At 40.9% G+C, this 120,045-nt stretch overlaps 2 protein-coding genes across 3 annotated transcripts; both read right to left on the minus strand.

Moving 5' to 3' along the window:
* Window positions 1-28,610: 28,610 nt before the first annotated feature.
* On the minus strand, window positions 28,611-92,671 carry LOC309349281 (chloride channel protein C-like). Its single transcript, XM_081875065.1, has 16 exons — window positions 91,700-92,671; window positions 88,542-88,671; window positions 83,857-83,937; window positions 82,908-83,083; window positions 82,417-82,509; window positions 79,695-79,938; window positions 71,943-72,137; window positions 69,859-69,956; window positions 68,384-68,487; window positions 67,272-67,443; window positions 65,455-65,626; window positions 58,398-58,564; window positions 53,553-53,732; window positions 32,858-32,954; window positions 31,310-31,405; window positions 28,611-29,385 (listed from the first exon to the last, which is right to left on the minus strand). Exons 1-16 carry the CDS (start codon window positions 91,942-91,944, stop codon window positions 29,155-29,157), a joined length of 2,481 nt encoding a protein of 826 aa, XP_081731191.1. The 5' UTR covers window positions 91,945-92,671; the 3' UTR covers window positions 28,611-29,154.
* A 5,663-nt stretch (window positions 92,672-98,334) lies between these two features.
* UBE2V2 (ubiquitin conjugating enzyme E2 V2) lies at window positions 98,335-113,662 on the minus strand. 2 transcript variants are annotated; one of them, XM_081873316.1, is made up of 4 exons: window positions 113,535-113,662; window positions 106,618-106,763; window positions 101,384-101,509; window positions 98,335-99,209 (listed from the first exon to the last, which is right to left on the minus strand). In XM_081873316.1, exons 1-4 carry the CDS (start codon window positions 113,548-113,550, stop codon window positions 99,063-99,065), a joined length of 435 nt encoding a protein of 144 aa, XP_081729442.1. In that variant the 5' UTR covers window positions 113,551-113,662; the 3' UTR covers window positions 98,335-99,062. The 2 variants fall into 2 exon arrangements, with proteins under 2 accessions (XP_081729442.1, XP_081729443.1); XM_081873317.1 differs by lacking the exon at window positions 113,535-113,662 and adding an exon at window positions 107,160-107,264.
* Window positions 113,663-120,045: the final 6,383 nt, after the last annotated feature.

Consider the following 120,045-nt stretch of genomic DNA (forward strand, 5'->3'; position numbering starts at 1 on the left):
AGCATCTGACTCTCACCCTCTTCAGCAAGGACATGTGGTGTTACCCATGACTGACATTAATGCCATTGTGTGAGTCATGAGTGCATGTAGCCCCATAATTCCCAAAGAACCAAATTATATGCTTTGCAAACCATTTAGAAGTATGCCATTAATCATTCTTGGGGAGGAATTAGTAATATTAGGGGAAGATCACTGGTTGAGACATAGGGAGTGTGAGGTTTATTGCTTAGCATCAACAGCAGGCCTTTGGTGCTTCTGCTGAAAGAATACCCCAAATAACTTTCTTGCCATTTCCCCTCCAAAATTTCCCAACCAGCTTGTTAAGGTTATTTAGAAGCTTGTGCAATAGGTTCCTACCAAATATGGCAAAAGCACTGAAATACATTATTCTAAAATTTTCCACTAAAGTTGCATTCCTCCAATGAGACAAGGCAGATTTTGTAGTGCCTCACAAGTGTATCATTGACCTAGATTTCTTTGCTAGCAGTGAATATGTGAGGGATCAGTTCCACCACATGGCCAAATCACCGCCATTTTATTGTATTGCTTTCTGAACCAAAGCTCTCCAGTGGCCTGACACTATAATTTGATGTGCTGAGGTTCCTGAGGCTGGTATGAGGTGAGCAGTGCTGGTGCAATGGGACAATTTATACTTCCAAGAAATGTTGTAATATTGGTGCTGTTATCAATCCATCCTCAAGCATGGTAAACCTGTATTTAGTGATGGTATTTTGGGTGTATTATAGAGACGAGACAGGGATAGAGATATGCTGATGAAGTTCCCCTGTGTCAGAGAAGTGGTTAACACCTGTTGTTTTTTTAAGGTTGAGGGCCACAATAGTTATTGGCCAGCCCTCCAAATGCTGCATACTGGCAGAAGGCATCTCCAAAGTGCTTGTTGCCACCCCATACTCTCTTAACACGTACACACAGGATGCACATGCATTCACCACACACACACACACACAAACGTACCTCTCACACACATACAGACCACATGTATATCTCTCTCACACTGTAGACAGGTCACATACAAACCATACAAATGGAGCACAGCAATGATGTTGGCAGGAATTTAAAGTGCTGCCCGAGCTCTTGTTCTTTCTATTCAAAAAAGCAGAGCTAAAAGCACCACACACATATACATACTAACACTCCCATCAAATGCTGGCTGTGTTCTCCTCTAGGCTGATGTTATCCAGCTCCAAACACAATGACAGAGAGATACCATCTATCCCAACTGATGCCTAGAAGAGTCAAAGGAAAATGAAGGTTTCCTGAGTACTGCTGAAGCACTCATATGGCAGTTTATTCCGTTTCCCCCTAAGTATTAATTTCCACATTATATTTGAACTTTCACATGATGTAAAAGCTACTTTCAGAAATATAATGAAATATAGCACAAGCCTGGATAGCTCAGTTGGCTAGAGAGTGGTGCTGATAATACCAAGGTTGCAGATTTGATCCCCGTATGGGACAGCTGCATATTCCTGCACTGCAGGGGGTTGGGCTAGATGATCCTCAGGGTCCCTGCCAACTCTATGATTCTATGAGTCTAAGTTTAGTGTTCGTTTCTGTGTTATTTATTTCCATGAAAAAATCACACAGAAATGAATGCTATTCTGCTATATTTCTGGAAGTAGCTTTTATGTCATGTGAAATTTCAAATGTAATGCAGAAATTAAGTTAGGAAAACGTGAGGAAACTATAACAAACTGCTGTGTGAATGCAGCCTGAGAAGGACAGCTGAGAATAAACAACAACATTTCTTCAAAAATCAACTGCTGCCATGAAATTTTGGGTGGATTTTGTGGGGTCCACATGAAACCATTTGAGGGGGATACGAATCATCTCTGTACCGTCCATTCACAGCAGGTGTGGAGAAGCCCTGGCTCTCCAGGTGTTGCTGAATCAGCGGTGGAGGAAACTGCTCAGGCATCTGGGGTGGCGTGCCCAGGGGCAGGGCAAGCCACCCATAGGGGTGGGGCGCACCACAGGGCCTCTGGAGTCTGCCTGCCTCCTCCCATTCAGCCGCCCTACAGCTGGGGGGGAGGCAGTGGGTGGACCGTTTGGGGCAGCGCAGAGCCTGTGTGCGCCCAAGCCACCGCGTCACTCCCAGGAAAGATGTGTGGTTCGGATGCGCTGCAGGCCCTGCGGTGAGTGCCGCCTGGCATTTAGTCACACACCCCAGTGGTGACGCCCAGGGTGGCCTGCACCCATCGCAACCCCCCTTCCTCCGCCCTTGTGCTGAATTAAATTCCCATCACCCTCAGCTATTGACTATGCTTGCTGGGGCTGATAGGAGTTGTAATTCAGCAACATCTGGAAAGCCAAAGCATCCCCACCCCTTATTTACAGTATGGAACCAAAACTCACTCCACTGGATCAGGTTTCCCTACACAAGCTAAAAGTCACATAGAGCAATTTAGAAAAATCCAGTTTCTACCATTTTCTTCATTAAGATTTTTTTTAAAGTAAAAGAAAAGAAAAAAGAAAAAGAAGGAACAATTCTAAAAATGGCAAATGCAGTTTAAAATCAGACTGGTTAACTATTCTGAACAATAGCAGGTTGAACTCACATTTCAATACTTCTTCATTTCAACATCTGGAAATAGAAATCGCACATAGCTTTTGAAGCTTGTTGCGGTGTTTAAGCTGCTAACTTTCTCGTAACTCAGGGTCATGCCACTACTGATGCTGGATTTAGAATGTAAAGCTTTTTCTAAATTAAAAAAAGACAGACAAGATAAAAGGTTTCTTTTAACTTTATGGAAGTTTTTGGTTTGAAGTTTCTGGAACTTTATGAGGCTTACTCAAAGACATTTGTTGAAGGGAACAGAATCTCTTAGGTGGCATAACAGTAATTTAATTTAATTTTTTAAAATTAAAAAAGTCTAAAGAGACAAAGAAGACATGCCTATTTTGTGTTTAGAATTATTAAGGTACTTTCAGATTTACTTGCAAAAACTCAACATTAGGTTAGGCTAACATGAAGAGGGATTTGCTTAGATCAAAAAACCAATGATTAAGAAATCCCTCTTTCTATCAGATTAGGCTAGTCTCTTATCATTTTTCTCACCCCTTGCCCTTGGAAGCCTTATAAAAAGCTGCTGTAGAAGAAGGTGTTTCTAGCACAGGCATAGGCAAACTCGCTCCTCCAGATGTTTTGAGACTACAACTCCCATCATCCCTAGCTTACAGGACCAGTGGTCAGGGATGATGGGAGTTGTAGTCCCAAAACATCTGGGAGGGCTGAGTTTGCCTATGCCTGTTCTAGTACCAGCTGCTCACTTTATTTCCAAACTGTCAGGACACATGACTGCACATAATGCCCAATAATACTTTGGCTTGGAAGGTTCAACGCAGAATAGCATCCCTAACAGAGCTGAGGGCAACTGACAGTCAAATTTGATGTTAAGAAATATCAAGACCACTGATTCTTCTAGCTCAGTATTATCCACACTGACTGTCAACAGGTTTAAGATAGGGGATGTTCCCACTCCTACCCGGAGATACCAGAAGTTGAAACTGGGAAATTATCCATGCAAAACAGATGCTCTACCACTGGGATATTACCCTTTCATACTGGGTGTTGAAGCGCAATTTTCATGGGGACCACAGCATGTGGGGAGGGGAGGTTTAACCCTTCCCTCTCCAGCCATGATCCCGATTAAAAAAAAAAACCTCATACACCACTGAAATTAGCCTCAAGAAAAAGCTCCTATTGGCACTTTAAAAAATAAATGTGAAAAGTTGACTGCATATACACTTATGGAATTGATTAGCGGGTTTCACATGCATGCATGAAGGTTATATTTTAATAATATTTAAACAAACAAACAAAAATCCTCAACATTCAAAGTTATTGGTGTCATTTCTTAGAGAAGGCCTCATTAAACCTGCCAAATGTTTCCCATTTAAAGCCCCTCCCTTCAGTTATTTTTAAGCTAGCCAAACATTAATTGTCAAGGCAGAATTCTCTGATGCTGGCTTACTAATTCCAAACACCTTCTTTATATGTTGTTCTGCCCCCACCCCAACAAAAAAGGATGCAGTGAATTTGCTGAAGCTGCTCCAGCTTTTCTGCAGGATGAGGTTACTGGGGGTTGTGGGGGATTGATAGCTTGTTTAACCGCAGCCCATTTCTTAAAGAGTTCTAGCATTACTAACACTTCTGGTAGGGGCCTAAAATTTGGCAGGGACTGAAACTGGATTTAGAAGGATCCTTCTCTCTGCCCCAGGCTTAGCTTGGATCATAGTTACCACTTTGGCAGCAGTAACTCCCTGGAAAAGAAATAAATAAGCAACACCTTTCTCACTTGTAGGGGAGAGATTCTTAGAGGCTTGCACATTCTACAGCACTGCCTTGACTGCCCAAACCAGGCCACAAGACTTTTTGATATGGTGTGCAGGACAGAGAAGGGGAAGCGGGAATAAACTGGAGTTGAGTTTTGTAAGTTTCTCAGAACAAAAGTAATAAAGCAGTTCTTCATTACCAGGTAGTACCACTTTAACAGTCAAAGAATCCAGAAAACTTTAGTTTGTTAAGGATGTTGGAAACTGTGAAGTTGCACCCTTGAGAAACTACAGTTTCCATGATTATTTGGGTTAAACATTAAGAACTCTACGGATATAAGAACATGTTAGCAGTTGAAAAAGCTGTTTGTGGAAACTGGGAGGTATCCTCATATTGGGGTGGTTAGGGTGGGAATGTGGACAGTCATGCTGAACCTGGAAGTTGAGTTCTCTTGTTCAGTGTACCTACAGTTAGTGCATAAAGCTAACAGATAAAACCTCATGTGCAGTAAGCAGCTGATACTGCTCTGCTGACAAGGCAAAAGAAGAAACCTGATCTTGTGCTCTACCACTGAACTACAGCCCTTCTCCTAGTAGACAGATTTTCTAGAGCACCTACACAGTCCTGCATTGTGGAAGCCTCTGACAAGCTAAGCTGGTCTGGTGGTTCAAAGTGTTTGGTTGTTCAGGAAACAAAGCAGTGTAAGCCACCTTCTGTGAGAGAGGGAAAGTTGTCAGTCTATGTGGGGTTAAAAACCTCATATAAGGGATGTTTGAGGACTGGGAAGAATTCTCAGGAGGTGGGGTGCGACAGAGAAAACTGCTGAGATGGTTGAAGAAAATGTTTCAGAGCAAGCAATGGGCAGAGCAACAGAAGCCATTTTGTGTCATAACGTTACGCCCATGTCTAAGTAGTACAGCCCTACCAACAATGCACCTGATGGCAAGGTGAAAATAAATCAGAACCCAACAACAGACAATAAAAGGAAATGAACAAGTGAATGAAGAAAACCCACTGCATTGCAAGCTGAGGTGAAACAGATAACCAGATATAATAGTTATTTCAAGCCCTCTTGAATTAACTGGACATTTTTGCTTATTTTGATGCAACTAGGTCATGTCAGGGCATATACAAAAAGAACATGAACAGACACAGAACAGTGGCTCTTGTTAACCGAAACAGAAGCCTTGGCAGTTGTAGGGATGTGAGCACTTTCCTTTGGATCTTTACAGAATAAGACTTATTCCAATCAGTGACCACAGACCACCAGATCCAGCAATCCAAATTCAAAAACACAAGCTATTAAGAAATGGAGACACTGTGTAACTCTATATCACCACCATGAAATACAAATCAAGCAAAGACGGTTCAGTTGACTACTTGTTCTGTGCTGTGTGGCTAGTGAGACAAATCCACCATTACAAACTAAACAAGTCAGAAGTTTGTGTCAATAGTCTTGTGACTGATGCTTCACCCAGATTTGTATCATTCACTGAAGCAAAAGAAGAAGAATTGCACCAGAAGTAATCTTTCAGAAATAGTTGAAGGTGGTAGACAATGGAAAATGAATTAGAATTGAGGGAACTATTTGCTAAGGAAGGAGAAAAAAAGATGCCCAACACCAACAATAGACAAAGAAAACCATACCATCAGCACAAATGACAACACCCATTTCCCAGGTTATGACATGGAAACTGCTTTGATCGCCTTGGTAGATGACTTACTTCAGGAGCTTAACAGATGAAGCACATCCCTGTTTGTTTTGCTGGACATCTCAGCAGCTTTCAATACCACTGACTCTGGTGTCTTTCTGGGCCACCTCCCTGGAATGGGATTTGAAACCAATGTTCTTCTTGGACAGGAGAGCCCAGAAGGTGGTGCTAGGGGACTCCTGTTTGATTCCATGGCCATTGGCTTGTGACATCCCTCAGGGTTCTGTCCTGTGCCTCATGCTATTAAATATCTACATTAAAGCACTGTGAGAGGTTGCCCAGAATTTGGGGGTTCTCATCATTTAAATCTGAGGGAACTTTTTTGTTCTCTGGTGTCAGTGACGGACTGAATGAGGGAGAACAAATAAAGCTTGATCCAGATAAGACAAAGCTTATCCTGGTCAATTGAAAAGCAGATCAGCAAACAGCGATTCAACTTGTGCTGGGTGAGTTATAGTCCCCATGAAAACTCAGGTTCACAGCTTGAATGTACTCCTAGATTCAACCCTGAGCTTAGATGCCATGGGGTTGGTAGTGACTGGGAGAGCATCTGCACGTTCATTTAACAATGGTGTGCCAGTTGTGCCCATTCCAGGAGATCTGGTCATTAGTTACATCCTGTTTGGATTACTGCAACATCATGCTCTATGTGGGGCTGTCTTTGGGAAGTGCTTGAAAGTTCAGCAAGTCAAAGATGCTATGGGCAGATTGCTCACTTGTTACAACAGTTCCACTGGCTAATGGTTGATTGCCAGGCACAATTAAAAGTGCCATATACAACTTGGATACAGGCAAATTGAAGGCCTGTATCTCCCTTTAAGAGCCTGCCCAGACCTTGAGATCTTCTGGAGAGGCCTTTCTCTCGGTCCTGCCACCTTGACAAGCACATTTGGTGAGGACAAAAGACAGGGCCTTCTCGGTGGCTTCTCCAAATTGTGCAACTCCTTGCCATGGGAGTGTAGTCTGACCTCCTTTCTGCTTTCTTATCACTGGCATTGACCATTGTGGCAGGGTCTTCTGAAGGTGGGTGCTGTACATTCTCTCATTTGCTATGTGTGCTTTTAAATGGTTTTAAGTATTTTCCATGCTATTTTTAATAGGGTTACTTCTCTCTCTCTCTACATATATATAGTGGGTGTGCATGTTTTAGTTGTACAGTGGTACCTCAGGTTAAGTACTTAATTCATTCCGGAGGTCCATTCTTAACCTGAAACTGTTCTTAACCTGAAGCACCACTTTAGCTAATGGGGCCTCCTGCTGCCGCCGTGCTGCCACTGCACGATTTCTGTTCTCATCCTGAAGCAAAGTTCTTAACCTGAAGCACTATTTCTGGGTTAGCAGAGTCTGTAACCTGAAGCGTATGTAACCTAAGGTACCACTGTTTGTTTTAATTCATGGTGGGAGCTTCCTTGGGTTCTGTACTGGGAGAAAAGCGGGATATAAATAAACAAACAAATTAGGAATCCTATCATCATCCAAACAGTTTAATATGACAATACGATTGCGCTGAGGGTGTGATTCCTCATTTCTGCGCTCAGATAATTCTGTTTCCCAAGGCTGAGCCATCTGAAAAAAGCCAGGGTGGTGCTTGAGTGTTGTTAGTGCTTTTTTAAAATAGAAATAAAAATGTAGGAACACACCCTCCAGCTATGGCATATATTGTTTTTCGAATCCTATTTCTGTAAAGCATTTGTTCTTTTCAAAGGGAAGCTTTTGGGTTGATTAGCTCTTTTGCGACCTTTGATAACTCTTGGCTTTGTTTTTTGTTCAGCTGCTTGGCTGATGCCAATGCCAAATATGGACTGAGCATTCCAGCTCTTGACTTAAGCAACTTGTTGGGGGTGGGGGTGGAATTAAGTAAGTCAGTCAAAGGAGGAGAAGGGGGGGAGGAATAAAAACACACACCAAACACTCGCCGCACACAATAGCTGGAAAGTGGGAGTGGAGTGGCGTTTTCCTCTGTCAGTGGATCAATGTGTTCTCTAAGCACTTCCATCCTGTCAAGTCCCCTCGCACAGTCTCCACCTGCTAGCTGGCTGGCTCTGGAGGGAGCGTTGACCTGGCCACTCCCTCGTTCTGCTGGCGCCAGCGGCTTGATGGGCCTTGCACTTTGATTATTTGTGTTAACAGCTAATTTAGCACCGTGGACACGTGTGCCAGAGCTGCCTCCACTTCCTCCAGCCTTCCAACAAATGAGACTTTTATGAGATGCCTTTCACAGCTCTCCTGCCTCCTCTGGTTTGATTCCACTCCACCCCCCACCCCCACTCTGCCGCCACTGCCACCCCCACCCTCCCTTCAGTCGCGGCTGTAATCTTTTCTACATCTTGCAGGAAAAGAGCTATTTCTGGCAGCTCTCTCTCTTAACACTCACCCCGGTCAAACTGATTTAATGGAGATTTATAGATGCAGGGCTAACACAGCTCTGAGGCACTTTCCCAAAAGGTTGTGCCAACGTTATGTATGGAATGTATTTTTATGTTTGGTGTCGGAGTTACACCATTGGCTTATTAGTGCAGCATAGTATGGAGGTTTGTTTAGCTTTCTTTGTACAAGAATGCCAGCAAAGCCTTGTGACACAGGCCCATTCACAGTCTGCCTCATCCTTGCTGCTTGAGGCGAAAAACAAGATGGCACTCGCTCCACCCCTACCCTCACCCATTCACATACAGAAGGCGGCCAGATTGGCAGTTGGATTTTACCTCAGCACAGACAACAGGACAGTATTCTCCAGGGCAGCTGAGGCCATGGGCAGGAAACATTAGGCAGGGCAAGCATTGTGGCCCATACAGTTCTTCCCCCCTTCAAAAAAAAAACAACAACAGCCACCTCATGGCTACCCCTCATGCCCAGCAAGCTACCTGAGGCCACTGCCTCACTCTGTCTCATGGTTGGGTTGGCCCCGCATCCTAGCTGGCAGAATGGCAAAACTAATGCAGAAAAGCAGGCCTAGGTTCACAAAAACTAAGTCTGTTCAGTGCTCTGTGTTAAAACAACACATTGGTCATCAGCAATGCAAGTTCTTTGCCTCAAATCTTCCCTTGGCTTGGGACTCCAGATGCAAACTCCACTCCAACAACTGGGGGCAACAGAACAAAGCATCCCATACAGCTAAGCAACTACTGCAACTGTCTCCCATACTTCCATGTCACCCCATGCACTATACGTGGTATGTCTTATCTGAACTTGATTCCTCTAAATCAGACATAGGCAAACTCGGCCCTCCAGATGTTTTGGGACTACAACTCCCATCATCCCTAGCTAACAGGACAAGTGGTCAGGGATGATGGGAATTGTAGTCTCAAAACATCTGGGAGGGCTGAGTTTGCCTATGCCTGCTCTAAAGCTCTTTCCCTTCCCACACCCCAACAGCGGGGATCATTGTGGAGGTATTTATCTTCACAAGCAAGTAAACCCTCTGTTGGTAAAGGCCCAGGCACTTGGTTCCAGTCTTTGCTTACCAAACATTCGTGAAAGTTGATTTGATTTTATTTTTGCTTTGCAGGATCACAGCCACTTTTGGGGTGAGGTTGAGGTGAAAGCAGTGGCTCTGCAACCTGGTGGCACCCCTCTGCCTTCTTCCCCACAAGCATCTATTGTGCAGCCAGGTTCAGCCACCTATTGTGTGCCAGCTGCTATCTATTGTTTGTTCTACTCTCCCCAGGTACAGGATGCATCCCACATGCTTTTCCATGCTGCCTAGAGGAGGCGGCCCAAGCCATGACCAGCAGCAGTGACCAAGATGTTCCTGGCAGTTCCTTCATTAATTTATTATATTTAATATATTCCACCATTCCTCCAAGCAGCTCAAGGCAGCATATACAGTTCTCCCCCTCCCCATTTTATCCTCACAACAATCCTGTGAGGTAGGTTAGGCTGAGAGATTATGAGTGCCCCTACGTAGGTCACCCAGTGAGCTTCATAGCTGAGTAGGGAATCGAACCTTGTTCTCCCAGGTCCAACACTTTATCTCCAACACCACACTGGCTGTTAATCTACTTGGTCCAGGCCATCTGCTGTACCCTTTCATGCTATGGCAGGCAGTTATTTTTTTAAGGTGTTCCTAGGATAGAGCTGGTGGAAGGCTGCTGCTCTGAGTGTGCATCTGTGGTTGCACCTCCTCTTGGCTGCTCGTAAAAAGAGTATTTTCCTCTCTGGGTGGATCTTGAACCTTCTTGCTATGTACTATTATCAGGGACTGGTTGGATGCAGAGGAATGCTGGGAGGAACCAGCTAGGGAACCAAGCAAAAAAGGCTCAGAACCCAGGGATGGGTGGTGGGGTGAAAATGAGTGGTCAGAGGGAGAAGACTGGGAGGAGGTATTGGAAGCTAAAGAGGGTTTAGTGAGCAGAGAGAGTCTGTGGCAGAGAAGAAAGGAGGGAGGTCAGGAGGCAGAGAGGAGTCCACCTGGTAAAGAGACGGGTGTCTCCCCCTCCTGTTGTGATAAGGTCCCCTCCACCCAGGTCTCCCAGAACCAGAGGAAGCATAAAGTGGAAGGAGAAAAGACAAGCATGCAGGTGCAATCTCAGATTGCTTGGGAGAAACCCTGAAGAGGAGGGGACAGCTATAGGGAAGCAGTGACCTTCATTCTCCACAGCTTCTTCATAGGGGCAAGACCTACCAAAGAAGAGTTGCTAGGCTTATTAGGCCTGACACTCCAGTGCAAATCCTGTTGTTGTTGTTGTTGTTGTTTAATAAAGAGTTAACTCCACTTACGTGTGGTTTACTGCTGTCTTGCTCACTCCTGAAAACTGCCTAGAAGCAGGCAGAATCCAGAGAGCCAGAGCCATGCTTGACTTCTGCTGGAATCCAAGGCTGTGGCTGTGGGAGAAGCAAAACCTTCTTGGGGTGTTAATGCTGTGAGCACTTCCATTGTAGGCTCTGATGGATAAACCATATATCATAAAGACACCTCAGTCTCCACTGTCCCTCATTCTGAGGAAACCGAACCCTGGGTAAGCACATGGAACCCGTGAAATTTCTCACTTCTCAGATTGTGGTGGTGTGCAACAGTATTTTCTGGTTGTGTGTTGTTCCTCACCCACCCACCACCATGCTCCTTGGCTGAGGAAGATACGACAGCTGTTCCACTCTGGGGTTGTAACATTCAGGATTTTTCTTTTTTGTGGTGATGCATTCAGATACACTGTTCTTTACCCTACAGCCTATGGCCTGAAGGGGCTCACCCTCAGCATGGATATAACAATCAGCTGTCAGGCATCAGCTCAGTGTAAGGTCCCTGGCAAGGTTCCTGCATAAGAAAACAGAATGAATAACCATCCATGTCCAGGAGGATCAGGAGGTGAGGAGAAGGAGCTGCCCCCCACCCTTACCGGACACCACAAGGCAAAATGTTAGGAATAAAGAAATCGGACTGAGTAAAGCAAGTAGCAGGCAGAAAAAACAGTGCCTAATGCTTAGCTTAGCCCCCTTCGAGTGACTGTTCTGTGATGTGGAAGAGCCTTTGGAAGAAATAAGACACATGGCTGTGGGTAAAATGAGGGAGGAGGAGGAGGAATTAGAAACTGTAATTCAATCTAATATTTGAGGCTTGGCAAGTGCACCTATGGGATTTCATGAAAAATCCTGAATCTTTTTCATTTTTGAGCAATTAACCAGATCCCCAGTATTGCTGGCTCCAGTGAGCCGCTTAGCTCTCTGTTTTATTACCCATTTCCTTTCCCCTTTTGCCAGCATGAGCTCCCATCCTCCAACTTGAAAAGGAAAAGGACAAATCCCAGGCTGCTAAGGTGCCACAAAGGGGCCACCACAGACAAGTGCCAGGCAAGTGCATTGCAGAGCTAATGCAGAGCACACGTCAATGAGGCTCACATTTGGATCCAAATGCTGTTGTGTGGAGCCATTTATGTGTGGCATAATTAAAAACATCCCACAGTAATTTAATAGATCCCACCAAGTACAGACATAAAGTCTAGCTTGCTTTCCCCCCTCCTGCTTTCCCCTTCTGCAGATTTAACTCTTAGAGAAAAAGAGCTGCAGAGAAAATAGAGGAAACTTGAGGTTCTCACTGGAGATACAGACAACTCTTTTGTTCATAGTCTTTTTATTTCAGGAGGGAGAGAGAGAGAGAGAGAGAGAGAGAGAGAGAGAGAGAGAGAGAGGGAACAAATGGCTTTCGGAGAACGGGGTGTGTATAAATAGTGATCACATTTAAATTGCTCTTAAGCCCCCCAAGCAACAATGGTAGGAAATGATTCTTCGGGTTTGCACAGTGCATTGTTTGTGGTTACATGGAAAGATTAATGGTCTGTGAAGATGCTGGGATTTTTTTAAAAAGCATGTGCTTGCCTATTCTACAGAAAATCTGTGCAGTGTGTTAGTGTGTTTCCTTTTCTATGTCTTTCAGCATGCATGGATTGCTGTCCTTATTCATATTTTGTGAGAGCTGCTAGAGTTTACAAGTCAAAAGCATATGCTACACTATAACTTTCAAGCACATTCAAACCACATTTTCTCCCTCCCTGGGAAGTGTAGTTTGTTAAGGGATGCTGGGAATTGACACTCCATGAGGGGTAAACTACAGTTCCCAGGATTCTTGGAGAGGCATCTTTAAATGCACTTTAAAGGTAAAGAGCAAATGCAGCCAAAGTCTCCAGTTCAAAGCCCAGTTCATTGGGTGAACTTAAGCATCTGCTCTCTAGTAGGCAATGTGAAGTAAAGAGACTCAGCCCGCCTTGCATGGTGGTTGTAAAGATTGCTGGCAACACAGTCTTTGAACACTTATGGAACATCCATTAATAAACTTTATTTAACACTTCATCCTGTCACTGAAATAGCCCCCATTCATATCAGAAAAGCTGCCCCAAGAACAAGAAATAGTCACTATTAATGCTATTATAATTCATTCATTCATTCATTCATTCATTCTAAGGTCCCATGGCGAGACACAACATTAAAACACAATATTAAAAACAGTTTATAACCATTTGCATGGGAATCTTGCCCATTAATATGCTTCACTTCTAATGTTATTACAGTCCTAACCATGTGATGTAAACCCCTGGTTTGTCTAAGGACTGACCACAATATGAGTTTCCCTGACTGAAAAGTGCTGAGTCAAGTCAACAAGAGCAGAAGCGAGAGATATGCCTTTTTCAACAACAAAAATAAAACAATCAAATTTTGGACTGAATAAGAAATCCAGTCTTGGCCCCTTGAGCCTTGTCAGTTGCTTATATTCCATTGACTTTGGGCTCTGAGTCCAATACCCCCTCCTCTCTCACAGATCGGATTACCTGCCAGCTTAGGAAATTGCCTTACTGCCTGTTTTTTTTAAAAGAGTAAATGGTACTCTCCCCCACCAAGATCATGAGCAACCCACAGAGGGAGAGAGCTAAGAAAATAATAGCTGGAGTTTTCCCCCCAATAAATTCACATTTCACTGGCATGGTTATGTTCCAGAACTGAATTTCATTATCTGCCTCTGTGAATGAAATGGAAAATGCTGCTGTGCAGGGATAGGGTCATAACCTCGGACATACAGTTCAGCCCCCTAGTGGTGTTGGCCACTTCCGGGCAACCTGTATATTGAGTATTCATTTGGATTTGTTCGCAGGGAGGATATACCATGCTGCATCAAGCAAGTGTTATCTCCACACCTTCCAGAGCATTTCCCCATCTTTCTCCTTATCACAAAAGTCTCCTGTTATAAGAATTCTAAGGTCCCAAGTATAAAATAAACGTTCATAAATGTACAAGGCACACACACACACATAAGTATATAAACCACGTGTCTGAAATAGTACAGGAGAGCAATCCTGAAGTCATTTTGACTCTCCCAAACTGACCTCAAATATTTCACTGCAAGGAGGTGAGGAGGTGGAGTAGAGGATGGACATGATACTATTAATACTTACATCTCATACATTTCACATCCAAATACACATTTCAGTACCCATAGCTGTATTTAAAAAACAAGGAAAAACCCATAGCTGTATTTAAAAAACAAGAAAAAATGAAAAACGGAGTCAAGAATTTGTAAGAACCTAGTAAAATCTGATATTGCAAGTTCACTTTCTTTTAGATAGTTTGTAAGTTTTCATGGGACTCTCTAATTGTCTCTTTCTCACATATTTGATAAATGGTGTAAAATTATTTTTGAACAATGTGCTGTACGAGTCGCACTATCTTTATTAACGTCACAGGTTGCATTTTTTTCTAGCACCCAAGTGAAGTTAGGCTTCTCTTAGTAGCTAGCTGGAATGTGTGTGCTATTTTAGAGTACCTAATAGTTCACTTTGTTGTGTTATCATATACAGCCACAAAGGCAGCCACGTATCTTCCTCTGTATTTGGTAATTAATTACAAATAATTACAAGGCATGTAGTCTGCAAACTGTGCTTCCGCATGCACTAAAGTGAGAGTATATCCCATAGATTTAACTTGGAGGCATTCCTTGATGCATGCATTAGAAATGGACCACACAGAGGACATGCTTATTTAATTAGATAGCTCCAACCCTGATTTTACCTTCCTGTGGATTCATGCAATCAGCATAGTTCATAAAGGGTGTTTAAACAAAGAACAGGGTGTTTCTTACTATGAAACTCCGCTTGCTGCTCTTCAGTACTGCAGCAACAGCAGCAATTATTTCATTTCAGTTATTACTTTATTGCTGCTTTTATTGTTTCTTGAACAGAATCTGGAGCGAGAGCACGAGCACGAGCAGAAAAAAGCAAGGCCTCCCCCAACTAGTGAAATTGTGGTTTTCTTCCAACTGGAATCCTGATAAAGATCTCTTCCATGTATAAATAAAAGCAGAGCACTTTTTGTACTGCAGTATTTCTGCAATGCTACAGTTTCTCACCATGTCGTTTTGAAAGGGTGCTTGGCTGCAAACCTTCCCACAGATGAAAATAATATGTCTCCCCCAATGAACATACAACACTATGCACCATATAACCCTTCAGAAGAGGCACAAAGGAGAGATGGCACAAAACTGAAGACTACAGAATCAGACAGACAGGTCCTAACAGCATCTTGCCCAACGTCTTCTGGAGTACAGGATTCTCTGTACATTCACACCACATACCAAACCTCCTGTTGATTAACCCACATAAGAGGGAATACAGTGCGCATTTTCACATCCCACAGCTATGTTACATCAGTGAAGAAATTTGATACCAAGCCCAGCACATGAGATCTTCAGCTATGTTAAAACAAACATTTTGCTGGCAGTGAAAATCTGAGCCCCCTCTTTCACATACACGCTGAACCTATACCATTCCAGAGACTTTAAATACTGTGCAGGAAGGTTCCTTATCTGCCCTGAAAGATATGATTTGCTTTGAACTTACTGTTTCTTTCTCCATCTCTTGGAACAGATGGCACAGTTTTACTTGAGACAAGTTACGCCCATGTCAAGAGTGCCTGCAATTTACCAAAGCAATATTATTAACAGATAGATTAACTGTAAGTGAGAATCAGTGCAATACAGGTTCAGCTTCTAAAGCAGAGGTGGAGAATGTGTGTTCTCCAGATGTTGTTGAACTCCCACCTACCATCAGTCCCAGCCAGTGTGGCCAATGGTCAAGGAGGAAGGGAGGATGGGAGGTGTAGTGCAGCAACATCTGGGTGGCCACAGGTTCCCCACCTCGGTGCTAGGATCTAGAAAGTCTCATGCAGCATGCAGCTCCCACCAAGCCAAACTGAGTTTTTGTCAGAATGAAGACTGCTTCAGACTTTGCTTTGGTGTAGAATGTTCAGTGTCTTGATGGAAATGAGGCTGAAATCAATGCATGAGAAAGAAACAAATCGGTAAAATATGACAAGCAAACCTGAGTTTACTAGATAACCATATTCATTTACTTAGTGAGTGTTTGGTATGAAAAAAAGGTTTTTTAAAGTCAACCATCTGTCTTCAGATCTGAGTATTATAATGAGCAACAATCAGGTTAAGCCTAAAAAAAAAATCAGTAAACTCAAGTTGTACTTCAGGAGCACTAATTATTGCTGTAAAGGGCAACTGATCTTGTTTTACTGCACCTATCAGCATTTGGTTATTATCTTTGCTGTTCAGTCACAGTGGTGCAGCACTGTGTGGTGGCTAATGCAAAATTGCCTCTCCTTCACCAGGGCAACCCTCGCACAGAAAGGGCCCTGCAGCTGATTTCCCCTCAGGGCCTGGCCTGCAGTTTCTTTGTATCCTAAATCTGTCTCCATAGGTCTTGAGGAGTGCTGTGTATTTTTAGGATACACAGACACTTGTGTTGGCAAGCCCGGCAGGCCTAATGAGTCTATTATTCACACTTTCCCCCATCATCTTATCCCAGCAGAGATGAACTGAAATGCTGAGTCGTATACACTGTTCGTATTTCTTTATTTCAAAACTGCCTATTCATGGCTGTTTTATTTTGTATTGCAATATTAATGTATTTTTTTACGCTACCCCTGTGATCTCAAATGAAAGGCAGTATATAAATATTTTACATACATAATTTGTTCTTAAGGGTCATAGACTATGCGATGCCATTAAATAAATGGCAATTTGTTTTTTTATTAAAAAAAACACAAATACAGCATTTCTTACTCTACGTATTTGGAACTTTTCCAACCCCTAACCACTTTAAAAGCCTTGCTATCAGGGCCTTTAAAATTCCAAAATGTGGGCAGGTAGGTTGCGGGAGAGGACACAATCATAGCCAAAGCAAGAATAATGTCAAATATGACATTTTCCAAAGTTGGGGGGGGGGGAGGGAGAGAGAGAAAGAAAAATCTGTGGTGGTACTCTGCAGTGAGGAGTCTATCAATCTGGCAAATATCATCTTCTTGATGTACACAGGAGGTCTACAAGTAGACAGGCTGGTTTGTATAAAGGAAATGGAGAAAAGGGGCCAGTCTATAGGAAGTTGGTTTAATGCTATCATGGAAATTGCTTTAATAATACCTGCAATGTTTCAGTGAGAAACATATTCATAATCTTCAGTGGGCTCGCCAGGTGCCAATGCCAACACTGCAATAGTCTCTCTTTTTTTCTTGATGAGTCAACAAATTCCACCAAAGTTCTTCTGTGGTGGTTGTTGGCAAAATATTAGCTTGAGACTGAGGGTCAAAATCAAAACCATATGGATGGCTGCTTTAATACTATTATTATGACCAATCATTTATGTGGTGCCCTTAAATGTATGGTGTATGTCTCCAGAAAAGTGTAAGGCACATTCCTCCTACTTCTGGATTGCTGCGTTAGACAAACGCCTGGCAAACAGATAGGCTGCCAAAGAAATAACAGAACAGAGTTCAGAACATCAAAAGAAAGGCATCTTGGGAGACTCAAACTGGGTCACATTACTGTGACCCAAACTGGGCCACCTGTTTCCATGTGCTATGTGTGATGTGCCTTGTTTTCAGTGTCTTGATTTGCCCTGAGCCTAAAGGGATAAGGCAAAGTAAAATCTATAAAATCTGATTTACTAATGCACACTTACTAAGGACCTGTTAATAGCTATACCAGTATATCACCACTACCCCAAACATGCTGTTGCATCGACATCAGAGGGTCAGAAAGCCAGCGCAAATATTAGGATTGTGTGTAATCAGTAAAGTCTCTTTAGGGGGCAGGAAAAAAAACAGAATGCTGAAAGAGGGAAGTGCAGAACAGAAGATAAGTAATGGCCTAGTTCACACATAACTCTTAACGATGACTAGATTTCATGAGGTCTATGGTGACAAGCAGGGAAGGGCAGTCCTGACAGGCTCTGTCAGAAGGAGAGTAGGAATAGGAGGAGATGGGTGAAACTGTTGGCAGAGAGAGTCTGAGTAGTCCACTAGGAGACATCCATAACCAGCTGCTGCCAGCCATCCCAGCAGAGGAGGGAGAGTCATGTGAGCCAGCCATCACCCCACCTCCTGACAGCAAGGTTTCCCCAGAAACCAAGGCAGTGTGTGAATCAGACAATGAGCCAGCTGAGCAGACCCAGGTTCTTTTTCCAAGGATGGAACATTGGATGCACCAGTGGTGTCAGGCCCCCGACTACTCCCTTGCTTACCCAGTCACATTGCTTGGGACAAGAACCATGCAAATGACTGTGCCCTCCTGCTTCACTTCAAGGAGCACAAAGGAAGAGTTTCGGGTGTTGAGGCAATGTATTAGATTGTGCTTAAGCATGCATCTTAAAGCCCTGATTCTGATCTAATGACTATAAAACCTGTATCTTGATCTATGTTTACTGTGTCTGAGAGTAGGAGCCATTACAGTTAATAAATTATTATTTATTTATTTATTCATACATACATACATACATACATACATACATACATACATGCCCATCTGGCTGAGTTTCCCCAGCCACTCTGGGCGGCTTCCAATCAAGTGTTTAAAACAATACAGCATACAATACAGATGAATGTTAATCATAGTTAAAGATGAGGTATCTGCAAGACAATCACCTAAACCATAGGTTGTTGTTTTTTTTACTGCACCAGCAAGAGCAGTTGAGCCTTGACAGCAGTTTGAATGTTTTTGGCCACTTTTCACTCACAAATCTGAAGCTTTTGAGTTCTGGTTACTCCTACCTTACCCATAGTTAAGGAGGTGGTCCAGGTTTCCACATATCACTAAGCTATGGTTAAAATTAACTACGGTTTATAAACCAGATATAAATGAGTAATTACTCATTAATGAGTAATCTCTAACCATAGCTATGCTGCTGAACTAGATTCACATATAGCACTACGCCATTGTTTGGCATGATATGAAAACCAGGCCATTGTGTCAAGCACTGCAAGATGGAAATGGGATATATTATACCACAAACTTATACTGGCTACCACTTGTGCAGCACAAACCAAGCAAATGTGTTTAGAAGTACATCCTAAATGTCATTACTTCCTCCAAAGAATCAAAAGAATTGCCATTTGCTGAGAACACAAGAGACACACTCTAAAAGAATAAACTCATATCCATTTGTAATTGCAGAGACAAAACTAAATATTTGAAATCTATGGTCTAGTAGTTCTTTGCCTTATAGAAACTGAAGGTAAGTTCAGAAACAAAACAAATTTAACATGTATACTAAATGGTAAGTCCCATTGAATTCAACAGGACCTCTGAGTAAACACACTTAGAACTCCCTATTAATCTGTCCTTTCCATATAATCATAGTGTGCTGGGGCACAATAGAGAACTTTAATGATATGTTTTTCTCATGATCTGAAATTTCTGGTCAGCTTTAAAACATTAAGCACTACAAAGGCTATAAGCGAACTCCAGCACTTCAATTTTAGCAATGATCTAGATAATTTTTAATGCACTTTAAAACAGAACTTGTAAAGGTTAAATTAATGTCCAGGTCCATTGAATTAAAACTCCAGAGTAAAAAATCTGCCTTTCATTAAAATGAGAAAGGTCACCTAGAAGTTTCTTTCTTTGCTCTCCAAATCCCTTACATTTTCTTAAAAGGAAAGCAAAGCAACAGGCTTTAAACAAAATGTGAAAGCACAGAGTTCTCAATACTATAGCTGCAAATGCATGTATGTCTTCAGTTCGTTCCAGGAGATCACTGCAGGGAGACTAGGAAGGAGTCTAACAGGGCAGTCTCATATATGCCTGCCCAGAAGTAAGCACCATTGAACACAGTGGGACATACATCCAAGTAAACATGCTTGTCTCGGCTTTTAGAACAAGCAGTAATTGGCAGCTCTGGGACCTAAGCCCTTATCTCAGAAAGAAAAGTTAGTGGTATAAAGTTTTGACACATTTTTTCCATAAGCTATTTCCACACTATTTTTAAATGCTTAAGTTCATAGGATTTGTTTTAGTTTAATTGTTACCTCATTTACAATATTGACACTCCAGGGGAAATACCAGCAAAGACCCTGAAGGAAATACAGTAGTGCTCATGAAATCTTTTTAGAGTAGGACCACATCAAATAGCTTGCAAAATATGGCTGCTTATTAGAAGGACTATAGCACAAACCTCTATAAATCTTGAATGGGTAATACGGTGGAGACGGCTAGGAGATGCTTTGGACTACAACTCCCATCTTTGTTCATGCTGGCTGGGGCTGATGGGAGCTATAGTCCAATAACAAAAGGAAGGCACCTTGTTGGCTATCTCTAAGACATCTGGAGAGCACTAGGTTGGGGAAGGATGCTATATGCAGCCAAACCAAGAGTTGTCTAGAACCTGGAGTGTGAGCTAAGAGGTAAACTACATACAAATGCATGGAACAAAGCCCAGATGTTTGATTTGCAAACCAAAAGTAGCATTAAGAAGCTGTGACTACAGAAAAGCCTATACTCCTCTGCACTACTGACTGAATCTCTGGGTGGCAACCCTGGACTTAATCTTAAGTGGTGCCCAAGCTCTCGTCTAGCACTTTGTTCTCACAGTAGCCAACCAGATACCTATGAGGAGCCTTAAGGAAAGGATCAAGTACAAGAGCACTTGTGATTCCCAGCAACTGATATTCAGAGGCAGACTGCCTCCCACAGTGCCTGTGACTTAAGTTAGCCATCTGCCTGGCAACAATTGCTTCTTGATTCCTCTTGCTTAAGCCTGGTTATATGTGCAAACAATGTTCACAGTATATCAGTGAGACACATAAATTAGTAACAGTCTTCTGGAGAATTATGCTCTTAAGCAGGGGTTCTTGGTGCCAAATAACATAATTACCTTACCATTTATTTGTCACCTTTAACACACGGAAGAACAAACCATCAAATAAACAAATAACATGCATGCATTTTCTCTGTCTAAAATTGATGTGTGCCAGCTATAGCATATGAGATAATGAAATACTTCATGTGTTGCTGGTAAAGTATACGAGCTGCTAAGAAAGGGGATCTCATCATTTTACAACAAAACACTTGGCACAATTCAAATGCATTTCATGATTTTGGTGGAAGTTCATTTTTCCTCACTTAATCAATGTCTGTTGAGGGACATTGCTTTCATTTTCAAGAGATATTGGAAAAGGAATCTCTCTCTATTCTTTCTATGCTCTCTTACATTTACTTTTAAGCATATGCTATCTTGCCAAATTTAAACTATTTTAAAGTGTGAGGTTGGGAAAGCTATTTCTTACCATTAGTTTCAGTTTGGCTTGAATATTTCTGAATATCAGAAGTATAAATATTAGGCATATGTTGAAGGAAAATGAGAGAATATCACAATGACCTTATCTGTGCCAAGGAGTTTTCATTGCTGGAAGCAAGTCTTTATGTTATACACAACACAGCAGCCATTATCTAGCCCAGAGTACTATAGACATCTTTGTGCTACAAAGCCACTCCCGACATCCGGAGGGTTGCGGGCTCACACCCCATTCACACCCTCACGGGGCTGTGCAGCCCCGCGGGACCTGGGGAATCCCGGGGTCATTAAGATTCATTATTCACCGCGCCAGCCGATCAGCTGGCAGCGGGGGCGGGACTTGTAAGGGGCATTTAAGGTCGGGGCAGCCCATGCTTGCCCCTTTCTTCTCTTTCAGCAGCTACCGCGGGGATGACATGCACCTTTCCGATGCTGGTAACAATATTTGGCTTGCTGACATTTTCCAGGGTATCAGGGATTGGTTACAGGTTTGAGGGTATTGGCGGCAAGCCTGGCTCGTGTGGCAGTTAGGCATTGGCAGGGGTATTATTATGCAAATGAGATGGGGGGAGAAACGCCATCACCTCCCCCAAATGTTGAAGGGTAGTTCGTTAAAGGACTCCTGGGGGCGTTGCCTCATCCGAAACCTATGGAGGCTAGGGCCTAAAGTGCGCTCCCGAGCGGTAACCCCTTGGGGAGCGCCTAGGGATGTGCATCTCGGGGACTCTCCCTGTTGGTGCTTAACCCTTCCCGGTTATACCGGTTAGTCTGATAGGGCCAGTGCCTAAAGCCAATACTGCTCTTACCTGTAATCAATAAAGTTGTAGCCATTTTTCGCCCATTAACCTAAATTCTGGTGTCCTGTGTCTTTATTTATTTCATCTGTGGGAGGGGGCGGGAATCGCCACGCAAATGCATAAGAAAGGTAAGCAAAGTCTGCTGTTTCTCCCATATACAGTTGTCATTCATTCTCAAGTCCCACCCATAAAATAAGAATAGGCAGAGCCTAAGAGCTTGCCAATGACTTGACGCCATATTCCCCCTACCATAGGTAGGCTGTGCTTTTTCTCCTTCTCCCATTAGGGAAGGACAGAGAGGAGCTTGTGAGGTGTCCATACTCTGATCTGCCTCAGAACTTTCTGCATAAGCAACATTGGAGATATAAAAACATTTGCTATGGCCCCATAACTCCATAGTTTTAGTCTGCGAACTGTTAATAGTGATTTTCCATGGGACAACTCAGGAGAAATTAGGAATTCAAAAGCCAATAGATGTAGCAAACTATGGCAGCTATGCAGTCAAACAAATTCCCATGACTTTCACAATCTAAACCAAGGCCATCTCTATCATTAGGCAAAGTGAGGCAGCAGAGCAGGGAGATGATGTTAAGAATAGAGTTATATGTGCCAAGAAGCTTGTCATATACCCTCTTAGCTGGCCTGCTGGACTCAAATATAGTGGAAGACATTTTCCCAGTGCCAGTATTGATGTAAGATGCAACTGCCAGTCCAGGCAGCTTCTGAACATGGAATAGGAGTGAGCACCTCAAGCAGCAAAAAGCTATGGACCAACCTTGCTTAGGGCTGTTTCCTTCATTATATTTTCCTAAACACATTAATAATCAATGTGCTCCATTTGCAACGAAACATGTCTCTCCCGTATCTGTCCCTACAGCCACAGCAGGCACTGTAACTCTCCGATTATTTGATTTCACCCACAAACAATCACTCCTCCATTGTAGCCCAAGACAGATAGATGCCAACATCATTAACAAACATGGATAGAGAAGGAATCATAAGATGGACGTTTGTGTAGCTACAGAGAATCAAGTGCCTGTCACAAAATGCCTTTAAAAAACCCATTCTAGGTCTGTACCACTTCACATAATGCATGTCAAAGTTGCATTTCTAAATACTTTACTACACCACAAACTCCATAAACATAAAAGGCCCGTCTAGATCCTTTCTAGATGTGAAGAATATTGAGACATGCACACTCCACCTTCATTACAAAGTGATAACTGTGCACCACATGCTTTTTTAAATGTTTGAATCAATGTCAAAATTCATGAAATTTACTGGAAGGTGGTCAGTTACATGCATACATATGAGAAATGTTCATGACTCTTCACAATGACAGCATCTTTAGATGCTTCCTGATCCTGTCTCTTGCATTCTGGATCAGGTCCTTGAAAACAAGGGGTTGGATTCACCTTGCAGAGGTTTTTTTCCCACCACCAACCAGAGTAGAACTCTGCTTAGTTAGTAGTGCCTTCCAGCCATGGGAGCAAAGACTGGATCCAATCCAAGTTCTGCATTTATTTCAGAAACCATATAAAAATTCCTCTCAGAAATTATCTACCACCTTCCTAGCTACTAGGGGCAAACCTGATATTCTGAGATGTCAGGAAAAAAAAATTCTTGCTCAACCATGGATTTTTAGGGACTATTCCACACTCATTTTCAACTTCAGGATATAACAGTGTTTTGAAAATCTATTGTTTTGAGTTAGCTTCAGTGCATGGATAATTATATAAAGAGGTCACAGCATAATCTTATTCGGTCCACCCATTCAATTTAATATTCTAGCACATATGACAACATTCCTTTAGTTCATTGTTATGCTATTTATTTTTATTGGGTGCATGGGCTTGAATTGCTGGCCATGATTCAAGCGCTCTGAGGTGAGCGTAAAACAAAATGCTACTCTGTGAACACCAAAATAAACATCTAGAATGATAAACAGAAGTGTAATTTACAAAGTACACGAGGATCACATACTGAATAGAGACATTCAGATAACTGAGTGTTGACTAATGATAGTTGATTATATCCATGAAACCTCAAATCAACCACTTGATTTGCAATATTGCACTTGCTGGCCTTAGACCTGACATAGGCTGATGCAGAAGCAGCCGTGAACCAAATTGCAACAAATGCTCCGCAGATGTGCTACTGGCTTGCAGTTCCAGTTCATTCAGAAAGGTCCCTCCTACCCCCCAGGAATGGAATGACCAGTTGCTCCTTCAGCCTCTGTCAATAATGTTCTCTTCAGAAAACAGTATTTCAAGGGTTAAGCAAGTGGAGGTTTTCAAAATCATACCCTGGGACGTTAGTTCTACTTGTATCGTCTTTTACCTTGGCACAAAACCACTGAAAATGATCCAAAAACGATAAACATCTACTGAGGTCATTTCTGCAGTACTGTGGCGCTACAGTTCTATTCAAACACGGTGGGCTGTGTGCCTGTGACTCATTCAGTTCATTAAGCAAATCCAGCCGAGATTTGTGAAGATGTTGGAAAGAGTGGCATCTAGTGGTTCTTTCTGGCAGGTAGGTTCCATATATCAAATCAAACATCTTAGTAATGAAAAGGCAACTGAGGAAAAATCCAAGAGCTAATAAAACAGGGACAAAATAGATTCCTTTAAAATGCACACTCTGAGTTTGGAAGAAACAAGGTGGAAGCAAGCAGGACATTCTGCTTCCTTCTTTGAGGGGCATTCCTGGTTTGGAATTGAATGCTGCATACCAGAATCCCTGTTTATTAATAATATAATCCAGCAATGTTATTGACAAACAGCAACCTACTACAATTTTTCCATCAGGTAACTGTCAATCCCATTTATCTCAGCTATAAACTGAGAAAATATTTTCGAAATGTTCCATGGTTGGCAGTTTCTGTGCTAACTTGGGGTGCTTCCAAGTGGCACATTTATTGAGCATTTATCCTGAGTTCTTCACAGAGAAATTAGACAATGTTGTCTATTTATTATTTTTATGTAGGCCATTGATTCTAACTTGTTTGCAAGGAGGTTAGATGACATCGCATAAAAGCAAGTGTAATCCCACACTTTTTCTGTGCATTTCCCCATCACTTTCATTACTGCAGAAGTCCAATTTTGGGAGGAAGCATATACGTTGCACAAGACTTCCCAATCACCTATAATTGTGCAACCTGAATTTCCCAATACGTGACCAAATCCCACCCCCAAATAGTTTAATAAAGTGTTAGGTTTCAAATTAATTGTCTGTCTCTTGTTCTTTGGTAGCCTTCTTGCAACATAGTTGCTGGTACCACCTGACCACAGAAAGTTTATACATCATTTTCCATTGCCTCGCCATTTCCAGTCTTCTGGTCTTTAGTCTAAAGGTAAGCAGTTCTGCATGTCATAGGTTTTTATTTTCTGTCATAGGTGAGTAGCAAGGCTAGCATTAGGTCTACATGCAATAATTTAACTTGTGAGTTCTGACATTTCCAATAATGCTTCCACCAAAAAAATTAGTTGCCTTTTTGCCATAACCATAACAAATAGTAGAAAGACCCTTTACTCCCACATCCTCTCCAACATAATGACCTTACCTGCTGATCAATGTGTCTTGAACCCCTGGCAATTGGTCCTGCTGGTGTATAAAGTCCCAAGGGCACATGCTATCAGGTAGTCCAGTAGTCCAATAGGTCAGGAAACACATGGTCAGGGAACCTGGAGTTGAGTCCCGAAAAGCACAGTCCCGTGGAACTTCTAAGACACCCAAGCTGTGGCCTATCAATATGGAAAGTTAAGCAGACACAGCACCTCAGCTCTGCTTACCCTTTCACCCCTTGACTCAGGTAGTCCAGTAGTCCAATAGGTCAGGAAACACATGGTCAGGGAACCTGGAGTTGAGTCCCGAAAAGCATAGTCCCGTGGAACTTCTAAGACACCCAAGCTGTGGCCTATCAATATGGAAAGTTAAGCAGACACAGCACCTCAGCTCTGCTTACCCTTTCACCCCTTGACAATCATCAGATTTTTTTTAAAGTTCTGTTTGATATTTGAAGATTGTCTCCTTCCTTGTTCAATTGAACAATACTGATTGTGGAAATGTCTAACAAAAAGAAGCTGCAGGCATTTAACTAATACATTACTTTCTGCATATGTGCGCACACAAACATGTACAATTCACGGAGGAGCTTATGAAGGGTTGCAGACCAGACTGCCATAAGCATTGAGGCATTTGCTTTTTAGCTCTAGAGCCTGTCTGCCTATTAGAGACAGCACAGCTGAGGATCCTCAGTGACATGTGGCGTCTCTGGCAAACATTTAAGAAAATAAGTTGGCAACCTTATGAAAGGAGCATGAATGAAAGGACAGCCACAGTGCTGATCTGCTGCAAAGCTGGTTAATAAATCAATGATTCTGAGAAACTGGAAAAATAAACTGCTACCCATAAATGGAAAACAGAACCAAGTCTAGATATTTGGACTGTGTGTGCCCAAGGCCTGCTTCTGCACTTCTCCATAGGCTACTCTCCTTTTCCCCATTACTACCATTTTTCTCCAAGGATTTATGTCTTCAATGCTCCCCTGCCCAATATGAATTTGAGAATCAGGGTCCTGAAGAAACCACTTACCCCCATTTTGAAACTCAAGGGTTTTTGTTGTTGCTGTTGTGTTGTTTTAAAGTGTAACAAGCAATTTATTTTCTCAGACATTTCTTGAATTTTGCAACAAAATTCAGGAAAAGATCACAATGATGGAAGACTTCATCAAGCAATACTAATTAAAAACCTCAATATTTACCTACTAGTAATTCTGTGTCTAGCATGAGATCACTGCCCCACTTGATACTCCTATCTTTTGTCTGAATAATCTGTGCCCATCTACTTCCTGAGGAGTTTTTTCCCTTATTACTTTGCTTGCATAAAATCTAATAAAATTATTCATAGGATGAATCACATATTCCAGTAGTGTCATAGCAGAGAAACTTTTAAATGATTTTCTGTGTTTGTACACTGGGATGTGATCAAACAGAACTTATTCAGGTTTTTATTTACTAGTAAAATGGAAAAGATTCTAGTCATAAATGTTGCACAACAATGTTACAGGCTGAACCCATTTACCTAGGGAGAAAATTCCACCAACATGAAGGCTGGTACCATCTCAACCCAGCTGGAAAAAATAGAGAAGTCCAAAATCTGGTGTTGTAAAGGATTAAGTTAAAATAAAACTTAAGAAATTAAGTTAAAATTTATCTTTCTGTTTGCTATACCTTTTTTATTTTGCATAATACATTTCACAGTGCGTTTTATGTAAATTTGATAGAACAAGTAACAAATAGATGTATTTGTGTAGAACTTGGAATCAAAATTGGCCCCACCATTTGAGTAAGTGGTCCACCCCAAAATAACTGAACTTCTTTTAATAATGTCTATATAACCATTACAGTCAAACAGATGCTTAAGAGGGCAAATGACAAACAGTTAGACGGAAAACAGGAAAAAAATGAAGAAAAACAGCAGTAAGCAAAGAGACAGTTCTACCCAAAATAATGTGTTCAAAAGCAAGTAAATCTTTACTTGGTGTCCAAAAGAATAATAATGTGGGCCAATCTGTGAAAAGAGTTTCAGAGTTGTAGCACTAGCAGGAAAGTTTCTGTTCTATGAACAGAAATGTACTTGCAACCCAACCAGCAGAAGGACGGTCCACATTAGAACTATCCTATGAAGATCTCAGCAATCTGCTGATGTTAATATTTTAGCATAGAATGCCATACTCACCAACCTTGCTTATTTTTTAAAAATGCAATATTTTTATCATTTATACTAATGAAAAGCCTTTAATAAACTTACAGTAATGAATATACACATTTCTATCCTATTCTTCTAGTGTCCATGTACCACTCAGGGTGATCACTCTTTATTTCTCATCTATGAGCAGTGGCGTAGCGTGGGTTGTCAGCACCCGGGGCAAGGCAAGTAATTTGCGCCCCCTAACCTGTGGATTTGCGCCCCCTAACCTGTGGATTTGCCCTAACCCCAGATGTTGCGCCCGGTGCGGCCGGCCCCCCCTGCACCCCCCACGCTACGCCACTGTCTATGAGCAGCAACTTTATTCATTTATTGGTACAAATCACATAGTATAAAACATGAAAAGGAAGGGGAAATGAAAGAACCAGTGAACAGAGTTTTGGATGTACTACAGACTGTGCCTTTACAGACGTGGTACTTTTACCCATTGTGAAAGTTCATGATACACATTCATAGAATCTTGCTATCATATTCATAGACTCCTTGAATATATGAGTCAGATCGTTGAATTCGAAGGGACCACAAGGGTCATCTAGTCCACCCCCTGCAATGCAGCAGGCCAGTCCATGCCTGAGCACACCGGGGGTGGGGGTGGAGAGAGAGCAGGGCCGTCTTTAGCATATGCGCCGCTGGGGTGCAAAGATCCACCCAGCACCCCCAAATTTAGTTTAGCCACCCCCAAATTTTTAGAGGGTCAAACTCAAAGTTGTTGACCTTTTGGGGGGGGGGAGGAAAATCGCTCACCTGTAACATCCAACAACGCAGCAGAAATAACTGCTTTTGTTTCCTGACTCGTTGGGAATATTTGATGCTATGGAGTAACAGAGTGACGGAGGAGGGGGACGGGGACTTTTGAGAGGGACCGGTATACAGTAGGTATACATTTGATGCACCCCCCAATACATCTGGCACTCCCTAGAATTTGGCACCAGGGTGCCCCGCAGCCCTTGCACCCCCGGGTAAAGACAGGGGGGAGAGAGGGGGGGGAAGAAACCTGCACTTAAGAACAGGACTATAGTATGTGACTAAAGTTGCATATAGTTTGGCCCTTAGTACCATCTTATAAGGAAGAAATAGCACACCTATTATGATTTTAGGTAGGAATACTTAATTATTAATGATGTGTTTATACCATTTAAGACACATCATCCCTATGTGATTTACACAAGATGTTAACATTGCAATATAAAAATTTCCACAAAATAAAGCAATAAAAGAGTCAATACATAAATCAATAAAAATGATTGCTGTTTGCACCTTATATGCTATTATTATATCCTATCTGAGATTGGAATGAGAAAGAACTGTGTGAGTTGGGAATGAGATCCCAACTGTATGAACTCAAAGCCTGGATAATCTATTTGTCCCTATTTTTTGATTTGGTAACCGGGAGAATTAGGCAAGGCATATCCATTTGTTATGCAGAGGATACACTGTAATACACACACATCCAGATTTAAAGATGAGCATACATACTTGTTCTTTATGAAATTAAACTGAGCATTCCCTGTTCAGATTGCTTCCTAGTCTAAAAGCTCATCATCAGAGTAAAGCTGATTCGATGACTGCTGGAGTCCCAGCTTCTCTTCCAACTGGAAAGATATCAGATCTTTTCTGGTGATTATCCCAACAACCTGGTTCTGCAAATCAACAACTGTCAGGTGCCGAAGGCCCAGAGACCGAAATATGATGTATGTGCGTTGCAGTGAGAAATGGGCTTGAACGGACACTGCAGATTTGTTTATGTAGGGCTCCTGCAAGATAAAGTAAAGGACACATTAAGAGAAAACAGGTGTAACCTTATCATATCTTAACTCCCAAATGAAAGAAGAGCACAATGCAGTGGTCGTTGTTGTTTTATCTCATTTGTACATTCAAATTATTTCTTTTTTAAAAAACATGGTATAATAGTGGTTTCATTTTTCACTAGAATTTCACATTGATACAGGAATGTACACAGAACATACAGGGAAGGGCAGTTAAAGCTAGACTCCAATGGTACGTTCAAGAGTTCTACGTGGCTTTGATAGGCATGTGGCAGTTTGTTAAACCAAATACGTTTTATAGTGAGGTTTTGTTACATTGCTCTTAATGACATCCTACAGCATTCCACAGCAGACACTTGCAGAAAGAAAGAACGAAAGAACAAAAAGGGGAAATAAAATTAATCTATTTCTAAGAAGGCAATTTTAAATACCACTCTGGCACTCAGAATACAAGGTAGTTTGGCTGAAGAACCACTGCAGCCACCAGTTTTGCTACAAGCAAAGCAAAGAGTCACTGCACATAGGGCAGCCTTTCTCAACCTGTGGGTCCCCAGATGTTGTTGAACTACAACTCCCATCACCCCTAACTAGCAAGACCAGAGCTCAGGGATGATGGGAGTTGTAGTCCAACAACATCTGGGGACCCACAGGTTGAGAACTGCTAACATAGGGTGTTCTTCTTACATGGAGATGGGTTCCATAAAGCGGAGTCAGGGTTTCACACATAAAGCTATGGAGATTATTTCTGTGTAGGAAAAGCTAGACGCACAGCACAAGTGTATTTTGCCACAACCATGCCAGTCAGGAAGCTGATGTGAAGAGAGGTGATCTCATGGTCAAGGAAACATCAGGTATGAAGTGGCCTTGAGGTTAAATCCATTGTTTCTACATTTACTAAATTGTCACAGCAGAAAGTTTAATGCAGATACACAATTCCTAAAACTAAAAACAAACACCCCAAGTCAAGAAACATTCTCACTTGGTGACAATCACTCACATTTTTATAGTTCCCGGGCTAGATTGCTGCAAAACACTCTTGCTGGGGTTTCCCTGACAACTGCTCAGAAGCTTCAACTCATGTTGATGGTTGCCCCTGATGAATTGCTCCACTGGAAATGTACACAGCATTGCTCAGTGTGATCTGCATATTGGTTCCGGATGGTCCTCAAGACACAAACTGGAAAGCCCTCAGCCAGAGAGCCCCCAACCACTTGGATCCAACATACCTACCATCTACCACCTCTCTTATATCACAACCACAAGGTTAACCAAAATCACCTTAAAGAGGTTGCTGTGTGTGTGCCATAGGTAGGAGACAATGCTTGTAGAAAGACATAAGGCAGTTCTTAGACTGTCCTCCAGCTACTGTAAATAAAATATTGTCATTCACAGACAACACAGTGCTGCTGCTATTCTTCTAGTCACTTTATGAGAGATCCAAACAAAACAGCAGTGAAATATGAAAATATATATGGGAATACAGAGACAGGAAAATAAGTTTTTCCTTGTGCTGTTTGAGAGCAGGGAAAATTCAAGAGCTTCGCTATACATTGTGTCTTTGCAATTCCATAGGAGTCAAACACTGACATTTAAATGATTTGTTCCATTAACACTGGATCTTTTCGCCAATCTGGAACATGTTTTAATCGCAAACCCCCTTGAAATGGTTGCCTTTGTTGTATTTTCTTGTTGGCTCATCGTATCAACATCTGTTATGTTTATATAATATGAATTAAAACTCAGGAATGCTGTTTGTACTCGGCTACTTTTGTTGAGAGTGTAGCGTCCCGGGATTGGCAGTGTTTATGTAAATCAGTGTAGCTGACAGAGCCGTCATAAACAGAAGAGAAAATATAACAAACACATTGTTCGTGGAGGAAATGTTTGTTTTCAGAGCTGGCTCCGCTCTTACCAGATTGATGAAGCGTTGCTGATACTGAGGGTCCGTAGTGTAGCGACCCAACAACATGGTCATCCGTTGCTGATTAGGCAGTTTTTCAACTCTGATCTGCAATAGACGAGGTGCATTACTATTATTTACTGCAGTGCAATGCAACCAGATTCAGTTTCTAGCAAGGAAACCTATTAGTACAGAAAAATTCACTGAAGTTCTTTACCCTATGGGACAAAGGTCCTGGGTGGGGGTGACATCTAAATCCAGCAGGTCAAGGTGATGGTTTCTGTACATGCTGTAGTGCAAGGTGAGAGCAGATAGAGTTTCCCTACCCTGGAGGGTAGCCCATCTAGGAGAAGGAAAACTCTGATCTTAAACCTCTGCTGCCTTGTGGATCTTTGGGAGAAGAAAAGACTAAGGAGTAAACCCTACACAAATATGAAGTGGAGTCCTTAAGATGGAGGATGGCACCTTGTATGCCTCCTTTCAGCAACTCCTGCAGCCAAACTGGTGCTAACTGTATTGCTCTGCTTTCCTTTGGACCACATCTTGTTGTATAGGCAACCCAGGACCTCCATAGACATTGGCCAGGCTTGCACCCTAGGGAAGTCACTTTGGGGCTGCTAATGCAGCGGTTTGACTTAAAGAAGCATACTCCATTGTCTCCTGAAACAGACAGATGCTAACAAAAACAGCAGATTGAGATCTGGGAGAGGCAACTCATGCCGGATTGATTTATATTCTATTTTTCTGCAATGCCCCAACTCAACATGGATTCACAACACATACAAATACAACAATATATTCCATTACAGGTTTATTACAAAACTAAAATTTATCAAAATCATCAAAGTCACAGAATAAACTATTTCAATAATCAATAATAATCAGCCCTACAAACTTGTATGTAATCATCTCCCTTGTAGAACTGGATTTTCCTAGAAATATTGCTTGAAGCACTACTATAGTGTTCCACTACTTTGAAATTGTTACATCTGAACACAGGAAAAACAGTCACTCACATTCTTACCAGCCTTTTGCAGCAAAAAATTCCACTCTGGGAATAGAATAACCAATAAAGCTAGGCTACTACAAGCAGGAAGCAAGGGAAGGCCGGAGTTGTATAACACATATGTAGTATTTAACAACCACTACTTTCAAAACTAGCAGTCTGATCTCCAGGAGGGCCAGTGTCAGGTTTTAGCAGGCCCTTGGGCAAGATGCCCAGAGTGGGATCCCTCATTGAGTGGACCCATGTGCTTCACATTCCTGTATCTACAGCCCTTTCACTTGCCCTCTTCCATTAGGCCTAATTCATAGAGCCACTTAGCATGAGAGGATAAGGGGACTGGAAAGTGCTGTTCCTTGCTCACTTACTTAAAAGGAACAAGTGAACAGACAGCAATAGGGAGGAGGAGAAACAGCAAAATCTGGGGGGCTCCAGAGAAAATCAGTGGGTCCTTTGCTAGGGGGTAAGCCTCAGTAAATGCCCACCCTGGTCCTCAGATCCAGAAGTGTTCCCTGTTCCGTGTGTGTGTGTAAGATAAATAAAAGGACATTTATTACCTTCTGATAGGAAAGAAGAGGTGCACAAGATTCAGAGTCTTCTGTAGTCTCCTTTTCAAAGACGGCTTCGTTTTCCAATAGCACACAGAGCTCAAGCCTAGTTTCATGAAAAATACATTCATCAACAGACCTAATGACCACTCCAAAATAGCTATGAGACCAAGATTATTTTTTTATCCAGAATTTTTTATCTATGTTGTTCCTCTGGGCATTGGCCTTCATGATGGCTCAATTCTGTACTCCCAGTGAACATTCAAATAAATATCAGACAGGGGATGAGCTCATACAACTATTAGCAACTAACAGAAGTGTTACACCATAGTCTTCCATACTGCCAGGCCAAAATTCACAGGTAAGAACCAAATCCCTATTATTTTGTGTTCTCTATTTCCTTAAAAGGAGAGGAAGTTCAAAAGTTGCACTACCACTAGGTTTAGTTTCCTTCGGGGCACTAGAGACTTACAGTTTCTTTGGAACATATGACAAACATAAAGTCAGATGCAGTTGGTTGGCCTACAGTGAATGTGATAGGCTGGATTAGGTGGAATGTCAGTCTGATCTAGCTAAATTCTTATGCTTACAGCATGTATGTATGGCAAACTGAACACCAGTATAGTTTTAAATTGGAGGGTATATAACACAATAAATTCAGTTTGCCGCACAAAAGCAATATCTTCGTTAGAATTATTGGTTTTTTTAATGACAGCTGGTCATACCACCTACTGCTCATATGACCTACTGACACCCTACAGAACTTCCATTGGTTTAGGATTTGTTATTTGCTCTTCTTTTTCTATTGATTAAATTTGACCATTCAATTATAATTAGTTTTGTTATAAGTTCATATAGCAAAAGAAATAGTTATACTTGATAGAAGGAAGAAAAAGAAAGTTTGAGCAACCTTCTCTTAAAAATATAATCTGCATCTCTCACACAGCTTTCCTTTATCTATGGTATATAAATCATTATACATCCATCTTGCATCATGTTTTGTATTAAATCAAGATATTATGGTTTAAACAGCAGCTGTACTCAAAACCATATATATCTGCAACCTGATTCAATTTTCAAATAGCTGTTATTATGGGTCTGTTTGAAAGAAATTGCCTCACAGAGAAACAGAATTGGTTTAACAGATATATCAAATGATACCTTGCGGAAGACTTGACATGCAATCTAAAGACAAGCTGAGCAAGGTTGTATTCAGTTACTCTCTAGTTCATTCAAGTGGAGGTTTAATAGGTAATAGGCATTTTGTTAATGTAAACAGCAGGAGCCAATGCGAAATTATTATCTGGTTGTAAATGTGCAAAGAGCGTTACAATATTTATCCTCATACAAATCCTGCGAGATAGCTCATTACAATGACAGTTTTACATTTGGAATCTTAGCCATTGGCCTCTTCCCATTTGGCCATCTGAAATTTCATTTATACCTACCATTCAATTCTGTTATGAGTTGACTTTTTCTAGACACTGTTAAATTTCATTAAAACTATGAGCCTGAAAAGAGTGACAGCTGTTTCATGTTCACACATTAGACAACGTTTTCAGTACAGACATACATGAGCCATTTACAGACATTAGATCCGAGTAGAATGAACATATTCATGTTGGATGAATGGGTGTTACATTGCCATCCCCTGACCTATGCATCATTGTTTGACATGAACAGAGCCTGAAAAGAGCCCCCCCCCCTTACACATATATGAGCTCACTTCTGACATTCAGAAAAATGTGTATCAGTTATCGGTGGGGCTGGCTATTACAATATTGCTCCCCTCACATTTGAGCAGTCTTTAAACCCAGATCAGGTGTCACTAAAAGGCTCCCATGAGGCTGACTGCTCTAACTTATCCCGGACACAAGTCAATACTTCTACCTAACTTGACTTTGTTCCTACACCAGTTGAGGTTCATATAAAGAGCCAGTAGAGTACAGTTTGCTATGCAATCAAAGCCACTGTAAAAGATATCATGTAAGTGGAGGTCAGTGTGGGACTAGCTACACCATTCAGGCTAGATGCAAAGGAAGCTTCGGAGTTGGGGTGTTTCAAAGGCAGTTAATGGAAATATGGCGTGTGTTCAATATATCTATCAATTCCAACAGAAAGTCTTTGTGGCACTGTGCAAACTAACAAATCTGTTATAGCATAAGCATTCGCTGACTCATATCCAGGAAAGCTTATGCCACAATAAATGTGTTAGTCTTTAAGATGCCATGAAGACTTCATTGTTTTTGCTGCTGCAGACTCACTCAGTTACCCTTCTGGAAACTATCCATGCCACTTTGTTTTCCTCTTCAGGCAATAAAGGGTTTAGGAATTCCCCAAGCATGAACATGCTTTATCTGGTATTCTTAAATAATAGCTCTGAATTGAACTGTGCTCCATACTCTGCTTCATAACATAAGAACATAAAAACAGCTTGTTGAATCAGGCCAATGGCCCATTTAGTCCAGCCTCCTGTTCTCACGGTGGCTACCCAATGCCTGTTAGAGGACAGCAAACATGACCTGAGCACAGCAACACTGCCCACCTATGATTCTCAGCAACTGGTATTCAAAGGTCTATTGCCTCTGTTAGCAGAGGTAGAACATAGCAGTAGCAGTGATGTAACAAACCATTGTAGTTACGTATTGTATGTGTGCCCTAACCAAAGCTGCCCTACTTCAAACATTTTCACACCTGAAGCAAAAACTCCAAACAGGGCCCCTTTGACCACTGTACAACGCTCATTGTTCAGGATACAGAGAGATGGAGTCTGGGTGCAAGAAAATGACACCTTCTCTGGAATTTGCTGCCTGAAATGTTAGTAAGGATGGCTGCTGGAAGCTTATAAAATGCTGTGCTGTCAGGTGGATTACATACATATGGTGCCAATTTCTGTGCATCTGCTGCTCCAAAGAGAATTATTTCACCTACTTGAAAGGCAATTGAAGATTAGATATCTGATCACCATAAAAAGCTATAAGAAACGAAAACAGCAATAATGGTGTTTTGCCAAAAATGAAAATCACCCTGTTTTAGTTCTGACCTGGAGTTTGTTATTTTCCTAAAACAAGCCCATACTAGCTGTGTTTTATAGGAGTAAAACAAATGTCCCATTTAGCACAATGCAAAAGAAAAGGAACATTTGTTTGCCACCCGTGTCTAGCTGGTAAGTTTGATCATATTCCAAATTATTCAGCTTTGGCCTGAAATAAACCAGCAGGGAATCACATAGGAGCTAGGCTTTGAGAAATGAAAGAAAAATCCGGATAATGAAAAAGGCACATGGACACGCAATACGTCTATGCCGCAAGTACAATGAAGGAAAGTTTTGGAACACCACTAATGAAAAACAATCCAAGGCTATTAAACTTGCCACATTCAAGAGAAAAATGAGCACCCATTATTTCACTTGGACTTGCAGAAGTCACGCTTCAGAAGTATAACAAGATCATTCTTTGATGTTGCACATATCCTTCCTATCACATCATCAAGTCTCTAAAACAGCAGCCCAAGCATGTTTCTTGCACTATATTTTGGGCTTAACAGGAAGTTCTAGAGATCAGACGGTGAACTGGCAATTGTTACTCTGCTCTTTATTTATTTAGAAAGGAAGAAACCCCTTTAGGAAAGAACCTCTTTTCAAAGGTAGCCTGGCAAGGCCTTAGAGCATTTTTAATTTATGATATTCGCTATGAAACAGGCATCATAAAGACACACATTTAAGATTGCCCATTTGTACCCAAAGGTCCCACCTTAGATACTATTCATTCTTGAGCACTATACTAAAGCTATCAGAACGGGAAAGGTCTTGTACCCCACCCTTGCACAAAAATTTCTTTCTCTGTGGATATAGAAAATTCTACACATTAGGGAACTGGCAGACATATTATTATTATTATTATTATTATCCCTGACAAAATAGTTACAAAATGCACTCAATGTAGATTAAGCAATTGTTGTAGGGGTATATTCTAATAATAATAAAAGAAGAAGAAGAAGAAGAAGAAGAAGAAGAAGAAGAAGAAGAAGAAGAAGAAGAAGAAGTCCAAGCAATTATATTATGGGTAAGATAATCAAGACATCACATTTCATCCTGCATTTTACTGTCTACATTTGACTTTACAGAAATGTGTCTAAGAATATGAGGTATACAGCGGTACCTCTGGTTATGAACTTAATTCGTTCCGGAGGTCTGTTCTTAAGCTGAAACCATTCTTATCCTGAGGCACGCTTTCACTAATGGGGCCTCCAGTGCGTGATTTCCGTTCGCATCCTGGGGCAAAGTTTGCAACCAGGAGCAGTTACTTCCAGGTTAGCGGAGCTTGTAACCAGAAGAGTTCGTAAGCAGAGGTACCACTGTACATCCAATGAAGAACTAAATTGAAGGGAGTCAGGCAGATCTTCTTGTGCAGAAGGTTCCACAAGCAGAAAAGTGTTATTTGTATGTACATACAGGCTGTTGCACAATTATTTCACAAGTCGACCAGTTGTGATGGATTCTTCTGTTGCATTTATAAATGGACCTCTGTTAGCACAAGAGACATTGCACCCATAGACTGAAAGCACCGAGTACAATCCTGTGAGTGGCAAAATTATACAACTTGATTATAAATATCTTTCCAAGAACAGTAACTGACTCCATGCAGCTACAACTTATTCAACCAGAATATGCTGCAAAGCCAACTGATGTGATTAGTCTAATTCAGGGGTGGCCAACTCCCAAGAGTCTGTGATCTACTCACAGAGTTAAAAACTGGCAGTGACTACCCCCTTTTGTGGGGTTCAGGTCAAAGTTGTTGAGCTTCTTTTAGGGAGGAGGAAAGCCATGTTTTTGGGGGGTGCAGGAAAAAATGTTTAGCTTTTTTAGGGGAGCCAAACTTGTTGAACTTCTTTGGGTGGCACAGTGGTCTGAACCACTGAGCTTCTTGGGCTTGCCGATCAGAAGGCCAGCGGTTCGAATCCCCATGACGGGGTGAGCTCCCATTGCTCCATCCCAACTCCTGCCAACCTAGCAGTTCGAAAGCACACCAAAAATGTAAGTAGATACTTCCAGTGGGAAGGTAAACCGCATTTCCGTGTGCTGCTCTGGTTTCACCAGAAGCGGCTTAGTCATGCTGGCCACATGACCTGGAAAAACTGTCTGCGAACAAACGGTGGCTCCCTTGGCCTGTAAAGCGAGATGAGCGCCACAACCCCAGAGTTGTCTGCGACTGGACTTAACTGTCAGGGGTCCTTTACCTTTTTTAGTGATCTACCAGTGATCTACCACAGATGTCCAATGATCTACCGGTAAATCACGATCTACCTGTTGGAAGTGCCTGGTCTTGTTCAGTGAGGTTTACATTTGACAGTGTAGAGAAAGACAATGAGGCAGCCTTCAAACTGAGTTCTCGGACAATGCAATGGCTGCATTAAGTTTTTCCTGCTCCCCAGCATCACCATCCACAACTCTCAGGGCCCCAGACCTTCTAATAAGGGGGGAATTTTCAACCAAAGATACTCCCTTTTCTTCAGTACTCTATAGCTGCTGCTGGAGCTACATTATTTAGCACTGCACCCAAGGAAGAATAGAAACATGTAGAACTATTATTTTTTGGGGGGGGGAGCAAAGTTATCTTTATTTTTATTCATCTGATGTCATTCTACTCCAGCCTTCCTCCTTTTTGGCGCACAGGGTGGAGTCACATAATAAATCATTCCATTGGGCACAAAACAAAAACACAAAATTACCCTGTTAAAAAGAAAATTCTTGCATTCATTTATATTTTTTCAAAAAACACATCAACAATGATCCTTCCTCTGGTGGAGTACAAATTAGAAAGGGTGCAAACAAGTCCAAGATTATGACAATGTGGTTAAATGGTAGTCAACAAAAACCATAAAAGGCAGAAAGAAATATTTTTACAACTAAGCAACTGGTGTAAACTGGGGTGAAGGAGAACATACACTCTGACAAAGCCAGTGTAAATTGATAGTAAAACAAGTGAAGAAGGAATCCAAAGAACCAATAACTGAAGAAATGAAATAAAATATAAAAATGCATTTAAATACATCCAAAGCAAAACCTAGCCAGGAGGTATCAGTGAAATTGCTAGATGATAAAGGTAGTATGTTTTGTCAAATACACAAATTATTTTGCTCTTTCAAAGTACACTTTCAACCTTTCCATGTCACTTTTGCTCTTGCTGGGTGATCAGAAATAGAAAGTACAAAGGGAAACATGCACCTAAATGTTTAAGAGGATTTTAATTGCTGTGCCTGGTTCTGAGACTGAACAAAATTCCCTGAAGAGGTTCTTGCATCTCTTTTTCCAAGATGTGGTATTGTAAAAAAAAATAATGTTTATAATGAACCTAGCTAACTTTCAATTGCAGATGACTCCATCACATACTTGCACTATAGGACAAATATATGATCAGTCTTTCCATACATATTAACATTCCCATCATGACCATATTTGAATCTAGCTGTTAACATCATATACTTACCTCAAAGCCACCCACAGGCTGTAGTTTGGCTACATATGTTTTTCATTTGCCTTTCAGAATTATAATTCACACACTACATCACTCCAGCTCACTCTGAAAGAGCTTTGTACACCTACACAGCTATCTGTGCAACAAAGCAAAGAAGAAGAAGAAGAAGAGTTTGGATTTGATATCCCGCCTTTCACTCCCTTTAAGGAGTCTCAAAGCGGCTAACATTCTCCTTTCCCTTCCTCTCCCACAACAAACACTCTGTGAGGTGAGTGGGGCTGAGAGACTTCAGAGAAGTGCGACTGGCCCAAGGTCACCCAGCAGCTGCATGTGGAGGAGCTGAGACGCAAACCCGGTTCCCCAGATTACGAGACTACCGCTCTTAACCACTACACCACACTGGCTCTCAAAACCCTTTACTTTTTAAACAATGTGAAATGATGGCATTCTTCGGCATAGACATTTTACACTATGCTCCAGACAGCTGCCTTAGAGTGATCTAGAAAAAACTGCACAAAGAAAAAATAACTATATAGAAATTATTCATGTATAGACTAAGAGATTATTTGCATTTAGATACAGTGGTACCTCGGGTTACATACGCTTCAGGTTACAGATGCTTCAGGTTACAGACTCTGCTAACCCAGAAATAGTACCTCGGGTTAATAACTTTGCTTCAGGATGAGAACAGAAATCGTGCTTAGGCAGTGCGGCAGCAGCAGGAGGCCCCATTAGCTAAAGTGGTGCTTCAGGTTAAGAACAGTTTCAGGTTAAGAACGGACCTCCAGAACGAATTAAGTACGTAACCTGAGGTAACCCTGTACTGCTATTTAAATTATAATCTTATAACTTCCCAACATTATCACCTTTGTAGACTGCATATGTTCATGTTTAGTGAGGTCGGATTACAATATAGGGTTGGAAGCTACACATCGTGTATCACGTCAGACATTTTCCCATTCCCATTTGCTCTTTTTCAAATTCCCTGTTGTGCCTTACTACATTTTTAGCAGCAGCGATTTATGGAAGAATGTCAACGCTACTGTGTTCAGTTATTTACTGCAGTTTTAACAGCACTATGATAAAGGGCAGCATGTGACTTAGTGATACTCAGAGTATACCCACTGAAATTAATGGGTTTAAGTTAGTCATTATTTTAATGGGTCTTCTCTGACTATGACATAATCAGATGCCACCCTCAATAAATCATATATACACTCTGCTTTCAGGCAGTAGTTTGTACTTGCCTCATCATCTTATAGGCTCAGGAGGGAGCAAGGTTCCAAAGGCAAACTAAGATAAAATGTTCAACATTTTGGTATTGCACCAGTCTAGGTGTTTGGCCTTGATTTTCTGGACAGTTTGTAACAATCCATAGTTCTTATTTAAGAAATACAGAGTGTCTCATGTTGTTTATTCCAGTCTCACAAAATTTATCCCATGGCTCTCATTCATTTGGTTTAATCCTAGACATATCAGGAGAGGTGATACTTCTGAGGACTGGGTTTCTCAAAGAAGGAGCTAGGAGATGGTGGGAAACAACCAGACAACAACAAAGCAAAAAATGATCGTCAGCTAAAAATGTTGTGCTGTCCTTGGTGCTAAAAGTCCATGGTCTAAAAGACAGACAGAAGCCTATTCATATATCTGGTAGACATGGATGCCAAACAAGAACACACAGGTTAGACCCATTCCCTGTATACCAACAAACACACCAGCCACATTCCTGATGCTGCAGGTTCAGTGACATTCTACGGAGATGAAAATCCTGGACAGTCAGTATTCCCACCCTTATGGAATAGCCCTACATACATCTGTACCCATACTGGCTCCCTACCAAATATGCAGCAGAAGCGAGTCATGGCTGGAACATGGCCTCCAAGGGTAAGGACTATCCTACATGTTCTGACCTACACACACACCACACACACACTTCATGCGTTTTTTCAGGCACCAAACACCTAAGTATGGGAAGATAAACTTAAATATGCTCTGAATAAATCACAAATGGAACAAAATATTCAGTTAAAAAAGTACCCCACTTACTGTATTAAGCACTCTTCCTAGAGAACGACTCTTTTTTATTGTGCTAATCTTGGAAAAATGTAGCCTCTTAGAAAGTTTATTTCTCAGAGTTTTCTTTCAAAGCTGCAAAGAAGAAAGATTTGAAAACTGCACTGGACATTTTCTTTTGAGCAGGATGATCATCTATTTGTTTTTTATCTGAATATTTTTATTTTTATTTGTACTTTGATCAGATTTTCAGGAGGAAACCTTTTGCATACAAGAACTAAGGCCATTTCACCATATTTAGTTGATCAGTCGTATGAGTTTTCATTAATCACTTAAATTTGCATATGAATGGGAAAAATTAGTTTTGAAGGTGGAGGAGGAACTGGAAAGTGACCCTCAACTGGTCTATAGAAGATACTGTTCCTGTGACTATTGCTTATACACCTGACTTGGGTAAATCTGCATTCCTGTCACTTAAGTGGCTTTCTACATGATCAATAAAAGTAAGCCCTTAGTCTTTGCATGATAAACCCTTTCAATGAGAACAGCATAATATCCTGTCAGTATGTGTAAAGGATAGGAACAGCCTTCTTGTGAAAAGAAAGAATTATTCTATTTTAAACATAGATTAAATAGTGCTCCTTGCTCCTCTAAAAACAGTAATAGATATATGCTCTAGCATAGTGGAAGGTAAATGTTTGAAAAATATGTGTGTGTACACACACATGCACTCAACAAAAGCATGAGCTATATGCCAGAGAAACAGAGGAGGCAAATCCTGATTGTGATTTGCTTCAAAAATCTACATACCGTAGTTAAAAGAGCACTCCCACACTAGAATTGTGCTGCAGGGGACGGCATACTTTCCAAAGTATTACAATAGCTATAAAGTATTCTAGATGCCTGTGACATTCAAGTAATTAAATTATACACAGAAATGACAATAGCAATTAATGTTTTAACTGAGCATATTGTGCTTTTGCTACTCAGAAGCTGAAATAGTCCAGAGGAGAAGCCGAGGGAGAATATGAAATCTGATTAGAACAAATGAGAAACTAATGCACATTTTTTTTGTGCAATACACTTATAGTGAAGGAAGGCCTTGAAAGCAATTATGACATTGGGTTGTATCTAATGCTAGTCCTACACAGAGTAGGCCCACTGTAGTTAATGAGCATGACTAGCTTAGGTTCATGGATTTGAATGGATGTACTCCAAAGAACTGGATAAAACCCACTGAAATTTCCCCTGTTGAATTGTCAAAATAGGTCAATGTATCATCTCATTGTATTCTCTTTCTTAAGCGGCACGTACTCAAAACATATGGTTACACTGATGAAACACACGTGTCCCCAAGCAAATGTTGGCTTAGCAAGTTTTTGATTTCGTTTGCCAACCAGAGGAAAAAGTATACCTAATAAACATATAATAACACAGACGTAGTCTTTTGGATCAATTATTTATCTCTAAAAGGATATTACTGCATAATGCAGCTTTAAGTTTTCAACTTTGTCATATTTTCTAAACTATGATCTCTTCGATTTACTTTCAGTTATGTGACACTGCACTTTACTGGAGTGAAAGCATGCATTAGCTAAACAATGCAGTTTGGAGTTAGTGTTCCCATGCATCATCATGAAAGTGTTTGTCTCGTCAGTGGTGTCATTATTGTTACTGAGTACATCTGCTCTGCCATTGCTTTCTAATACAAGAGCCATTTCTTACCAGAGAAACTAATTCAAGACTATGGATGTTTTCGAACAATCTTCCAAATTATAGATTTGAGGAATTTTAACAAGTAACTGGCTCAAGGGCTCCCCCTTCCTCACCACTCCTCTCACACACAGGACTTAATTGATGAGTTCCCGTTATGAGCAAACCATAGTCTGCTATCACAGTGAAACTAAGGAAGGATTATAGCTCAGTAGCAGAAGCATCTGCTTTGCAGGTAGGTCTCAAGTTAGTGCCGCCATATTTCAAAAAGTGAAACAAAAGTTAGTGAGCTTTTTTGGCAAAGTTGTTGAGCTTTTTGGGCAAAATAGCAAGAGAGAGGGGGGGAGAGAGGGGATGTTTTGGAGCTTTTTAAAAAGTAAAATCACACCCCAAACAGCACTGCTGACATGGGTTGCCATATGTCCAGATTTTCCTGACATTTTCCCAATTTCCGCCCAGACACTTCTTCCAGCAACAGTATTCAGGGTATGTCCAGAAAATTCCAGACGTATGGCAACCCAATCTCAGATGCAATCCCTGGTAGAAATGTCCCCTGTCTGGAATCCTGGAGAGCAACTGTCAGTCAGTGTAGACAATACTGCGCTAGATGGACCAAAGTTCTGATTCAGTATAAGGTGGCATTCTTATGTTCCTAACCAACAAGCTATGGGTTTGAGCAATCTCACTATGCAAATTAATATTAAATGTAACTTATTATTCTTTTTGAAAACAGTGTCAAGAAAACTAAGAGGGTACATTGACTTTTCCTTACAGAGATGTTTTGCTACTACCTGTGTGGGTACTACCAGCACTTCACACTTTCACTTCTAAGTATGCAGTATGAGAATTCATAGGAGTTCTGAGATAGCTGCTAGAGAACCAGTCACACATTAGTATAATTCTAATGTGGAGTGTGGCAACATTTTGAAGTCATCTAATTACAATGCCTTATTTCCTGGGGCACCAGAAACAAGCCTCAGTTTGCAAAAATAGCTGAGCTTCAAATAACTCTGTTGTCAGAATGAATCCTGAGAAATTGAATCCACCAGTTTGGAAAGGCAGGAATGAATGGATGAATAAATGAATGAATGAATAAATGAATGAATGAATGAATGAATAAACTCACAGACAGCTAGCTAGTGACAATTCATTGCCTAAGGTCATATTTTTTAGCAGTAGAGGAAATGCTTAGGATGAACTCCTTCAATTTTAAAAAAATGCATGAGCAACCAATACAAGACACAAACTATGCTGGCTTATTAATGTCAGACTATCAAAAAATGAGCAAAAAATATCTGCCACCCAAGTGAACTGGCAGAGTTTCCCTCCCCACTTTTATGCTGGCTTACTGTCAGTTTCTGGCAATGCCCACTCTTTTGCAAAATGGTTTAGCCTGAAGACTACCAATTTCCAACAACCACTGAAATTTCAGTAAGCTCCGAGGATGGGAGGAGAAGGAGCTGCTTCAGTGATGAAATTACACAGAAAGGCAGGTAAACTGCCAGAAGTTTCACTTATTTGCTAAACTGGCAATACAAGTTTTTCACTAGTTTATCTTTACAGGCAAAGTGTTGGACATTTGTACAGACATGATACAGCATTATGGTTTCTGGTTAATCACCTTTTTGTGTTCTGCTAAATAAATCGAAAATATTTCCTTTTGTTGAAAGGCAGACAAGACAAACAAGCAACAGCAGATTTACTGCATTGTTCAGAACAGAAAAAGTGCACTGCTCTCACAGTGACTGTTGTCATGGTGATTAGTAAGCAGAGGGCACAAGCGCTTGTGCTCCCACAGTATGCTGAAGATAGTACACAACCATTGTGGCAAGTAGCCATTGATAGCCTTACCCTCCATTAATTTGCCTAAAGCCTTTTTAAAGTCATCTAAGATGGTAGCCATCACACAAGGATGGGGGAGAAATTCAATTCCGTTGGCATTTTAATGAGAAACTACCCAATTTGTGCTTGTCAAACCAACATACAAACTGAAACACAGCTCCCCTTTGAAATTTGTTTTTCTCCAAATTTTGCAATGCAGTTCTCCAGTCAAACCACATGTACAAAATGCATACATTAGGGGAAAGTTTGCATCACATCAAAAGTCAAACATTAATTAAAGTAACACAAAAATGTGCTGCATTAGAGGAAATTGCTTGCAAAAATGTGAATATTTGTCAAAACTGCACAGAAGCATATTAATTAGAAGAAATTCACACTAAGATACTGACAAATTTTCGTAAGAGAATTTTATTCATGCACCCATACCATCACTACAGCTTGCAGTAGTGAATCCTGTGATTTAACTACGTGCTGTGTGAAGAAATACCTCCTTTTTTCTGTCCTGAACCTCCCACTGTTCAGTTGATATGGAAACAGGATGAAGTGAACTGAAAAACAAGAAACTGAGAGAAACCAAAAATTGACAGATTTGTCCATATTTCTGCCTGGTGAATAACAGGTTCCTGTCTACATTACAAAGACTAAACAACAACTAAACGCAAAGAAAACAGAATAGTTCCTTGGTAATTACTGTTTATACTTTTCACAAATTGATACAAAAGCTTAACAAATGTGCTTATTATAGCAGGAGTCTTTGAATAGCAAAATTCAATGACCCAAAGACTGAGCCGCAATAAAAAAATACAATATGTGTTGTGAGGGAGCCAAACAAGATGTAATGTTACATGAGTGATGAAGAGGCAGTATGTCTACGGGGAAAATGTGTTCTTATTTGTAATGGAAAACAGTTTCTGTGCTTAAGAAGAGGGATCTCTCAGCCCTTTCCTTTCCTGTTGTTTGTCCCCTCAAAATTACTTTCTTCTCCCTCTTCACAACCAAAGAGGGAAAGAGAGACAAGCTGGTTGGGGAGGATAGTTTTGATCAGACCAATGGCAATCCCTTCCCTCCTGCCATTCAGCCATTTGAACTTGGACCCTCCAGTGCCCATATAACAACAATTCTCTCTCTTTATTTATAAGACACTTACCACAAAAGTCCCTAAGAGACTTACAAAAAAAGGTTAAAAGCCAAAAGGCATAACATATAAAGCAATACATTTTAATAAAACCTTTCCAATAACCCATACACAAATCCAGCAAGGGAAAAACAAAAGCTCCTGCAGCAAGGACATTTCATTCAATAGCCTATCAACCAGCTTGTCATAATCCATCAAATGCCTGGGAGAAGAGATAGCTTTTAACCTGGCACTGAAATGATGTTCATCATGGTGCTAGTGGAGCTCACTGGGGAGAGTGTTTCATAGATGGGAAACCATAGATAAAAAGGCCTTTTCCCTTGTTACCATCTTCCAAACCTACCTCAGACGGGGGACCTGAAAAAGGCTTCAGAAGAAGACTGAAGGGTTTGGTTCATACAGCAAGAGTTACTGCAAAAGATATTGCAAAAGATATTGGGGTCCTAAGCTATACAGTGGTGCCTCGGGTTAAGTACTTAATTCGTTCCGGAGGTCTGAACTTAACCTGAAACTGTTCTTAACCTGAAGCACCACTTTAGCTAATGGGGCCTCCCGCTGCCGCTGCGCCGCCTGAGCACGATTTCTGTTCTCAACCTGAAGCAAAGTTATTAACCTGAAGCACTATTTCTGGGTTAGTGGAGTCTGTAACCTGAAGCGTATGTAACCTGAAGCGTATGTAACCCGAGGTACCACTGTATAGGGCTTTAAAGGCAAAAGCCAGCACTTTGAATTGGGCCTAGAAACTTGCAGGCATCCTGCACAGCTGTGTCAAGATTAGTGTTATATGATCTGCTCATCTTGAGCCTGTCAACAATTAGGTGTGCAGCAGCCAGGAATATTGTATAGGCAACAGACCAGAACTGAACTTCACAAAATCTAAAGTGCTTGTTTTCTCAAGATTTTGGAAGCCTCATAGGTGGGAGATCAGTGGAAACCCGTCGGAACAGGTTAAAAACTTTAAATACCTAGGCATCCAATATAACCCTTCCTGGAAATACCATTGTAAGCTTGCACTTAATGGAGAGGATACTCTAGCTCTGGCTATCACCCATTTCTTCTCTAACAGCTCCCAGCTTCCCTAAAGGTCTTTAACACCAAAGTAGCCCCCAACTCCTGTATGGTGTTCCATTATGGATTGGTGCAGTTAACCAATCGTTGGAATGCATCCAATCCAAATTTCTGTGCAAAATCCTAGGGCTGCCAAATGGTGTGCCCTATGGCTGGATACCATATGGCATATGGCTCTGAATACCAAAGCATGACATTGTGGAGAATGTGGCAAGATTTTTGAGTGAAACTATGAAATTACATCACCATAGGTCATAAGAGCCATCTTCGTACCTCATGATGTCTGAACAGTTTTATTCTAATGTAGATCCTGCCATGTTTTGTCAACTGTGTTGTGTTCTGATCCATGTATACGATGCCAGCAAAGGAGATTGATTGAATTAGGTGGCCACATACCACACTAGCTACAGTTTCCAAACTATCTTCAAAGGTGGTACACTAATACTTTTTTAAAAGGTCTGTCTTATAATATCTAGTTTGGCACTCAGTCTCAGAAGCTGCTTTTGACACCCATTTGGAAAAGTGGTATCAAAATTCCTGCATTCCAGGAGGTTGGACTAGATGACCCCAACTCTACAATTCTATGGTTCTATGAAAATAAGGTGGGTGAGAGACACTGGCTCCACAGAGAGAAAAGAATTATGTCCTAACTACATTATCTTTAGGCCTGGCTAAGATGTAACAGGCCTGGCTTAAGATGATTCTTAAGGAAATCAGCCCTGAGTGCTCACTGGAAGGACAGATCATGAAGCTGAGGCTCCAGTACTTTGGCCACCTCATGAGAAGAGGAGACTCCCTGGAAAAGACCCTGATGTTGGGAAAGATGGAGGGCACAAGGAGAAGGGGACGACAGAGGACGAGATGGTTGGATAGTGTTATTGAAGGTGCCAGCATGAGTTTGACCAAACTGCGGGAGGCAGTGGAAGACAGGGGTGCTTGGCGTGCTCTGGTCCATGGTTTCTTATCTTGATTGCTAAGCAGCATGTTACCAGAGAGCACAAGATTGTCTCCATTTTGTCCCCATAAGAACACCTTGGCTCACAATCCCCTCATGCCTGTTAACAGGTAGCTGGCAAAAGCTGGCATGCCAGGACAAAGTGTGTTTGCAGCGCTAGTCACCATGAACAAGAGAGCTTCCGTTTCCTCTGTGCCTCAGGCTAAGGAGTTCTTGGATGCACAAAAGGCAAAAGTTCCCCAGATCGTAACACAATCAGGAAAACCCCTTACTACTTACCAAGTGACTATTCACAGCCCAGAGTTCCTCCAAATAGTACTGAAATGCACTCACCTAGCCTGAAGCATGAGTCTATTCAGTAAAGCACAGGCCATCAACCTCCCTTTTTCATCTGGAAATCTTTATTTCTGTTGCCACCTGAGCTGCTGCCAGTTTCTGTCTTTTTAAGGCTATAACTGGTTTTGGCCCCCTGAACTCAGCTTGATTTAAAGAGAGCACTCTTGCAGGCACACATGCAGTGTGATGGATTCATGGAACTCCCAGCTTTGGGGGCCCATCTCTCACTCCATTGTCCTGCAATACTTGTTGGTAAACCCTTGCCATGCCACACCTGCTCTTCACCCCAATGTTGAGGACCCTCATTCACCCTCCCTTTGAAGTGTTTTCTATTGCAATAAGTAACATCTTCCCTTCCTTTGATTTCCCCCTCTTTCTAGCTTCCCAGCTTCCACAGCATCCCCCTTTCTTCCCCCTGCTCCCTAAACTGAAGCATCACACCATGCAGCCACTCACAGTTCACTTTTGCCTAATCTTTCACTCCCCCACTTCTGGAACAAGCCTTCTGTAAGTTAGCTTGCCATTCACCTTTTTCCTGGAAAAAATCTCTGGCCTTGCCTTCTCAGGTGTCTTGTGAACCACAAATGGTGATAATAAACGAATAATAATAATAATTGTGAGGGATAATAGTTGTGAGGATACTCTAACCCAAACCCAGAACAATACCCCTAAAATTACACACACTGTGCTACTATATATTGTGGTTAAAAAAGAAATAAAGCTAGTTTTTGGATCAGCTCTATCAGACCTGAGAGAAGCCTGTCAGAATACAGCCAAGCCTACAGGGGAAAGATTCTCCTAGCACTAAAGTATTCACTCTAAGTTATTTGTGGTCCTGAAGGGCTAGTTCCCAGGTAATGGAAACGTAGATGCCAGGCATATATAGAATGCACGTCCCATGCAAACATAGTTATGACCACAGTGTTCCTGTTCAGTCATCATGGAAAACTCCTTTAAAACGACATAATATAAAGCAAGGCATACAAAGAGAGAGACAGGAGTAACTGGGCACATGGTTCATTCTTGGGACAAGAAACCATAGTTTATCATTACATCTGAACTGTAAAATTGTCACAGTTTTCTGATAAGAACTCCAAAAACTGTAGTGTGGTACAGGTTTGCAGAACTGTTAAAATGTAGAAACGATAGGGATGTTTTCAGCTAAATTATACTCAGAGTAGATTCATTTCAATTAATGGACCTGTTTGGGGGGTCTGCTGTGCATAGGAATAACATTGAACACAGTCCTTAGGCTTCCTACTTCTCAAACAAACAGATAACACATTTTTCACAGTGCCTAGTACTGTTGGGTTCTCATCCCTTACTGATTCACGTGAAGATGTGGCAGACACCTTCACTTTTTATTCCCATTGTTTTGTGATTTAGTGCGGTATTTTACAACTATCAGACACTCTCACAATTGGCAAGTGATGGGAAGTTCAAAATGGTATGGGCAAGTTAACAAGGGAAAGAATGAGACAAGCATTTTGGCTCGATCATTTATTAGCATCAGTTCTGGTTTTATTGCAGTGGACAGCTGGGAAATAAATGAGTGGGTTATGTTTATTTAATGTAACATATTCAACCTGGTGGACACCATAGTTTGCGAGCCATGAGCAGTGTAGTTCTGTGGTTTCTCGTATGCTTTTTAATATCATTTAACGGAAGCAGCAGGACAATGACAGAAAAACATTATAAGAATATATGTTGGTCTCTTCACACTTTGGGTTGGATCCAGACATTCATTGAATTTAGGATCCATTGAAGTTAATGGGTCATGACTTAAGTCCCAGTGGCCTGGTTCACATGACACAGTAAGCCAAACCATGGCTTATCATGGCCACACAAATGCACACACGCAACTGATTTGCTCCTCCCTGGTGCTTTTTGCTCCTTCATCACACACTGCGCTAAGCCAAACCAGGGCTTGTGGTTAAACCTTCTCCCTTTGCTAATCATACCATTGTTACAGGTCATAGTTAACAAGGACAGAGCTTAACCATACTGTACATCCAAGTTCAGACAACATGCTAAGCCAAACCTTGCCTTAGATCAGCATGGTGTGTGAGCAAAAAGGACTAAGCAGGAGCAAAGTGATTGCAAGCCTCTCTCCAGGAGCCCACGTATTCATGCAGTCACAGTAAGCCATATTTTAGTAACTTGTTCTAAACAATTTTAAATATTGTATTTAGTGATGGGGCCACAGGTCACTTGACAGATTATCTGCTTTGCATGCAGAAAGTATCAGATTCAATCCCTGAAATCCCCAGGAAGGGCTGGGAGGGACTCTTGTGTGGAAACATGCAGTCAATATAGGCAATATTGAGCTAGATGGACTAATGATTTGACATGGTATAAGGCAGGTTCTTATGTTGCTACATTGCTGCAACCCACCTTGGGATCTTATGGTGCAGGCGAGTAAGAAACAACAACAACAACTTGTTAACTGAACCTGGATCCAACCTATTTTGTTTGTAGGCATACAGTACAAATGTGACATTTTAAAGTATGAATGTTACAAATATTCATATAGGTACTAGTGCATCATATAGATACACTTATCAAGAATTCTTGATTGGCTGACTCAATAGGAGAATCTCGTTTGCCCTTCACAATATGTGAAACAGCTGTGTGTGACAAGGAACATTGGGGGAAATTATCACTAGGGTTTAAAATTTGATGCAACTGAAATGAAATGCACATTACTTCACCCATCACATCATGGATTACACTCTGATAACTTGTATAGATTTCAAATCAAGTGACTCATCTTAAGGAACTGTTTTTTATTCTTCTGAAATGCCCAAATGATGTGATCAAGTGGATACTCATAGTCCATCATCTCCAGGTTTTCAGGTTTAACTGAGTAAAGAGGTCCCTGCTTACATTCCAACTATTTATAATTTTTTCTTGGGAAAAATGCATTAATGGTTGGGGGTAAGCAAGGAAACAGTTGTCTAGACGGCAAAAAAGGCAGGGTGTTCTGTTCTAAATGTGTCCAATTTCTTATATATGTCATACACCCACCCACATAAGCACACATCTTCTTGTTGTTTGCTCATCGAAACTAAGCCAAAAGTTATAATGTTGGGATATTCCCCCAATAACAGTTTGTTGTTGCTGGTTTCTTTTTTGATTGAAATACCATGATGGGATAGAGGCTATTTGTATGGTTTGCTTGTTTGTGAAATAATCTATTACAGATATCAGTAAGGGATGAGCAGAACAGCAATGATTTGCACTGGACCAAACAACAGGAAACAAGGACTACATAATTAACAATAGTTGAGTCAAACATGTGAATCTGACCACTTGCTTAATAACATGGCTTCCATGTTTTATTCTTCTTGAAATTATGTAATAAAAAAAGCTCATTAAAGCTTATGGACAGAGCAGTACAACAAGAAAATGAAGTGTCTTTGACTAGAAAGTTTTTCAAAGGAAGCTTGCTTATGCTTACCAACATTTGTATCCTCAGTATTTACCAATAATTTCCAAACTGGCTTCCACCCAAACAGCAAGAGTGGGACAGCAAATGTTATGGTGGGGATCAGCAATTCCCAATTAGTTTGCAAGCTGCCAAATTGCTAGTTGCTGCAAAGTTACCTCAAAACCACTATCACAGAGGACATGCCACCCTAGCAGTTATATTTAGATGCCATCATTCCCTGGAAATTGTTAGCATATGAGTAGCTATAATAAGTAGTCATTGGTCTCCCTATACAGCTGAGTGATGGCCATGACCATTTTCACTTGGCCTTTCCCATATCTACTGCTTTCTCATCCTTACTTTCTTTTCTCAACTGTGACTCCCTCCACTTACTCTAAAGAGCTCGATTGCATGCACCAGATACCCAAGGTCAATATCAACAACTGAGTTCTCTGTTCAATGAGAATTTAAAAGCAGTAGCATTGCTGCTCCATTGTCTTTTTCTTGATATTGTACAAATTTGAGTTGTAAATGTGCTCTGTTCTTTATAAAATAGAGAACAGCAGGAGGAATGAGTAGTTATGTAATCTCTCTGAGATATTTTTAAAAACATGAAAAGAAAACAGAAACTGGAAATTATTGCCAAGCATTTCTAGGAAGAGCCCAGCTGTGCCAAACAACCACAGCTGTGTACAAACACAGGATGCAATCCTCCATTATAGAGGGCATTTAAGGCGGGTTTCCCAACTTCCTCTCTCTTGTTTCTTGGTCTCTTTTCTGATGAAGCTCATCTGGCCTCCATAACATCCAGAATTTCCCTCTAAACAGGTAACTGTTGCACTAAAAAAGGCAGTAGCTTTCATCATAAAACATAGCCTATCTTTACATTATTTGTGCTCTTGTATGACTACTAAACATTTCATATGTCCATATTTTTATTTAAATAATTCATATGCTGCTTCACAGAGTGGCTTGAGTAACTTTTTTTAATAAATGAAAAACCTGGGTTATATAGAAAAAATCTGCTATTTATAAAGATTCCTGCTTATCTGTAGTTGTGGACAAAGGTAGGGTTGTTGTTTTTAACATTAAATTCACAAAAGGCTCTTTCTGTCTACAGACTGACAACTCACTAAGAACAAATGTCAGCTTTGATACAAGTTATTGAAGGATAGGAGACAATTGTGTACCATAGCATTACAAACCAAATTATTGTGAGGCCAGAAAACAAAGCCATGTATATTCTGTTCTCTTGGAGTGGAAGTGCTTGCTGGCTTTATTTCCTGTTTACTGAAGCAAGCCATCACAAGCATTAGAGACTTTGCTGTTTCATCCGAATTCTGACATGTTTTATCTTGAAAGAGGTGAACTTGAGTAAGAGTAAACAAAGGGAAGTTTGCCAATGATATTTGAAATAAATAAAAATTGTGATCAGTTTGATAACACACATCCTTCTGATTCATTGTTCTTGTAAGCCTCCAAGTGCCTTGAGGTGTGTGCCTGTTTCTAAAGGAATGTTGCACAGTTAACACAGAAGAACACACGGAGTGGTTTATGCAAACACGCACTGGCAAAAGTTGTTCCAAACTTTAAAGAGAAAACTGTTGCAGATCACAAGCCCTCTACTTCATGACATGTTTTCTCATTAATACAGTATGCTAAGGCCGTCATTCTTTGTTCTAAATATTGGCCTTAGGGGCCACTTATCTTCTGGGAAGAATGTAGTGGCTTCTTACCTCGTAATTGTTCCCAGGAACACCTCTGCCTGATCTGGCTTAGATTTGTAAACCACTGGGAATCCGCTATGGCTGGTGTTGGCAAGGAGTTGAGCCAAGAAAGCAATGTTTTCTCTTACATGGAGAACCCTGACATGAAGCTTCATGACATCTCTGGCAGCAAACAATTCCAGGTTTAACCTGAAAGACATAAAGCAGACAGCCAACAATTTATTTAGTAAACAAGGAACAAGGCACACCGTACCACATGAGTGTTTGATGACTTTATAATGTGCTGGTGAATTACTTCAAGCTGCAAATAAATTGGTTTTATTTTGTGAATATGTTGTTTCAAATGTAATTAGCCAATAAAGTTATTATCAAGACTTTCCTGCCTATGAGTAAGATGCTTGATAAAACCAACCAGATGTAAGCATTAGTTTTCTAAGAGAAGATAAGAGCCATTAATCAGTTTCCATGAGTTTTTCTGCTTTTTAAAAAATGTTTTAATTCAAAATGAAATCCCCAGAAAATTATGTTCAGATTACAAAAAGTTCTTGGAACTAGGAGGAGGATGTAAAGAAGAAATAAAACTTTCATAATAACATAACAACAGTTAAAATGGTTCTCACCAATTGTTCACCAAGCTCAATAAGCTGCTGTGATCACTGATGACCTCTGGGAGATATATGAAACATTAACAACTGCTCTGGTCATGTTGTACAGATATCAGAGAACATCTGTACCACATCTGTTCTATTTATATTATTTTAAGTGTTGTTTATAAAGCTTGGTTGGCCACCATGAACATTCTGTAGAGGCATGTTGGCACAGTCCAAATTTTAAGAGAAAATCTGTTGTCGCTAGAGGATTTCAACACTCTTGCTCCAAGGAGCTCAGGACATTGGACATGCTTCTCGCCTTTAACAACACTGTGTGGTACAGTAGGCAAAGAGATAGTGACTGACCCAGTGTCACTCAGTGAGCTTCATGCAGAGTAGGAATTTGGCCCTTGGTGAAAGGTAGTATTTTATTTCTTGGGCCGCCTACAAAATTTTTGAATACAGATGGGATTACTATACCAAGTAGTAGCCTCTAGTCTTAGTTTACTTCTAACAAATGACAATTGTGGTGATTAGCCTTTATCTGGTTGCACCACTTCAAACTGCAGGTGACAAATCCCATGATTTAATAGTCCTCCATACAAAAAAGAAAAATCTGTACACATAGAAAACTATCGATAAGTATCTGGGAAAACATTATACTCTTCTTTCTGATATGCCATTTTTCTACATGCAGTGAATTTCTGTACAAAGGACCATTCAGCCATCTACCACCTTGAATGGTACCCTCTAGAAACAAAGTTACCACTTCATGCACTGTTTGTTGGAATTAGAGCTGGCTGGCTGACTTTTTTGGTCCATTCAAGACTGGTCAAGTCTCCAAGGGCCACACTCCAGTGGTGACTGTAAGCCAGAAAACACACCCTCTCTCTTGCATGTATGCATCATAGTTAGTCACCACTCATGAAGTCCACGACTGCACGCTCACCACACATGGAAACCACAACCATACACACACATAGCACTTTTCTTTCTCTCTCACACACACACATCCTTACAGTGCTGGGCTGAGAGGGGAGGTTGAAACTCAGCACTGTGATAAGGGCAATCACACACACACACACACACACACACACACACACACACACATATTAATGGCAAGAGCTCTTTCTCCATAAACTTGCAGGGGGCAGGAGTAACAGCCTCAAAAAAGTCTGGTAGGGAGAGAAACTCAATGACCCTTGAGGTAACAGGATCCTTGAGGGGTGAGATAGATTCTCTCCCCCATCAACCATTTCAGGGAGTGTACTCTTTCTCCCCACGTTATTGATGGTTGTCAATAACGTTTAGGCAGCCACGTTAAGATTTTAACTCTGGATCGTACAGAAAATTCGCTAGGTGGCAATCATGGAAGTGGTTTGCCTGTTGATATTAATTAACCTTCCTTCATAGGGGAGGCACTCTGGTGCAGATGAGGCCTATGCAAAGGGTGGAGAACTATTTCATAAGTCCTTTCCTGGTTCTCCCTGGGAATGTTCTAAATGTCTCCAGGAATGTAAGTGAAAGCTGCATATAGAAATCAATCAAGATATCCAAGAGTTTAATGTAGCTCAGACTAGGCACCAGTGTGCCCCTCCCCAAAGGAGCCCAATGAGGATTGAGCATGCTCAGTGGGCACATAATTTTGATTAACTATTGGGCAAGAGAAACAAAACTGTGAGGAGGAGAATGGAATAGAGTGGCTAGAATCCTGAACAGAAGCACTCCACACTGATTCGTTTGGTTGCAGACTCCACTTGCTTATTTAAAATTTGTTTATACCCAGGAACGTGGCTGCAACTGTGTCACGTGGAAGATTTTAAAAGAAAAAGCAACTATTATTTCATTTTATAGATTTATACCCTCGTCCTTCATAAAACTCCCAGGCTTATAAATCATCACATTGGGGAATTAAGCAGAGAAATCTGATCCTCTGGTGTAAGGATTGTTGTGCTAAGCTTCAAATCATAACAATAATAACTTAGCTAGTATGTTAAAGGTGTTTCACATCATTATCTCAGTAATGTTTACAAGACCCAGTAAGATGGGTCAGTGTTAGAACTAATAAATAAATTGTGACTAGCAATCCTATTGTTCTGCCAAAGCTGTGCATACAAGACGGGGTTCCCATGCTTTGCCAGCTGGCTTATTATTCTTTAATAATTCAGAAATGAGTGTCTACTTTTGAGGAAATAGAATATACTTAAGACTGAAGGAAACAAAGGTTATCATGTAAGTTAAATAGTAAGATATAAGTCATTAAAAAGTACCGTATTTAGCCAAAAATGTTTTCCAAAAATACTGAAGGGCCAAGGGAGACTAAGGAAAAGATGGATCATGATTAGTACCTTTAAAAAAAGGATTCCAAATAGCACAGAAAGTCATGCCACAACATCACACCACAATATGGAGAGGTATGCACCAGTATCGTGACAGCCATGCCAACACCTTCTTTTCCCTGAAACTTGTGTCTGGTCACACTGATTTTCTTATTGGCCTGGTTTGCACATCACACTACACCATAGTTAAAATAAACTATGGTTTAACATGAACAAGGAGCATGCTGGTGCACACTGTTGAAATTGCGGTCACTTTGTTCCTCCCCAACTCCTGCTACTGCTGTACTACCAGGAGACAAACCATGGTCTATCTTGTTGGGTAATCCCAACCCAGGCTCATGGTTTGTCGCTTTCCCAACAAAGCATGTCCAGAAGCCAAAGTTTGTTCTTGGATTGTGACTTGTAGTTTGTTTAGGGACAAGAAACCATGAGCCTGGGATCAGACAACACAAGCCAGACCATGGCTTTCTCCAGCAGCACAACAGCAGCCAGAATGCGGGAGGAGCAACATGCTCAGGAAAACCAGCATGCTGCTTGCTCATATTAAACCACAGTTTATTTTAACTATTGTTAATGTGATGTGTGAGCCGGGTCTCTCTCTTTCTTAGTCACACACATACACACAAAACCAACCCATTTAATTTCAAGGTGACAGTTTCAACATGCAAATTTTCAGAGTGATTTCTCTATAAGTTCATTTCGCTCCAGTTAAAAATGTACAAACTCCTACTTCAGAAAATCCAAGTCAGCAATATCAAAAGCTCAACTATGCAATACAATCAACTATTTAATGTAGTGCCACTTTCCAACATGCTTTTATTTAAAACAATGTACAATTACTTTATCATAGTCTGATTTCTTGGCTCCTCAAATCAGTTTTATGTGGCATATCATGCAGAAACACAGAGAATTTTGACAAGGCTAACGTTAAGCTAGAACAGAACAAGCACCAGATTCACTCAGCACTTAACTTGTCCCATTAAAAAGTAGGCTGTAAGATATTTTCTTTCTGAAGTGTATAGTGGCTTATAAAAGCAGGAAGAGTTGCCAAGTTATAGAAGTGTTTGAGTACTCTTGCCCTCATTAAAAAGCACTCCCTGGCAACCAGCAGCTCAGAGTGTTCCAGTTAGCTAGCTTTTATAACAGGGAGGGGACAATTTATGGTGGTATGCAGCAAAACTAGAAATCACAGTGCATCCCTCTGTTAGACACAGCTTAATCATCCAGTATCTAGAACATAACACACTGTATGATCTGACATAACTTTTTACAAGCAAAAGTGAATATCTATGATGTGCTAAAAGAAAAGAAAAAAGAATAGAAAGCTTTGTTCCCATTGTTCATTGGTTTATTAATGGGAAGCCTACTCAACATTTGGGGATTATGCCCAGCCTTGGCTGAAAAAGGCCACAATGAATATATTACCTCTTTCCCATCACTATATATCAGAAGTTTGTATCAGAAAAGAGACACACACTTAAAATGTCTCTTCTCCAGAAAATAGATTAATGGGCCAGAAGTAGAGCTCTTCTTTCCTTGCCAAAATGCTGCAATGCCAACACTCACTATCATTTAAGCAGTTTCTTGTGATAGTAGAACAAAACTCATTTTGCTTCTTGTGTTAGGAGGCAATTGCAGATAGGTCTTCATCTGATATATACATGGAGATAGCTTTGCTATGCATTTTATGTTTTCAAGGGACATGATTCTGCATTTACTGTATTTTCCTGTCTTGTTTGGTTTTTTTCTGATGCAGCCAGAAGTTGAACTACCAGTAGGTTCCTTCCAGGTTTCTGTTTGTCCCTAACTCAGAAGAAATCAGATGTTATGGCCAAATCAATCTCTAAATCAGCAAATTAAAGACATCCAGTCATTTTATATTAACTCATAGAACAGCCACAATAGGAAAATAAGAAAACACTCACCATTTTTTCCTATGGCAAACAAATGGCTCAGCATCTAAGTAGGGAATGGATTTCAGCTTCAGTAAAGAACTGTATAGAGACATGTTAAACCAGTCACCAACCATTTTGGCTAGCATGACTGCCAGCATGATGAGTAGCAAGGACTGGACATCATTTGTGATCTCTACCTAAAGTAGCAGGGAAATGAGAACATGCATTACTAGAAAAGAAGTGTGTTGTTGATAATTAGAGGTCATCTGTTTAAAGAAACCGGTTAGATGTTTTATTTACAATTACATGGTACAAAAATTCTGTTGAACAAAATACTGTAGGCTTTATGTTCCAAACTAAGAAATAATAGCAACATGATGTTACAATTAACAGCCACTTTCAGCACTTTTTGAATAGCATTGTTTGAGAGTTGAGAGTATTGTGGGCCAAATTTTATGGAACTCCCTTTCAGTTAAGGTCATGCCTGCATTCCATTGCAGCCATCCTGAGACTGATGCCTACAGCACTTTCTAAGCATGCCTGATGTGCTCACAGGCTCAAAAGAAGAAGAAGAAAACCAGTATCCACTAAAATATGGAGGACCCACTAAAGTATGGATTCTCAAAGTAAGGAAGCATTCTGATAAGAAGCTGCCGGAAGAAACAAAAGACTTTTCTTAACCAGCTCAAACAGAAACACTATGCATTTCTCAGATGCGTTTTAGAGCTTTTTTGCTCTCCAGTAATCCCTATTTTGGGGTCACAGCTAAGGATGGACAATTCAGTCAATTCCTGGTCCATGTAACTTTCACTTTTATTCCTTCTCCATCCATTCCCTCCCTTTACCCTTTGTGTTGAACATCACTAAAATTCATTTTAAAATACTTTTTTAAAATGTATAAGGTAGTCGAAGGGCTGACTTTGATGTTTTAAAGTCTCTCCTGCATCCCTGAACAGGTAAGAGCATCTTGAAGTGGCTGGAAAGTCTGGGTAGCAAAGCAGGATGAAAATGGGGTTGCACCCTGGGAGTGATCAGAGACAGGCTGACAGGACAGGTAGGGCTGGTGCCACAATGGGTTAGTGCATCTGGATGTTAACCAGATGGTTGGTGGTTCGAACCCACCCAGAGATGGCTGTGGGCAGGATTCTTGCATTGCAGGAGGTTGGACTAGAAGACCTTTGGAGTCGCTTCCAACTCTAAAATTCTATGATTCTATGCAGTCCCACCCATGGACATTGCAAAGAAAAATAATGACTGCCCTATCTGTATTGAACCTTGGTCAGAACGTCTTGCATGTCTTCTTTCAAAGGTAATTCTACAACATCCAGCCCATTTATATAGATCGGTGGTTGCCTCACTATTCTTGCAATAACCTTGATGTGTGGCAACTGACATAGCCTTGCTGCCCTTATTTAATAATAGGTGAATTATGTGTGCTCCAGTGCATGAGATGTGTGAAAGAGAGAGCACTGAACCTACAAAGAGGAGACTCACACAGGTGATAAGACTGTTACAAAGCAAGTGTAAAGAATCTACTTGAATGTTTCACCTCAGCAGACACTGAAGATGAAGTCTTACATTATTAGCTACTGCATGTGAAACTGTCAAGACATATTTCTTCACACTTTGCCATGAGATTAGTCAGCTTCAGCAGCTGTGTGGTTCCCCTGAGTACAAGGCACAATATAGGATGCAACAGAGGGGTGGAATTGTGCTACCCATCATCATGGATGTCACTCTCACAACAGCTACTCTCAGGTAGATGTTCGTGGACCAATCTAGACATGGTAAGGGAGAGCCATGTACAAAATCACCTCTGTTTCAACACTTAAATATAGCTGCAATGGAATGGGCAATTTGGAACAGTACAAAAGCACCATGAAAGAGGCTTAAAGCCTTCCCTCTATGCCATTTTCCTGATTGAAATTATTCTCACCAAAGCTATTATTTGTCCCATCGGAAGAAACATGCAAGTACCCATGATAAATCTGTACATTTCTCCCTGTGGGTCAAGCAGCAACTTGAAACGAGGGGCAATTTTAATCAGAAAAATAGCAAGGAGTGAAAGAGTGAACCACCACCCCAACAGCTAACCTTCTCCCAAATCAGAATGGTGCACAGTTGCTTTTTTATGTTTTTTAATATGGGAGCTCCTATCTGGATCCTATTCTTCACATGTAATTTAACTCTGTAACACACATGTTAATTTCATTCCTTATAACTACACTTATGTATAAATATAATTTTAACTATTTTAGATTGTAGTCTCCTCAGGACAGTGATCTTTCTCTTGGCTGTTAGTAAGTCAAGTATAGTGCGCAATGATGACACCACAAAATAATGGTACTGAAACAATATAATTCTGAACAGTTCTCTAGATCATAACAACCGCACTAACTGGGGAAAGACTCAAATTCTCCAATAAGGTTTGGCTTCTGGGGAAACGCTGTATCCTCAAATAGAACTAGATCTCAAGCAAAAAAAAAAAAAATGGACAAGGACACACCTGCTGCTCTATAAACTGATAATCTGAAAAGACCCCACCTCAAGAAAACTTGCTACTTGATTTGGGCTGCTCATAATAGGTAAACCTTCCCCATGCCCTATACCTTGTAGAAACAGAACTTACACTGAAGGGACAGATATAAGAAGTAGACAAATTGGTGCTAATATTTAAAAAAAAAAAATGGAAGAAAAGGAAGAGAAAGAAAAACAGGAAAAACAGCTTAACAGCCAGTAAATTTTATCTTTTAATCATGTGCAATGTAAAGTGCACTTAGGGGGCAGATCACAAGGAAAGATTTACTAGCTATGCTTGATTTTGCTATCTTATGTAATTTAGGTCTTATAGAGGTAACAGGCCATGCTAAAGACGGCTTGCTGCTCCTATACAGACGGTTTCTGCTCCTATACAGCCAGCACTGCTAATGGATTAAGGAAAAATACCATTAATAGGCAGATTTATAATTCATGAATCAGCAAATTAGTTTCACTTTGCTTACCTCATACATAATTGCACGCTTAGTGGAATGCTTCAGAGGCTTTTAGAAAAAACTAACCTTATTTTAGTCACTGATGGAATTTTTCTGTAAGCCCTACAGTGATGTATGCCCCACATCATTATAACCAGTTGGCCCCCTGTCTATTATTATAGTTTTATTACATAACACATACTTATGCATTTCATTAAGAGCATCAACAGGGCATGGCACATCAAAGAGAGGAGGGCAGCTGCCCAGGAAATTCAAAAGACACATTTTACATAAAACTACTGATAAAAGCCCTGGTCCTCATTCTTAGTCACACCATGGTTAACTTGTTTCTCGGTTTGGCTTTTGGTTTTGAAAATGTAGTCAAAATGGAACCTCATTAGAATTGGGCCTGCTGATCCAGCAGACTTTTATTGACCATCTTTTTTACTCAAATTCATTGGAGGGGAGAATCTAGTTAAAAATGAAGTCATTAGGTGCAAAAAAAAAAATTGTAAAGGCAAAGAGGGCACCATTTTTATTTACGTTCATAAAAAGGCAAGTGGCTTGTGGTAAATGTGAACTTTCCTTAAAACCTAACAGCTGCCTTCCTCACCAAGTTCCCTTTCTCTTCTTGAAAAAGATACTGCATAATCCAGCTCAGAACTGTCTAACACACTTTACAAAAGTGATTTACACCAAGGACGCACAACTCTAATAATTCTGAGGTTTTTATATTTTTACTAACTCCAGAGGGCTGCATCACTATGCTAGCATCCTGTTATCACTGGAGTTTTGGAGATTTTAAAATACATTGTATTGGTTTTCATTTATAACAAACAACAGTACAGCATACACTTGAAGCCTGGAAGACAGACGAGCCCAGATAATTTTGCAGTCCTAAGAACAGAGAAGGTTGGTTTTTTAAAATCAATTTTCTGTCAATCTTCACACACACACACACACACACACCACCACCACCACACACACACATATCCCTTGATCTATTAATCTCCTCCTTTTCACTTCCAACTCCAGATTGCTCTACAGACTATGGGATACTGCATAGTTCATACTTTCACTATGTTTCCAATGTAGACAAAGTGATGAGGCATTTCTTCTAACTTCACCTTTAACAGGCCTACATTAGATGTTCCTACATCGAAGGGATACATAAAATTGATGCTTGCAATTCTCAAGTGCCAGGGTGGAGGGGTTATAAGGAAGTGTTAGAGCTTGGGACCATATAGAATTCATGTTCATGTTTCACTCTACTCAAGGTATGCTTGGAATCTGAGAGCAGACTCAATTAGCTAACACATTGGTTCTAGCAATGTTACTCAAATCACAGCATAAAGGTTGGTACAACCATTAGAAGTCTCTGAACAATGATGTTTCAGAAAAAGGTAGGTGCACTTGCCCATTTTTGCTTGCTCAACAGAACACTTCCACTCTGAAATTGCTGCCGCTAGTGTATGTCAAGCACAGCCAGAAAAGCGCTTAATGACGCTGACAGATGTTTTGGTGGGTTTTGTAACAGATGGAAACCTTTTAGAAATTTATTTTCCTTTCCCAAGAGGAAATGTCAGCAAGATTGTGATCCAGTGTCGTGATACAAAGAAACTGAAGTCATGCTTTAACCATGAGCAACTACTGAGACAGTTCATCCTAGAGCATGAGCAATAGCTGTAGCTGCAGACATTGACTGAAGGTATTTGGAGCACCAGCTGCACTTCCGGTTGTACACAGAACTGTCATTGTGATTCTGCTTCTGTCTATCCTAGTCACTGCTCTAAGACTGTTCCCATCTAGCAAAAAAACCCATTGCCCTCCCAATCCTCACTACTGGCTTGTCACTCCCTTCACAAATAAGGCCAGCTGTTACTTTTGGCTGCAACTGTATTTGGCTCTTGAGACGTACAATTATATCTTTCTCCAATTCAGATTTCGTTCCATTTTATCATCCAAAGCCAGTTCTTACCATCTGCATGAGGAGATTACTACTAGTTTCCGGCTGGATGTGCACCTACAGCTGTAAGGTTTGCACTTGAGCCAGCAATGTTTAAGTTATTGCTGCCTAAAGAACCAACAGCATTCTACTTTTATTCCATTTGGGCTTCCCAAAAGAGACAATGTGAATGGTTCATACCAAGATTTAATCAGAAGTGATCTTTGAGCACTTTATTACCTATAATACAATTTAAGAGACTGAGTAGAGGATTTCCAACCACTCCTGTTTCTGGGCCATATAAGGGTCATTGCAATAATTTTTGTCATCCAAGATCCTCTGCCTGAGGAGATATTTCAGTGGACAGTAGAGACAGCCTGGCCAATGGACTCTTGGGGCACTTCCAGATGACCTATTTATTGGGCATTCATCCCAATTTGCTTGCAGGGAGATTAGAGAACATTGGCTATTTTATTAACATTCATTCTGATTTGTTGGTGGGCAGGTCAAAAGATGTTAAGTCAATGCAAGTGTTATCCTGCACTTTCCAGTACATTTTCCCATCGCTTTTGGGAAGTAGATTTGCTGTGCAAGAACTCCTAATCAACTATAATTGTGCATACTGAATTTGCCAGTATGTGTATGAATCCCACCCCAAAATAGTGATAGTCTGGAAGTGCCCTTGATCTCATTCATTTTATTTCCTGCCACACTGCATATTGCATGCCATTTGCAATAGCTGAATAATCTGTTTGTAAAGCATGTCTCCATATAGTTGCATCTGCAGATACAAATGTACTTAACTGAAGCTTATCCCTCAACATAAAATATTTTAACCTGTCTGTATTGGCATTCTGCTGGTTCTTGAAGTCACAGCTGCTTAAACAAGCATTCCCCTGATTTCCTGGCTTGAACCTCCTGTTTAATTGTTTTTAATTTTTATGCTGTTTTAATGAGCTTGTTTTGTTATGCATTTTAATTGTGGGTGCTTATTTTAATATTTTGATAGAAGTGTTTTATTGTGTACTTTAATTATGTATGGCTATATTTTTTTACATTGATTTTATAAAGTGTAAACCACTGAGAAGCCCTTTTGGCCATCAAGCAATAGCTAATTTAATTAATTAGGATAATATAGAATACTTAAACAAACAGTCTTAAGCCTCATATAGAGTTACATGGGCTTAAGCACAGTTATTTAACTTGGATGAAATGGACTTTTCTCCATACTGGAATAGGAGCATGTGGAAATGTTACCATCAGACCTAGTACTTTCAGCAAAAAGGAAAGGCAAAAAGAGAGCTGAGTATCAACATGGAAAAGGGAAGCAGCCAAGAACGAAGAAGTGGGCAAAAGCCTGTGGGGTCTGGTATTTCTTTTTTAAAAGCATTTTACTAACCTGTTCATCACCACCATATAACTCTTTCCAAATGGAAGACTGCATAGACAGCCAAAGCAAACATTCCAAAATTATTTTGGAACCTATCAAACGGTATCGGAAAAATGTATGCACTTTACAATTCAAGGTCACCACCTTTTAACTATGCTTTTGCATTGTCACGTCCAAGTCCTTTTTTCATCTCAAAAAGGAATATTGAAGAGTAGCCAACATTACTGCAGACCCTTCAGCTTTTTTAATTTTCTTAATGGTGCCATGATTTCTGCGTACTCTGAGTTACAGCTTTTCTGTAGTAGCTGTACTGTTTCTGACCTTTTTATTATTAAAAGTCAATAATGCTGGACACAGCTTTCAACACAGAGACTAGAAAACGTTCAGACAGGGATTTGTTGGTTTTGTTTTGCTTTTCAGATATTACATTTTACTAACACAATCAGGGCTCCACATCACCAGCCCAGGGGAGGTTGGGTCCTACATGCTTGCCTGTAAAGATGTACAGAGCAACCTCCTCATTCTTCACCTTACTCAGTTGCTGACCATGTGAAAAGGACAACGAACCTCTGCCCACGTGCTCCAAGGATTCTGGCAGGGCTCCAGTTTTTCTACCACAGAGCTTTCTGAAGCAGGGCAAACTGCTGCTGATTTCGACTGTGCTCCTCCACACTGCCAGTCTACTACTCAGAGACCAAAATACCAAATATGCTTTTGAGGCATTTGGTAACACCATGGCGGCCAATGGCGAAACAGCATACAAGTTAGTTTATTGCATACCATTATAACTGTTAGGGAGATGGTTAGCCTTGAAACACCGCTGAAGAAAGAAGCAGCTCCAACTGCGGCAAACAACCCTGGATCAATCCATGCACTGTGTTCATCAGTCTGAACCCCCAAAATGGAAACCAGTATCAAGCCAACTATCCTGCCATATAATGCACCTGTGTACCTGCAAAGGAAAAGAAGACAGTAAAGACACTTGTCTGGGCAGATAAATGGTTTTCATTTTCTCTTGGTAACTGTGCTAGCAGAGATCTGGCACTATAGCATGACATCCTGTCTCTGAATTATAGAAGGGGATTGTCTTGCTGAAAGGGTGGGCCAGCTATGCTCTGAGAAACTGGCTGGCTGGCTGGCTGGCTGGCTTGCTTGCTTGCTTGCCAATGATGTTAGATAAAATCACAGGCAAGTAGCACAGGAGAGGGAAGCATGAAGCCTTCAATGAACTAAATAAAAAAAGAACCCCTGCTTCAGTAGGAGGTGATAGTCTGGTGTTTTCCACATTTCCTGTTAAAAGACAATATGTGCCCCCCAACACTGATGTGGAACAGCAGAGCAGCATTCAACACTCTTAGACATCAAATCAATTATTTTAATTGAACTTTAAAGGTGGCATCCAATGCACTCATTCCATGAGTGCAAAATTTACCCTGGTGAGATGAAACTCTTCTCTGAGAAGGAAAGGTTGGAGGAATCTCCAGAGCAGATTTAGGGAGTGCTCAGGGAGAGAAGAATGGTGGAAATTTCACTTTGCAATGATAATTCCTTGCACTTGCCGAACAAGTGACTTCATGCTACATTGGATACAAGTTCTCATAAAAGTTCTCATAATGGTTTGGTAGGAGCTGTGTGTTGCTAATCTCTAGTGATGTCCCAAGCATTAGTCAACAGATGCCTCTGACATACACACAGCCACATACCCCACAGCATTTGAAACTGAAATGTTTGTGATTTTTCCCCCATAAACAGGAGCAGCATCTTGAGGAAAGGTCTCTGATTACTGCATGATATATAAGTAGAAGCTGCATATTGATTTTTTTAAAAATCACCTGAAAAGAAAAGCTAAGTTTTGGCAATAGAGTGTCAGATATATCTCAAACGAACTCAAAATAATATCTCCAGGCATCCTTTTTATTGCACAGGCACGGTGATTTGTGGTCATGCTGCTATCATTCCCACTTTCAATACTATTTACACCTGCCAAAGTTTTGGGGTGGTCACTGCTTCATTTCCAATCAGTGCACATCCTGTAACTTGCCATTGCTTTACATACTACAGATGTTCTGAGGGGTGGAGGTGTCCTGCTTTTGTTGTACCATAGTCCCACTAGACAACCATAATGTGATAACATTGAGGAAGCATTGCAGAAATAATAAAGCAGAATAAATCCACCACTAATGTGCTATTACTGTGCCAATAATACATTTCACAACACACCTGCAAGAAAGTACCAGCCTAGAGGTGCCCAACCAACCTGAGATGCAAAGACAGAAAGGCTCTGATAAATCATTAGATCTGCCTGCTCTTTTCAGCCACTTGTTAAGCATCTTTCTGAAGGCAGCTGACCCACTTTTCTTATATGAGACATAAATGCAAGTCTATTTTGTCCAGAATAAGAGGTGGATGGTATACATGACTATTTTTACCCACCACCATATGTAGTAAATAACTAACCTCTTTGGTTTACATGCAGGCAGTTGCAATGTTGAAAATGTGTGGTGTAAGTGGAATGTACTGAGTGACTTTCACCATATTGTGGATTTCCATAGAGATACCTGCATCCTATAGTAGCATAAAATGAATGCAATACTTACAGCATAGGTATAACCAAACCACTTGCAATGGCGGAGCCTGCTGTCAAGCAGGAAAGCAAGAAGTAGAATACAAGTGCCGTAAAAAGAGAAGCATATCCAAATTCCTCGTGAGTTCCACGTCTGAATAAGTACGTGATTCCTCTCATCCCATTCTCAGCCAAGAGAGCAGCAGCTTTAAATGAGATTGGAAAGGTGGGAGGTGAGAGAAAGAACAAACAGAAGGGCTCTAATGTCCAGATAGTTTATCAAACAGGCTTCTGTGTGGAGTTGCATCTGCACAGGTCTCAAAATTACTTTTTTCACAAAACCAATGGCTTAACTGTTCAGTCTCAATTGGCAATTGTAAACCACAATTAAGGACATGTAAGTTGTTCAGATCCATCCCTTGCTACCTTCCCTTCCCCTCTCTACTTCCATGCCACCTTCTGTTTTTCCCATTGTCTATTATAGATTAGAAGGATGATGTGGAGGAGGCCTGTCTAGATTTGCTTTTGCTTGTTAAACTCTACAGAGCACCAAGGACACTGATGCTGATGGATCATTGTGACTGTGGTTGCTGTTTGTTATGCCACATCTTCCAACTCAAGATTCATTGGGCAGATAGGCAAGGCAAGTCCTTTTAGTATTGCTGCCTATCCACCTAAGCTATCATCAGCTGCCTATCCACCTAAGCTATCATAGTGTGGGTTGCCAGCACCTGGGGCAAGGCAAGTAATTTGCGCCCCCTAACCCGTGGATTTGGCCCCTACCCCGTGGATTTGCGCCCCCTAACCCTAACCCCCAGATGTTGTGCCCGGTGTGGCCGGGCCCCCCTGCACCCCCCACGCTACGCCACTGGCTATCATGTCCTGTGACCAAAGTCCTAAATAGGGCTGAGCTACCAAAGTCTCTAGAAAAGTGTAGAAGAGCATAACACGGTTAAGAAGCATCTGATCTCCTTGAATGCCTCAGAAACTGTTTCTAGTTTGTTATTCAACCCCAAGTAACAGTGAAATCAAAGACTTTGCTCAAATTGTGTTCTGGAGAGAAACAGCATAGTTGGAGAAATGCAGTTACATGAATGCTGGTCATTCCTATTCCTAGTTCTACTCCCCACCCACCCTCCTGCATACCTTCATTAAAGGATTGGTTGGAATAGTTCGCTCCATCTGGTCCAGTCTGGATTGTTCCCAGGGGACAGTTATATTCTGAAATGTGCCACGTAGGCTGGCTTATACTTGAAAAATCAAAAATAAAAGAAACAACATTGTATTCATGAGTAGAATACATACTGCAAAAGGGGGTTCAGACATACTACATGTATTGAATAACATGTGAGGCAGAGCAAGCAGACTGGGCCAGTCATCACCATCCTCGATAGACATATCTTCCTCCCAGCTCCAAATGCAACAGAGGAGCATGTAAGTGCATAGAACACTATATGCACCCAATCTGTATTCTCCCTTTCATAAAGGGAAAGTACACATGTAGAGCCCCATAACAAACCAACTAAGTATAAGAAAGGTGTATTTAAGTCCTTGAAAGATCTAATATCAAAGTTCACCATCCAGCAAAGACCAGTTAGGGGTGGAACTAGCCCATGTGGACCCACAACTCCCCCTCACATGTTCTTTCAACACATGTGTGAGTATCTGAAGTCCTCAATATCTCTCCAAAATATTTATTATCCATTGAATAACTCTAGGATTGGTGCTTGTTTGGTTCTTTTTAAAGTATTCAATGATTTGGTAAACTGTTTCACTTCTATATCTTTAAATTTGGAACTAAACTTAGTTTAGGAAGAGGAGTTAGCTTTGTGTTTATATGATTGACATCGTGCATATGTTGTGTACTTAAGCAGTTAGCCTCCATCTCTTTATCCAGAAGACAGCTCTCCTTTTTAAGCCCTTGTGTTGCAATGTGTATAATGGGGAGCAGTCCGGTCACAAAAGAGCCTATAGCCCACTGATAACTCTAGATGCGAGGTCACTTATCTTTTGGGGCCACGGGGCACATATGGAATTTTAATAAAGTGCTGTGGTAACCAGTGGGGGTCGCACAATGGCTGCTGTAGGGGTGTGGCATAACACAAAATGGCTGCTATAGGAGAGGTGTAGGAGAGGCTAAGATAGTGCAAACAGGAATTGAGGAGGAAAGGCTAACAATATCTCATGCACTGATTTGTGAGGAAGCATTTACTGAAACCTTTCATACGTGCCATATAAAGAGGGGTGGACACAAGTACTGTGTTATTGAAATTTACTTCAGATGCATCATTTGAGAATTACCCAAGTGGATTATTTCTGTGATTTCCTTACAACCAACTGTTTCTATGATTCCATGACATCATTCTGAAAGCTTTCTTAAATAGAAACATCAGAATAGGATGGATAGGAAGGTTGGGATGGATGGGTGGGTGGGTGGGTGGATGGATGGAATGGATGGATGGAAACGTTTCATTTCCTGGGCTCCCATATTCAAGCAAATTGTTGGTCTGGCACCAACAACTTATGAAGTTGCACTTAAGCTTCATGAAGGGACCAATTCTGAAAATGAAGAAGCCAGTGGCACTTATAAAGATGCCTGCATTTCTCTTTTCACTACTTACTTCTCTGGCTTAGTAGATGGTTCAAATTCTGGCAGGTTCTTGACCGGAGTACAGTGAAAGAAATATGGCAAGTAGACCGTTGCAGTAATGGTCAAAACCTATACATGTTTTTAAAAATACGTAAGAGAGAAATGTTGAATATAAAATAAACAAATTTACCCTTATACACACCCACTCAAGTTTACGCTTATATAAGAAAGGTGTATTTAAGCTCTTGAAAGGTCTAATATCAAAGTTCACAATCCAGCAATCCATGACTAGAATTCTGACTTCTTTTGTACTGGTTTTAGGATTGGAATTGTCTTCCGTTAGTTACTGGAACATTTCTTCAAGATATCTAGCATTCCTACTTGTTTACCGCTGAATCAGAAAAAAATGTCAGCTTGTCTGCAGATTGATGTTGGTTCTGATTCAGTAGTAAACAGAAGGTTTTCCCAGGATAAGCAATGGAACAGATGAAAAACTACTTGAACTTGTACTTAAAAAGCACAGGACAAGCGGATAACCTCTCAGACCTTTGCTTTCTAGGTATAAGACAAGCGGAAGTGTGGGCGAGCCCTAACGCTGTGCAGAATCCTCGATCGAGCCAGCCATGATTGCTGTTGTCCTGCCTTCTATTCATTAAGGCAGCAAGGGCTGAACTCACCACATCCTGGAGGTGAAGACAAGTCAGTGAAGGACAGGGGAGCATGCTATTACTGCTTTTCTTCTGTTGCTAAAGCAGGCAGGAACTGAAGCTACATTACTCCAAAGCAAGAGGCAGTTCACTGGACCCACTGCCCACTCTCCCACCTTCCTACAGTAGGCAATTACCTGTAATAAGTGTTCTATGTTTTAAGTATATCGCACAGGAGAATTAACAGGTGCATGATGTCTGTCCACCTTCTCTTGCTGCTTGGCTAGGGAAGGAACTATGAGGAAGTTAAGGAGGGTAGGTGAGTATAGTGGGTTTGATCTGTGTGCAAGAACTCTACTCAAATGCTTTTTTTGTGCCTTGACCCATATTTTTCAAGTGCATCCAAACAATAGACAATGTTGCTCATTATGCAAGGACTTGCCTATTCTATAAACACTCATTTTGCCAGTAATATTTACCATGTGTGACCTACTGAGTTTTCACATGGTGGTGAGAGCAGTCAGTCAGAGGAGAAATGTGTGAGTGTATTGAAGAACAATAAGGGGAAATTCCTTAATTACAAAAGAAATTATTAAACTCAGGCCAAGAAGCATAGATGCTGACGTGGAATCCCATGAACCTATGCTTCAAAGATCCCTGCACTCAGAATCCTTATTCATGCATCAACTGCATTTGCCAATCTCCATTCTTAAGCAAAATTCTAATGCAAGCTTTGTTGTTTTGTTTTAAACTTTTTGAAGTAATCTTTCCATGTTATTGTTTTTTGTTTGTTGTTATGGTGTGTATTTTTGCATTTTTATATTGTAAACCGGCCTGTAATCTTTAAATGAAGGACAGTATAGAAATTAAATAAATGCTACTACTAATAATATTAGTAATAATAATGTTCCAATAGTTAATTAAGCTAGTTGTTATAAAAAATACAGTGAAGAAATAATCTTTTATTTATTGCATGGAAGGACCTCTCATTTCATAGCCTAGAGATCAGCAGCTTCTTAGCAGGAAGGTACTCAGAGTTACCTTGTTTCTTATCTGTTTTATTTCCATATATGTGGGTCCCTAACCCCAAAGTCTCTGTTTAAATTTGTGTGCATGTGATAAGATCAAAATATGTCTGAACAGCTGAACAGCTAAACATAAATTTATGAATTATGGATATATTACCAAACAATGTATTATGTAGCAATATCAACAATAACTGTTGTAAATTACCATCCTAACCTGATTGTTAATGACTAGACTTCTGCATAATTCAGAAAGACTGGAAAATATTGGTAGGAGATAGATTCAGGGCCTCTGAGTATCTGCTGTTATTCTGCCAGTTCTATGTGGCAACTTAGCACCTTCCATTGTTCTAGTAACCTTTATGTTTTCAGACTTAGGTCTTAATTCTAGCTAGCACAGTTGTAACTTTGGAACACTTGGCAAAACACCATTAAGTACTTACAAGAACCAGCACAGATTCTAAGAGCTTAGCTGTTTTTCTGAGAGATGTTTTTGGAATTGTGTTGAAGAACCACATGCGTAATCTATTAATTCTTATATTCAGAAAAACAAAAAGAGCTCCTAAAAGTCCTCCAAGTATTCCAAGGAAAATGGCTGGAACGAAGGCCAACACACTCATGTCCAGTAAGTTCTTAACCTGCATTGAAGAGGAAAGAAACAATATGTTCTGTTAATTTTGCCATTTTAGTTGACATACAGCAGTTCACTCTGTTAAAAGAGGTGTGATACAACAACTCGAAGAAGCAGAAATTAGATGTAGAAAATGCAGGTTGTACTTGTAATAGCCAAGGACCTCATGCCAGATTCTTTATTTTATCTGATGCTGTCTTCTACCTTTAGTTTTGCATAGAACCAGAATAAGCTTGGAATAGGCTACTGGATAGGCTGGCCTACTTTGTTGGATGTGCCAGTTATTATTTAAGAATCAACAGCATGTTTTCCCTTGAAATTCTAAGTTTTGCCAGTGCCTCCCAAAGAACTTGTCATGCTGTATATATCCTTGAGGTTTCTCTATCAAGGAAATCTTTTCAGACATTGAGTTGTTTTAATCAATTTTATTCCTGTTGTAGTTCTTTAATTTCATAGAATCATAGAATTGTAGAGTTGGACAGGATCCCAAGGATCATCCCCTGCAATGCAGGAATCTCAACTAAAATATTCATGACAGATGGCCATCTAACCTCTGCTTAAAAACCTCCAAGCAAGGAGAGTCCACAACCTCTTGAGAGAGAATATTCTGCTGTCAAACAATTCTTACTGTCAGAATTTTCTCCATATGTTTAGTCAGAATCTCCTTTATTATAACTTGAAGCCAATTGGTTCGAGTCCTACCCTACAATGCTTGTTCCCTCTTCCATGTGACAGCCTTTGAGATAATTGAAGATGGCTATCATATATCTTCTCAACTTCCTCTTTTCTAGGCTAAACATACCCAGCTCTTTTAACTGTTCCTCATAAAGCTTGGTTTCCAGACCCTTGATCAACTTGGTTGCCCACCTCTGCACACATTCCAGTTTGTCAACATCCCTCTTAAATTGTGGTGCCCAAAATTGGACAGTATTCCAGGTATGGTCTGGCCAAGGCATAATAGAGCGGTACTATTACTTCCCTTGATCTGAACACTATACTTCTGTTCATACAGCCTAGAAAAGCATTAGCATTTTTCGCTACTGTATCACAATCTAGAACTCTTCTTTAATTCCATGGCAAGCTCATTGCTTCCTGATTCCTTTTACTTCCTATATGTCCCTAAGAAGCAGGGGATCCCGAGGGGCATATTTTTAAATCTCAGAAACTGTTGTGGGCACCACAAAATACCCATTTCATAGAATGACAATACTCAGAAGCCACCTCCCCTAAAACAGGCAAAACACAAACCCCAAATAAGTACAGGAACAGCTAAAACTACCAAGTCTCCAAAAAGGGGGAACATTTAAAAAATGGAAGAAAGGGAGACTTGGTGGGTGCCAATGGCAACATGGTGTTCCTATGTACCATGTTGGGGACTGTAGCCTTACAGAGACTGCTGGGTACTTTAGTACAGAAGACTACATTGTTGACCTTCTGAACATCCTAACAGCAGATGTACATCTTCTACAGGTCTGTAAAACCAGCAGAGCCTTACTACACATTTGCACTGCTCTCCATCAAACACATGCATACCAACAAAAATGATTTTTTAAAGGATGCAAGTAATCCCATACAATCCTATTTCCCTAAAACAGAAGCACTTGCTCAATTGCTTATAACTTGTATTTGCCTGCTCAGGATTGGGTTTGGGGGCCGCCATATGCCAGAAACAATTTCATATGGCATCCAGTGGCTCCAGGAACAGATGTACTGATGGAGTGCTCAGCCAGCATATCTGGAGAGTTGTACCAGTGAATAAGCAACAGCAGTGGCATATTGGGTGTTGCACCAGATATAGGGAGCTTCCACCATATCCTATAGCAGGGGTGTGGAACCTCTTTCAGCCTGTGGGCTGCATTCCTTCTGGGCAAACTTATGTGGTTCATATGTCAACGCTGTGTGGGGCCAGAGGTAGAAAGTGGGTGGAGCAGTAATGAACATTTTAACTTTGTTCCCCCGCACTGCCCTATAGCTACTTGGCTGGCATACCTCCAGCAAAGAGTCGCCCCTTGATTCTACTACATATAGCTTGCTCCAAAAGAAAAAAAGAACCTGCATGATATAACTGAAGCTGAACCATAAGCTATTACAAGTGAAATATGCATTATATATAATTTATTTTTGTCTTCTAACATGTTTCTTCTAACACAGTGTGCATTGCATTTGCAGCATGAGTTCATAAGATTTATCTTGGTTCATAGTTCCTACTTGAGTACATTTCACATTTTTCCTGCTCTTTAAAACTTAAATCCAACCAAGATGAACTACACTTTGTTCTGAGTAGTAGCAAGTTGTGCTGCTTGGTCCTATGCACACTTATTCCCAGGTTAAGTGTGCATAGTACTGCAGAATTTATAAATAATAAATTCAGACTTCCATAAAATCCTACCCTTGGAAAATCAAGGGTCTTAAGACTTCTTTACACTGCTATGTTCAGCATAAACTGAAGAAAATAAATGTTGGTTTTTTTCTTGACATAACCCACAAGCTCTCTGCTCAGAGTTTGGCTATAAAACATGAAAGCAGCCAGATTTCCCTGGAGCCCCACACTAAATTAAATGAAAGCATTTGATTATCTAGCCTAGCTGGCAAGCAAAAAAACAAACAGTGAAGCTGTGGTAGAAACCACATTGGCAACAGTTCCTCCAGGAGAGTGAGAGTCAAAATCAATTGCTCTTTTGTGAAATATCCTAAATAAACTTATAAAGGACTATAAACTGTAACTCAAGGCGGAAGTCATTATAATCCACTGTATTGTTCTGTATGGCAATTGTGGCAAAGTGGCTTTTCTTCATGTTGAGTAAAAACTTCCTCAAAGGAAGATGTTCCATAAACCCAACCAGGTGCCACTACCAACAAGTACCTGTTTCTGATCATAGATGCACAAGTGGTATATGCACAATGTAAGCCACAATCCTGTATCTATTCTGTTGTTTCCTATAAAATGCTGCATTTTGACATGTTTTCACCCAAACCAGTTTTAATCCAAACTGAGGAGGGGGAGGCCTAGTTGAGTTTTAAACTGGTAATGTGTACACAGCCCCAAAATGAGCTAACTAGGGCTTTAAATACCCTTGAAAATGTGTTTTCTTGCAAGACCCTTTCCAGAGAGAGCAAGTTCTCTCCCCCACCATATACCACCTGTCTCTTCACCTAAACAAGGCAAGTGCAAAAAGAACGTTGCTTTCTCTGCAAAGAGTTGCACAAGGGAAATACCCTTGGAAAGAAAAAGCTGCACAGCTTGAAATGTGTCAAACAACTTTCTAAAAATAAAGTGAGTCTTGACTTCTACAGCACCTTTGGACATCTTCCGTTCATTTTTGCCTTTTATTCTTGACCCTTCTGAAATCACCCAAAATCCAAATGTCTGAGTTTGAGTGGAATTAAACAAAAACCTGCCACATCTTTTCTTCTTCTGTAACAGTGGCTAATAGCTCTGGTAACCAGGGCCCTGGTGGAGGGTGACATAATAGCTTCTTTTGGAAATGTCTCCCAAGCATGTACAGTAGTTAAGTCTGAGCTAAGCTGTTGGTCTGATCGGACGCAGTAGAACTGCTTGTATTTATGTCTGGCAAATCCATGAGTAATCTCTTTTGCTATCAATATTAAGTTAATAGATATTATAAAGTACCAAATGTATGCTGGCCTACATTCTTTTATCGAACTATCCACGAAGGAACAGCAGTTCTTTGTAAATGCTATCTGATAAAAATGAATTGTTCACAAATGTAGCATGATTAGGCTAACTTTCCTACGGCAGGTGTTGTAATACAATCCAAAGTTTCAACTCTCTTTTCATTATATCTGCCAAGGTCTGTGTCCCTTTGTTACAGTAAGGTGGCTTAGCACAAATCTAGAAGACAGGGGTTTGTGCCAGTTTTATCCTGTCTAGCCAGAAGAGAATTATATTCTCAGGTTAACAGCACTTAAAAGTTACTTCAGTGGGCAAAACAATGTGTCAAGTATCATTATCCTACATATATGGGAAAACTGAAGATGCCAAGGACCACAGTTTATTGGTCAATTGCTTACCCCCTGCCTGTCCTTGGGCCTAGAATGTAACATTAAAATTAGGTACTCATTTTGAACATACTTTTGTTATTTGTTATGCCTGCAGAAACTTTGTTTGCTCAAGTATGGAAACCATGCCATAGATGTGCCAAAATATGTATGCAAGTTACTAAAACTAACTTGTTTTATTTATTTATTTAATTTCTATACAGCCCTTCATATGATGGTCACAGGTCAGTTCATGGGTGTAGCCAGGATTTTTGTTAGGGGGGGCAAGACTTTGTTGGGGGGGACAGGACTTTTGTTAAGGGACAGAACTGACGTGATTGGTCAGTTAGTTAAGTATTCCTATTGTTTCACTTGATCTGGGGTGGGGGCAGCTGCCCCTCCCTGCCCCTCCTTGACTACGCCCATAGGACAGTTTACAACCGAAACAGTTTCTGCTCCAAAACTGAGCCTAAACCTCAATTGAAATGTAACTAGAAAATCAGTTTCCTCCAAGAGTGCCTGGATCTGGTCTGCGACCACCTGCTCAGAACCTTCGCCAAGGAGGGAAGATTGGCAACTCGTCGGTAATAACTTTGATTTTCCCAATCCAGTGAGGATTTCTTAAGGAATGATTTTACTACTGCCTCCTTCAAGCAGGCAGGGACCATTCACTCTCACAAGGAGGCATAAATCACCTCCCTGGCCAGCTAGTTTTTATCAGCCAAGAGGGGCAAGGGTCCAGAGCACAAGTGGTCACCCTGACCAATTCAAGCACCTTGTCCCAGTGGCGTAGCGTGGGGGGTGCAGGGGGGGCCGGCCGCACCGGGCGCAACATCTGGGGGTTAGGGTTAGGGGTAGGGTTAGGGGGCGCAAATCCATGGGTTAGGGGGCGCAAATTACTTGCCTTGCCCCGGGTGCTGACAACCCACGCTACGCCACTGCCTTGTCCACATTCTTGGGGCTTAAGAATTGAAACTTATCTAACAACATAGGACTAGGCAGTGCTCTGGACACATAATGATGACGTCATTGTAATACGTTTTGCAAAAAAATAAATAAAATGAGTAGCTAGTCCCTAAATTGCTCAGGAGGACATTCTTGGACAGATAAGTGTGTTTCCATGAGCCTATTTCTTAAGAGTTTTCTCTCCCTCCTACCCACTTTTCCCTTACATCCACATTCAATTATATTTGCTAAATTCCCTTATCATACATCTGGTTGAGGATCAGATGAGAAAGAAGATGAGTCCACAAAGGAATACTAAAGAAGAGCCTGCAAGAAATCATATGAGATAAAGAATTCGAACATGAAATGGAAAACTATATTGGTACTTCTAGTCAGTTTTTAGGATTGTTCAAAGCACTGCTATAAAACAAGTTTGTTCTGCAAAAGGTTTCTCTCACTCAGTTCTCTCCGTAAGTCTCCAATCTTGCCAAGAACACCGATATTATGAAGGTATTACTTGTCCTCAACTATGTTTCGCCTCAATCTTTGTTTGGATTACTCTCCAGTTTATAAAACAGTCTCCTGTGTTTTATGGCATATTCACACGAGAAGTATGAAGTGGCATATGCCTTAAATCAGTCGAACTGTGGTCTTTCCCATATTAAGATCCACATATGGAGCAAGCAAGTTAAGAGAGGGTCAAAGGCACATTGTAGGAACTTCCTTATTTTAAAGAAATCAGTTTCAAAGTGGGGAAATATAGAAGGGAGAAGCAGCCTGGGTTCCCCACACATGATTCCCCCCCCCAATTGCCTCAAAGCTGTTTCCTGCTCTGCAGGATTCCTAAGATGCATCTGCTCCTGCCCAGAGTATTCACTAAAACCAGGATGAATGTTACCCATGATCTTCTGATATTGTTCTGGTGATTATGGGGAGGCAGGAGCCATCTGCTAACAATTCAAGACACTGGGTTATAGCCAACTAAGTTTACTCAGGGTAGACCCATTGAAATTAATGACCCTAAGTTAGTCATGTTCATTCATTTGAATGGGTCTGCTCTGAGTACAATTAGCATTGGATACCACTCACTGTTCTTAATCTTTAAAGCTCTTTATGGCCTTAGACATGCACACCTAACAGAATGATTTATTCCCACCTGATCTGGTGCCCTGTTCAGTGTTCTATCATTGTTGGAGGTCAAGTCAACCTCATCAAAGATTTGAGTTTATGGGGGGGTGATTGTTCAGGGTTGTGGAATGGCCTTCCATAGAAAGTTAACTTGTGATCATTTTCAGAAGAATGTTTTTATGTTGTAAACTATCCTATGATCTTCAGATGAAGTGTTGTATATAAATTTAATTTTTAGAAAATGTTAAGGAGTCTGCAAGGCTTTTTTTATTCAGGATGGTGTTTGGGAGCTGAAATCAGTTGAGCTGGGTGTTTATTACTGCTGTTTTAGATGTTCAACTTGTTTGTAATTCTGTTTTTATGGAATTTAAATTATGATTCTTAAAAAAATATAAGCAGAACCTGCTGGATCAGGCCAATGGCCCATCTAGTCCAGCATCCTGTTCTCACAGTGGCCAACCAGATGCCAATGGGAAGCCTGCAAGCAGAACCTGAGCACAAGAGCCCTCTCCCCTCCTGTGGTTACCAGCAACTGGTATTTAAAAGCATTGCTGCCTCTGACTGTAGAGCCAGAGCACAGTCATCATGGCTAGTTGCTACCGATAGCCTTATCCTCCATGAATTTGTCTAATGTACTTTCAGAGCCATCCAAGTTGGGGATTGCTGCTGCCTCCTATGGGAGCAAATTCTTCCGTTTAACTATGTCAGGGGTCAGCAACCTTTTTCAGCCACTGTCTCTCAGACCATGTGGTGGGCCGGACTATATTTTGAAGAAAAAAATGAACAAATTCCTATGCCCCACAAATAACCCAGAAATGCATTTTAAATAAAAGGACGCAATCTACTCATGTGAAAACACCAGGCAGGCCCCACAAATAACACAGAGGTGCATTTTAAATAACAGAATACATTCTACTCATGTAAAAACATGCTGATTCCCAAACCGTCCAAGGGCTGGATTGAGAAGGCGATTGGGCCGCATCCGGCCCACGGGTCTTAGGTTGCCTACCTCTGAATTATGTGCTGCATGGAGAAGTACTTTCTTTTGCCTGCATGAATCATCCAACATTCAACTTCATGGGATGACTATGAGTTCTAGTGTTATGGGAAGGGAAGCTTTTCTTCCATCCACTTTGTCCAGGTCACACATAAATTTATACATGGCTATCAGCCATGGATAGTGTTCTCAAAGCTACCAGCATGAGTTTGACCAAACTGCGGGAGGCAGTGGAAGACAGAAGTGCCTGGCATGCTTTGGTCCATGGGGTCATGAAGAGTCGGACATGACTAAACCACTAAACAACAACAACAACAGGCTACCTCTTATTCACCTTTTCTCTAAACTATAAAAAGCCCCCAATGTGGCAGCTTTTCCTCATAGCATAAGCAACCTTGAACATAAGATGAAGTGGAATATGAATATTTTAAATAAACAGGCACAGCGAAATACACATGTGGCCTTGGCTTAATTTAGTGTGGATGTAGTACATACCCAAAATAAAATCCTCATCTCTGCTTTGAAAAATCCAAATTGGCCCCTGTAGACAAACCCACAGAGAGAAGAGGAGATGAGATCTGTGGTGAAGGCAGCCGTCATGCAGCAGAAGAACGTTTGCCAGGCCAGCTTGATATCCCAGAAAGAGGCCACCTCCTCCAGTGTGAATAGAAGTCCACCCACTGGAGCATGGAACACAGAGGCAATCCCTGCTCCAGCACCAGCTGTAACAAAATTCCTCCTGTAACAAAGAAGAGTATGGGGTGGGGGGAGAGGAGAGAATAGAGTTTCAGGATAATCCCATTACTTTAGATAAGTAAGATATACTCTTCATCTTTAGTTACAGGGAGGTAGCCGTGTTGGTCTGCCGTAGTCGAAATAAAATAAAAAAATTCCTTCCAGTAGCACTTTAGAGACCAACTAAGTTTGCTACTGGAAGGATTTTTTAAATTTTGTTTCTTCATCTTTAGTTCAAGAAATAATAATAATAATAATAATAATAATAATAATAATAATAATAATTTATTTATTTATTATTTATACCCCACCCATCTGGCTAGGTTTCCCCAGCCACTCTGAGTGGCTTCCGACAGAATATTAAAATACAATGCATAATTAATTGCTTTGTCATGAGCTTGAAATAAGTGCAATTTTACATATTTTCTCGGATCAAAATAAAGTCAAAATGATACCTGCTTTTGAATAGTGTATATGGCACTTCCAGACTGTTGCTATTTTCAGGTGGGATTCAATCCCGCAACAACAAATTCAAGTCTCACAACTATTTTTTTATTAGGAGGGCTTGTGAAACAAATCCACTTCTCCAAAAGTTCAGACTTTTTGTGGTGAGGAAAGTGATTGGGAAAGGTACCGTAAAATGTAGGCTAATACTTGCAATGTCAACTAACCTTCCTGCAAGCAAATCAGACTGAATACCAGTAGCAGCTGGTAAGGCACTAGCGGGGGGAGGGGTCTGTTGCTCTCCTGGCTTCCCAACCCACCAGGTTGCTGCTGTGTATCGAGACAGGAAGGGCTCCAATTCAGGGAGCTCAGTGTGGTGCATACAGGCAGGAGTGTTGGGTTGGCTCTGCCACCATGCGCTGCACTATGCCAAGCTCCTCATACCTGCCCCTCTGCTTCTCAGAAACCTGCTGTGTTGGGTACCCTACACCTACTGCCTCACCAGCCACTACTGGTGAATGCTCTCTGAGCAGCCAACATTGTCCTATCTCCCTGCAAATGAATCAGGATGAACAGGTCATCTGGAAGTGCCCATAGCAAGCTACGCAACAGCAATCTAGCCAACTCTTGTCAAACTGAATTAACCCAAGTCCTCTATTACTAGATAGACCTCAAGGGCCAATGTATTTGGTTGTGACCCGTATCAGGTGGATTCAAACTGCCATGGGGATTTTAATGAACATGCAAAAATACTTCAGAAATCTGTGCCATTGGTCACGGGGCAAATTTCTTCCATAAGTAACAGCTTAACAAACACATCTCTAAGTTATTTCACTAATTGTTGAGGCAAGTTAAAAAGCAAAATGTATCATGTTTATTTGGGCTGTCTGGTTATCCTTGAGCCACAGATAGTTTGTAATGGCTTTTTGTTTGGAGATATAACAAACAGTATGGTCAAAGGCACATGTTTTATTTACATATTTTTATAATCCACTGTTTTAAAGCTATGGAACTTGATCATTCAAAGCTTTCCAAATGCAGGCTTGACATGAACAATAACACTGGTATAATAGATCCTGTTTAAAGTAAGATCTTACAGGGCACCCCATGGATTTGCAAATGCCAGCATTTCACAAATAGAAGATAAAGTGTTTGTGATCCATGTCCATACTGCAAGATCTGGTGATTTATCGCATCCAAGTATCTTGAAAATATGTTATTTTATACAAAAGTAGCATTCTCCATGTCACATTGCATGAAGTCATTTCATGTGAGCAACATCCATTTAAAAATCCCCTGACCATTTTGACCTGAAAGTTCTGTTTTGTTCATGCTCTATAACTGAGTAAGCCACTATTGAGACATATGTGAGAAGGCAATTAAAAATCAGATGAGCAGCCTTAAACCTCATTTATTCTATGCATTCAACATAGCAGCTTTACCATATTCTATTTGGCAGCTGTATGCTTCATAATGATGGTGCTCAAAAATGCAACATAACCAGGTTCCACTAATCAAGCTTCACCAGTCAAGACAAACACAGGTGGATGTGGATTCTGCTCCACACTCACACCACACAGCATTAAGCCCCAATGACCACCTTTTGTCTTACTTCCAGGTAAAGACATATACATTGCACTGTGAACTGCTGTTTGAAATGCTGTATTTGCTGCTGTGGAGGCATGATTTAGGAGGAAAGCTGTCTGGATCTTTGCATCCAAAATGGACCCTTGTTTCTCCTAAAGAAAGTGTCTATACAATTCTTCAGCAGTATAGCTGAATCCACATTGCACAAGCAAACTTCTACTTCTATTCATTCCTCCTGCAGCCCTCAGGCTCACCCCAAATATGTGGAGACTGCCAAATGGCAGAGAAGAATGTAAAGTCCCATTGCACTGTTTGATAGCACTGGATACACAACTGAAGACACCATTGCAGTTACATGTTTCTATTGTTACTTTTACATATTATCTAAATTAAGGCAGCCAGTAATCCTTTTTAGTTAATTATTGCATACTTATTTGATAAGGTCTCTTACTTGTCAGCTGAGTTCCAAAATCTGGTGAAGGAGGGGAGATTCATTCCAAGGATCTTTGGCCTGGACTGGCTCAATCCGTATCCTATTATTGCACTGGGGAAAGTATTGTGAAAAATTAATGGTATATTTAATTTGCTGATTTACAAAGTTTCAGATTAAAGAAATCAAATAACCAGATGGCAGAAGGCAGAAGGCATGCAAAACTAGTTGGTTGCAAGTTGCTTTGAGTTGCTCGGCAAGAAAAAGTGACTAATAATTTTAATATAATAGCAATGATAAATTAAATTCATTCTTTATATTAGGAATTAGACTCTTAAGATTTTATCTATGTGTTTTATATATATGAGTGGGCTTGCAACAAAATATTGCAGTAGGAAGTGTGCTTATTCAGGGTGCCAGTCATCTAATGCCTTTTCCCAATATCCTCCATTCCATTCTGCCTATCCCTATTTTCTTTAAAACCTGTAAATTTTAAAATATTAATTTCTCACCCCAAGTGAATCATGGGACCTTCTGGTCCACAGAAGAGCCCAGATGCCACAGCCAGAACACAAGAGACAAAAGTTCCCACAAAAGTTCTGATATTAAAAATGTGCTGAATAGAAGCTCCGTTCAGAAAACCTATGACTTCCGGTAATCCACTTGGTACACCTGTTGGACAAAAGAACTGGGGAAAGGAAAAGGCAATATTATTGTAGCAGCGACATAAACTCACATAGCACAACTCGAATCAAACGTTATCCAATATCCAGTCATGATTTGTCAGTCGACAGGATTATCAGGTAAAAAGGTAAAGGGACCCTTGACCGTTAGGTCCAGTCGTGGATGACTCTGGCGTTGCGGCGCTCATCTTGCTTTATTGGCCGAGGGAGCCAGCATACAGCTTCCGGGTCGTGTGGCCAGCATGACTAAGCAGCTTCTGATGAACCAGAGCAGCACACAGAAACGCCGTTTACCTTCCCGCCGGAGTGGTACCTCTTTATCTACTTGCACTTTGACGTGCTTTCGAACTGCTAGGTGGGCAGGAGCTGGGACCGAGCAACAGGAGCTCACCCTGTCACGGGGATTCGAACCACCGACCTTCTGATTGGCAAGCTCTAGGCTCTGTGGTTTAGACCACAGCACCACCCGTGTCCTGGATTATCAGGTAAACATGCCTAAATCAGGAGTGTAAGAACTTTTTCAGCCTGAGGCAACCTTCCAGGGGCCACATGCTAGGGGTAGGTGGGACCAGGGGCAAAATTGGACAGAAAAGTTAATATGAATTTTACCTTCTACAGTAAGCTAGTTTCTACACACACAAAACACAAATACACACACCTTTTCTATCTTCCACATAGGCAAGCAACAAGCATTATCACAGGACACATTCCACCCAGGCAAACATATCATATCCTGATATTTTAAAAGCTGAGCAAGAAGCAGGTGTTCAGCACTTACCACAACCAATCCTGAGGATACAATGATCATAGCCAGTCCAATTCCAAGTATGTATAACCAGGTCATATGAAAGTTGCCTTTCTGCCAGTTTTACAAAATAAATAGTTATTGGTAGAAAAACTGCATAATATGGTAGGATATTCATTTACCATAGAATCATAGAATCATAGAGTTGGAAGAGACCACAAGGGCCATCGAGTCCAACCCCCTGCCAAGCAGGAAACAAATACATCGTCAATCCACATATTAGAAGAACGTAAGAGCCTTAAGGATCAGACCGATTGCCCATCTTGCAGCATCCTGTTTGCACAGTGATGAGTACAGCACCATCTGCCCCCATCAACTTCTCCCATTGCTAAAATACATGGACAGGACCCCCCTCCAACACACAATTGTCATATAGCAGATGCCAGCAGTTTCAGCTACCAAACCACCTCACCAGCCATTACAGCTCTTGGTAAAAATGTCATTCAAGCAACCAATCCAAGGATGGTATTCAACTAAGTTTTATGTAGAGCAGACCTATTGAAAAGAATGAGCATGACTAAGCTAGGTCCATTAATTTCAATGAGTCTGCTCTGAGTACACTTAGCTGAATACGTGTCTTTAAAGAACACATGTTCATAGAAGGAAGTCATCATGTGGATTTATGCTCTCTGTTTTACAATATTTGAAATTGATCATTTGAATGAAATAGCCATTAAACAGGGAGTATTGTCTGATCTGAAAATAGCAAGATCCCATGTCACATATATTAGGGCTGCCATACGTCCAAGATTTCCCGGACATTACCAGGATTTCAAAGGCGGAAGTGATGTCCGGGGGAATATCCAGGCAGCGGTTTGTCCTGGATCTTCAGTTTTCCTCAACAACTTTGGGGTGTCCAGATCTTTACTTCTTGAAATATGGCAACCGTAACAAATATTGCATATTAATTAACTATATTCAGATTTATTTTAAAGGATTAAAGACAAAAAGGCACTTTTAGTGTCACTTGACATACCGGTAAATACAACTTACTTTATTTTCAAGAAATCCCTTTTACTGCATGCCTAGCTGAGGTTACAATTCTAATTGTTTGCCTAGGAGAAATTCCGATTCAAATCAATGGGATTTACTGTTGGGCATGTATAGGATTGTGTGTGGATTCCTATTTAGAACAAACTTTATTTTAATATTGCTTAAAATGTAATTTGACTATTAATTGTTTTAAGATTTTGCACCCTCATCTTTCTCAAGGCAAATGCTCATCAAAATGCTCTTCCTGAATAATATCATAACTACCCATATATCCCAATATCCAATTAACAAAGGCTGTACGGTTTTCTTAGTGAATACCTTATAGAATTATTATAGAAAGTTATAAAATATGCCTTCCATTCCACCAATTTTGTCTGACTGTCATCCCATTCCATTTTGAACTGTTTGTGTTTGGGTTAGCCAGAATCATGTTGTCTCCACTGCCCTTTGCAAGTAAATTGACTCCCACAAATTTGCAAGAAAAAAGTCATTTTGTTGAGATTGGATTCTCTTGTGCCTGTAAGTCAAAGATGCTGTTTTTGTTTCCCAAATTTAAATGGCTCAGCAAGCTACCACAGATTTCCTGTCTTGGCCTCAGGTCAGATCTTTGACGGTAAATTGCAAACATGTGCTTACTCTGCAGTCATCCAGGAAGACCAGATACATGCAATTTGGGTCAACTTCTTTGCAAACTAAAGGGATATACATAATTTATATTGGAATCTTCTCCTCTGATTACCTGAAGTTTGCTTACATGTGACTTGTAATGTCAAGATTTTGTCAAAGGCCTCTTCCCAATTTTGTTGCCTACCTTCTATTCTTCGGTTGCTCTGAGCCTGAAATCTCAGACAAAGACAATTGAGTGTATCAAAGACAGTTGACAACTGGCTATTATGCCCCAGCTGCAACAAAACATGTCTCTCCTACATCAGTCTCTACAGCTACAGCAGGGGCTGCAACCTTCCAACAGCTTGACCTCAACCTTAAAGTCGCACTCCTCTATTGTCTCTCAAGGCAGACGAATGCCAACAAGAGCATGTGTAACAGAGAGGTGAAGGCATGGGTGTAGTTGGGAGGCAAGGGGAGCAGCTGCCCTCCTAAATCAATACAAATCAATACAAATCTGAGGTTCTGTACCCTCCAACAAAAGCCTCCCACCCCCCAGCAAAAATCTTGGCTACGCCCATGGAAGAAGATGTTGCAACTGGTGCTATAAGGAGATGCCCTCTATGGTTATTCCTTCTTAGATCCTGCCATGCTGTGCTAGATGCAGTCTTAAGTATAATGGTTAGTTTCCATTTGTTTTCACCTTGATGCTGATGCTGTTAACCTCTGCCACATTAAAATAAGACCAGATGGACTGACTGAACCATGATGTCCTCTCTGTTGACAACTGCGTTCTTGTTGTCAACAGACTCAACAAGATGCACATTCCGCACAGACTGCTCAAGCAGCCAGCATACCAATTTATTCTGGGCCTCAATCTAAAGAAAATAGAAACTAAGCTGTGTGTGTACCACAGGCCCAGTATTGGGCCTGTCACATCAGCTATAAACACTGAGGGAACCATTATTAAATCCACTGACAATTTCTGTTATTTCAGTTGCCTATCTAGAAAGTATTAGTTCTCTTGGAGTCTCTCTTGGAGAACACAAAATTGGTGTAGTGTAGTGTTTAAAAACTGACTTGGGGTCTTTGCTACAACCATGGGACTATAGTTAATATATACTGCACCCCTGTGTGGTGCATTCATGGCAGTTGTTATTCCCATTTTTACAACAAATAAAAATGTAAATATACTTTGCGGCTTCATTCTTTAACATGTTATTACTTGTCATATCTACACCATAACAATAATGGCTGCTACCTAAGAACTCTGGGAACTGTAGTTTTGAAAGGGTGCTGGGAATTGTAGCTCATTGAGGGGGTCACCTAATAACCTGTAGCATCCTTAAACTACAGTTCCTGGGATCCTTTTGAGAAGCACGAATTGATATAAAGTGATATAAGAGTGTAATATGTATGATGTAGATATGGCATGTGTGACAGGCAGCAGAGCCAGACCAGAGACTGGTGGTGCAGTCCCTCAGAATCCTACCAGAGCGCTGGAGCCTCTCTGGAGGGAGAATAAAAGGAGCAGTTTCTGAGGGAGTTGGTGGTTTTTTGTTTTTTGTTTTTTTGTTTTAAATAGGGCTTAATTTGAGGTGGGAGACAGTGATTAGGATAGGGTTTGTCTGAGAGAGTTGGTTCAAATTTGGGTTAAACATCTGTTCTGAGGAAAATATCTATAGATAATATCTAAGCGCCGTTGTAGCTTAGAAAGTAAGACCGTGTTAAGTGTCTTGGGACAGAATACAGCTAACTGGAGTTAAGTGAACGACTGAGTCTGAGCCAGGGAAGGCAGCAGCTGTAGGAATACAGTCTACCTGGGCCTCAGTATAGCCAGGAGGGGATAGTTCTTCTAGATACAGAAGACTTCCAAGCCAGTAACAAGGAGTGAGGTGATCCCCTGGGTCTGTTATACTAATTAGAATGCCTCAGGTGTGGGATTGCTAAAAGAGTGGGTAACTGACTAAAAGTGCCCTTCACTCATGAACCAAAATATTAATCTGTGAAGGAAGCTATGCTGTGTCAAAAGTATTTAACTGTAACACCTGTCGTAGCTAAGTAAAGGAACAGAAACTGAATTAAGCATTTTACCACCTATTCTAGAAACCTGACCATCTACCTGAAGTATAACAACTGATTTTTAGCAACTGAAGTTTAAGAAAAGCTGTGCATAGACTTCTGTGTTTAAGCCTGTGACATCTTTATAGTTTAACTAATAAGTTAACTTCTACCTGAAAGAACACATCTCCTGACCCAACTTGGTTTCACCAACCTCTTTTTGTAAATAAAACTTTTCTTATTTGATGAACTCCTGCTTGAGACTCTAAATCACTAAGTTTTCCCTCACACAAGATAGCCTGTGATAAATTGTAGAAATTTGTTTAATTGGCGTAATGTGCGGTCAGTCCACTATATTTAGGTAAAGGGACTCCCGGCCATTTGGTCTAGTTGTGACCGACTCTGGGGTTGCGGCGCTCATCTCGCTTTATTGGCCGAGGGAGCCGGCGTTTGTCCGCAGACAGTTTTTCCAGGTCATGTGGTCAGCATGACTAAGCCGCTTCTGGCAAACCAGAGCAGTGCACGGAAACGTCGTTTACCTTCCCACCGGAGAGGTACCTATATTTAATTGGGGGCCCTACAAATATATATATAATAAATACATATAATATTATAATATATATAATTCATCAGCATTTTAGTGCAAATTTCTATTAATATCATAGCTGTCAACTTTTCCCTTTTCTTATGAGGAATCCTATTCAGAATAAGGGAATTTCCCTTTTAAAAAGGGAAATGTTGACAGCTATGCTTAATATACACAATTTGCATTCAATCTTCACTAATATAATTTTTATTGCAAAGCAGTCTCCCCTAATGAAGATTATTTGTATGTTATTTTTAGAAATCTGTGCATTGTTATGCACACTTTACCCGAGTATGTCATTCAGTGTCTGTACAAAGAGAGGTCATCAGGGACAGAGGTGGCATGATGCCAATATTTATTGCTTCCCCCAAAGCAATTTGAATAGAGAGATTATTATTTTCTGCTGTGTTACCTGAATGTAGTTCTTCACCAGTTCCCATTTCAGTTTAATGAGATAATCAATTATTTGATGGATCAGGAAACCCACTGTTCCTACTATTATTCCAATGATGCCCATCACCAACCATCGATCCCAGTCCATTCTAAAAAATAAAAATAAAAGGGAATTGGTATCAGTTGCAGTAACCTCAGAATGTTAATAAGTAGCCTTTTGGTAATGCATCTAAAATGCTAAACAGTTATTCTGGAATCGCAGTTTTTGAAAAGAAGAGTTGTCAGTTTCTTCTGAGAATCTCTCAGAAGAATTGTGATTGAAAGGTGTTCCTGTCTTTCCAGCCATGATTTTCTTTAACTAATGACTCAGAAGTGAAGGACTGAGACTTCTTTGTTCCACCCATATGCCTTGTTCTTTCTTCCCCAAAGCTTCTAGTCCATATCCCTAGGCAAGTATTGCCTACATCTCTAACTTGGCCCTTTGAATTGTCCCTGATCCAAATCTTAGGTTCTGCAAAACAAATTGCAACAAGAGCAAATTGACTTAATTTTCATAATTTAATCCAGACACAACAGTTGAGAATTACAAGCATAAATTTTCAAGATATCGTTTACTGGTAACAAATATGCTCCATTTAGCTCTTCTGATTATCCGCTACAGCTGCCTTAACAGCTAAAATAAGCAGGTGTGATGTCTCTTATGACTGCTCTGATGCAAGAATGTAACAATAGATCCAAGGATCCACTTCCCACTGGAAATTGGGTCTATTTAACATTTCCAAGAATCCCAGACCTAGTTATTCTCTGAAGAAACAGAGTCTGCAGCAGAAACTCAGTCTGTAATCAATCCATCCAATGTAGACTGCAACCTTTCCTGGTCACAGTGGACTTTCTTTCTTATAACAATTATAGATGTGTAACCTGCACTTTTGCAGCAATACTGTGTATTACCAAGTTTTATCAAAATAAAAAAAATTCCTTCCAGTAGCACCTTAAAGACCAACTGAGTTAGTTCTAGGTATGAGCTTTCGTGTGCATGCACACTTCTTCAGATACACTGAAACAGAAGTCACCGGACCTTTCTATATAGTGAGAAGGTGGGGAGGGGTATTACTCAGAAGGGTGGTGGGAATGGGTGATTGGCAGATAGCTGCGAGTTTTATGTTTTTATAAACTGCTCCTAAGAAGACATGCTTAGGATGTTCCTGGTACCTTTTCCCTCCCTGCTGTATTTTGTGGCATTCAGATTGGTACAAATGAAGGTCTTGCCCTGCTGTGGATTTGGAAATTGCTCTAACCTGCCAGCAGAGTTTCCTGTGTTTTGCATCTCTTCAGAATGTGGCAGTTCCTCATTGGTCCCTAACAAAGCATTCCCCCCCCCCCCAACATCTGAGTGCACTCTTCTCTGTTCCCAATAGGTGGCACCAAAACACTTTGGTTTAAGTTTATCATTCGATGTAATAATATTTTACAGTCATATGCGCAAAGCGGAAATAAAGGAAAATATGTTTGACCTGTGAAAGCTGTTGGGGGGGGCAGAATCCTCCATGTGCAAGTGGAGTGAGCCAAGTGAAGACAGAACCATTTCATGGCCTGCAACTCACTTCAATTATCTTTCTAGGAACAGGTAGAAAGCCCAGGTGTTCTTGATGTGCTTTTAATACTTAAGCTACAAAATGATATTTTTCACCATGTCCATTTGAAATATATTTGACCCATTATTTAGTCTCTGCTGGTCATCATGTTGGGGACTAAGAAAAATGCAGGTTTAAATTATCTGACTCTTACGTAAATTATTGTACAAGCTGAGGAAATTTAGGGCATGTTCCCCCCACTCATATTTTGGTACACCTGCATGCCATTGATTTGAACAAGAGAGGTAAGTGTGTGGTCAGATTTTAAAAATACTTTGTTTGAGTGAACAGCACACTTAGTTATAGAAAATGTTTTCTTAATCAGTGCAATGAAGGAATTGAGAGAAGTTAAGCAACATGAAACCAAACCAACAAACTTTAGTTTCAGTTACAGATAGGTAGCCGTGTTGGTCTGCCATGGTCAAAACAAAATAAAAAAATTCCTTCCAGTAGCACCTTAAAGACCAACTGAGTTAGTTCTAGGTATGAGCTTTCGTGTGCATGCACACTTCTTCAGATACCAAATTTGCATGCACACTTCTTCAGATACCAAATTTTTTTATTTTGTTTTAAACTTTAGTTTGATTGGTTTGGATATCTTTGCCCAAAGAAACCTTAGTAGTTAAAGCTGATCACTACAAAGTTTGTTGCATCAAGCTTGAAGCTAATGAAAAATATTTATTCCAAAGCCATTTCTATCGATATCACTGACTCTCATAAAGTTTAAATCAAAGCAAGAACAAACATGTGTTTTGTCAGGAAATCCTAATGTAGACAATTGAGTATTAATTATATAACTCACTCTAAAACAGAAGCAGCTGACCCCATGCTAACTGGTATATAGCAGCAAAACCCAGACCTAAAGGCATCATTTCTATATACCCATGGACTTTTTAATAAAGAAAAAAAATCACAGGCTGCACACATGTACTGCCTTCCTGCTGCACTGTAACTCTAGTGGTATCAGTGGTGCCATTGGAACAGGACTTTGGAGCAGAAATCCGGGGCTGAACAGAGGTAGCCCCATTTGTAGAAGGCCTCACCACATTTTAAAGCAATACAGCTTACCATTTAACACAAAATAACGCTAAAACCAATAACTAATTACCTACCTAACTACACTGGATGGCGTGGCAGCAGAACACACCTCCAAACCCTCTGTAAACTGGGTTCCTGTTATTTCTATTTGCTTCCCTTTCAACCTCCTGGGAAGAAAAGAGGGGTAAGGGGGTGCACAGGTGCTGACACGCATCCCTGAACTCCAATATCCCAACTCCTGCTGGATTTCTTAAAACAGGCGTCCCAGCATAGTGGGCATGCCCTCTTCATGCCTGTTCTGCAAAGGCCTATTGAAGTAGGCAGATCCCTTATGCTGGAGTGAGGGAAAATTGCGTAAATTGTAAGGTGCATCCCTGACTCCAAACTCCCTTACAACTCCCATTGCTTATTTTCCCTTTCATGTGAATTTCGAATGGGGTTCCAATTCGGTGTTACTAACTCAGTGCTAATATCCAGTGTGTACAAGAAGCAGGTTGTTTATTACCTGTAGTTTTGTCCCTGCAGCCACTTCTTGTAAACACTGCTGTGGGAAGGCAAATAATCCAGACTCTCATGGACAGATAGGCGTTCCCTTTCTTTCTCTTGGAGGAAGTTCACCCTTCCTGAGCAGCTGCTGCTGCTGTTGCATCTGGGATCAAGAGACTCAATCAAATCTGGCCGATCTTCGGCTAGCAGCATCTCCTCTTCACCATCATCTGTGCATCTCTTGCAAGAAAGGAGGGTTGGCATTTTGGAGAATCACAAGTGGCAGCAGAAGACCTCGGACTTCTGTCTGCAAATCAATGGTTGACAAATGCAGCTGGAGAGGACTTACTGACTGCTGTGCAGCAAGGGCTCACTGACTTATGTTGTGGGTTGGGTTGCTTCAGTAGCAGCACCACACAGATCCTGCGTGTTTGTGTCACCCAGAACCTGTCAGAACCAGATTTTTGTTTCATAGGTGACTTTCCCACCAGAAGGGTTGGGCAGGCAACCAACTGAACACAGAGTCTTTCCTGAACAACACAGAGAATGTGAAGTCTTAGGGTTTAAAATCAAGTGGCGATTGCGGAGGGTTTGGTCATCATACTTCCCAGTCACTTAATGTAAAAATTTATATCAGGCACTAAGCGTTCTGAACACATTGCAACAATTCTGTATCAGTTGAACTGGTAACTAGTGTGTTCCCAGCTCCATTTCAAAGCATGAGTCTTGAGCGTTAAAAAGTCCTAAATGGCTTACGGCAAGGCTATCTGTAACTGCTTATGTCCCAAGTTCAGCATCAAAGGCCCTGGTCAAGTAATCTGCCTTTAAGATTGATTAGACGGGCAGGCACTAGGACAGGGCTTTTTCAGGAGTGGCACCCCTACTCTGTTGAACTCCCAACAGAGGTATAGTTGACCCTTCTGCTTAGGATTTAAAATGGCTAAAAACTCCACTCCCAAATGCCTTTGATGTGCTTTTATTGGACTGTTTAAAAAAAAATGTTTATGTTGGACCAACTGTATTTTAAAGCAAGGCTAGTCAATGGGGTATCCTCAATGTTTTTGAACGACAACTCCCATCCTTATCATTAGCCTTACTGGCTGGGCTGATGGGTGCTGTAGTTAAACAACATCAGGAGGGAACCTCATTGCTTAGCCTAAGTTGCTGCTTAAACCGTTGTATGTTTTTAAATTTTTAACATTTTTCAAATAATGCAATACAGTGGTACCTCAGGTTAAGTACTTAATTCGTTCCAGAGGTCTGTTCTTAACCTGAAACTGTTCTTAACCTGAAGCACCACTTTAGCTAATGGGGCCTCCTGCTGCTGCCGCGCCGCCGGAGCACGATTGCTGTTCTCATCCTGAAGCAAAGTTCTTAACCTGAAGCACTATTTCTGGGTTAGCAGAGTCTGTAACCTGAAGCGTATGTAACCTGAAGTGTATGTAACCTGAGGTACCACTGTATTGTAATGTTATGTTTACATAATGGCTGGCCACAGTGGCAGACCTCAGGGTCTCAGATTTCAGCAGTGCCCTGTGCAATGCCATAATTCAAGCAACAAGCAAAGACAAAGGCTGCAAAAGGCACTAATAACAATGATTAGCACCAAGGCAGGCATTACAGAGCTGGCATCATCTGGCATCTAATGATACCCATAGCCTGGGCCCACTGCCAATATCTGGAGTTTCCGGGTCTTGCCGTTGCCTGTTTACCTACTCCCCCTAAACAAGTGATTAAGTGAACAGAGCAAAAAGAAGGCATAGTAACCAATTCATGGTTTACAACTTGTCTTCTCTCTGGGATGCGCTGTGGATTGGTCTCAAGAGAAGGAGGCAAACAAATAGGCAGTGGGAAAAGGTTATAAGAAGGTGGTGTGTGCTCTCAGATGGGGAGTGGCACAGGGTATTTTATCTAAAGATTCCCCCAAATCAGTATCTGAAGCAGGAAGGTGACAAAAGAAAACATTTTAAGGTGCACAGCCCGCCTACCTAACCTTGAAGCTTCCACGCAATAAGGTCATTATTACTTTGGTTTAATTATAGGACATTGTTGCTTCATTTTAAGAGACAGGGAACAATGCATGGATAGGTAGTACTTCATATATACTTTGGATACGGATAATGGGTGACATTCAATGTATTCACATTTTTAAATAATCATTTACTATTTATTATTATTATTATTATTATTGGGGAAATATAAACTGCTTCCTAAAAAAAAAAGTCCAAGCAGTGTGCAGATTCTGTTATATATAATGGATGATTAAAATGAAGAAACCAATAAAAACAAACATGAAGAAAGCTATCATTAAAAACAAAGCACAATAAAAAATGAAACAAATGTAAACTAAAGCATGTGTCTGGATAGGCTTACTAGAACAGAAATGTTTTCAACAGCTGTCTAAAACAGTAAAGGCACCTGCCTAATGTCAAGAGGCAGGGAGTTCCACAGCACAGGTGCTGCCATGCTAATATACACTTGGGGTAGTAGAGAGGAGACAAACCATAGTTGGGGAAACACCTCTGAATCTACTCAACAGATATTTTATCTACGTATTCTCTGAGGGCAGGAATACTGGATATCCCCTGCACCGTATCACAGCTCTGTGTTTACTGTAAACTGAAAAACAGTAACAATACTGCATGTTTACATACAGGGCCTTAGATTCGAGTTCCACAGCTTTCCAGCAGCCTGGCTGTTTATACAGTAGGAAAACAAGAGAGGAATGATGCAACGGTTCAGAGTGAGCAACACAACAGAGATCAACAGGCTCTGTGGCCATCTTGCAGTTACCTTTCAGGCAGCCCTTGAATTATGGGGGAAATGGAAGCGTGTGGCCTTTAACAGCCACTCCTAACCCCTTGACCTTTCTTAAGAGACAAAAGTTTTGTGATTTACACAAAACTTTCAGAATCGCTCTGTGATGCTGTGCAAAACAGTTTTTCCTTTAGGCATGCTGCTGTGGGAATATGGCCTTCTCAGCTATGTTAGGAGGGAGGGGGAGAAAGAGATAGAAGCTCTATCTTAATTTCTACTTCAGAATAAATATGGCAAACCTGAGGATACTTAGGGGCACAAACATTGAATCTTCCATCATAACAGGCACACAAATAAGTGTTTGACAGCTTTAGCTTTAAAATCATTTATCAATAAGTACTGGGGTGATATTTAATACAATTAGCACACAGTGAAGAGGTTGCAGAAACATGGAAGCTGGTAGTGGCACATTACCAAGAATATCACTTCAGCTGGAACTCTGCATATGCCCTGAAACTAAGCATTTATTTTGGCTTTGTTCTGTGTAAAAGAGTGCAGTACTATTGCAAACAAACAGAGACAGTGGTATAAGGTCAGTCCCGTGAGGGGAAGCTGTAGCGGCTTACAGTAATTTAACTCTCAAACAGCCTTGGCACAAGTCATAAAATTAATGGCAAAAAGGTTAATTATATATCCTGAACTTCTATATCTAATGCAAACAGACACTCTTATTTCTTACTAAGAACCTAGAAAGAGTCATCCTCCACCAGACATCTTCCCCTGTAACTGGATTAAGTCTCTAAATATGCATTTCCTCTGAAACATTTCTAATCACCTGGCTGTGAGATGTGATTGACTTGTTGACAATTTACTACTTGTATCTTTTAAAAGTCCCTTGTGTCCAGTCCTGCCTTGGTCTTTGCGTTGGAGCCATTTTATTTTATTTATATATAAATAACTGGCATTATTTATTTAATCCCAGTTAGGAAGCTTAATTCCTATACTTAGGCGCCTCTCAGTTCCCACCTTGTTCAGCATCCTACACCGGACACTGATCTACATTTTCGAGATCCTCCAGAAGTCTTTTCTGCACCACTCTTTTCCAAGCTTGCTCTCACTCCATAGATACTTGCAGAACCAAGACTTCTTCAGCCTAGCTAGACCCCTTACACACCTGCTACCTCCCCGCTCCATTCCATTGCTTCTCAGCAGTTAGTTTTCTCTTCAGGTCAGTCAGAACTATTTCAAAGAGCACAAATTACCATTATTGCCCCCAAACCCTTTTTAATAATTTTGAACTTTTTTGGAGGGTCCCAAAGAACCCAGAGTTGAGCAGATTTAGCTCAAGGATGACCTACAAACGCTACCTTATCCTCAACCACCTTATCATAGCTTGAGCCTAGAAAACTGTATGCATCAGACATCAGGGAAGATTAGCCCTCCACTGCTTAGCCTTTGCCAATAACTCTCAACCTAGTCATGACAGTGCATGTATAAGTCACAGTGAAATTCAGACTTCTCTCTGCCCTTCATCCCACAGGACAGGTAATTGTAGCATCTTGCTTCTTCTCTCTGCCTTTCTCATTTTCCTGATCTCTACATACACAAAATCTGTTATTTCCATTTGAGCTTCTCCCCCTGGTGGCTTTAGACCTCCACTGCATACAGTCTGGCTCCTTAGTGCCCACCTATAATGCTTTTGAATTATGGTGCTGGAGGAGACTTTTGAGAGTTCCATGGACTGCAAGATCAAACTTATCCATTCTTAAGGAAATCAGCCCTGAGTGCTCACTGGAAGGACAGATCGTGAAGCCGAGGCTCCAATACTTTGGCCACCTCATGAGAAGACTCCCTAGAAAAGACCCTGATGTTGGGAAAGATTGAGGGCACAAGAAGGGGACGACAGAGGACGAGATGGCTGGATAGTGTTCTCGAAGCAACAGCACGAGTTTGACCAAACTGCGGGAGGCAGTGGAAGACAGGAGTGCCTGGCGTGCTCTGGTCCATGGAGTCACGAAGAGTCGTACACGACTAAACAACAAAATAATCCATGTAAGGAAAGCTCTCGTAGGAACACAAGAAGAGTCCAGCTGGATCTAGCCTATGGGTGCCTATGAAAATCCCAAAAGCAGGAATCAAGAGCAACCCATTCGAGTTTCCCTAATTTTCAGAGGTGACTACTAGCTGCAATAGCATTCTATGATAGGAACTGTTTCAGCTTATGGTCCAGGCCATGGGGTAGCCTGTGTAACTTACAACAATCTTGCTTTTTCTTTACTAATGGTTCAAGCCACAGTAGATGTAGATCACCTCCAGTAAAGATCCCCCAACTGAACATGCCTGCAAGATGCAGGTTCACATGTGCATATGTATAGGCACAGGAGCAGGTAACAGGTGATACCAGAGGATGGGTCCCAGACCATTTTATTGCTTTGTTAAAAACACCAGATAAAAAATTGTAAAGCGAATCTATAATATGTGAGACTGAGCAAGTTTCTCCCTGTTTCATAGTACTAGAAACTAAGGGCTGCCCAATGGCAATTATTGGCAGCAGCTTCTGGACAGACAAGAGGAAATATTTCTTCACTCAACAAAATTAAATTGCATCAAGTTCACCAACACATGGTATGATGATGGCCATTAGCTTGGTGGGCTTCAAAACAGGATTACAGGCAGCAATTCATTGGCAGGAAGAACTGGGGTGCTCTCAAAAGGCTGAGGTGCGATGATAGGGAAGTGAAAAGAGGGGGCAATTTATTCCAACAACACCCAAGTTGTTTCCATTGAAACTGTTAACATGGAAAGGTCTAGCTTGGTGCTATCAGAGCTGCATCCCCCTCTCCCATGAGCTCACAATGATGGGAACATATCTTGCTCCAGCAAATGAATAATCAGCTCACTTTAAGCTTGATTATCCCTTTGCAGTAATGTCAGTTACACGAGGAGAGGAGACCTAGAGGGCAAAGTTTGCCCATGAGTCAAAGGTCTCCCACACCTATTCTAATGGCTCAAGCAAGGAAAAAGATTGCACTCACAATGCAGACTGGTCAATACAGTGACCACAGCATGCCTAGCAAGTGTATATATGCAAGCTCCAGGTAACTTTTCATTCTAAAAGGGTCTTCTCTTGCAAATTATCCACACTGCAACATTCCACTGGTATGTTCTTTTTGCTGAAGAGAGGTCATCTGTGCACCTGTCCATGCAACTGGATATATTTTTTACATGATTAATTTAGGGCAGCCGTTCCAAGAACTGCAATCCTGCTCCGCTAAACCTCCCGAACCTTCCAGCAGCAATACCAAAGTACTTTAAGATAGCACTGAAATGCTTACCAACAGTTTTCTTTTCCCCTATTCTCACAGGGTTGTATTTGATAGCTGAGTATAAGGCTTCAGTCATTGGAATAAGGAGAGAAGCAATTTTCAGTGATTTCCCCCTGAAGCTTCATGTGTTTCCCCTACATCTGATCTGGAGGGTCCCTAACCAAGCCCAAAATTGCTCCCCTAACCATTCAACTAACAGAAGTTGTAGTGTCAACCTAAGTGACACTGTGGAATATAACCCATCGTTTTAAATAGCAAACCTGCTTTTAAAAAAAGCAATAAAGCATCGCAATAATATGAGATACATGGGCATGAGCAGTTATGAAAGCAGTAAAGTTACAACTAGGTGTCCATTCTGTCGTCAATATTTTGTGTTCTGTCTTAAAAAGTATTACACATGTAGAACCTAACTTGTGCCTAGACTAAGGATCTGGCTTGGCTGAAATCACTTCAACAGCCTAAGATACAAAGTGAGTGGAACACTGCCGCAGATTAGGAGCAACATCTGACCTCTTAGTGCTGCAAGGTACTACTGGCACAACTTAAACAGAAAGATAAGGACAGTCTCAAATACTTTCCACATTTTATTTACATTTGAAGACTAATTTTATTCTCAATCACATATCCATACACCTATTTTCCTTTTTTGTTTTGCTTCACTAAAACTTAAATGCATGGTTTATTAGAACAAAGACTGTAAACAAATATTTGCAATGTCCATTACATGTAACACACAGGAGCCGCTTAAAAGAAAATCATTTCCCCATTTTATAAATACAAGTATCAAAACAATCCTGACCGTATTCTGTGACACTACTAGCAGTCAGCACCCACACCTTTGCAAAAATTAAACAAGTTGAGCAATGGTATTTGCAGTACCTGCTACTGAAACAATTTTATCTGCAGCTCTTTTACTAAAGCAAGATGGATAAAGCATGCCATTTGTATTTTTTCTTCTTGAGAAAAAGTTTTCTGAAACATTATTCCACAGCAACCTGACACTTCCTGTCATGCTTTCGTCTTGAAACACCGGAGCTCCAATTTTAGGCTACTTCAGGTTTATGCTTAAAATTATAGTGCCTTGGTAAAGAGGAAAAATAATTGTGCTGCCTTTTTTTTTCTCTGATTGTGCCTGAAAACATATGGGGCATACATATACATATATATATTCTTTCAAATGTCCAGATCACGTACACCAGCAGAAACTCTTAATGTGTGGGTGGTTTGCATTGTGAGATTGAATCAAGACATTAAACATAAGTAGAAGTTGTTTAAGACAAGTTTGGGATTCAGCTAAAATTAATTGTTATAAGTTTGTCCTTCTGGAGGTTGTGGAAGCTTCATATTTTCTTTGGACATCATTAGACGCCTTAGCTCTTGAAGTACAACTTTAATGCTATAAGAATTTTGCCATTTTGCTAACACTGGTATGCTTCGTGCATCCACCTGTAAGGAAAGAAAGTGTACATTTAAGTAAGGCACATAAAATAACCAATTCCATAACTGTAGTAGCATGCTTGCATTGAGTTTTCAGACAACCTAAACACCAGGCACCTGCTCCTATGGTCTGGTGCTAACACTAGCTGCACTAGTACAGTGGTAGGAATGAGGCCTTAATTATCACTGTGACTCATCATAAACCACTATGGATACAAATGTCAAAGATGAGAATTTGTGGCTCCTTTTGAAGATTTTTTAGTTTTTATAGCTATTCAGGGAAAGTTTTCAAAACATATGGCATCTCCTGCTAAACAGTTCAAGAGGAGGAAGGCAGGTGAAAATAATGTTTTGTCATATCTCATGGATAGGTTAGTAAAAACTGACCATTTTAACTTAGCAACATAGTCAACAGAAACATGTAAATGTCAGCATGCATCAACTAATTAATTATTGGATAGTGCGGCAGCGATTTAACCTCTCTATTAATTCATCCTTTAAAAAACAGGCCAACTATTCTGTCTCTTATGAATAATTTGAGTTTGGATACAATTCAAGGAACTTAGAATATACACTTGCAGCTGTTGGAATATAAAACAGAAACTATTGCGATGAATCAGCAAGGTAACAAAGAATACTGTTTCTTTAATAAGTAAAGAATGTATGAAACCCCTAAAGGCCATGAAAAAAAAAGCAACCCGAGAAAATGTGTTTATAGGTCTGGGATATACAATAGTCAAGATCTCACAGTACTTCCACAATGAATTTTTATACTATAGGACATTCTATAGAGGGTCTGTATTGAGGGTGGCTAGCCACTGGCCACCAAGTAAATTTCTGCCGCTGTCCCCCACACTGCCAAGTCCCTAATTAAAAATAAAAATAAATGTGACAAAGGGCTGCGGAGGATGGATAAACCTCTCTGCCCACCCCAGCAGTCTCACAGTAGTCTCAATCATCTGATGAGCAGGGAAGGGGCAAGAGAGCCCTTTCTCAATCAGATGGCATGAATCAGACCCACAGGAGCAGTGGGCCCTGTACATTTGTGCATGCATGTGTGAGTGTGAGCAGCCACACCACCTGCTGACATTCAGCCTCCAGAGTGTTGGCCAAGTGCAAATGTAAACCTTGGATGAAACACACACCCCAAAAAATGTTAGCCACCCCTGATCTATACAGAATATTTTAGAGCTAGGTCACAGTTCTTCCTAACAAAATTCCAATATAACTTTAAGTCTGTTTGGGATTCATCAGTTTTTACCTGACTGTTCACTCACAAATCAGCAACCTACTTGCAAGTCTACAGCTCCCATTTAATGGATTTTCAGTCCATTACACTGAAATCAATGGCCTACTCAACTGGGGGGGGGGGAACCAACACAACTGACACAGAGCAAGCACAGACCACAGATGTGCTGTTGCTTTAAATTTATTCCTGTACTTGACTGAGAGAGACTCAGAGTCATTTTCACTGGGCAACTTCTGCAGCTTTAGTTGGACTGATCATAATAGAAAAACGGGAGCTAAAAGGACCAAGTTTGTAAAATTTAATTATTTAACATGACAGCAAAGGCAAACTATAATTGATGAATAGATTTCCTTTAATTTGCAGTACTCCAAATTACGGCTCCAATTGTAAAATTATAATATATGGACCCAAGGGCATGCCAAACATTACACATTTCCTAGATGAATCTCCTACACAGAGAAAGAGATTTGTGGCTTTGGCACGTTCCTATACACAAAATGTTTACTAATGTAAGAAGTTGATAATGTTGGCAGTCACAATTTTTAAAAATTGCTTTCCATTCCTTTAACTATTTCACACCACATAAAATTGATTAAGCCTCTTGTTTTTACTGTGACTTTATAACTTTGGTATGGATCCAGACTTGGTCAGAATAAACCCCACTGAAATCAATGGGGCAAACTAATCATGACAAACTTAAGTTTCACTAATTTCAATGGGTCTGCTCTAAAAATGACTAAATGTGGATGCAACCCCTTCTCCATAGGTACCACCAACACATAATATGACAGCACAATTTACAAATTAATGTGTTAATTGGGGGCATATAAGAGCAGATGAACATACAACCTTGGGAGATTAAAAAAGAAACAGAATCCTTAACAGCTTTTCTGCAAAAAATAAACTGGCTTGATCATCTTGCATTCCATCTTACCATTCCATTGGAATTATTTATTCCATTCATATTAATTTTAGTTACGAATCTAACTGTTGGAGGTGCTTCTGGATATTTAGGCCCACACTCTACTTTCAAGCTGTATATTCTGTTTTCATAATTTGTCTAGTAAACAGAGGAGGGAAAAAAAGAATTAATCATACTGAAAGCTAAAAGCATTCCAAATAACAATATTGAAACAAAGTCAGTCATCCCCATCTCAAGGATCGTGTGCAGAGCTGTTTCAAAATTGGTAAGACTCTGCTGACCAGCTGTTTGGCAGGAAAGAGGGGTAGCAGGTGAATTCAGCTTCCTGCTTTCTCCTAACAGCTGACTGGTGAAATTTTAATATTTTTTGAAGGGCTCCGTGCATGCAGACTAGCTGAAGAACATGGCTTGTATATACCCCCAGTTCTCCAGCCATCTAGAGATACGTACGTAACACTAGCAGGATTGGGACAAATAAGTATCTTATAATTATAAAGCAACAAAGGAGTTTCAGCTTAACTAAGGCTTAGAAAGAAGAAACTGGTGTTATCATTTCATGACAGATTTTTCCCCTTCACCTGGTAACTATTATTTCAGGTTTCTTGCCCAAAGATTTTTATAAAATGAAAAACCTAGATGTATCTTCCCCTTAATACTCACAAAACAGCCAACCTCAATGCCACCATCATTCAAAGGATCCATTTTTAATAGAGAAACTGTGAGAAATATATACATGTAAACGCGGAAGAAAGGTGGCAGAAGGCAGCCAATAACCTCAAACAGAACTTTGCAACAAACCAAAATTGAGAAGAAGGAAGTGACAGAACTTAGGATAGGCTTCTGCATCTAGTAGTTGCTGAGATAAAGAGGAAGGTAATCACGCTTGCTTTCCGAACTGAACTGTGCTTGAGTAAAGAAGCCCAATACCCATATAGTGGAAAGTGGAAAGACCTTCCAAAAAACATCACCCGTGCAATTAAAAAGCTTCTTCCCTTACACATATGAGAAACTATCTCCTCCTACTTTCCACGTGTTGCAGTAGCCTTGTGGATCCTGGGCCTGTATATACATACCTAGTTCACAACGACCCCACTCAAGGCATCTCCCTGATCTGAAATACAATGTTGGTTCCTTCACAACACCTGTCAGCCCTAAAAACAATATTTAACTCTTTTATTATTTCACTGAGTAAAGTGGCTTATCATTAAAATCAAAATTACGTTCTAGTTTATTAGTTACTGAATAATCTGAATTGTGTACTATATGGCATTGTCAAAACTACCTTATGACTCATTTGGATCTCAGTGTGGATGAAGCACTCAAATTACTGAACACTCCGAACAAATATGCATATCAAATTAATCTGGGAAAATTGTGACCAGGGGTCACTCTAGTAATCAGACAGTGCAATTTCATCTTGATTGCTTAAAAACTGAAACAAGCAGCAGCAGCAGCGAAATGGAAGTGTGAGAGGCTGCAGGAGGAATGGAAGAATGAGGAAGTCCTGCTGGGCAAGCATTCCACACACAGGCAGGCACAACTGGGTATAATTCATAAATGGTAATTTTGTTGTGGGTTCTATTATGGTTGCATTTAAATTTTTATAGGTCACCTTTAAGGCTTCGCAGAAGGAAGGTGACACAGAACTGTTTTAAATAAACTGTATATAGTTTTTTGGCGGGGGGGGGGAGAGACAATAAAGATTTGAGAATTCCCTTCATGAATGTTCTACATTGGGGTGGAGAACCTCTCTCTCCATGAAGGCCACATTCTCTCATGGGCAACCTTGGGAGGCAGGCAACATGTCAGTGGTGCATGCAGCCAGATCCAAAACTGAGTAGGAACGTAGGCAAAAGTCAGCAGAGCAGTGGCTGTGAGTCGTTACTCCTTTCAGTAGATTACATTTCAGCCATGCAAAAGTCAGCTTTCTACACACCCAAACACCAACCTCTATCCAGGCAAACAAGAGCCATTATCAGAATTCAAACATTCATCCCCCCCCCCCAGGCAACAGCACTTCAGAAGCACACAAGAAGTGCTGGTGAGGGATGTGGACGAGGGAGGGTTCCAAGGTCCAGAGAGTCTTGGAGGGCCCGAGATTCACTACCGCTGCTCAAAAACCTACTGGGCTCAGTGCTCAGGGACCATCCAAACTAACTAAATTAAAACCTTTCCCTATCCCATAGATGCCGTATCCCTTCATCTTCAGAGAAGATAGAAGCTGCCCACAGCATTTTAGTATATAATTTCTCATCACTTACCCAGACTGCTTCTTACCTTTTAGCTAGATTTAGCCTGAGTTCCAGGAATATTTACTATTCCTTCCACAACACTGACCAGAACACCCTCAAATCCTAACATTGCTGGGATCCCCTTTTCTCAGAAAAGACAGATTTGCCTAAGCTTTGACTACTGTGTCAAAGATGTTTAAGTAAGCACATTGACAGGCCAGTTTCGGAGAAACAGAACTAGAATTGCCTTGCCCTAGCTGCTCTCAGTCTCTATATATAAATAATGCAACTACAGTAAAATGGGATCAAAACAAATTCAAATTGATACTAACTTTAGGACATTCAGTATGTGTGATGCTGAAGCAGAAACAATGATTGATGCTGCTCCACAACAATGCTGCTAACTTTATGAATGATCTTCAAAACCAAAATAAAAGGAAACCGGTCCCAATATTAGTACCAAATCCTCTCTATCTTTGGTCAGAATTTACTTTTGGCTTATAGCAGCTTCCTCCAAAATTGCAGTTCACCATAACCTCTTCCTACTACTGTTCCCATGATTTCTTGTATTTTACTCCTTGGGTATGTCCCCGTCCCCCCCCCCCCCGTGCTATCTAGAAACACACATATGCACTGAAAACTATATGAGGGTGAAGGGAGAAAAGTTCACTCCAATTCCCCAGGAACTGAAGAAAGTGCCAGAAGAAAAGAACATCCTAAGGAAAAACACAAGTGAAGAAGCCCTCTGTTTGCAAAACTGGCAGATTAATAAAAAAATAAAAAGACACATTTGGCCAAAGTATAATTCAGGTTGAATCTACAAGAGAAAGCTCGGCATCTAGCTATGTCTGAAAATCGTGGCAGATCATACAATTTTATGTGAGAAGTCTGGAGATTAAGTTTTTCTAACCCTATTCTTTGCTATCCAGAAAACTTTGTATATACTCTATGCTAGAATCACGGAAGCCAGTAAAACAAGTTACTGCAGGCATAACCCTATTTTCAAGGCTACCATTCATACCTAATGGCTGAACCAGTCAGGTAATCTAAGCCGTTTTCTTACTAAAGGCGCCTGGGTGGGCTACCCAAAGCCAACGTCCGCCTTACCACCAGTGGTAGGTCCGAAAAACCACCGTCTGCACCATGGCTCACTAACCGAAAACCCCATCAAGTGCAGCATCTAGCTGAGCTGGCTTAGCAACAGGCATTGTGTTTATTTTAATGAACTGAATAGAATGCAATACTATGAGTCATAGGGGTGTGGAGAGTCTGTGTATGAACTTAACAGTGCTTAGCTTATTTTTTAGCTGCTATTTATAAATTATAAATGACATATTGATTTGTTAATCATATGACTTTTGCTGGTAATTGTGATGTTTACCTTATTTTTTAGTTGCTGCTTTGTTAATAGTGTTTTATAGACTGTAATGGTAGATTGGTTAATTATTTTATATGATTTATGCTGTACTTCTGTTGTTCTATTATGCTCTATTATGTTATTGATATTTATTGTTTGTAAGCCACTTTGCGATTCATTTGAATGTAAAGCGGCAAAGAAATACAATCAATCTTAACTTTGCCTATGGGCAGAAAGCAATTACATTTCTGTCCAATTCCTGGATGCCCAGAATACTCCTATTATATTATATTAATTATATTACATTATATTTTAGCAATATGTCAGCCATACAATATGCAGATACCTGATTTTCAAAGACTAATTGTGTCTGGGGTAATGCAAGGGTAGGGGCTGCCTTTGGAGTGCATGGCAAGAGCAGCCAAGCCAAAAAGCCACAGTATCCTGAAGTGATCCAGATGTTGCTGCTACTCCAACCTTCTCAAGCCAAGGTTCAAAGGGAAAGCCAGAGCAGATTGTTGGCTTATGGAAGGGGTGGAGAGAAGGTAGACCAGGCTAATTTGCAATAGATTGGAAAAGGCTTCTGCCTCCTAACAGCATAAAATAAAATAAAAATACTTTTCCCACCTACAGTAGGCTGCTGAAATCTAATCAGGCACGGACTTGTGTTAAAAACTGAGGTCAGTTCAGTTCCAGTACTGAAAACAAATTTGAAAGGTTCAGAATGTCATTAGGGCATACTGGGTTCTTTATTAATGGCTGAATCTCTTTCACACTAAGCTGTTGGGAGTAGATCCTGGGGTTATAATACAAAACAAATGAGATGTGACTAGCATGATACCAGGCTCTGCTGCCAACATGCAGGTCTTAAAGGGAAAGGAGGGGAAGGCCACAGAACTCTGTGTACACTGGATAGCCATGTCAATTGTCACCATTCACATCAAGTTACTTTTGTTATGCCTGCACACACAAGCACACATAAAACTAAAGGAAGGGAGAATATTTGGTGCCATAAGCTCAGTGTGACTAACAGGCACACACTGAAGTGGTATATTATAAGTTAAAAAGCAAAATAGAACATCTCATGTTTCTGAAGGTCCAAACTGCTTCTTGGCAGAGCTGAAATTGTTGTTTAATGAAGGATAGCTAATATCATCAATGTGTTGTTTGAATGCACACAACAGAAATATGCATCTGTGCTGGGCCACAATTGCATACTACTGAATATGCATTTGGAACACTTCAACTTGAGCAGAAGTCACCATGAGACACTGTCATCTAAATACAGATTTGATAGTATTCAATAAAATGTAAAAAAATTACCATTGTCCTTAATGTTACAATTATGTGGCCCCCATATTGACCTGGGCGTATAAGAAACCATTCCACACCTTTCTACGATTGTTACCAATTGTGAAAAAGCAAGGTTAGCTATAGGGCTAACTTCTGTTATAGCTTATAAGATTCCTAATTGAATTCTGATATTCATCAATCTTTGGGCTGAATCCAATTAAGTTACTCAGAATAATCCACTCAAATTGATGAGTCTACTCTTTGACTTAGTTGATTCACCCCATAGCATAACCCATAGCTAACAACCATGCATTGCAAATGTTTGAAAAGTTCCACTAAATGAAGATTTAACTTATAGTACTGACCCTTGGTGGTCCAATAATCATGCCCGTCCACCTTGTAAGTGTCATGTCTTCGTCATCTTCGAGGCCCCAGCTTACTGTACCATCTCCTACTCCTTTCTGACCTTCTTCAAGTTCTTCCAACAAGCGAAAATTACGAGGGACTTTAACTATTTGAAAAAAGTAAAGCAATGTAAATAGCGATGTTCAAAATCACAGCTGATCTCTTGTCACGTCTTAGCATGAAGGCCTGGTTGAGCCAACTAAAAAATCCACACCTGAGAATTTATGCATATAACACATTTTACTGATATACATATTGAATTGCAATCAATGTGAAAAACAAACTTATTTCCACTTATGAAGTATCATACAACTTGGAATCTTAAATTCCTCAGCAACATCATATTTGCAGATTTGATTTTCTTATGGGTCTTTTTTTTTAAGTGACAGTCTAAATTAAATTATCAAATTTCATATCTGGAAGTCATATACAGCCATAATTTTCACCATTTAGTTCATCCATTTTCTGATTCAGAAAGTAAGTTTTAATATATGACAGTTACCTCAGCGTTACAACAGTAAGCACTACTCAGTCATTACTTCTCTGTGGAATACTGGTTACATTCAGACAATCTTTTATCAGTTCAAGAGGAAATAAGCGGCTCTTATTTTTAGCTGTAAGTCATCTTGAGTACCATTAGAGGAAAAGGTGGGATATAAATAAATATATAGTAATTATTAAACTAGTAATAAATATGAGTCTTTGCCCAAACACTCAGCTTATTTGCTCCTCCCTCTGCAGCATAAGCAAACCCAAAAAATTATGGTCACCAGATTTGAAACAAGCTAGAATATTGAACCATACTTTAAGTGGGTTAACTGTCTTAGCTTGTTCCAAAGCTCGTAAGCCTAGTTTCCGAGGGCACTATGGTTCATTAGGTGCTTCCTGGTTTGATTGCTTACATTACAAACGGATGAACGAAGGGGCTCAATGCATGGGGTACGGGCTTATTTGTTTAGCACTTAATCCTGCTTTTCACTATATGTCTCACAACAATTTACAGAAAATCAACGATATTGTTCATTATCTTTTATTATAAAGCCAATATCATCATCTGAACTGGTCCTAGTCACACATACTGCATATTAAATAAGAATATTGTGCACACAAATTCTAATTGAGATGAACTTCAGAACTAGAAGGCATTTAAGAAATACTGCTCTTTGCAACTGTCTAACTAAACAACAGTTCAGAGCAGAAATCAGTTACTTCCCATTTCATAACAAAAATAAGAATACAGGAAAGCATTCATTTCTCATGGAGGACTGGTTGTATGAAAAGGATTAGAGAAGCAAATTCACAATACACCATTTTCCTACAAATAAAAGGATGCATTTCAAAATATGATCCAAATCCACAAACTGTACTGGCAGCTCAAACGACTGTATCAGGTTACTAAAGCAGGTTTGTACATATCTGATCCCTTGCATAGGTCAAACAATTATGCAAGCATGCAATGCCTGCCCTAAGTTGCTTTGACCACAAGCATGCTCAGGTGGCTATTTTGGGAGAGAAAAGTGCTAAGGGATTTTAACAGATAATATCTTCAAGACTTCTAAATACCAAAGATGCTGGAGATCTAAATCTGTATTCATTATGCTGAAATACAGCAATGGGAGATAATGAGTTGACCTATGCCATACTGTGATATCACACAACCGGTAAAGGAATACACTGTAGATTCCAATAAAGTGGTTGCCTTTTATAATTACAAAAAAACAGAGCAGGAAATCCTAACCATGGGAAGGTTATCACCATTACTGGCCATTTTTCATTCTTAGAGTAAAAGCTTCCCCACCTCACTCTGCTTCAAGCAGGACTACAAATATATTTGGCTTTAAAAGAAAAAGGGAAGTTAAATAAACCAGGATTTGCGCCACTATAAGCAAAGCAGTAATTCCCTATGCACTCACTCCAGGACATATGACTAAAATCAGCTTGAGCATACACACAACCAAAAGCATGCTTTACACTAGCCAATAAGCAGTTTCCCCTTACACACCAAAATATCTCCGTAAGTGCCCTGCTATAGTTTCCAGCTAAGATTAAGAATCCCAATGGTTGCCATGGAAAATAGTTTTTGAATTAGAACCCCTCACAATACAGCAATGTATTGCAGACTAAATTTTAAAATTGCTCACATGCTGTAGCTGCTCACTATCTTTGTTTGCATATAACCATATCACCATTACCAAACGGTGAACATTTGGATAATAGACAAAACATTTGTATGTATTGCTGTGCAGCCTCAGACTCACATTCTGTACAATAACATTCTGTGTTATTGTACAAAGAACAGATATTTCTAAACATGCAAAACTACATTTAGCATCTGATAAAGGCCAGAACCATTTCTTTCTGCATGATTAGCTACATGTTCAGTTGACTACAAAAATACCCCCCTTTTGGACCAATAATTACCTCCCCTAACTGCAGCATTAAATATTATATCCATGTGCATAATGAAAACATAGAATTAGAGTAGAAGGTACCCCAAGGGTAATCTAGTCCAACTTCCTGCAATGCAGGAATCTCAACTAAAGCATCCATGACAGGTGGCCATACAACTTTTGCTCAAAAACTTCCAAGGAAGGGGAGTATACCACCTTTCAAGGTAGTCTGTTGTACTGTCAAAAAGCTCTTACTGTCAGAAAGTTCTTCTTGGTGTTTTGTCAGAATCCCTCTTCTTGTAACTTGAAGCCATTGGTTCAGGTCCTACCCTCCAGAGCAGGAGAAAACAAGTTTGCCCCCATCTTCCATGTGGTATCCCTTTTAACATGTGAAGATGCCTATCATCTCTCCTCTCAGTCTCCTCTTTTCCAGGCTAAACATACCCAATTCCCCCAACCATTCCTCATATGGCTTAGTTTCCAGACCTGGGCTAATCTTGGTTGCCCTACTTTGTCCACCTACCAGTTTGTCAATATCCTTCTTAAATCTGGCACCCAGAACGGGCCATGGTATTCTAGGTGTGGTCTGACCAAGGCAAAATAGTGTGGTATTGTGACTTCCCTTGATCTGGCCACTATACTTCTTTTGCTGCTGCATCACACTGTGGATTCCTATTACAGTAAGTTTGTCATCTATTTCACATGCACTACTGGCAAGCCAGGACTCCCCTATCTTATATTTGTGCAGCTGGTTCTTGCTGCCTAATTGTAGAACATAGCATTTTTCCCTGTTGAAATTCATTTTGTTAGTTTTGGCCCAGTTCTCTAATCTGTTAAGATTATATTGAGTCCTGATTCTGTCTTCTGCAGCTACCCATCCCAGTTTGGTGTCATCTACAAATTTGATGAGCATCTCCTCAATTCCTTCATCCAAGTCATTTATAAAGACACTGAACAATGCTGCTGCATCCCACTTTTAACTTTTTCCCCAAGATGAGGAACTATTTGGGTTCACTCATTCAGTCAACCAACTACAAATCCACCTAACAGTCACCCAATCCAGTCCACAATCCACCAACTTCCCTGCAAGAATATTATGGAGCACTATGTCAAAAGCCTTACTGAAAACAAGATACACTATGCCCCCATCATTCTCATGATCAACCACACTTTTAACTCTGTCTGGCATGACTTGTTTATAGAAACCCATGCAAAGTCTTAGTAATCAAAGCACTATTTCTTAAATTCTCACAGACCAACCCTTTACTGCTATGTATATACCAGGTCTTCTTTTCTCATATTTTTGAAGATGGGGAGAATCTGCAGAGACCTCACCTGTTCTACAAATTTCTCAATTATTATAGGCAGAGACTTGGAGATCACATCTGCAAGCTCTTTTAGTACCCTTGAGTGCAGCCCATCAAGCAATGGAGATTTGAATTCCTTTATTAACTAAGTGTTCCCTTGCCACTCTTTTCCTATCTTGGCCTGCAGCTCCCTCCTTGCATTGTTTATTCTGTTATCACCAGCTTGGTCATTGCTTTCCTTTTGGGTGAAGACAGAGGCAAAGCAGGTGTTAAGCAATTCTGCCTTCTCTCTGTGACACTATAGCATTTCTCCATCTTCTGCATGCAGAGGACCTATACTTGCTTGTTCTTCCTTTTGCTTCGAAAATGTGCCAATAAAGATTTAGTAAATTAAAATAATAACCCCAAATTAGTGGATTTTCTGTGCTGAGTGTTATCTTTGAAAGGAGCTTTTCCTCGCCCAGAGGCAGATTCATAATGAGAGTATGAAATGAACTCTCATTAGCTGTTTACATTTGCTGCAGAAGCTTACGGTTCCCTTAAGAGAACACAGCTTGGAAACTGTTTTTGTATGAAGTTTGATGGGAGCTATGTAAGGCAGTTTATGGTTAATAGACAAATTAAGAAAGGCATGTCAGTGATACCCAGAGACTATCCTACAACACCCTAGTTTTCATGGAAAGACATGCTTCTAAAAACAAAATTCTGGCCTGAATTGCAGCAAACTCTGGCAAAATTCTGAATAGTTTTGTTATAAATAAGTTGTAAATGTTTAATGGAAAAAATAAATTATGTATGTATCAGTTTATGTTTTGTATTTCATCAGTAAAAAATAACTGAAATGAGTTGCTATTTAAAATACTGTGGATGTATTGTTGACTGCATTTATTAAATGAGTAAAAACAGCCAAGCAGTCATATGTCTGGACATAGAAATACTGTACTGCTTATTTCGTTTTTTCTGCGTTGGCACAAATACAGGTAACTGGAGATCATCATGGGATCCAATACGACATCCTATATTTTGATTGTCACTCAAGAACTTCAATGCAAAACAGCAATTATGTTCATGCTAACAATACTTTTAAATCCAGATTTCATGATTATTGGGAAAGCACAACATATAAAGTTGAAAAAGTGAGTTGTAATATTAAGCAGATCTGTGCATAGCAACCTGCTCCACACAGAGTCACATGTATGTACAATGTATTTCCCAGTAGAACTGGTTTTGATCTTTAAACCACTAAATGGTTTGGGACCGACTGTCTTAGCAGCTTGTATTCTGTGTTCCATCACAGAATATTAAGATCAAGCAAGTGTTCCCCCACTAGGTTTGAAACTCCACCCATCCCCCATCAAGCCTGACTTATGAAGGTATTTTGTGACAAATGTTAAAACAGGGCTATGGGTGGGTTTGATATTATTAAGAAGTTTTAATTTTTATTAATGTATGGCGTTATTTGGCTAATTCCTATGTGGCTGTAACACAATTAAAAATAATTAGACTAATAGATATACATGTTGTGAATCTGAAAGAAAATGCCTTTTCAAGATAATTGAACAATATGCACAGCTTCCAGGTTAAAATTATTTACAGTTTATTCAGCACAAGGTACCAACCACAGTTACAAAAACAATCACCTATTAATGGTGTTTAAATAAAAGGCTTGAATACAGGAACACAAAGTCAAAATTATTTAAATACCCTTTCAAATTCAGTACCTATCAGTGCTGTGAAAGATCCAGGTGCAAAACATATTGCCAACGATGAAAAGGAAGATAATTACAGTTCAAGCAAGTAGACCCAGGTTATTAAAGAGTTATTAAAGGTTATTATTTAAGTAAAATTCTTTGGTAACACCATCTATGATTAGCAACAGACTTCAAGGACAACATGCCATAATAATTTGACATGTTTAAATCTCAAATGAACTTTGTAACATAATCCATAGTATAAGTTATGGATTTTACTTCACATTAATTTTGAATAACTGCCACCCCTCGTTCATAAGCACTACTCAGCTGCAATATTTCCACTTCACCAATAACCGCATGAACTGGAAGACTGATAAACATTTGCATTTCTACGATTTTATGAGAAGTGGGGAGAATTGAGACATACTATTGAAAAGCTGTGGTAGGAACAAGAATAAACTGAAAGTGGGAAGAAGGGTGTGGGGAATTAGGAAAGTGGGGATGCTGAAAAGTGGGCAGTATACAAAAAAAGGCAAGAAATGGGATTGGGATAAAAGGGGATGTAGGAAGGAAAAGAAAGAGAAAGTCAGGAAAACGGGAACTGTAAGGTCCAAGGATTAAAGGTTTTGGTTTCCCTTAGCCTACTGCCTCAGCAATACGATTAAAATAAACAGAAAGTAAATTCAATACCAAGCCTCAAAGCTCATCGCTAACTGGTGACCAGCAAAACCAAATTTCCTTCTGGAGTTTTGCAGGAAATACTTCGACAAGATCACAAACGGGAAAGGAGGGAAGCGTGCCAGTAACAAAAATTCATACGCAAGATTGACAACGGACCTCATCAGCAAAAAGACCAAGACAGAACTTAATTACACGCCCCCATACACACTTTGTGTGTTTTTTTGTTGAACGTATCTGTCCTACCCTCAGCAACCAGCAACGCCTGCACATAGAAATCGGCGATATTAAAAGCCACCTAAATGCCACTGGGGTCGGCTTCGTTTTCGAAGAGAGGGGGCATATTTATCAGTATTACGTTGCGGGGGGAGGGCGGAAGAGAGACTCAAGAAACGCCACATTTCCTCTCACCCAAACCCGAACCGAGCGTGAGAAGGAGGTCCGAAGACCCCGAATTCCACCTTCCCCTGAACAAAAACCGACCCCAGGAGCGGAAAGCTGCCTCGGCCTCCCCACCTCCCGGCTGCACCGCCTGCCTCTGCCAGCCCCGCAGGCGTCTCCTCCCCGCATCCCTTGCACCACCAAGAGGAAGACTCCGGCCCCAGCGCCAACCCCCGCGGCCTCCCCGCCCTCCTCTCCCGCCGGCGCCGGAACCTTGGCCCGGCTGCGCTGGCGCCGACCGCTCTCCACGGAATGAGCCGCGCCGGGGACGCGCCACCAGGGTCTCTAGGGAGAGAACCCCCCTCCCCGGCGAAAGCCCCCCGCCAGCCCTTCCAAGGCGCCCCCCCGCCTTCCTCTCAACACAGACCTGTGGATCCGGCCATCTTGTCCAAACCCCTCCCCCACCAGCCAGGAAACACACGGGCGCCGAGCACGTGACTTCTGCCTTGCGCCCTACGTCACTTCCTGGAAACTAGCCCCGCCTCGCGCTGGCGTTTGCTGCTTCTGCGCGTCGAGAGGGTGGCGGCTAAGGCGGGGGCAGATAAGGGAAGGGAAAATACCGACTGACCGGGGTGGATGGAGAGGGAGGGATGTAGGGAGGCGGCTACGCGAAGCAACTGAGAGGAGAAGAGAGCCCTCCAGGGCATTTGTCGCTCTGGTGTCGGGAAGTGAGGCTGCGAAAGGGTTAATTACGGAGTTTGCGGAGGTAGCCAATGGGGTGGCCTCCAGGTGGTGAAGGACTCCAACTCCCATCAGCCCCGGCCAGTATGTCCAATAGTCAGGGATGATGGAGCTGTAGTCGAATAAAACCTTAACCTACAGTGGCTGGTTTAGTGTATTAAATGTTGGGAAACTGATATGAAATGCACACGCAGTGATAGTTGCTCACAGTTCCAGTCACCACACAGAAGCAGCTTAAGATTCAAATACTTTACTACAGTGGTACCTCAGGTTACATACTCTGCTAACCCAGAAATAGTGCTTCAGGTTAAGAACTTTGCTTCAGGATGAAAACAGAAATTGTGCTCCGGCGGCATGGCAGCAGCAGGAGGCCCCATTAGCTAAAGTGGTGCTTCAGGTTAAGAACAGTTTCAGGTTAAGTACGGACCTCTGGAACAAATTAAGTACTTAACCCGAGGTACCACTGTATGGCAGAAGATAAGGCTCAGTAAAACGGTTCTAGATGTAGAGCTATACAGCTTGTAGGCTTTTGCAGATGCAGCTATATACAGATACATACAAATAAAAAGTATCTCTGTTGCTCCAAATACTGTAAACTCCAACATTTCAACATGTAACACTGGACTAGTAACACCAATGGACTGATGACTCACAGACTAACTGAGCTGACATATATTATCAAATATATAGTTGGAGCACTAGGCTGTTACCATAGTAACTGGCTCAGCACACCTTGCACCTGCTATTAGTTCATCCATGGAGTGATTTATGCTCCTGAAGGACATTACCCCTTTTAATTTGCAGTTGCTCCAACATTAAATACTACTGTATTTAATACAATACTATTGTGTTTCATGCAAGGGAATTTATTTCCTGCTCAAAACAGAAAGACAAGGCTATAGGTTGAATTCATACCATAACTCATGTTACCCTCCTTCCTGACTGTAGAGAACAAATGTGGAGTCTATGGCTCTTCAGATGTTGCTGGACATTACAACACCTATCAGTCCCAGCCAGCAAGACTCATGGTCAGGGATGATGGGAGTTGTTGGATGAATTCCAACAACATCCGGAAGGCCATATATTCCTCATCCTTCCTTCCCTGTAAAGTGTTAGAGAAATAATTTCTGTGTTTGTGTTAGCTTTCGCTGCTTTGATTTATTTATAATTGAAGGTTTTTATAATTTACATTTTGTATTGTATATTATATTTTTAATTGAAAACTGCTAAGGGAACTCAGTTATATGGATGGAAGAGAAATGTAATTAAAAAATTGTTGTCTGAGGGTGCTTAGTCCAGCGCTGTCATTAGAGCCTGAAACAGTTTTTATCAGCTTCAGTTGATACACTAGCTGCAACCGTACCTTGGATGGACCATGCTCTGGTGCACACACACATTTAGACTACTGCAATGCATTATACATGGATCTTTATTTAAAAACAGTCAGTAGATCTAAAATAGTTGATGCAAAATAGGACTACAATATTGTTTTACTGGGACTGGATGTTTTGATCATATTAAACCTGTCAGTGCTTGGCCAGCTGAACTGGCTCTCATTTTGTTTCTGGCCCAATTTAAAGAGCTGATTTTAACCTCTTAAATCCTAACAGTTTAGGACCAGGATACTTGAAAGATTATTTTGCTCTCATATATACATGTTTGAACATTAAGATCCTAACCAGAGGCTCTGTTTGATGTGCACTGGAAATCTCTTCTGGGAGGTCCTCCAAGCCTCTTGAGCAGATCTGGGGGAGGGGGCACACAGGGAGAGAAGAGAAGGAAATTCCATTATACAGGTGGAAGTTTTTGCACAAATGGAACAACTTTGTTGCATACTACTACTCCCACATTCCATTTTAAGATTGTAATCAGATGCAGACTCCATGGCTTCGCCATCATCCATTTTTTTTCCCTCCCTTTCTTTCGCAACCGTTTGTTTTCTGACATTTTGGAAAGCCAGATAAAGGATTTGCCCTAATAAGGATTTTGGAATTCTCCTTGATGCAAGGTACTTAAACATAAGTTTTGACCTGTTTCTAACATTTCTTCTTGAGCAAGATTGCTGAACATGTGTTGGAGATCAGTTGCAGGCATTCTTGGAATCTGACCACCCACGGTTCAAATATAGGACACTAAACATAAAAATATAATAAGATGAGCCTGCTGGATCAAGCCAGCATCATCTTATCACAGAGACCAGACAGATTTCTGTGGGACCCAAGAACAAGAGCTGGCTCCCCTCCACTGATTTCCATAAAACTGTCCAGTGAGTTCTAGTTGCATGTCCATGAATTCTATTTTTTTGAGAAGGAGAAAAACATCCACTTTCTATATGCCATCCATAATTTTATACACTTCTATCATATCACCTTTACTTGCCTTTTCTCTAAATTAAAAGGTCCCAAATGCTGCAACCTGTTCTCATAGGGGAGTTGCTCCATTTCCTTGATATTTTTGATTGCCCTTTCTGAACTTTTTCCAACTCTACAATATTATTTTTGAGGTGAGGTGACCAGACTGAAACTCCCCCCAACTTTTAACAGTATTAAAACACACCACACTCTGCAAAAGTTGCAGAGACATCCTGAATAAATCTGGTTATTTTTCAGAGGGTGGTACCTTATTCACTGGATCTTCAGGATCCAAGGGTGCGGGTACCTCTGGTGTTTCAGGCCCTGGAAGTAGATCAATTCCCTTATGAAGGTCCTCTCCGTGTGCGTTCAAACAATATTATTTTTGAGGTGAGGTGACCAGACTGAAACTCCCCCCAACTTTTAACAGTATTAAAACACACCACAGAATTTTAACCAAACTTACTTTTGAATATTCTATTAAAATACACAAAAGACAAGCATAAATTGGAGAATGCGGGCATCGATCCCGCTACCTCTCACATGCTAAGCGAGCGCTCTACCATTTGAGCTAATTCCCCTCACAAGATGAACAGTTTAACCTTTGGTGACTCATCTCTCCTTGGTGATTCATCTCCTTGGCTGGCAGATTGGGAGAAGTTCCACTGAAATTTGAGCTGCACTGTTCCAGCCTGCAGACATAGGGCTGCAGTTTAGACTACAGGATTACCAGTACAAACCAAGGCACGTCTACTCAGAAGTACGGTAGATCCCTACTGAGTCCAATTAGACTTACTCCGCAGCAGCCTAAGTATTCTGGCGTAGTAGTGTCCAGCTTAATCAAACCTGCCTTTAACTCCAAACTAGTGTATGGAGATCAGTTTTATTCTGAATTTATTTTTGACCTCATATGCTCGTTTTGCTCCTTTTTTCCTCTTGGGGCGATCCAGATGCAAAGCAGGGCAGGGCTCCTCTATTTTAAATTGTTGTATAGAAGAGGGCATTTTGACAGGTGCCCTTAGACAAGCCAAGGTGAAAAAAGCTAGACCTACCAAAGTATCTTCTGCACACAACTATGAAAGGGACCGTTGCAGAGGCACCTTCTCCTGTCTCTTGTTTCCTTCCTTCCATCTAAAAAGAAAGCCAAACAAACAAACAAACAAATAGTGGTGGTGGTGTCCCTTAGATTGGGCTGTGACACAAGTATCCTAGGGAATCCTCATTTTAGTTTGTGCCCCCCTTCATGCAATCAATACAGAATACTGATGATGATTAAACTGCCTTTCTTTTACATAGCCTGCGACAATAAACTTCCTTTGGATATCTCTGTAACAGTTCTGTCTCTGCCTTCTTTCTCTGGCCCGGTTTATCTCTCTTGCCAAGGGGGGGGGGGGTTAATGCCTTGTGAGGGCAGCACTACCCGCAGATGTCCTCTCTTTAAAATCGTGCTCTCCAGATTTGGCCTGGGTTTTCAGCACACCCTTTTCTCATCTTTCCCCTTTCTCTGCCCCATCTCTCCTCCTTTAATTGGCCTGGCTGGGGTTTCGTTGGCTGCTCTTGCACGTGGCTCTTCCAGAGATTCGATCCGTGCCTGTAACAGTATTGAAATGCTTTGAAAACTGGTGTTGCTAATTCACTTCAGAAGAATAAATTATCTGCCTTCTGTCCAAGCCCAGAGAGTTAAACTCCCGGAAGGAGAGGATTAAAAGCACAGATGTTCAGCACCGCGTTGTTTCGCTGCTGGCTCGCGCGAACTGCCGGCCAGGGAACAACTGCATGGATGTTTGCTAGCTAGCTAGACAACTCATTTCCTGCGATGACGCACTGAAGGGTGAGCGCTGAGGGAGCCGGAGCGAAGGGGAATTAGCTCAAATGGTAGAGCGCTCGCTTAGCATGTGAGAGGTAGCGGGATCGATGCCCGCATTCTCCAGTAATTTCTTTTGTATATTTTTGTGTGTGGATGTGGGATGCTGCTGCTAGTGGGAAGCAGGAAACAGAGGAGTAAGAAAATAAGTTGACTATCCAATACATAAGACAAATAAAAATATATTCAAAATTGCAGTATTGTGTATTGAAATCCTAAAAACTGAATGCACCACACTGGGCTCTATCCAGCTAAGTTATTCAGAGCAGACTCATTGAATTCAATCATGGAGCTGGAAGGGACCACCACAAGGAATCATCTGGTCCAACTCCCTGCACTGCACAAATGTGAGGTTTGAGCCCATGACCGTGAGTTTAAAGAGTGTCCTGCTGTACCGGCTGAGCTATTAACCTAAGTCATGATCATTCATTTAAATAGGTCTACTCTGAGTAGGACCGGTATGGGATACTATGCTTATAGTAGGTTGTGAAAGGACGATTTCAAGAAAGAAGTATTTTAGCAAAATATGCCAGTGCATAAGACCAGGCAGCTCATTTCCTGCTATGGAACTACTAAGAGTGACGACTGCGCAACACTGATAGGAAGGGGAATTAGCTCAAATGGTAGAGCGCTCGCTTAGCATGCGAGAGGTAGCGGGATCGATGCCCGCATTCTCCAGTTGTCCTCTCTTTATGTCACACGTTTATTTCCCTTCCTTATACAGGTAGCTGCTGGCCAAACGAGAACCAGTCCGCTGTTGGACAGACTGCTGCTTAATAATGCGAAAACTAATGGCTTAGATAGAGCAGGTTACCCGATAGTTGTAACCGGATCAGTATTTGTGAATGAAATGCGCAGCTAGGGTTGGGAGGGGGCGATGCTCCTCCAGCCAAAGGGAGGGAACCAGCCAGGGGAGAGAGTGAAGCTGGAGCTGTCTGAGGTGGATGGTGCAGGCTGCCGCAGTCGTCTGGCAAAGGATCTTTTTGGATCATCTCTTTGCCGCCGCTTATGCACCCCTTCCACTTCCTCAATCCTCTTTCAAATGGAGCTAAACCTGGGGGTTTTTTTATTGCTTAGAAAGTAAACTGCAGAATTTTATTTTTTAAGGAAATCCCATTTCCTACGGCGATTCACCATAGGCTAAGCAGCAAACACTGCACAGGGAGGGGAATTAGCTCAAATGGTAGAGCGCTCGCTTAGCATGCGAGAGGTAGCGGGATCGATGCCCGCATTCTCCAGCAAATGCTTTTTTCCTTTGTTTATTTTAACAGGAAAAATAATCAGCAAGATAAAAAAATAAATGTTTAACATTCCCTGGTGTGTTTTTTATTTTGTTTTAAATAAAGGCTTTTTTTGATCACAGTCTGTCAAACGAAATAAACAGGGGAATTGCCCCATACAGTCGAGGGCTTGTATGTAAGAATGAAAGAAGATACATGGATAGAGGCACGCTTTCCCCAGGGGGCAGATTTATTTATGTTTGGGTTTTTTAAAAAAACAACCCCACCACCAACCTGTTGCTTATGACTCTGCTAAGCAGGATGAGGTAAATGGGAGTTCAGAAGGCAGATCCCTTAATTAGAAAGTCAGATGTCAATGCATGCTTTTTCCCCAAATTATTTTTCATGGTGGGAATGGGAACCTTCGGAAGACGTACAGCAGGGGGCATCGCAAAGACTGCCGCTTTAGCACTTGCACTTTTGTGACTTCCTGCCTCCAGCTCTCCATCCAGCAATGAGGGGGAGAGTGGCTTTATAGAGTGCCTGCCAGAAGCTCCTCTTCAGCTTGTTGTTCAAAAATGATTCTGCCCCCATCCCTGACTCAGTAAAGACTCATGCCATAGCTGTTTCAAGAGGAGACTTTCCATTGCAGAATTTCACCACTGCCTGCAGAGGGGGAATTAGCTCAAATGGTAGAGCGCTCGCTTAGCATGTGAGAGGTAGCGGGATCGATGCCCGCATTCTCCAGCTGGGTTTTTGGAA

This window comes from Podarcis erhardii, assembly GCF_964252035.2.
Source record: "Podarcis erhardii genome assembly, chromosome: 8".
In the NCBI taxonomy this organism is placed as follows: domain Eukaryota; kingdom Metazoa; phylum Chordata; class Lepidosauria; order Squamata; family Lacertidae; genus Podarcis; species Podarcis erhardii.

What these genes read in the sequence shown, in the direction of transcription:
- LOC309349281 (XM_081875065.1), bottom strand. Translation starts at nt 91,944, where the DNA reads ATGCCAACCCTCCTTTCTTGCAAGAGATGCACAGATGATGGTGAAGAG. An exon ending in GGTTTGGTTATACCTATGCT is followed by an intron (nt 65,627 to 67,271) that starts GTAAGTATTGCA and finishes TTTCCTTTGCAG; the next exon opens with GTACACAGGTGCATTATATG. An exon ending in AGCAACGCTTCATCAATCTG is followed by an intron (nt 29,386 to 31,309) that starts GTAAGAGCGGAG and finishes TTTATCTTGCAG; the next exon opens with GAGCCCTACATAAACAAATC.
- UBE2V2 (XM_081873316.1), bottom strand. An exon ending in TGATTATTGGACCACCAAGG is followed by an intron (nt 101,510 to 106,617) that starts GTCAGTACTATA and finishes TCTGTTTACTAG; the next exon opens with ACAAATTATGAAAACAGAAT. An exon ending in TAAATAATTCCAATGGAATG is followed by an intron (nt 99,210 to 101,383) that starts GTAAGATGGAAT and finishes CTTTCCTTACAG; the next exon opens with GTGGATGCACGAAGCATACC.